Consider the following 144,179-nt stretch of genomic DNA (forward strand, 5'->3'; position numbering starts at 1 on the left):
TGGAGAACGTAGCCCTTCCTGACACAAATGAGTGGGAGTTTTATTTTTATTTATCTATTCATTTTCATTATTATTTTTAGTGTTTAGTAAATCACCAGCAGATTGGAGAGCTCACCAAGAGGTTCCAGAATGTTCTGCTTAAGCAACAGGGTATATAGACAAGATGTGATTTCTAAATTGAGATTCCTTGGCAGGTGCAATTGAGAGTTATATTAAATTTAGTAGGGAAAAAATAACCAAAAGGGGGTTCAGTTCAACTTCTACCTTTTACAAACATCTTTTATCATTCTTCCATCATTTGGATTCTCTCTGGGTGGAATCTCCTGCTTTTGGTGGCACGTATTCATTCTGCATGAAGAAGCTATCATCAGGGAATGGGGGACGTCCTCTCCTTATTAAAGTCCTGGGATCTAAAAAATTTCCACCGACAAATGGCTTGAGGTTTTTGTACTTATTGCAGAGAAGTGTTGATTGATTCTCATTGTATTTCTCAAATTTCTAAAATTGTGTTCCTCAAGGAAAAAGGGTGTGAGCTCTAGGGCTGGGGGTTTATTATATTTTAAGTAAGATATTTCTTTAGTATTTTTATCTTTAAAGGTCCCATAACATTGACATTCAGATCTATGTTTATTAAACATTTATCTACGTAAAATCAAAGATTTTTTCTGTAGCCAATCTTTGAGTAAAATTAATAATTATTCCTTACTTTAGGTAGAAATTAAATGTAGCCTGGTTCCTTTATTCCTCCTATTTTACTATTTCCTGGGTGATTAGAATCCTTACTTCTTTCCTTTCAGTCCATATTAAGCAAGGGGAGTATTGTTGCCTCTCTCCTTCAGTCCAATAAGCTCCACACTGTACTTGTTGGCTTAATATATGCCCCATGCCAGCCCTCGATAGAGGAGGGCTAACTTATGTGCATATATAACAGCTGTCTCTGGAAAATATGGAATTCTGCATTATATAATAATGCCCTCATGGTCCCCATTTATTTATTTTTTAGTACAACCTTCCTCCTCTTTGTCTTCCCCCATCCTCACAGCACACTTTGAGTCTAGCTTAAAGGCTGTCCATTTGCTACAAATCCTTTTCAACAACTTATCTTCTTTCCCATCTACTTCCTCTAGAAATACATTGTTCATTTCTTGAAGATATGTATAATTCCTTCAGGTATGATATTTCAATCACAGCAAATGTATCCCTAGGTGTTTCTGAGTGAAGTAACTATTAAAGCATATAAATAGAGCTAAGTATGTGCAATGGTCAATAGCAGTTAGATTATTTTTGTTACCAACAATACTGATAATTGGGGATTCCACAGATGGTGTTTCAATTCTCTTTTCCCTTTGTCAAGCACCCCACCATGGTTCTTCTTCAATCCCACCCCCCTTTTTTGGTGTCCACTGTTCTAGCTTCTGGAATCTCTTAGAAGCAGCAAAGATAATGCAAATAGAATATCTAATACATGCCCAAAGGACCATCTTTTCTTTTCTGCTGTTCTGTTCCTGTCCTTATCCCTCATTTTTTCCTATCTCTGGACTAGGCAAACCCTTTAATATTTTTTCCATGTTTTTTTAAAGTTTTTTGTTGTTGTTGTTGTTGTTTATTTATTTGAGAGAGAGAGCAAGAGAGCCAGCATGGGGGGGGAGGGGCAGAGGGAGAAGGAGAAGCAGGCTCTCCGCTGAGCAGGGAGTCCCCTGTGGGGCTCGATCCCAGGACCCTGGGATCATGACCTGAGCCAAAGGCAGACACTTAACTGGCTGAGCCACCCAGGTGCCCCTAATATTTTTCCATGTTAAAAACAATGGTACACATTAACATCTGTGAAATAGGTGTGCAGGAGAAAATTTAATTGGCACCATTCTGCTCTTGAAAACTAAGAACAGGGATGGGTTAAATCACTCTGGATGAAGAACCAGGATCTGAACTTATTGCCATTGATTCATAGCTATTCTTTCTCTCTTCCTTGCAATAGCACTTCAAAGTCCATCATAGCACAGATTTTCAGAAATAGAATACTTAAGTTAGAGCTGTGATCTGCTTTTAATAATTAGCTAATAATGAAATACTGACCATAAATTTACCTAATTACCCACCATATATGAAATCTTCACTATGCTTCTTGGATTTGAAGGGATGAATTAATTTAGATTTGAATCAAATCCATTTAGTTGGAATTATGTTCTAGTTGTAGATTGTCCTAAAGAAATACATACATAAGTAACTATATATCTTAGAATGCTAATTAAATCTTGTAACTTCCAGTTTAGAAGTTTCTAGTCTTAGATTTCATAGAATTTGGTTGAAGTTAATATAATTGTTGAGAGTTTCTGATTGTTTAAGTATAGTTTCCTTGCATTCATATACTCAACCAACACATACTGAAGGCCTAATATGTGTTAGATACTATTCTAGGTGCTGCAAGAATTACTTACTGAGTAAAAGTGTTTGCAATTTAGCAATTCAGCCATCATTGCAAAGTGGATCCAGAAGTGAAGGTAAAGTAAAGGTTAGCATGAAGACCTAGATACAGTATCGCTCTACTGCAAGTTACAGTAATTTCTTTCCATTGGTTGTTTTAAATGAAAAATGTTTGGGCTGCATGGAACATATTCTAATCCTTTCCATGTAGAGTAACTCAGGATCACAGAGTAAATTATTAGCAGCTAGGTCAAACAGAGATTGCTGAATGTTAGGCTTATATTTGTTCCCAAAGATTGTTAGGAATGATCCATGTATTTTAGCAAGGTCAAAGAAACCCCCTAGGCTTTGTGAAGTCATTAATGACTAAATCCTGCCTTGATAGAAGAAGACAACAAATTGCATGTTGATGTCAGGGTCCAAGCTTTCAGTTTGGTTAGTAGAATCATTGGTACTGATTAACCTGTAAAATATAATCAAATAGATAAATAAATAGTTTTTTATACAGAAAAGAAAGGAGGAGATGGCATTTTGGAGGATTGTTCCATCTAAGCTGAAGCTGAGGTCCTCATGTGGCTCTTAGGCTGCTCTTACCACTACTCAACAGACGTGTCATGAACATTGTAGACACCTAGAGCTGGATGGAACATTGGGGACCACAATTTAACCTTTTCATTTTACAATTGGGATACTAGACTAAATAAAGTGACTTGCCCAATGATGCACAAATAGCTGGAGGCAACACAAGGCATCTTGATTGATTCTGAATTCTGTTTTCCTACCTCCCTATCCCATGTTTTGACACAATTTGGTAGAATACCAGAACCTTGTTTCATAAGTGACAGTTTATTCTCCTTTTGAAAACAAACTCTGCCTGCCCTAGAAGATAATTCTGGGTCTATTTGTATCCACTTTTAGGTTTCTGGGATCTTTTCTTCCAGTATGCTAAGGCATAATTGTTTATTGTTTCAGAGAGTGACCAAATTTCAATAAAGCTTGATCTAGATAGACCTTGGGCTCATTCTTTTAAGTCCTAAGTAAGGTGACGATTGCGGTGGGGGATGAGAATTTTCTGTACCAGAAGAAGCTATTTTAAGAGAAGTTCTTACTCTGCTGCTATCAGTTGCTTTTCTTTGTAGATTTGACTCATTCTTCTAGATTTCTTAATTTTGAATGATATGAGGGATGTATGCATATATATCTGGAAAGTTAGGCAGATGTTTAAACAGACAAAGCATGAAAATTCTCTCTTGTTTACAAACCCCTCAAATAATCACACCTTAAAAAATAAACTATAGCTGGGTAATGGCCATGGCTTTCACTGTCTACAGAGGATGTTCATTAGGAATCTGGGGTGTGAGGTTGAGGCACCGTTGCCAGCAAGTACAGGACAGTTCGTGATCATTCAGAAGACTTCAAAAATTCATTCAAACGTTTATTCCAGGTAGACAGAAGGTCTTTGTGAAGCCCTCCCCCTTTTTTGAAGATTGATCGATTTATTTGAGAGAGAGGGTGCGTGAGCAGAGAGGGAATCCGCAAGCCTACTCTCCACTGAGCACAGAGCCTGACAGGGGCTCTACATAGGGCTTGAGGCAGGGCCTGATGCAGGCTCAATGAGGGCTCAGTCCCACGACCCTGACATCACGACCTGAGCTGAAATCCAGAGTCAGCCGCTTAACTCACTGAGCCATCCAGGTGCCCAGGACTTTGTGAAGCTCCTTCTATACCTGATGGGAGTTATGAATATGCCAACTGCTGGTATGCAGGGGAGGGCCACAATAGAATGTGGCATCCATACCCTCATTCAATTGCTTTCACGCCTTTCCTTTTCAGGCCCAAATGGGCCATGTCCTCATCATGGATAAGCCCATATGACACCCTCTCAGAAAAAAAAGCTGCATGCTTATTGGTCTACATGAGGTAACAAATCCCTGCTCCCATTCAGGGAAAAGAAGTTCAACCTAGTGGAATTGAAAAAGTTTTTGCACTACTTTTACATATTCACGGGCATGCTAAAATTTTATATAATTTTGTGTCACCACCAGGTATGTTGTATTATGTGAACTCACGCACTGACCATCCGTTTTCTTAACACTCTCTTGTACCTGTTGCACAGAAGTTTAACTCTTAACCTTTGACTGCCCCTTTGGTCTAACCCAGAGAGAAATTATCTACCCCCTTACTCACCCACCCCCCCTCCTTGGACATCTTGATTCTCAGCATGGGGAAGACCTCAGGGTCACTAGTGAACCGCTTAGAAAATCTTCTCTTTTCTTTATGTGTTGGGTGATTAAAAACAGAATTGCTCAGCGGAGCAGGAAGATTTCTGTGGTTCTACTATGACCACTGCCTTGTAGTTATATAGATTTCTAGCTTTACATACTTCATTGGATCCTTATAAAATGATGGATTAATGGAGACAGGTTTTACAATCATGTGTGTCAGGTGAGGGAATTGAGTCTCAAAAGATAAAGTGATACCAAAAGTCACTGAGTCAGTAGGGATGAAAACAAGACTGGGACACAGATCTAATTTTTGGTACAGAACGTTTTCCTAAGGCATCCTAGGTCTCCATATTTTCTTATCTGCATATTCAAAGTTTGTTACCGCATAAACAGCCACAGAATCCTGAGCCTACGACCCAAGTCAATGTATGATACATGCCACATGTGTGACTTTCTGCCAGTACAGCTGATAACGATTGCCATTGATTAGGTAAATGATTGAGTGAAGCCCAGGAAGTCTCTAAGCCATGTACGCATTTTCTGTTCGTGGCTTGAGACTGTGGAAGGAGGACAAGGGAAGGCAATGAACATTTACTGAATGTCTATTAGTTATAAATGCTGTACAGTGCTTTACTTGTGAGCACAGCAATCTTGTGAGGGAGTTAGGTATTTTCTGCATTTTCAGATTCAGAGATGTGAGGTTTTGAGAGTCAAGATCATGCAGCTAGAAAGTAGCACTTTCAGGTGAATGCATTATATCCTTGAATAAAATTCAATTTCTCAATCAAGGCAAATATATTTGTTCTCTCACTAAAAAGAACTGGATGTTCTACACTGTTGAAATTGAGGTAGTCAGTTAATGAAGCATGGTATGGCATGAAAGAGACAGATCAGGATTGGAATTTTAATCTATAAACTATATTATTATCATCATCATCAAACTTAATAAACTTCAATATTTCTGGTCTTCTTTATATCTTAGAAAAGAATACATTCCATTTTATTTAAACTGGCATTCTCTTGTAGTCATAAAATCTTTAACCATGTATTCATGTGGTGTCATACTCAGACATTTGCATATGTTAGTACCCAAGGGAGTCCTAGGAATTTCAAATTTAACATACAATAAAATTTAGACTGGGGACTATTTAATACTTATGCCTCCAGACATTCTCTGGAGAGTACCAAGTTGGAAACAAAAAAAGAAATAAAAACTTTCAAAGCTTCCAACACATCTAAGAAGTGAAATCCTGTTGACAAATACTCTGGCTGAATGCCATTAACTAAAACTTCTGCTAACAAATTTCATTGAAGTTTTATTGAAAAAAAAAAAAAAAGCAATTCCATTAAAATGACAACAATAACAACCGTCAATTCCAGGTTGATGGTAAGGACTATGCTTAGGAGAGATGGTTCTGATCATGTAAATTTTTTTTTTAATGAAAATGTGTCCATAATGAAATTTTCTCACATCCAGCCTCTTCTCTTGGCAGTGAAATATCTCCATGGATACACTCGTCAACTTAACAACTGGCAGAGTGTTTCTTTCATGCAAAGAGGTAACGTTTACTGATGAGATCTGGAAGGATCTACTAGATGAGTAGTTTGCCAGACAAGGTCTTAAGGGTAAAGGCTTTTCTGGATGTACTGGTGGAGTGTTATCACCAAATGTTGGTTCCCTCAGCCTCCAGTTAAAACATGTGAGTTTCTGGCTGCAGTGATTTAAAGGTGGGGATTGATTGAATACTTTTGTAACATTAATTTCTATTTGTTTGAAGAGCTGATAATTAATTTCCTGATTTTTTCTTCTCACGTAAGGCTGTGTGTGGGTGTGTGTGTGTTTGTGCATGTGTGTGTGTTTTAGTTTCTTCCTTTTTTAAATTTTTAAAATTAAAAAAAATTTTTTTTTTAAGATTTTATTTATTCATTTGAGACACAGAGATACAGAGAGAGAAAGAGAAAGCACGAGCAGGGAGAGAGACAGAGGGAGAGGGAGAGAGACAGAGGGAGAGGGAGAAGCAGGCTCCTCGCTGAGCCAGGAGCCCGATGTGGGGCTTGATCCCAGGACCCTGGGATCATGACCTGAGTTGAAGGCAGACGCTTAACCATCTGAGCCACCCAGGCGCCCCTAGTTTCTTCCTTTTTTTTAATGTTTCAAGTTTTTATTTACATTCTAGTCAGTTAACATATTGTGTAATATTGTGTTATTAGTTTCAGGAGTAGAATTTAGTGATTCATCACTTACATATAACAGCCGGTGCTCATCACAAGTGCCCTCCTTAATACCCATCACCCATTTAGCCCATCCACCTCCCCTCCAGTAACCCTCAGTTTGTTCTCTGTAGTTAAGAGTCTCTCTTATGGCTTGCCTCCCTCTCTCTCTGTTTTTTTTTTTTTTTTTCTTTCCCTTATGTTTAACTGTTTTATTTCTTAAATTCCACATATGAGTGAAATCATATGGTATTTGTCTTTCTCTTATTTTTTCTTATTTTTATTAGCATAATACACTGTAGCTCCATCCATGTCATTACAAATGACAAGGATTTCATTCTTTCTGATGGATCCGTTCATCAGTCAATGGACATTTGGGTTCTTTCCATGATTTGGCTATTGTTGATAATGCTGCATGCTGCTATAAATATCTGGGTTCATGTGCTCCTTTGAATCAGATTTTTGTATTCTTTTTTTTTAAAGATTTTATTTATTTATTTGACAGAGAGACAGCGAGAGAGGGAACACAAGCAGGGGAGTGGGAGAGGGAGAAGCAGGCTTCCTGTGGAGCAGGGACCCCGATGTGGGGCTGGATCCCAGGACCCTGGGATCATGACCCGAGCCAAAGGCAGACGCTTAACGACTGAGCCACCCAGGCGTCCCAAGTATTTTTGTATTCTTCAGGTAAATACCTAGTATACAATTGTTGGGTCATACGGTAGTTCTATTTTCAGTTTTTTGAGAAATCTCCATATTGTTTTCTAGAATGGCTGCAGCAGTTGGCATTTCCACCAACTGTGTAAGAGGGTTCCCCTTTCTCTGCCTCCTTGCCAACATCTGTTGTTTCTTGTGTTGTTAATTTTAGCCGTTCTGACAGGTGTGAGGTGTTATCAGATTGTGGTTTTGATTTTTATTTCCCTGATGATAAGTGATGTTGAGCATCTTTTCATGTGTCTATTGGCCATCTGTATGTCTTTTTTTCAATTAAAAATTTTATTTATTTATTTTTTATTATTATGTTTAGTTAGCTGACATATAATAAGTACATCATTAGTTTTTGATGTAGTGTTCAATGATTCATTAGTTGCTTTTAACACACAGTGCTCATCATAACACGTGCCCTCCTTAATACCCATCACCCAGTTGCCCCATTTTTTCATGTGTCTGTTATCCATTTGTATGTCTTCTTTGGAGAAGGAGCTGTTCGTGTCTTCTGCCCATTTCTTGACTGGATTATTTGTTTTTGGGGTGTTGAGTTTGATAAGTTCTTTATATATTTTGGATACTAACCCTTTATCATATATGTAATTTGCAAATATCTTCTCTCATTCCATAAGTTGCCTTTTAATTTTGTTGATTGTTTTCTTCACTGTGAAGAATATTTTTATTTTGATGAAGTCCCTATAGTTTAGTTTTGCTTTTATTTCCCTTGCCTTGGGAGACATATATAGAAAGAAGTTGGTATGGCCAATTTCGAAGAACTTACTGCTTGTGTTCTCCTCTAGGATTTTTATGGTTTCAGTCCGATACATTTAGGTATTTAATCCATTTTGCATTTATTTTTGTGTTTGGTTTAAGAAAGTGGTCCAGTTTCATTCTTTTGCATGTTACTGTCCAGTTTTCCTAGCACCATTTGTTAAAGAGATTATCTTTTCCCTATTGGATATTCTTTCCTGCTTTGTTGAAGATTGACTATATAGTGTGGGTTCATTTCTGGGTTTTCTGTTCTCTTCTGTTGGTTTGTGTGTCTATTTTTGTGGCAATACCATACTATTTGACTACTACAGCTTTGTAAGATAACTTGAAGTCTCAAATTGTGATGGCCCCAGCTTTGTTTTTCTTTTTCAAGTTTGTTTTGGCTATTCAGGGTCTTTCGTGATTCCATACAAGTTACAGGATTGCTTGTTCTCACTCTGAAAAATGCTGTTGGTATTTTGATAGGGATTGCATTAAATGTGCAGATTGCTTTGGGTAGTGTAGACATTTTAACAATATTTCTTCTTCCAATCCATGAGCATGGAATGTCTTTCCACTTCTTTGTGATAGACTCCAAACTTTAATGAGTGCTTCAAGTATCTTGAGAATTTTGGCAGTTACTTTGCTTTGAGATATTCCTATGTCAAGAGGACATAGTCATTTGTTTTTAAATGTTTGTAAACAAGTAAAATATAGGGCCTTAAATAGAAGTATGAAACATTCATTACATTCAGCCAGGCTCCAACATTTGCCATAAAATATTCTTGTCATTCCTATGTGATCTAACAACCAGTTGAGGCAAATTAAATGTGTTTCACGTAATCTATCAATCGCTGTTCTTTTTAGTTTCCTAAATGGAATCAGCAGCCTTGAGTACTAAAATTTCAGGGATGTCTTAGAAGGTAAGTTGTGGGATAATCTTTTATGTACAGTGTGTAGCTGTTTCCTCCCAACACTATTTTTTGACTGATCCACATTTGATATTTCAAACAGTTCTCAAAGTGCTTGAGCCTGTGAGAATGCATCATTATAAGGCCCCAGAAATTGAAAGTACAGCTTTAGGAATAAATCCTGGCTATAGCACAAAGGCTGAAGCATCTTCTGAGCAGGGTCAGTAGACCTAGGAAACCTGTGCCTGTGTGTATGTTGGGCTCAGGCATGAAGAGTTACACTCATAGTCTGCTTGTAGATCTAATAATTCATTTTGCAGGTGCCACGGGAAAGGCTTTCTTGAGATACATTACTGGTTGGGTGGATTTACTCACTTGGCATAGAGCCATCCCTATGAACTGCATGGCGGTGGAGCACTGGAAGTGTGTCTATTCAATATGTCTGTCATAAGACTTCACGGCTCTATGATATGTAATTGAATTTATTAATGGAAGAGAGTAAAACCTGGAAGGAGATTATACTTTTAAACGATAAAGACACTATCCATAGTTTTGTCACCAGAACTTTGAATCTTGCCCAGAATGTTCTGGAGCTGCGTTAACAGACCTCCCTATTGCCTCCAATTCTATCTCATCCCAACAGCTGTCATTTAATTAAAATGGGTCTCTAGAGCAGGACTTCTCAGACTTTAATATGCATAAAAATATGTAAACAAATGTCCTGGGGATCTTGATAAAATGTAGCTTCTGATTCAACAGGTCTAGGGTGGAGCCTGAAGTTTTATATTTTGAAAAAGCTCCTGGGTAATACAGATGCTGTTGGCCATGAACCACCATTTGAGTAGCATAGCTTCAGATTTGCTTTCAAGGAAATAAAATGAAATTAACATTTATGAGTTACAACTCAAGTAAAAACAACTCCAGGCAATTTACAGATATTGTTTCACCCAATTTTCTAAGGAATCCAAAAAATGCATATTATGTCCATTTTCAGATGAGAAAACTTAGAAGCTTGGATATTTTTATTTAGCCCAAATCAGCTAGTTAGTAATGGCAAAGTAAGATTGGATCCTGGTTTCTCTGACCCCAAAGGTTTTCATGCTTCAGCCTGACCATGCTGCCTCCCAGTGCTGATGTCCCTCAGAGTATGTTGACCTGCCAAGGCTTTTGTTGTCAAAGAGTATCCCAAAAGATGAGTAAACTAGCAGATTGAAACCCTTTCCACCCAAATACCAATAATACAATAACAAGGTGATTCTTTAAATAAAGTCATAAATACAGAGAAATAAGGAAAGCAGGAAACCTTGGGAATACAAGAAAGCAGACAGGCAACTGGTAACTGTACTAATAAACCAGAGAGAGGTGGGTCTAGGAGGCAGTGGGAAGAGCCAGAAGTCAGCTGATAGAATGGTCAGTGATTCTCAAGCCTCTGCCAGAAGGGTCATCTTGTGAGTTTACACCATTCATGAGAAGAATGAGTGCTAGAATTTTTAGAGTAGCTCAGGGCATAAGCAAGTAGGGAAGATGCTGGCTTTACATTTGGAGGACAGTAGTGAAGCTCTGATAGGGAATTGATGAAAGGGGCAAAGGAATTGAGGTAGAGCATCATCATTACCACCAAATACCTACTGTAAATGTTCTAAAAAAAAAAAATAGAGGCAAAGGAGAGCCTTTGCCTTCAAGAGGAATTAATGTAAGAAAATATCTGCTAGAACCAAATAATAATAGCTTTTGTTTCTATTTATAAGAAATCAGGAGAGGGGTCTTCTTGAAGAGATTGGACCATCTAACTGGACTGGGGAGAAACGCTGAACTTACATGAAGGAGAAAGAGCTAAATGAGTTCTCTTAGTAAAGGGGAACAGCTTTAGTAAAACTCTAGAGGCATAAATGCTTATGATAAAAAGAATGAGAGTCAGGAGTAAAAATTTAGACTGGGGTGGCAAAGTAACAGCAGCTAAGCAATCTGAATAGAAGCGAAATAACAGGTCAGTGAGCATAGCCAACAATGAGCTACTGGCAACTGACTCCAGGGAAAGGTAGCGTGAGTCATCCCTGGGTTTTGCTTGCTCCTGTAGATCTGCCAGAGTGCAGCTGACAAGTGCAGAGTAGGACCAACAGGTGAGTACCAGGGCAGCCAGAGAAGCAGGTGGGGGCTACCACTTATCAAAGAAACAAAGGTTTGGCATGAGAACCTCATTCCTTCTAATCTGGTGGATCTGGAGATCTGGAATCAGAGTATTAAATTCTTGACCTAGTATCTGTATTCATCTTGAGAACATATTTTGCTGCAAATCCCAGTGACAAAGTGCCTGTTCCTTAGTTCACTGGAGAACAAAGTGTGAGTTGCTGAATTGTGGGAAGCATTGGTCTCTATTCTTTTCGGAGGTTTGGTCAGGAAGATGCATGGACCCTGTGGCTGTAGGGTACTCAAATGGTTATTCCGTCTACAAGATGATAATTGTTCTAGTTGTTTCTGTTAATTTTAAGCCCCATAAAAAGAGTCATTAAAATTATGATTTCTTTTTAAATTTTCCTCAGTGTCTTTGCACTCTGTTCAGTATATACTAATTCTCGATACATATTTTCCCACTTATTTTTGAACTTTCCCAGAGACAACACCTTAACTTTTTTTTGGAGAGAATAAGATGCTTTATGTAACAACAAACAAGCAGAAACTACCCCAAAGTAGCACAGGTATGCAATGTAGAAAAAATATCTCAAATTTTGGATTTTGAAAGCACAAAGTAGCACAGGTATGCAATGTAGAAAAAAATATCTCAAATTTTAGATTTTGAAAGCACTCAAATTTTGGATTTTCTGTTTTCAGTTGTGGGACAGAGGAAGAGACAGGGTCCTAAAGTTACTGTGGTGTAGGTGTCAACAACCTTGGATGATCTTGGATAGTCATTACCTCTCTGGGTCTTGACATCCTGAAATATAAAAGGAAAGATTATACTAAGCCATCTCTCTGATCCCGTTAGCTCAAACCCTCTGTGATCCTGAAGATGTAATCTCTGTTTTATAGATCTGCATTTATGTCAAGGGAAATGTCATTGTAAGTTTTTCATCACCATAGCAAAACTGTTAAAGTAGTAGATTGAACAAATCATTTGTATATCACAATGCAACCGGTCATCCCTCATTTATACAAATCTTGTTGAAGAAATGACAGTCAAAAGCCTCTCCATTTTCAAGCATAAAAAAATCTGTCAAATTATATTCAACTGGTTAGCAGCCTGTGTTTGAGGTTTTAATAGAGTTATATTTCTTTTCTGTGTTCAGAGAAGGCTTTTCCAAATGAATATGAGATGGGGCACTTGATTTGGCTGTTCTTTCTAAACTGCGGACTAAATTTATTAATGTAGTTCATGACTTCTCCCCTTAATTTGTTTCATTAAACATGGTTTTTATTTTGTCAGAAGCCAATGTATATATTTTGTCATTATGGAAATGAATTTCAAGTAAGCACGAATGAGATAACAGATTTATCCCACATGAAACAAATCTGATATGTGAAAACCTGCATTAAAAAAAATTCAATGTAAAATTATTCACTTTGCCCAAATAATTACTTATAAATGTATTTATTCCTTAAGGATTGTATTAGAGAACACTTAACACAATATTTATTCATTCATTCAATTAAAACAAATTCAATTTATGTACAATTTTTAGAATTTCATTTCTTTAATTAGGTTAATTTGTGAAGCGTAAGCAATTTATGATTTTTTAAATGAAAGCACAAGTAGAATTTCTATTTGACAGTAGCAATTACATTAGACTTGGAGGTAATGCAAAATGAGAGGACAGATAAAACTAATAAAAAGAAAAGACTAAGAAACGTAGTATAAAACAAAAAAAAAAGAAAAAGAAAAGAAAAAAGAAAAAAAAGAACTAATGTTTCCACCTAAAACCTGAATAGAACAGATTAAGAAAGAAATATTGAACAGACTAAGAAGGATAAATACAAAATCAAAATAATGATCTGATATAAGAATTTAAGGATTAAAAAAGCAATCCCCCCACCATGCCTCTCTTTTCCCCATTTGCACTTACACTGTCTCTGTCATTATCTCACTGTCTCTATGGAGCTCACTAGGTTCATTTATGTTTTATTTCCCATAAGGGAGGCACTGAGATTTGGAAATTTAATTCTTTAAAGATTTTGCCATACTGGACATTCAAACAGGATTGTTCAGTTGATGATACTGAGTTTCTAGTATAACGACCTCTTTAATGGCCTACATTTCTGTGCAAATGAATGAAAAATGTACATTCTCTGTGTGAGGAGCCAGGAAGTCTCTGAAGATGTAAAAAAACAAACAAACAAAAAAAAACCCAAAACTGATATTTATTTGGAACCTACCATGAGCTTAACACTGTGTTAGTCAATCTGTGTGTGAGGCTGTTAATATTATCTGCATTTCACTGAATCAGAAATTAAGGTCTAAAGAGAACCTTTAGCAAGTACAGCAGCTGGGCTTCATCCCCCACTGTCAGATTTAATATATCATCTCCAGCTCTAGACTAATTCCCTAAAATATGGTCACAGTCTATAAATTGCTTATCAGCTGGTGGTTTTCTCAAGATAGTAGACAAAGGAATATAATACTATGGGGCATGGTCATTGGTATTTGGGAAGTATGAAATGTTGGTGGAGGAGGTCAGAGTAGGGAATGAGTATATTTATTTAATGAAGTAACAGGAAAATCTTTGTGTGAAAGACAGCATTTGAGATTGGTTCCTAAGAAATGAGAGAATTTTGACAGGTGGGGACGGGCGGGTGGGAACATTCCAGAAGAAAGCAAGAACTCAGGCAGAATCACCTATGCAAAAAGGACAGAGGTAATACTGGAAAAGGAAATCAGACAGTTTTATGGGGAACTTTAAGTAAAAAGCCAAGGAGTTTTTACATGTCAAGTGAGACTTCGAATGCAGAGCTCAATTAGGAGGCAATAATAATAGACAAAGTCCATGTGGGTCTTGTCAATCAACTGGACGGGGCAGTGTTAGAGAGGGTGAAGACCACAAGTCAGAGATTAGGACCTCAAAGCTTTTGCAGTTGTGATTATTACTATTATTATTACCAATAGGAAAAAGAAACCAGAACGAGTAAAAATCTTCCAATCTTCTTATATGAACCTATTTAAGTTGCTTTTCTTCTAGAACCCTGTTCTCCTTGATGATTATCCCAAGGAGAAGTTTAACAAACATAGCAACCACCAGCTCTCCATGCCATGTGTGGAGCACCAAATGGGGGTCAGTCCTTAGACTGGAAACCGGGGTTCCCAGGTCATGGCCACAGTGCTAGGGGAGATCGGATGCCAGCAGCATTATCCAATCTCCAAGCCAGTCAGGAGATCAATTTTTTCCTAAGAGGGCTACCTTCTTTTCATTGTGGCAATTTATGCATCTATTCAATTAGCCCAATGTTATTTTTTTCTTTTAATTTATGTGTATTTTTTTCAAACAAATACTAAGTTGTTTAGACTTAAATGCATATTAAGTCATTTGGACATAACTAATAAACAGAACTGTTAGGTAAATTTTTTTTTAATGTATAAATTGTTTATTTATTTATTTTTATTTTATCATGTTATGTTAGTCACCACACATTACATCATTAGTTTTTGATGTAGTGTTCCATGATTCATTGTTTGCGTATAACAGCCAGGGCTCCATTCAATACACACCCTCTCTAATACCCATCACCAGGCTAACCCATCATCCCACCCCCCCTTCCCTCTAGAACCCTCAGTTTGTTTCTCGGAGTCCATAGTCTCTCATGGTTCGTTTCCTGCTCTGATTGCCCCCCTTCATTTTTCCCTTCCTACTATCTTCTTTTTTATAACATATAATGTATTATTTGTTTCAGAGGTACAGGTCTGTGATTCAACAGCCTTACACAATTCACCATCACCCATCCCTCCCACCCCCCATGATTCCAGCAAATCTCAGTTTGTTTCCTGAGATTAAGAATTCCTCATATCAGTGAGATCATATGATACATGTCTTTCTCTGATTGACTTATTTCGCTCAGCATAACACCCTCCAGTTCCATCCACGTCATTGCAAATGGCAAGATTTCATTCCTTTTGATGGCCGCATAATATTCCATTATATATATACCACATCTTCTTTATCCATTCATCTGTCGATGGACATCTTGGCTCTTTCCATAGTTTGGCTATTGTGGACATTGCTGCTATAAACATTGGGGTGCATGTACCCCTTTGGATCCCTATATTTGTATCTTCGGGGTAAATACCCAGTAGTGCTATTGCTGGATCGTATAGTAGCTCTATTTTCAACTTTTTGAGGAACCTCCATACTGTTTTCCAGAGTGGCTACACCAGCTTGCATTCCCACCAACAGTGTAGGAGGGTTCCCTTTTCTCCGCATCCCTGCCAACATCTGTCATTTCCTGACTTGTTAATTTGAGCCATTCTGACTGGTGTGAGGTGGTATCTCATTGAGGTTTTGATTTGGATTTCCCTGATGCCTAGCGATGTTGAACACTTTTTCATGTGTTGGCCATTTGGATGTCTTCTTTGGAAAAATGTCTGTTCATGTCTTCTGCCCATTTCTTGATTGGATCATTTGTTCTTTGGGTGTTGAGTTTGATAAGTTCTTTATAGATTTTGGATACTAGCCCTTTATCTGATATGTCATTTGCAAATATCTTCTCCCATTCTTTTGGTTGTCTTTTGGTTTTGTTGACTGTTTCCTTTGCTGTGCAAAAGCTTTTTATCTTGATGAAGTTCCAGTAGTTCATTTTGCCCTTGCTTCCCTTGCCTTTGGTGATGTTTCTAGGAAGAAGTTGCTGCGGCTGAGGTTGAAGAGTTTGCTGCCTGTGTTCTCCTCTAAGATTTTGATGGATTCCTGTCTCACATTTAGGTCTTTCATCCATTTGAGTTTATTTTTATGTATGGTGTAAGGAAATGGTCCAATTTCATTCTTCTGCATGTGGCTGTCCAATTTTCCCAACACCATTTGTTGAAGAGACTGTCTTTTTTCCATTGGACATTCTTTTCTGCTTTGTCAAAGATTAGTTGACCATAGACTTGAGGGTCCATTTCTGGGCTCTCTATTCTGTTCCATTGATCTATGTGTCTGCTTTTGTGCCAGTACCACACTGTCTTGATGATGAAGAGCTTTGTAATAGAGCTTGAAGTCCGGAATTGTGATGCTGCCAGCTTTGCTTTTCTTTTTCAACATTCCTCTGGCTATTCAGGGTTTTTTCTGGTTCCATACAAATTTTAGGATTATTTCTTCCATTTCTTTGAAAAAAGTGGATGGTATTTTGATAGGGATTGCATTAAATGTGTAGATTGCTCTAGGTAGCATAGACATTTCACAATATTTGTTCTTCCAATCCATGAGCATGGAACATTTTTCCATTTCTTTGTGTCTTCCTCAGTTCCTTTCATGAGTATTCAACAATTTTCTGAGTTGCCTCTTTGGTTAGATTTATTCCTAGGTATCTTATGGTTTTGGGTGCAATTGTAAATGGGATCGACTCCTTAATTTCTCTTTTTTCTGTCTTGTTGTTGGTCTATAGGAATGCCACTGATTTCTGTGCATTGATTTTATATCCTGCCACTTTACTGAATTCCTGTACGAGTTCTAGCAGTTTTGGGGTGGAGTCCTTTGGGTTTTCCACATAAAGGATCATATCATCTGCAAAGAGTGAGAGTTTGACTTCTTTGCCAGTTTGGATGCCTTTTATTTCTTTTTGTTGTCTGATTGCTGTGGCTAGGACTTCTAGTACTATGTTGAATAGCAGTGGTGATAGTGGACATCCCTGCCGTGTTCCTGACCTTAGGGGGAAAGCTCTCAGCTTTTCCTCATTGAGAATGATATTCGCTGTGGGTTTTTCATAGATGGCTTTTATGATATTGAGGTATGTACCCTCTATCCCTATACTCTGAAGAACTTTGATCAAGAAAGGATGCTGTACTTTGTCAAACGCTTTTTCTGCATCTATTGAGAGGATCATATGGTTCTTGTTCTTTCTTTTATTAAAGTATTGTATCACATTGATTGATTTGTGGATGTTGAACCAACCTTGCAGCCCAGGGATAAATCCCACTTGGTCGTGGTGAATAATCCTTTTAATGTACTGTTGGATCCTATTGGCTAGTGTTTTGGTGAGAATTTTCACATCGATGTTCATCAGGGATATTGGTCTGTAATTTTCCTTTTTGATGGGGTCTTTGTCTGGTTTGGGGATCAAGGTGATGCTGGCCTCTTAAAACGAATTTGGAGGTTTTCGTTCCATTTCTATTTTTTGGAACAGTTTCAGAAGAAAAGGTATTAATTCTTCTTGAAATGTTTGGTAGAATTCCCCTGGGAAGCCATCTGGCCCTGGGCTCTTGTTTGTTGGGAGACGTTTGATTACTGCTTCAATTTCCTTAGTGGTTATAGGTCTGTTCGGGTTTTCTATTTCTTCCTGGTTCAGTTTTGGTAGTTGATACATCTCTAGGAATGCATCCATTTCTTCCAGATTATCTGATTTGCTGGCATATAGTTGTCCATAATATGTTCTCATAATTGTTGTATTTCTTTGGTGTTGGTTGTGATCTCTCCTCTTTCATTCATGATTTTATTTATTTGGGTCCTTTCTCTTTTCTTTTTGATAAGTCTGGCCAGGGGTTTATCAATCTTGTTAAATCTTTCAAAGAACCAGCTCCTAGTTTTGTTGATCTGTTCTACTGTTCTTTGGTTTCTATTTCATTGATTTCTGCTCTGATCTCTATTCTTTGTCTTCTCCTGTTGGGTTTAGGCTTTATTTGCTGTTCTCTCTCCAGCTCCTTTAGGTGTAGGGTTAGGTTGTGTATTTGAGACCTTTCTTGTTTCTTGAGAAAGGCTTGTATTGCTACATACTTTCTTCTTAGGACTGCCTTTGCTGCATCCCAAAGATTTTGAACAGTTGTGTTTTCATTTTCATTTGTTTCCATGAATTTTTTAAATTCTTCTTTAATTTCCTGGTTGACCCATTCATTCTTTAGTAGGATGCTCTTTAGCCTCCATGTATTTGAGTTCTTTCCAACTTTCCTCTTGTGATTGAGTTCTAGTTTCAAAGCATTGTGGTCTGAAAATATGCAGGGAATGATCCCAATCTTTTGGTACCGATTGAGACCTGATTTGTGACCTAGGATATGATCTATTCTGGAGAATGTTCCATGGGCACTAGAGAAGAATGTGTATTCTGATGCTTTGGGATGGAAAGTTCTGAATATTACTGTGAAGTCCATCTGGTCCAGTGTGTCATTTAAAGTCATTATTTCCTTGTTGATCTTTTGCTTAGATGATCTATCCATTTCAGTGAGGGCGGGTGTTAAAGTCCCCCACTATTATTGTATTGTCGTCGATGTGTTTCTTTGCTTTTGTTATTAATTGCCTTATATAATTGGCTTCTCCCATGTTTGGGACATAGATATTTACAATTGTTAGATCTTCTTGTTGGATAGACCCTTTAAGTAGGATATAGTGTCCTTCCTCATCTCTTATTATAGTCTTGTTTTAAAATCTAATTTGTCTGATATAAGGATTGCCACCCCAGCTTTCTTTTGGTGTCCATTAGCATGGTAAATGGTTTTCCACCCCTTCACTTTCAATCTGGGGGTGTCTTTGGGTCTAAAATGAGTCTCTTGCAGACACCATATCGATGGGTATTGTTTTTTAATCCAATCTGATAGACTGTGTCTTTTGATTGGGGCATTGAGCCCATTTACATTCAGGGTAACTATTGAAAGATAGGAATTTAGTGCCATTGTATTGCCTGTAAGGTGACTGTTACTGTATATTGTCTGTGTTCCTTTCTGGTCTAGGTTACTTTTAGGCTCTCTCTTTGCTTAGAGGACCCCTTTCAATATTTCTTGTAGGGCTGGTTTTGTGTTTGCAAATTACTTTAGTTTTTGTTTGTCCTGGAAGCTTTTTATCTCTCCTTCTATTTTCAATGACAGCCTAACTGGATATAGTATTCTTGGCTGCATATTTTTCTCATTTAGTGCTCTGAATATATCCTGCCAGTCCTTTCTGGCCTGCCAGGTCTCTGTGGATAGGTCTGCTGCCAATCTAATGTTTCTACCATTGTAGTTTACATATCTCTTCTCCCGAGCTGCTTTCAGGATTTTCTCTTTGTTTCTGAGACTTGTACGTTTTACTCTTAGATGTCGGGGTGTTGACCTATTTTTATTCATTTTGAAGGGGGTTCTCTGTGCCTCCTGGATTTTGATGCCTGTTTCCTTCCCCAAGTTAGGGAAGTTCTCTGCTATAATTTGCTCCAATATACCTTCTGCCCCTCTCTCTTTCTTCTTCTGGGATCCCAATTATTCTAATATTGTTTCATCTTATGGTATCACTTATCTTTCGAATTCTGCCCTCATTTTCCAGTAGTTGTTTATCTTTTTCTCAGCTTCTTTATTTTCCATCGTTTAATCTTCTATATTACTAGTTTTCTGTTCTGCCTCATTTATCCTAGCAGTTAGAGCCTCCATTTTTGATTGCGCCTCATTAATAGCCTTTTTGATTTCGACTTGGTTAGATTTTAGTTATTTTATTTCTCCATAAAGGGTTTCTGTAATATCGTCCATGCTTTTTTCAAGCCCAGCTAGTATCTTTTTAATCGTCATTCTGAATTCTAGTTCCAACATCTTACTAATGTCCATATTGACTACGTCCTTGGCAGTCGGTACTGCCTCTTGTTCTTTTTGTTGAGGTGATTTTTTTCATCTTGTCATTTTGTCCAGAGGAGAAAAGATGAATGAGAGAAGAAAATGCTAATGGGGTAACAATGACCCCAGAAAAATATACACTAAACAAATCAGAAGAGACCTGAAACTGAGGGAAAAGAACGGGAAAGAAAGAAAAAAGAAAAAAAAAAGAAAAAGAAAAAGTAAAAAAAAAAAAAAAAGAATATGATCAAATATGATCAGGCTGGTGAATAGATCAGTGCCACACACTAGATTTTGGGCGTATTTTGGTCTGTTAGAAGAAACTGACTCCCAAAATTTTAAAGTAAGAAAAGCTTATATATGTACAAAAATAAGGGTAAATACTATGAAGGGATGGAATATGACTGTAAAGATGAAAATTATAAAATATTTTATAAAAGGAATTGATAAGAAGTTGGTTGAAAAAAGAAAGAAAAGAAATTAAAAAAAGGAGAGAATGTGATCAGGCAGGAGACTAGAACAAAGCCATACACTAGAGATTTAGGGTATATATTGGCTGTTAGAATAAACTGTATCCCAAAATTTTAAAGAGAGAACAACTTATATATATACCAAAAATAAGGTTAACTACTATGAAGGGATAGAATATGACTCTAAAAATGAAAAATAAAAAAGATTTTTTAAAAAGGGATTGATAAGATGTTGGTTGAAAAAGGGGAAAAGAAATATTCAAAAAAGAGAAAATTAAAAAAATTAGCTTTGAAAGACTAAAGAATCACGTGGAAAAAAGCCATGAATTCTTTGTGCTGTATTCCCCTAGTGCTGGCGTTCTGCGGTTCTCATTGATCGGTAAACTTGGTCTTGGCTGGCGGTTCTTGCTGATCTTCTGGGGGAGGGGCCTGTTGCCGTGGTTCCCAAATGTCCTTGCTGGAGGTGGAATTGCTCCGCCCTTGCTGGGTCTGGGCTAAGTAATCTGCTTGGGTTTGCTCTCGGGAGCTTTTGTTTCCTGCAAGCTTTCCGTATAGCTTTGGAGGACGAGAGTGAAAATGGAGGCCTCCCAATCTCCACCCCAGAGGAGCTGAGAACTTGGGGCCCCACTCCTCAGTGAGCCCCCAGAGAAAAGCAGTCAATCACTCCCGTCTCCCCGGGTCTGCGGCCGCACTCTGTACTCACCTGGGCTGTGCCCAAGCATTTCTATCTCTGGCACATGACCCCGTGTGGAGTCTCCAAACCCAGTAGATCCCTGTGGGGGAGGAAGGGGAGTCTCCCCGGATCTGCCACTTGTTGGGTCCCTGCTGGAGGAGCAGTGGCCCAACTGTGCTGCGGATCACGGTTTATGGCAACCCGGAGCTGAGAGCCCACCTCTCACCTCCATCTTTGTAGCCGGCTTCCCCACACGGGTACCTGGGAGCTCTGCCACACTCAAGCACCCCTGGTCTTTCTGTGACCCCAAGGGTCCTGAGACCACACTGTCCCAGTGAGGATTCCACCCCCTGCTTAGCCACTGGAGCAACGTCCCTCAGTGGAGCAGATTTCTCAAAGATTTTTGTGCTCTGCGGCTCTATCACTTGCCAGAAGCGGCCGACGGAGGCCCCATCCCCTGCCATCTGTCTTCCCAAATACCGCCTCGGATTCACTGCTCCGCAAGTCCTACCTTCCAGAAAGTAGTCACTTTTCTGTTCAGGGTTGCTGCTATTCTTTTCTTCGATCTCCTGTTGAGTTCATAGGTGTTCAGAATGGTTTGATCCCTATCTAGCTGAATTCCTGGGACCAGACGAAATTTAGTTCTTCTACTCCTCCACCATCTTGCTCCTCCCCCAGGTAAATTATTTTTATTTTTAATTTTTTTTTTTGTCCTGTTGGGGGTGATGTGAGAAAAGTTACTGAGACATTAAGGGTGCTGTAAACTTATGTTTTGGAAAATATACATGTACAACTCCTCTATAGGACTGGGGAGTATATAAGTGCCATTAGATAGGATAAGATTTCTTTAATTCCCAGTCTCAAGAATCTTTTTCACCATCCCACACCAGCTACCCACTTCCACCATCATATTTAAAAAAAACCCCTTTTTTTCCTACCATCATATTTTAGATCTTGTCAGCAGGAATAACTATATCATTCCAGTTCCCTGTTTTCATCCATTCTTTGATCCCACTGGGACTTCTGTTACTCAGTATCTTTTACATTACTCTTTCCTATCCTCATGTACTCACTTTTCTGATCACCCTCATTAGAACACATGCTCCATTACCCTAAATAGTTCCTTAAATACACCCTCAACTTTTTCCCCTTCTCTCTTTTTGTCATACTTACTTGTTAATATCTCTACATTCTTTAAACCCAACTCTCCAGATACTTCACCTCTGCACCCAAGCATCAGAGTGTGGTTGGAGAAAAACACAATCATGCTACCTAGTCAATGTTGAATTCTCAAATACATCATCAGTGTCTCACGGTCAGCCTAGCAAATTCACCTTATTTTTTGAGATGACTCATTCACACTTCCTTGTCTTCCAAACTATAATACCCTTCCCCAATGCTTCATTGCTTACTCCCCTGAAAAAATAGAATTTATCAGAATAGACCTCTTTTTCATCCCCAGATCTCTTACTGTACCTGCATCCACTTCTTTCCTCTCTTTTTATTCTTGCTTCATGATTGAACTAGCCCCATTCTAAGCTGTAGTTTCTGTTGTTGTCTATTGGATATCAGTCCCTCTTGCTTCATGAAGGGCTTCTCTTTGCATCTTACTATTTTCTTTCTCTTGTAGATCTCTTCCATAAATATAAAATCATGCTATAAAGTCTTTCACCTTAAAATATAGGAAAGCACCCACCTTTGATCAAGCAATCATCCCATTTGTCTGCTCCCTTTTACAGCAAAATAAAAACTTGTCTCTACCCACTTACTGTCTCTTCCTCATCTGTCATTGTCTCTTTGATCCACTCCAGTTAGGCTTTTGTTTTCACCATTCTGCCAAAATAGCTCTTATAAAGGATATTTCCATTTTGCTAGGCTCAGTGGTCTTTTTTCAGTTTTTATATTATTGTATTTCTCAGTAGCATTTGGCATTGATGATCATTCCTTTTATAGAGAAACACCTTCTTACTGGCTTCTGGATTCCTACTCTCCTAGTTTTCCTCCTGTCTCTTTTATCATTGTCTGTTTTATCCATTTCCAATGAATCCCTGTATGTAGGGTTTTAATCACCTGTATACCCAGCACCTGTAACAGAATCTGGCACATGGTACTCTGGATCCCAGAATAGAGATAACAATTTCATATGGAAAATTTAGGGAAGACAATGAAAATGGTGCCTTTGAGCCAGACCTTAAATAATGGGTAGGATTTCATAAAATATTTTATTTTGAAGGTTGGGGGCTTTTAGTCAGAGAAAAAAGCATTAACAAAGATGCAAATTTAGAAATCATGAGACAAACTGGAAATAATGACATGGTCTCCAGTCACACTACAGCACGGACGCTAGGGTTTCAACAATGAATTTTGGGGTTGCACAAACACAGAGTTGATAACAGACATCTACACTAAATCCAGAGGAAGGTGTACATTCAGAGCTCAGCTATAGTTCCTGGCATTTGGGTGATATTAAAATACATAGATGGAGCTTTACTAGAATACAGTATATTGATTAAATACTGTTTTTTGCAGGCCATAATTGCAAAATGCAATTGTTTTTCCTGCCAATCATCAATTATTGACTTTTAGTTTAGAACCCACCCTTCTTGGCCTTGCTTTGTGATACTTGAGCTGAACTCTGTAAACATTCATCACCTGACATAGCTCTAGGCCCTGTCAGTAGAGGGCACTGGGGGGACATCTCTTCCAGTTTCTGTGCCTTGCCTTTTCTTCTGCTCCTAGGGAGTAGTGGCCAACCAGTGGCTTTCTGGGTAGTTTCTCCAGGATCCTAGTGGGTGGTTGGAGAGTGAATCTGCAGGCGTTCCAGTGGGCAGCTTCCTAGCAAGTCCTGTGGGTACCCCAGTGGTCGCCTTCCATGAAAATCTTGGCACCTCAGTGAGTGGTTTGTTTTTTGCTTGCCAGTGCCAGCCTGCAGGCACTCAACAAACCAGTCATCCAGTGGGCTACAGCCATACACTCCAAGGAAGTCTGAATCTCAGCCCTGGTAGAGCCCCCTTCTGAGTTGGTTCCTTCCTTGGGTACTGTTCTTCAGCCCTATTGGTAGTGGCTGCTCTCATGTGTACTTTTACTGTATTCTTTAGTGTTCTTTACCTTTTACTAGTGAAATGCTCATTCCCTAGTTAACAATTCCTGATATTAAAGTTTCCCTGATTAAATTACCATCTGGTTTCTGTATTGGATTGGATTATTACTAATAAGTTATTATTCCATGTATAATGGATATCACCCAAGATGTAGCAATGGTTAAATTCAGAGTGTACCTACTAAATGATCGTATATTTTCTTTTCCAACTACCAGTAATAGGTCATCAGTGGTAGACTGTACATCCAAACTTCGTCAAAGAACCCAATTTACCCAAGTATATACTTGAAATAAAGCAAAACACCATAAAATGTCTCCAGTCAAATGAATTTGAGAAGTGTATGAAAATGATGTTTTCTTTTCTTTGCAACAAATACTAATAAAACAAATAGTTGAATAAGAATAAAAGAGAATAAAATGAACTTGAGATTTAATTGTGATCTGTTGAAATTATATTTCCAAGGTAGATAAGTCATCAAATGGAAAAACCAAAACAAACAAATGAAGTATGTTTTGTCAAACCTCTGTTTGTAGTGGAGAGAAATAAAATACTGAGCCAGTGTTGGTTAGTTCTTGGGGGAAACTATTACTGCATTTTCTAGAGACATAAACCAGAGACATTCTGTGGTCTAGACTAGGGAGTAACAAATTATGGCTGCAGGTTGACCTCCTGCTTTTGTAAATAAAATTATATTGGAATACAGCTATGGCCATTTATTTACACATTGTCTATGGCTCTGCTTTTGCTCTGTAATGTGGAATAGAGTCGTTGTGACACCAACTGAATGGCCCCAGAAAGCCTGAAATATTTACTGTCTACTTAGGAAAGGTTCCTGACTTCATAAGACATAGGATCTCTGCCACTGGGGCTTGAAAGCAGCTAAACAAATGGATGTGGCTGTGTTCCAATAAAACTTTATTTATAAAAACAGGCTGTAGGTCAGATTTGGCCTATGGGCTTTAGTTTGATGACCCCTGCTCTAGAACATAGTAGGTATGTGATAAATATTATCTGAATAAATGAAGAAAAAAAGAATTTTAAAGAATTCTAAAACTGTCTGCACATTCTGTTCTCCTTCAGTATTTGTGGTGTCTAGATGATGCCCATGTGACAACTAAAGACTGGCTCTGATGGATGACTTAGGTAACCTCTGGAGGGTACCCACATTGTGACTATAAACCACTGTGCCCATGTGGAAAACATTGCAGTCCTGGGGCAAAAGATAAACTTCATGCTTGATAAAAAACAACTAAAAGGTAAGGTTTCTCTCTGGTGTGCTGCAGTCTTCAGTCTTCTTCTGTTTTTCTTTCCCACTGGCAGCTCAAAGCTGTCCTTAATCCATCATATGCCTCTTGAGTGTGTGCTCTAAGTTCACTGTCATGATGAAAGACTACTTCATGAATTTAGTGTAGGACCTCAGGATTGAGTCTGAGCTGTTTACATAGTTTCTGGGAAAATGACACCCAAATGTGGGGGAAACAATCCAAGAGGCATTTCAAGTATGAGTTTTAAAATAGAAATATTGACAATGGTACCTATTTTTTTTCCAAAGGTGTTTGTTAGTTCTACAAATACAGTTAGGCACATTTCACTAGCCCATTTGGGATTCCCTAATTTGTTGACACTGCCTCTCTTATGTCACTCAGATCTACCCTAGCACTTCTATCCTACTGCTACTCACATAATTCAGGCTCTCATACCTGTCCTCTGAATGGCTACCTCCAACACTTCATGTCTCTAATTTGTTTTACCTTTCCCAGACAGAATAATCTTCCTGAAACACAAATCTGATCATGTTGCTATTTCCCTCAGAAATTCCAGTTGATTTCCCTTTGCCTGGAGAATAAAGTCTAATCTTAGTCAGTTGACAGTCTCCAGTTCCATTTATCTCTACCACTCCTGCAGATACCCACCTACCTCCTTTCACGGAGGGTTGCCAGATAGAATACATGATACCCAGGTAATATGAATTTCAGATAAACAATGAGTCATTTATGGGATGACTATATCCCTAGTACTGCATGGAAAACATTTATACTATAAAAATGACTCATTGTTGGGTGCCTGGGTGGCTCAGTTGGTTAAGCGACTGCCTTCGGCTCAGCTCATGATCCTGGAGTCCCTGGATCGAGTCCCGCATCGGGCTCCCTGCTCGGCGGGGGGTCTGCTTCTCCCTCTGACCCTCCCCCTCTCATGTGCTCTCTCTCATTCTTGCTCTCTAATAAATAAATAAATCTTTAAAAAAAAAGATTTAAAAAAGAAATGACTCATTGTTTATCTGAAATTTAAATTTAACCGAGTATCCTGTATTTTTTATTTGCTAAATATGGCAACCCTACTTTTATGCCACTACATTTACCAGATTCAAATAATCTTTGTTCTCTATATGCTCCTCATGATTTTCAGCTTTTCTGTTTTTGCCAGAATTACCTTCTCAACACCGAGATACCATACATAAAAGTTTGAAGTATAGCATATAAATGTTCCCTCTCCTTAGCCAACATGATGTAGAAGAAAGGATGTAGATGAGATAGTCTGCTGTATACTTGGATTACCATTATAGCTCTTACTTGGCCATCTCTGTGATTTTTGGACAAACTGCTTAGCTTTTATAGACTTCAGTTCCTTATCTACACAATGAGAATAATAATACCAACTTCAAGTGATTATTTTAAGGTTAAGTATGAAGTTTTATAAAATCTTTGTAAAAACATGTAATTCATAGGGTTCAGTGAATGACAGTGCTTTATTAACTTTCTCTTTATATCAGTGCTTCTTAAGTTTGAGGAACCCCAAAGGCCCCAAGTATATCTGGATCCCAATGTAAGAAACATTTCATTAAAGAGTTCAAAGTAAAAGTGCTTACTTAAGGTGGTCTTTTTATACCTCATAAATAAGCACTCATCAGACTTAAGCAATGAAAGTCTGTGGCAAAACATGCTCTACTAGATCGTTATCTAGATAATCCAGAATAGGATTACATTTTTAGACTATCAACAAAATACAAAGGCAGGATTTTACAACTATCATGAAGAATTTTTATGGAGTCACTGGAACACCAAGAGAAGTGTTCTCATTAGAGAAATACTGCATTCTATCTTATTTATCTATATGCTTTACTCTCTACTAGACAGATTGTCTTTGGGCAGGGTAAATGTTTGAGTCTTTATTTCTTCTTCATGGAGCCTTCTGCAGAGCAGAAATGTGTATTTGTTAACTGAAGAGCTAACTGTGATTGAATAGATAAATATTAACTTCTCAAGTTCAGAATTACAGGCTTCAAATGATGGCTTTATGTGTATGTTTTGTCAATTTATCAGTTGTATCCAAGGCCCCTTCTTGATGTAAGTGTATCTTGATACAGCTGCACCCCCTCTGCCAGGTAGGGAATGGGTTACATAATTTGGGCTCTGGTTTATTGGATATCTGACCTGGCTGGCATATGCTGGGTCAGCCAGATTTTTTCTCATAGGATGTCAGGATTGTTGGCAGTTGCTGGTGGGTGTCTAAAGTTGAAGTTGCTGTCTGGCTTTCATGGGGCATCTTAATTCTGCTGGGAGAAGCAGAGAAAACTTCTCTGCAGAGGGTGATAGTAATGGGGCAGCCACTGAGTCAGGCCTTGGAGAAATTGCCAAGTAATCCTGTGACCTGCTTTTCCACTTCCTGATTTGGTCTGTTGTGGGAATGAAGTGGTCATAACTATGATTTTTGTTCAGGGAAGTTTAAGACTATTTTTTTTACCTGCAACCAAATCATCTGTAATTAAAGCACCTGGGTCAAAATGGGCATTTGAGTACACCTGCCAGGGTTGTTGCATGAAGTAGTGAGGATCACTTGTGGGCAGTGTGGATTTTATTTTATTTTATTTTACTTTACTTTTTAAAGCTTTTATTTATTTGAGAGAGATAGAGAGAGAGTACGCATGTGAGTGGTGGGAGGGGCAGTGTGAGAGGGAGAGGAAGAGAGGATCTGAAGCAGACTCTGCACTGAGTGCGGAGCCCACATGGGGCTTGATCCCACAACCCTGAGATCATGACCTGAGCCAAAACCAAGAGTTAGACGTTCAACCGACTGAGCCACCCAGGCACCCCTGGGCAGTGTGGATTTTAGAGTTGGCTGTGTACATACTGCTGTAACAAAGTAGAGGAAACTGAAGGAAAGAAGACGTAATCATAGACAGGTTAGAGAATGGATCACTGATTGGCTAAGTGGCCCCCCAAAACTTGGGAAGATTGTCTCCTGCAGTTTCTACTAAGTCCTAGTAGGTGATCTCTACTCTCCTTCATTTCCCGTGAAATTTTCAGAAAACATAATATTCACTAAACTTTGGATAGATCTGTCTTCTTATTATGAACGTGCAGGACAAATAAGTTGGATGGCACAATCGATACCTGGTGTGACTAAATGCAGCAGTGGGGTCCAGACTTGTATCTCAAATATGCTGGGTGATTGCTTCAGTTTTCATTTCACTGATAAAAATTTTCATCAAACAGGTATAATAGAAAGAACCTTGGACAAAGAATTGCAAGATATGGGATAACATCCAAGATCCCTTACCTCTTTGTTATGTCTTGGGTCATATTACTGATAGAGTAATTCTGGAAAATGTTAGAAGATTTTTACAAAGTTCAAATGTTATCGAGAGAATGAAAGCAGCTTATTAAGCCAGAAAGAGCTACAAAGGTTAAATGTGGTGTTTAGGTTTACAGTTTATATTTTGAACTTCTTTTGTTTCTTTCCCAGTGCCTAGCACAGCAACAGTAACATAGGAAATGCTCATAAATTTGTTGTTGAAGAAATGAACCTAGGCTTCAGGGTCACATATGTATTTTATACACATATAAATTAATTAATCTCAAAACGTTCATTGACACAGAGGATGCAAACTGTCCTTATCTGCAGTCGAACAAAGGACAGGAAGTAGCAACAGAATTGATTTAGTTTAGAGTCACAACTAAGCATTCAAGTGGTACCCAACAGTGAGAATAGTAGCAGGGGAAGTTGAGTATCTCTTCCTTCGAGAGTCTAAAGAGATTGGATTCTGTTCTCCTTGGAACAGTTTAAGTCTCATCTTGATGAACTTGAAGATCTCTCAGCATCTTTTCTATCCCTTTAATCTTAGGATTAAAATGAACCTGAAATCTTCTTTACTGCTGGGACAGCCTTTGATGTCTTCTGTATGGGCTGTACGATTCAGTAGGAAAAGTCCCACAAATGCACTGCAGCATTTATGTAGCTTGCCTGGTTGGTTTCTCCATTGGCTACTTGGAGCATATTGATTTCTGATGTATAATTCTAAAGGCCTAAAACAGTTGGTGGGCTTTTTTACCTCCAGTGAATCACCCTGAGGGCATATAGCATGTTCCTTTGGGTTTCTGATGTAAGTAATAAAGGGAGAGTGTGACTTAGTGCTCTTGAGACTAATTTCATGTCATTTGCTTTTATTTATGGAACAACATAAATGAATCACTACGTGTATTTCAGTAGTTTACATAATGTGTAAACATTATTTTCCAGTTTCTGACTGTGACAACTTTTAAAATGATGGCAGCATATAGACCAGAAGATGTAGCATCTGTATAAGTTCCTTTGTAGTTTTTCTGGACAGATGACCCTTGTTCTAAGAACTGCCTAGATTTTTTTTTAAACATTTTATTTATTTATTTGAGACAGAGAGAATGAGATACAGAGAGCATGAGAGGGAGGAGGGTCAGAGGGAGAAGCAGACTCCCTGCCGAGCAGGGAGCCCGATGCGGGACTCGATCCCGGGACTCTAGGATCATGACCTGAGCTGAAGGCAGTCGCTTAACCAACTGAGCCACCCAGGCGCCCAAGAACTGCCTAAATTTAGGTTGGGACAAGACAGACCCCTGTTCTAGGCCCTAAACTTTAGAGGTCGCTGTGTGTCAGACACACAGAATATATTTATTTAAAAACACATGATTATTTCTCTTGCTTGGGATTCAGGACTCAGCACTGGCACAGTGCAGTTTGGAACCATGAACATCCATTCTCATGGCTGAGTACCATTCAGGCCTTGGAGAAGTACTTCTCCACATCTTTCCCTATATTTTCAAAATAAAAGGTGGCCATATTCAAACACCATAAAAGTTTGTGAGTCATGATGCTGCCAATGTTATCACAGATGGACTGTGCTTTTGGAGATCAGATAGGACTTAAGTGGCAAAAGCACACAGAAAAAAGGAAAGGCAAATAATTTGGGTTCAGTCAGGAAAACAGAGCCACTTTAGGTAGTGTGGGGAAGAAAATGTCAATCAAAGGGATTAAAGTTTACATGATTGTGGAAAGAGTGGAGAGAGTGAGTCCTGGGAAGTCTACAGCTGGAAGGTCAGGGAAATAGTCACTAATGACCTCAGCCTGAAGCACTCAAGTGTGTGATTCTGAAAAGATTGCCAGGAAATTGCTGCAATATCAGTATCTTTCGGAAAGTTCCTACCAACTGTCAGACTATCACAAAAATGTGGGTGCATCTGGAATGCTTCGGAGGTCACTGAAAATCCCCCCACCCCCCCATCAATCTGGTTACCACGAACTCCCAACAATACCATGAATTGGGTTTCCAGGAACTCCCGGTAGATTCCAAGAATCTCTTCTTTAGTTTGCCTGCAAAATATCACAAGTTTCTCTCATTGGTAAGCTCTAACCCAAAGCCATACAAAGTAGGGGATCCTGAAAAATGTAGTCCCTGGCTACTCCTCTCCATTGTAAAGGACAGAAATAGAGGCGGTGCTGAGCTAACAAAAGACAACTCAACAAAATTCACCCCTTTATCAACTCAGCATCCATGTACGATACTTTTCCCCATATTTAATTTCTGAATAAAGACAAACATAATGACTTGTTTCTAACTAATCTGATGCAACGAACCTTGATTCAATTGCACACACATTCATTTTCCCAAAAGGGAAGGCACAAGGCTCATATGCCACTTTATCCGGTGCAGATATTCCATGACTTGAATATTGAAATATAGAGTCAACCCATATGAGCATATTTTATATTTCATAATGCAGGATGGAGAGGAAGATTAATTAATCAAATATATATTTATTAAAGAATAAAGAAAATATGGACAGTTACTATCCCTTTTTTCTACAACTTGTCATATGGCCATACTTGATATTGTAACTTCCCACTTCCACTGCCAATAGTCCCTTTGCCCTAAGCAAGTTTATCATCATTTTCTGCCTACTGGGGACTCAGTTAGTGTCTGTGTTGCTGATAGTTTGTTCCCTTAGTAGTGGATATAGCCACATCAGCCATGGTGAATGAAAATTCTTATTTTTGAGACCCTATATAATGTCCACAGCTCCAGCCACGGTGCTGGAACATTTTGTCCGTCTAATTGTTCAAGCCTCCTCTGCTGTGTTTGTCCTGCTATAGTTACATGAGACACAAATATCCCCTACTTTGTGCCCATTCTGAAAGATCCATCCACATACCTCTTCTCCTAAGCAGATTTTCAATTTTTGAATCTGGTTCTTTCAAATCCCTGACCACTCAGCTCAGTTGTTAGTGACTGTACACATAAAAGCATGGGTTTATATTTTTATATCCTAGGCAGTCTCATCTTTCAGGCAAACCAGATAACTGTTCAAATTCTGTCTGCAGGGAGGATATCTCTCAAACAACTCCCCTTCAAGGGCCACTGCTGTCATCCATTTTTGAGGGGTTTTAAGATTATCTTCTGGGACCATGTATGAACCGTGCCCAACTGGTTTTCCTTTCTCAGTGAACTGGTCATAGAGGAGTCTCCATGAGGTCATATCTGAGGTGAGGGAGAAGAGGCAATGAAAGAGAAGTAGGCACCATGAGAGCCTTGCTCTTGCAGCTTTTGTGTGCCTTCAGGACCTTCTGGAGCCCACTTTCTCATATACCACTTCCACTTGAAGATGGACTGCTGCCACCCTCATCAGTGTTTATGGCTTGGTAATTTAGAAGCACTCAGCATGTGATGAACAGTTCAGGTTGCATGGTAACTCTGTGGCTCATGTCAGTTATTCAGGGCCCAGTCTAAAGAAGCAGCTGTGTTTCAAAGGAAAATGGTTTTCTGTAGAAGAGGGCATGATTTCCTCTAGAATCTCAAGGGTCTGCATGATGATTCATCAGTAGGACTTTGCCAAAGACTCCATACACCATCCCTATGACAGATACCTCATGTACCACGGGAGCAGCTGTATCATAAGTGGCAGAGAGGATTGCACATAGTGTGGACCTGTGGCAGAGCCTGCTCTCTGGACTCCATTAAAAAGTAGAAATCTTACAAGTTAATTGGTAAATACGTCCAAGCAACCTTTATGCCCAAATCTGGCACATGTTACCTTCAAAACTCAAAGAGGACTAATAGGCATCATGTTTCTTTCTTAGTGGTAGTAGGTACCAAATGTACCAGCTTGTCCCTCACCTCAGAGCTGATATATTGACATGCACTGGAACTCTAGAAACCTTACTCGAGCTACAAAACCCTGAATTACTGAGGGGCTTATTTCTTATGCTTTGTCACACATCTAAGGTAGGGATTGGAAACATTTTTTCTGTGAAGGGCCAGATACTAAATATTTTAGGCTTAACACATCATATAACACTCTTTATCCCTACTACTACTGCTTCTCCTTCTCCTCCCCTTCCTTCTTCTTCCTCCTCTTTCTTTTCTTTTTCCTCTTCCTCCTCCTCCTTCATCATCTTCCTCTTCTTCCCCTTCTTCTTTTCCTCTCTCTTCCTCCTCTTCCTTCTCCTCCTTCTTCTTCATCATTTCCTCTTCTTCTTCCTCTTCCCCTTCCTCTTTTTCTCCTCTTCCTCCTCCTTCTTCTAACATTTCTTTAAAAATGTAAGCTATCATCCTTGGCTCATGCGCCATGCAAAAACAGGCTCCTGCTAGTTTTTTGATCTGTGCTTTAGGTAATATTTCTCAAACTACCTATTTTTTTTGGTTTTAAAATTTCCACTCCATTTCAGACCAGTACTTCTGTAAAATACAGCAAAAGTGAATAACTGAAAAAATAAAATTATGAACCATATAAAATACAAATTTAAATTTTTAAATATTAGATTCAATAAATTATGCTATCAAGTTGCTGTATAATTTCTAAATACTTAGTCTAAATTTCTGTACTTAACTAATCACATATTAGCAACAAACAGTATTTAAATCTTCATTGGTATGCAGACTACACTTTGAGTAATACTGATCTAGTGTATTTGTTCTTTCCTGCTCAACGGATTAGTCTGCATTCAATGTAGTGAACTGATGCCATGATCTGTGAAATGGCCAGATGATCAAGTTCCATACAGTCTAGATTAAAACTGTAGGCTGGAAAGTTAATGTATTCCTGAAAGAAGGAAGAAGAAATTTATTGCTACCCCTTCATTTGTTAAAGAAATAGAGACAAGAAAATTTACCAGATCAGTAGCTGCACATTAGGTATTAGGGGTTGTGCTGATTTGCTGAAACAGCAGCTGCTATTGGAGTCACCACTTGATTAATTTATGATAATCCACTATAATTCTCTAAATTTCATCTGGCTTCTGCATAGTCCAGATAGGTGTGTTGATTTGGTGTTTGACAGGAATAACCTTCCCATCATCTTTCAAGTCCTTGATGGTGGCATTAATCTTTGTAATTCTCCAGGAATGCAATATATTGTTTGCTTTTTTGTTTTACCATTCCATGTCATGGACTACCTGTGTCTTATTTTCCAGTGCCAGTGGGGTTTTTATAAGATAGTTATCTTACGTTTAGACTGAGACAGATCTCTGCTTATCTCTGGGAAGTCTGGAAGTCTGGTATTGACACTTAGGCAAGATAAGGATGGGGCTGGCTAGGTAATGGTGTGCCATTAAAAGTGCGAAATTCCCTTGGTGGAGGCCAGGGTCAAATTTTTAACATTTTTTAGGGATATGCGGGTTGGATGACTTATACCTGGTTTAACCAGTTACATAGCCTGGGTTTGGCTTCATGATAAATAGGGCATAGAAAACCTCTCTGGAAACTTGCTTGAGCTCTCCTGAACTAAGAATTCTCATACATATCCAGACTGTTATGGTGGCTCATAGTCCAGAAATGAGGTTCATCCTGGATGGTTGAGGAGCTGATCAGGAGGAGCTGATCCTGCAAGTCTCTTGACCCCGATTTTTCCTATGTTTGCTTCTTTTTCTTCTCTACCATATGCTTTGCCTTAAATATATTCTAAATGAGTGTACTCTTAAGAGTCCTTTCATTTCAACAAATAATACATTATATGTTAAAAAAAAAAGAAGCTAGCAGTAGGGGGAGAATGAAGGGGGGGACATCGGAGGGGGAGATGAACCATGAGAGACTATGGACTCCGAAAAACAAACTGAGGGTTCTAGAGGGGAGGGGGGTGGGAGGATGGGTTAGCCTGGTGATGGGTATTAGAGAGGGCACGTTCTGCATGTGATATATGCAAACAATGAATCGTGGAACACTACATCAAAAACTAATGATGTGATGTATGGTGATTAACATAATAATAATAAAAAAAATTTCTGGGGCACCTGGCTGGCTCAGATGGTTAAGCGTCTGCCTTTGGCTCAGGTCATGATCCCAGGGTCCTAGGATCTAGCCCCACATGGGGCTCCCTGTTTCTCCCTCTCCCTCAACTTCTCCGCCTGCTTGTGCTCTCTCTTTCTGTCAAATAAATAACTAAAATCTTTTTAAAAAATGAAATTTCAAAAAAAAAGAGTCCTTTAATTTCTCCAACCTTATGAAATCTTTGTAGCATCATTGCTCTTTCTCCATATAATCAGAGAACCAATTCAGATTCTTATTATTTTTTTAAATGAACATATAATGTATTATTTATTTCAGGGGTACAGGTCTGTGATTCATCAGTCTTAAACAATTCACAGCGCTCACCATGGTACCTACCCTCCCCAGTGTCCATCACCCAGCCACTCCATCCCTCCCACCCCCCTACACTTCAGCAGCCCTCAGTTTGTTTCCTGAGATTAAGAGTCTCTTATGGTTTGTCTCCCTCTCTGGTTTCGTCTTGTTTAATTTTTCCTTCCCTTCCCCTATGATCTTCTGGCTTGTTTCTCAAACTCCTCATATCAGTGAGATCATGTGATACTTGTTTTTCTCTGATTGACTTATTTCACTTAGCATAACACCCTCTAGTTCCATCCATGTCATTGCAAATGGCAAGATTTCATATTTTGATGGCTGCATAATATTCCTGTGTGTGTGTGTATACCATGTATTCTTTACCCATTCATCTGTTGATGGACATTTAGGCTTTTTCCATAGTTTGGCTATTGTGGACATTGCTGCTATAAACATTGGGGTGCATGTGCCCCTTCAGATCACTACATTTGTATCAGATTCTTATTCTTAAGATTCTTTTATCCTAGCACATTTTCCATTTTCCCATACCAACATTATTCCAATCTTGATTCAGTTAGGATGGGAATGAAGGAATTTAATGTAAGAGCTAGGGCTTCATAAATGTAGACAGACCTATGAGAATAAAAGCTGGGGAGGCTGCAGCCAGAAGGTCATAGTTATGTGGTGTTACTAAAAATTACTGCCATTTTCAGCATTTGTTGAGAAAATTCCCCCCCCCAGGGAAAAAAATAGCTTTTTATGTAATTTTGACTTAAAATGTTGATTACTAAGTCTTAAATATTCAGACAGGTGATATGGGTTTTCACTTACAGTCTTACCTAATTGTATTAACTCAATAGACCATCATCTAGTATCTTTATTGTAATATATTTGCATTTAATAAAATAGATTCTTGATAAAACTGGAGAAGATTTTAGAGTTTATTTAGCCCTATGATTAAAATAGGAATAAATAATATGTAATAATAATGGTTGTGTGTGGGTTTTTTGGGAGTGGGAGTTGAGCATTACTAAGACAAAGTTTGGGGTGATTTTCACTCCTTTCACTCTTACTATTCAATCAAAGATATTTTGCTTTTATCTTATATTTCTTGGTAAGATTCTGTTTTAAAATAGCTTTCTTAAGTTAAAAAAATGTTTAAAATCCACTGTCCTAACCCAAGTCCTTATATTATATTTGGGGAAATTGGGGTCTATAGATATACATGAGCTAGCTTAAGGCCACATAGCAAAATAGTGTCACACCTGGAAGTAAAACCCAGGTCCCTAGCCCCTGACTATGTTCTTTCTAGTCTTTTTATAAGCAGATGGTGGAGATCATTGGTCTCTTGAAGTTCTTTGCAGAGAAACAGAAAAGGCTGCAATGGCTTGGTTTACTTAAATTTCAATAAAATTTCATGTTGATCAAATAACCCAAATTATATTCTAGTATATATGAATAGAAGCTGATACCAGATACATACTATCTCCTTCTCTGTCCCTGTCTCTCTCCCTCACACATGCATACATAAACAAAAATAACTTGAAATTTAAAAGATTTTATTTTTTTCTGATGATTGCTTCCCTCAAGTTGGAAAAATCTATTTTAATGGCAGGGTACCTAAGTGTAACTGGAGAAATACCACTATTCATAGATGCAAATGCAGAATTTGAGAACCTGGTGCCATTTCCTGCTACCTTCCACCCATATTTTATAAGGCTCTGCTATAAAGAGTTGTAGTTAATGTTTTATATATTTAAAATTGACATGTGTTTTATACAATCAAAGAATAATTATTTTATTTCCTCTCAGAAATCTTCAAAAATGGAATTTTGACATCTGGTAAGAGATTTAAAATACATCCTAAAAATATCTTCAGAGCGTATCTCTGAGTTTGGCCTTCAGTTGAAAAGTGTAAAGATTCAGAGGACAGTATTCAAGTGACTGGAAAACTTATGTTTTTTTAAAATACCTGATCTAATATAAGTCTGATTTGTCTTTCTGATGAATCAGCACTTTCTACTAATCTAAAAAGAAGATTAATACATCATGAATAGTTCAAGTGTATGTTATGTGGTAGAGTGTCATAAACATTAATAGGAAGTTACTAGAAGGCATCAAGATAAAAATGAACCTTTAGGTAGGTTGCATCAGGATCTCTTAGAACAAATTGAACTTCAATCACTGTAAGGGTGATTTTTCTGGCTATTTTACTTAGAGTTAGAGTGTTACATGACAAGTCATCCCAAGAGAGAGATAACCTACCATGTGATTTGAGAATTTCAGTGTATCTCTCTCATTCTGCATCTACAATTTTTGAAATTTATCTATTAAATATTTTTCCTTTGAAATTAAATGAAACTTTAATATATGACAGAGCTGTTACTGAATGGTGATTTGACATCATGGGGTACGGTGATTGGGTAGTCAGCCAGGAAATACTGAAAAAACTATTCTGTGTGCCAGGCATGCAGATGTGACCCTAGGGGTGAAGATGTGAATGGGTATGATTTTAGAAAGCCTGGGGGCTTTCAGGATGAGGATGCAGGAGGGAATACTCATAAATATAGAGATGGCTGGGATTACCTGGACTAGGAGTTATTAACTGACCAGAATCAAGTAGGTGGTGAAGGAAGATTTCAAAGTGGCCAGCCATTAAGAAAGGAACTTTTCCAGGCAGAACAAAACAGTGCATTAAGAGACATTGTGAAAAGTAGTTCTTAGCAGAATCCTGAGAAGCCCTTATTTTTAAAAATTTGATATTTATTTATTTATTTATTTATTTATTTATTTTTATTGCCTTTTATTTCCTTATTTTCTTTTTTGTTTTTTATTGTTATGTTAATCACCATACATTACATCATTAGTTTTTGATGTAGTGTTCCATGATTCATTGTTTGTGCATAACACCCAGTGCTCCATGCAGAACGTGCCCTCTTTAATACCCATCACCAGGCTAACCCATTCTCCCACCCCCCTCCCCTCTAGAACCCTCAGTTTGTTTTTCAGAGTCCATTGTCTCTCATGGTTCGTCTCCGCCTCCGATTTCCCCCCCTTCATTCTTCCCCTCCTGCTATCTTCTTCTTTTTTTTTCCTTAACATATAATGTATTATTTGTTTCAGAGGTACAGATCTATGATTCAACAGTCTTGCACAATTCGCAGTGCTCACCATAGCGCATACCCTCCCCAATGTCTATCACCCAGCCATCCCATCCCTCCCACCCCAACCCCCACTCCAGCAACCCTCAGTTTGTTTCCTGAGATTAAGAATTCCTCATATCAGTGAGGTCATATGATACATGTCTTTCTCTGATTGACTTATTTCGCTCAGCATAACACCTTTCAGTTCCATCCACGTTGTTGCAAATGACAAGATCTCATTCCTCTTGATGGCTGCATAATATTCCGTGGTATATATATACCACATCTTCTTTATCCATTCATCTGTCGATGGACATCTTGGCTCTTTCCACAGGTTGGCTATTGTGGACATTGCTGCTATAAACATCGGGGTGCATGTACCCCTTCGGACCCCTACATTTGTATCTTTGGGGTAAATACCCAGTAGTGCAATTGCTGGGTTGTGTGGTAGCTCTATTTTCAACTTTTTGAGGAACCTCCATACTGTTTTCCAGAGTGGTTACACCAGCTTGCATTCCCACCAACAGTGTAGGAGGGTTCCCCTTTCTCCGCATCCCCGCCAACATCTGTCGTTTCCTGACTTGTTAATTTGAGCCTTTCTGACTGGTGTGAGGTGATATCTCACTGAGGTTTTGATTTGGATTTCCCTGATGCCGAGTGATGTTGAGCACTTTTTCATGTGTCTGTTGGCCATTTGGATGTCTTCTTTGGAAAAATGTCTGTTCATGTCTTCTACCCATTTCTTGATTGGATCATTTGTTCTTTGGGTGTTGAGTTTAAGAAGTTCTTTATAGATTTTGGATACTAGCCCTTTATCTGATATGTCATTTGCAAATATCTTCTCCCATTCTTTTGGTTGTCTTTTGGTTTTGTTGACTGTTTCTTTTGCTGTGCAAAAGCTTTTTATCTTGATGACGTCCCAATAGTTCATTTTTGCCCTTGCTTCCCTTGCCTTTGGCGATGTTTCCAGGAAGAAGTTGCTGCGGCTGAGGTTGAAGAGGTTGCTGTCCGACTCTTGTCTCACATTGAGGTCTTTCAACCATTTTGAGTCTATTTTTGTGTGTGATGTAGGAAAATGGTCCAGTTTCATTCTTCTGTATGTGGCTGTCCAATTTTCCCAACACCATTTGTTAAAGAGACTGTCTTTTTTCCATTGGACATTCTTTCCTGCTTTGTCGAAGATTGGTTGACCATATTTTTGAGTGTCCATTTTGTGGCTCTCTATTCTGTTCCATTGATCTATGTGTCTGTTTTTGTGCCAGTACCATACTGTCTTGATGATGACAGCTTTGTAATAGAGCTTGAAGTCCGGAATTGTGATGCCGCCAGCTTTGCTTTTTTTTTTCAACATTCCTCTGGCTATTTGAGACCTTTTCTGGTTCCATACAAGTTTTAGGATTATTTGTTCCATTTCTTTGAAAACAGTGGATGGTATTTTGATGGGGATAGCATTCAGTGTGTAGATTGCTCTAGGTAGCATTGACATCTTCACAATATTTGTTGTTCCAATCCATGAGCGTGGAACATTTTTCCATTTCTTTGTGTCTTCCTCAATTTCTTTCATGAGTATTTTATAGTTTTCTGAGTACAGATCCTTTGCCTCTTTAGTTAGATTTATTCCTAGGTATCTTACGGTTTTGGGTGCAATTGTAAATGGGATCGACTTCTTAATTTCTCTTTCTTCTGTCTTGTTGTTGGTGTATAGGAATGCCACTGATTTCTGTGCATTGATTTTATATTCTGCCACTTGACTGAATTCCTGTATGAGTTCTAGCAGTTTTGGGGTGGAGTTTTTTGGGTTTTCCACATAAAGGATCATATCATCTGCAAAGAGTGAGAGTTTGACTTCTTCTTTGCCAGTTTGGATGCCTTTTATCTCTTTTTGTTGTCTGATTGCGGTGGATAGGACTCCTAGTACTATGTTGAGTAGCAGTGGTGATAGTGGACATCCCTGCCATGTTCCTGACCTTAGGGGGAAAGCTCTCAGTTTTTCCCCATTGAGAATGATATTCGCTGTGGGTTTTTCATAGATGGCTTTTATGATATTGAGGTATGTACCCTCTATCCCTATACTCTGAAGAGTTTTGATCAAGAATGGATGCTGTACTTTATCAAATGCTTTTTCTGCATCTATTGAGAGGATCATATGGTTCGTGTTCTTTTATTAATGTATTGTATCACATTGATTGATTTGTGGATGTTGAACCAACCTTGCAGCCAGGGATAAATCCCACTTGGTTATGGTGAATAATCCTTTTAATGTACTGTTGGATCCTATTGGCTAGTATTTTGGTGAGAATTTTTGCATCTGTGTTCATCAGGGATATTGGTCTATAATTCTCCTTTTTGATGGGGTCTTTGTCTGGTTTGGGGATCAAGGTGATGCTGGCCTCATAAAACGAGTTTGGAAGTTTTCCTTCCATTTCTATTTTTTGGAACAGTTTCAGAAGAATAGGTATTAATTCTTCTTGAAATGTTTGGTAGAATTCCCCTGGGAAGCCATCTGGCCCTGGGCTTTTGTTTTTTGGGAGATTTTTGATGACTGCCTCAATTTCTTTAGTGGTTATAGGTCTGTTCAGGTTTTCTATTTCTTCCTGGTTCAGTTTTGGTAGTTGATACATCTCTAGGAATGCATCCATTTCTTCCAGATTATCTAATTTGCTGGCATAGAGTTGCTCATAATATGTTCTTATAATTATTTGTATTTCTTTGGTGTTGGTTGTGATCTCTCCTCTTTCATTCATGATTTTGTTGATTTGGGTCCTTTCTATTTTCTTTTTGTTAAATCTGGCCAGGGGTTTATCAATCTTGTTAATTCTTTCAAAGAACCAGCTCCTAGTTTCGTTGATCTGTTCTACTGTTCTTTTGGTTTCTATTTCATTGATTTCTGCTCTGATCTCTATTCTTTGTCTTCTCCTGTTGGGTTTAGGCTTTATTTGCTGTTCTCTCTCCAGCTCCTTTAGGTGTAGGGTTAGGTTGTGTATTTGAGACCTTTCTTGTTTCTTGAGAAAGGCTTGTTTTGCTATATACTTTCCTCTTAGGACTGCCTTTGCTGTATCCCAAAGATTTTGAACAGTTGTGTTTTCATTTTCATTTGTTTCCATGAATTTTTTAAATTCTTCTTTAATTTCCTGGTTGACCCATTCATTCTTTAGTAGGATGCTCTTTAGCCTCCATGTATTTGAGTTCTTTCCAACTTTCCTCTTGTGATTGAGTTCTAGTTTCAAAGCATTGTGGTCTGAAAATAGGCAGGGAATGATCCCAATCTTTTGGTACCGATTGAGACCTGATTTGTGACCTAGGATGTGATCTATTCTGGAGAATGTTCCATGGGCACTAGAGAAGAATGTGTATTCTGATGCTTTGGGATGGAAAGTTCTGAATATATCTGTGAAGTCCATTTGGTCCAGTGTGTATTTAAAGTCTATTTCCTTGTTGATCTTTTGCTTAGATGATCTATCCATTTCAGTGAGGGCGGGTGTTAAAGTTCCCCACTATTATTGTATTTTTGTCGATATGTTTCTTTGCGCTTGTTATTAATTGGCTTATATAATTGGCTTCTCCCATGTTTGGGACATAGATATTTACAATTGTTAGATCTTCTTGTTGGATAGACCCTTTAAGTAGGATATAGTGCCTTCCTCACCTCTTATTATAGTCTTGTTTTAAAATCTAATTTGTCTGTTATAAGGATTGCCACCCAACTTTCTTTTGGTGTCCATTAGTATGGTAAATGGTTTTCTACCCCTTCACTTTCAATCTGGGGGTGTCTTTGGGTCTAAAATGAGTCTCTTGCAGACAGCCTATCGGTGGGTCTTGTTTTTTAATTCAATCTGATAGCCTGTGTCTTTTTTGGGGCATTTAGCCCATTTACTTTCAGGGTAGCTATTGAAAGATATGAATTTAGTGCCATTGTATTGCCTGTAAGGTGACTGTTACTGTGTATTGTCTGTGTTCCTTTCTGGTCTATGTTGCTTTTAGGCTCTCACTTTGCTTAGAGGACCCCTTTCAATATTTCTTGTAGGGCTGGTTTCATGTTTGCAAATTCCTTTAGTTTTTGTTTGTCATGGAAGCTTTGTATCTCTCCTTCTATTTTCAGTGAAAGCCTAGTTGGATATAGTATTCTTGGCTGCATATTTTTCTCATTTAGTGCTCTGAACATATCCTGCCAGTCCTTTCTGGCCTGCCAGGTCTCTGTGGATAAGTCTGTTGCCAATCTAATGTTTCCACCATTGTAAGTTACATATCTCTTCTCCCGAGCTGCTTTCAGGATTTTCTCTTTGTCTCTGAGACTTGTAAGTTTTACTATTAGATGTCGGGGTGTTGACCTATTTTTATTGATTTTCAGGGGGGTTCTCTGTGCCTCCTGGATTTTGATGCCTGTTTCCTTCCTCAAATTAGGGAAGTTCTGTGCTATAATTTGCTCCAATATACCTTCCGCCCCTCTCCCTCTTTCTTCTTCTTCTGGGATCCCAATTATTCTAATGTTGTTTTGTCTTATGGTATTGCTTATCTCTCAAATTCTGCCCTCGTGATCCAGTAGTTGTTTATCTCTCTTTCTCTCAGCTTCTTTATTTTCCATCATTTGATCTTCTATATCACTAATTCTCTCTTCTGCCTCATTTATCCTAGCAGTTAGAGCCCCCATTTTTGATTGCACCTCATTTATAGCCTTTTTGATTTCGACTTGGTTAGATTTTCATTCTTTAATTTCTCTAGAAAGGGTTTCTCTAATAACTTCCATGCTTTTTTCAAGCCCAGCTAGTATCTTTAAAATCATCGTTCTGAACTCTAGTGCCGACATCATACTAATGCCCGTATTGAGTAGGTCCCTGGCAGTTGGTACTGCCTCTTGTTCTTTTTGTTGAGGTGATTTTTTTTGTCTTGTCATTTTGTCCAGAGGAGAATAGATGAATGAGAGAACAAAATGCTAACAGGGTAACAACGTCCCCAGAAAATATACTCTAAACAAATCAGAAAAAACCTGAAATCGGGGGAAAAGAAAGTGAAAGAAAGAAAAAAGAAAAAAAAAAGAAAAAGAAAAAGATAAAAACAAAGAAAAACAGAACAAAACAAAACAAAAAAAACCCAGAATATGATCAGATATGATCAGGCTGGTGCATAGATCAGTGCCACACACTAGATTTTGGGTGTATTTTGATCTGTTAGAAGAAAGTGCCTCCCAAAATTTTAAAGAAAGAAAAACTTATATATGTACCAAAATAAGGATTAATACGATGAAGGGATGGAATATGACTGTAAAGATGAAATTATAAAAGATATTATAAAAGGAATTGATAAGATAAGAAGTTGTTTGAAAAAAAGAAAGAAGAGGATTTAAAAAAAAAGAAAAAAAAGGGAGAGAATGTGATCAGGCAGGAGACTAGAACAAAGGCATACACTAGAGATTTAGGGTGTATTTTGATCTGTTAGAAGAAACTCTCAAAATTTTAAAGAGAGAACAACTTATATATATATGCCAAAAATAAGAGTAACTACTATGAAGGGATAGAATATTACTCTAAAAATGAAAAATAAAAATGTTTTTTAAAAATGGGATTGATAAGAAAATAAAAATGTTTTTTAAAAAAGGGATTGATAAGATGTTGTTTGAAAAAGGGAAAAAGAAAATTTCAAAAAAAAAGACAGTTAAAAAAAAATTAACTTTGAAGACTAAAGAATCATGGTAAAAAAGCCATGAATTCTATGTGCAGTATTCCCCTAGTGCTGGAGTTCTGCTGTTCTCGTTGATCGGTAAACTTGGTCTTGGCTGGTGTTCTTGCTGATCTTCTGGGGGAGGGGCCTGTTGCCGTGGTTCCCAAATGTCTTTGCCGGAGGCAGAATTGCCCCGCCCTTGCCCAGTCCGGGCTAGGTAATTTGCTCGGATTTGCTCTCGGGAGCTTTTGTTCCCTACAAGCTTTCCGCTCAGCTTTGGAGGACGAGAGTGAAAATGGCGGCCTCCGAATCTCTGCCCCAGAGGAGCCGAGAACTCAGGGCCCTCAGAGAAAAGCAGTCAATCACTCCTATCTCCCCGGTCTCCGGCCGCACTCTGCGCTCACCTGACCTGTGACCGAGCGTTTCTATCTCTGGTGCATGACCCCGTGTGTAGTCTCCAAACCCAGCAGATCCCTGTGGTGTGCTCCCGCGCAGCTCCTCCCCGGGGGAGGAGGTGGAGTCTCCCTGGATCTGCTGCTTGTTGGGTCCCTGCTGGAGGAGCAGTGGCCCAGCTGTGCCGCACATCACAGTTTATGGCAACCCCGAGCTGAGAGCCCGCTCCTCAGCTCCATCTCTGCAGCCAGCTTCTTCGCTCTGATACCTGGGAGTTCTGCCGCACTCAGGCACTCCCGGTCTTTCTGTGACCCTGAGGGTCCTGAGACCACACTGTCCCAGAGAGAGTTCCACCCCTGCCTGAGCAACGTCCCTCAGTGGAGCAGACTTACAAAAGTTCGATTTTTTTTTTTAAGGATTTTATTTATTTATTTGAGAGAGAGAGAATAAGAGACAGAGAGCTTGAGAGGGAGGAGGGTCAGAGGGAGAAGCAGACTCCCCGCTGAGCAGGGAGCCCGATGCAGGACTCAATCCCGGAACTCCAGGATCATGACCTGAGCTGAAGGCAGTTGCCTAACCAACTGAGCCACCTAGGTGCCCAAAAGTTCCAGTTTTGTGCTCTGTGATTCTATCACTTGCCAGAAGTGGCCGACAGAGGCCCCCTCCCCCACCGTCTGTCCTCCCGAATATCGCCTTGGATTCACTTTTCCGCACGTCCTACCTTCCAGAAAGTGGTCGCTTTTCTATTCAGAGAGTTGTTGCTATTCTTTTCTTCAATCTCCTGTTGAGTTCGTAGGTGTTCAGAATGGTTTGATCCCTATCCAGCTGAATTCCTGGGACCAGACGAAATCCAGGTCTCCTACTCCTCCGTCATCTTGCCTATTTAATTTTTTTATTATGTTATGTTAATCACCATACATTACATCATTAGTTTTTGATGTAGTGTTCCATGATTCATTTTTTATTTTTTTTTAAGATTTACTTATTTATTTTTTAGAGAGAGCTAGAGTGTATGAGCAGGGGGAGGAGCAGAGGGAAAGGGAGAGAGAATCTCAAGCGGACTCCTCACTGAGTGCAAAGTTTGACATGGGGTTTGACATGGGGCTCGATCTCATGACCTTGAGATCATGACCTGAGCTGAAATCAAGAATCAGGTGCTTACCTGACTGAGCCCCCCAGGTGCCCCCTGGGAAGCCTTTAATTCAGGGCTTGAGGGTAGTTAAATAGAACTTCTTGGACCTGTGTTGATATCAAAAGAATTTTCTTTTCTTTGGCACAAAGGGCACTGAGGAAACTAATTCTCATCTCAACATTGAAGGGAATTAAATGTGGAAAATGAGAATAAAGAGTAGTGCTAGATGTTGACATACTGGGAGGTGATGTGCAAAGAACCCTCAAGATTTGAATTAATTCCTTAGTACCAGAGAACATTTGTCCTAGAAAGTCAGTGTCTCTCACTTAATTGTTTGAAAATTCTCTACTGTGTAAGTAGATCACTATGCATAGCCTCACCATGGCTGTTTATATTCCTTTCCACTCTCATGTCTCCGTCCCTTCTCCAAATAGATTTTCATATAACTGGCTTCATTGTATATAAAGGGATCATAAAAAGTGAACTTCCTCATAGAGTTGCCAAATCAGGCAAGGAAAAATACAGGAATCTGGTTAAATTTGAAGTGCAGATAAACTGTCCTTTTTTTAAAGTATAGATATTTCCCAGGCAACATTAGGCAACATTAGGAAGATGTTACACTAAAAACGTCTGCATTATTTATCTGATATTTAAATTTAACTAAGTGTCCCATATTTTATGACAACTTCTTTCTCAACAATACTTTCTCCATATCTTCATCCATTAGCTATTTTTTTCTCATTTCTTGGAAGATGTTGTATCTTCTTTCTAGGCCTGGATCCATTCGTCTGTACTCTTGATTCCACTCACTTCTATTTTTTCTAGAAGCTTACTCTAACAGTATTTCTTCCATTTCCACTCTAATTTCTTTCTACTCTCGCCTCCTCCAGCCCTCTCCATTTGCTTCTTTCCCTCTATGAATAATATATCTCTATCCTAACAATTTTCTCTTAAGTGCTAAGCTGCTCAGAAGAATGATCCATACCTACTGCTATTCCTTCTTTGCAGTATCATGTTTGGTATTATAATTATGTATTAATGTGTCTGATTCTCTAAGTAGTAATAATACTGACTGTGGAGAAAAGGTTGTCTATGGAGGCCAGTGTATTATCTAGAAGTTTATTTCTTAAAATGGCAGTTTGAGGAGAGGCCAAATGACAGGCAAGGAAGAAGTAAAGTTGAGAAGCAAAAGCAAACACTGAAAGAAATAAAAACAAGTTTTAGTAAAAATTGTTACCATTTACTGAAATCTTCTTTGGCCCAGATACTCTTGAGTAATTTATATTTATAGCTCATTCAGTCCTCAAAACAATTTTATCTTGCTCAAGATCACCCAGAGACTAAGTGGCGGAGCAGGCAATCTAATGTAAGGATGTCAACTCTAAAGTCCATGGATGTAGCCGTGAGTAACCATCATGTAAGCAAATTAAACAAAATAAATGCCTACCCATTTGCTTATGCCAGTTTCAGTTAGTTCTTGAACTGTATGTTCTGTCATTAGTGTGATTACTGTTTGTTCTGGTTATTAATTGGGTGAAACATAAGTGCTTAATTTTTTTAATGACATGATTGCTTGATTGCTTAGGGGAAAGGCAGTTTGGATCAATGAAGACTAACATTTCCATATTACAGTAATTCCCTCTTGTCTGCGGTTTTGCTTTCCACAGTTTTAGTTACCCATGGTTAACTATGGCCAGGAAACTGATGTTCCTCCTTCCTGACACATTGTCAGAAGGTTAACAGTAGCCTAACACTGTCACAGTGCCTGTGTCATCCACCTCATTTCATATCATCACGTAGACATTTTGTCATCTCACATCATTGCAAGAAGAAGGGTGAGTAGAGTCCAGTAAGATATTCTGAGAGAGAGAGAGACCACATTCACATAATTTTTATTATAATATATTGTTACTATTGTTCTGTTTTATTATTAGTTATTGTTCTTAAACTCTTACTGTACCTCATTCATAAATTAACTTATCATGGTATGTAATTATAGGAAAAACAGTATATAGAGTTTGGTACTATTTGTGATTTTAGGCATCCACCAGGGGTTTTGAAATGTATCCCCCATGGATAAGAGGGAACTACTGCATTTATTTTCCAGATAACATTTTTAATTGCCTGACTAAAATAACAACTTGGTCTACGGCAAACATTTCTGAGTCTTCTTTAACTAACCAAGCTTCTGATATACCCAGCAATTTAACGTATCATATCTACATCTAAGAGTGTATTCAGACACAAAGTAATGGGAACATGTAACTGGAATATGTGGACCTGAGCATTCTTCTTGGTGGCTGGCCATTCAGTGGATATTCTATATTTTTAGTATTTTCCATCTTCAAATTTAGTTTAATTGATTTCATAGTCTCTTCCATCTCCAGTTCAAAAAATACTTATTAAACACTTATTATGTGCATAGCGTATTTGGATTTCTGTTGATGAAATAATAACAAAGCCCCTGGCTTTATGCAAGTAGTTGAGGAAATGAAACCCACATATATACACAGAATGACGAAAGCCAGTGTTGAGAGCCTGAACCAGGATGGCCCGAGTAAGGCTGGAAGGCAAGGGCCCCAGGTGGGACACATCATTAGAAATTGGGGACTAACTGAATATGGTTGTCAAGAGAGAGCTGTATTGTATTAACACATAAAAGACAATTTGAAAAGGATTAAAGAGTAGGCAAAGAATGAAACAACATCAGCAACATCAAGAAAAAAGTTTGGGTGAGCAATTATTGATTAAATTCAAACTTTTATTTCCTTCAGCGTTTTCAATTTTAAAGGCTCTTCTCAAAAATAAAATTTAAAATTGATTTTATCTTCTGTAATCCTCTTCCCTTTCCAGTTCTATCTTCTCCTGTTCTAATTCTTCCTAATCATTTTCACATCAGTCTGACTGTATAGGAGAAAAATGTTCAAAACTGACATAATGACTCTTGAGTTAGGAAGCAGATACTTATTGTATTTTAAAATACAATGAGGAATTGATATTTTGCCTTTATTTAAAACAAACTCATACACAATTTTTGGGAAAAAATAGAGGAGTTTTACTTATATGCAAGGGGCCAGGCTTTTAAAAGGAAGGGGCCCATGAAAAGAGACAATACATAATATTTAGAGCTCAGAATTCTTACATGGCAGTACCAATTCCAATTGTATAGTATTTTGTTCAGGTTTGACAGAAATCAATAGGCTTTGATAAACAAAAAATTAGAGATCTCCTTATTTTTAAGTGGTTTCAAAAGCTCTTTCCTTTCCATTTCAGCAAATACTAAATTACTAAATCCTAATTAGTAAATACTTGCTATGTGTGTAGCCTAATTGGGCCTATAGCGGATAAAATAATGGTAAATAATCTCAGCATTTTTGAGATTCCCCTTTCATCCAATTACAAAGGTATCTGTTCTTTCGGATATTTTTGTAATTCACAGCTGGTATTAGGAAGGTCCTTCTACTCGTGGCCCATCTTGGAAAACAGTGTCTTAATTGAGAAGTGCAAAGCTTTTCCAGGCAGGCTGAGGAAATATAGGTCAAAATTTAATTTTTGTTTTGTTTTTAAGTTCCTTCTTTTGGTCAGTCATTCCTCTGAGGTGCAGATCTGACTAAATAAGTTTGCTTTGTGATTTTCCCATTCAGTATTATTAATTTGATTTCATAATGGGTTTGAGGCATGTGATTTTCCCACTTGTAGCTCTAGTGCACAAGCATGGATATTGGACACATGCAAAACTTGCATTTAGCTTCGTTATTCTCTAACCGGCAAATCTTTCCACTCAGCATACTAACTTGTAAACCAAGGGTGGGAATCCTAGATGATACTTGGTTGTCCTCTGGTTATCTGATTAGTGATTTGTTCACCTTTGTAAGGACAGTGGTCAGACCAGCAGGGATGTTAGGATAACATTTCTCTCCATGTACATCATGGGGTCCTCCTTGAGAAACCATAAGTATTTCTAGCACTGTGCATTTTTTTTTAGTAGTAGTTTTATCGAGATATAGTTCATGCATCATGCAGTTTACCTATTTAAAGGGTACAACTCAATAATTTTTAGTGTATTCACCAAATTATTCAACTGTCACCACAGTCAATTTTAGAACACTTATCACCACAAAAAGACACTCTGTACCGCTTAGTCATCACCTCTTAAATCCTCCATCCACTTCAGTCTTAGGCAACAACTAATCTATTTTCTGTCTCAATAAATTTTCCTACTCTGGATATTTCACATAAATAGATTCCTATTATATGTAGTCTTTTATAATTGGCTTTTTTTTCACTTAGCGTATTTTTAAGATTCATCCATGTTGTAACATGTATTCTATTTCATTGCTTTTGTGGCCAAATTACATGCCATTGTATGGATATATCACATTTTATTTATCCATTCATCAGTTGATAGACATTTGCATTATTTTCGCCTTTTGGCTATTATGAATAATGCTACTATTCATTACAAGTTTTTGCATGGATGTATGTTTTCATTTGTCTTGAATATATACCTAGGAGTGGAAATTCTGGGTCAAATTGTACCTCTATGGTAGATACTGTAATGAATCTACTCTTATGAATCTTTTTAGTTAGCTTTTTAGTTAGCTTTCAGTGTGATACCTAATAAGTAGAGATTCATTGGGAAGAGACTTAATCTTATTTATATAGGGCCCAGTTCCTTGAAGTTTAACAGCAGTAAGAGTAATTAAAAATAGTAAAATCATACCTCAGAGCTATGTAAATATATGCTGATGTGTTTTCTTTCTTTCTTTTTTTTTTTTAAAGATTTTATTTATTTATTTGAGACAGAGCATGAGAGGGAGGAGGGTCAGAGGGAGAAGCAGACTCCCTGCCGAGCAGGGAGCCCGATGCGGGACTCGATCCCGGGACTCCAGGATCATGACCTGAGCCGAAGGCAGTCGCTTAACCAACTGAGCCACCCAGGCGCCCCTGATGTGTTTTCTAATAGGCCCAATCACTAGGATAAAAATCATGGAAAGCATCTATTGGACTTTCTTTTGGAAAGTGAGCTTATATTCATTATGCTGAGAATCTGTGATTATGCTAATAATAATCCTGATATTACCCTCTCCCAGCTCAGGAAAACAGGAGATATGTAAGAAAACAGCATATGTCAAAGAATTAATTTTTGGTTTCGTGCATATGATAGATTCTGGTTTTAGTGGGTATTAGGAAAGTTTGTGGAATGGGTTTATGGGTCTCTATTTGCATTTTTATTGTTTTTGTTTAGAATATGCAGTATATATCTATAGAACTGTTTGTTTACAGGCCAGAGGGAACTTGTCTGTCTGTGGGTTGTTAGGGGGAAGGGAATGTAAAGATACGGAAATTATAGCCTAGCTTTATAGTGCAATTATAGTCTAGCTTTATCTAATTCATTAGACTGTTTAAATTCTTTCTGAATTGAACTGAATTTTGCAATTCCATATGCAAAAAAAGTCTCTACCCAATTATTTAACCAGAGTAGAGTTGTGTAGAAGAAAAACACATTTTTTAGTTTTTCAATTAAGAGTCTAATGGAGATAGATAAGGGTTCAGAGAGAGAATCAGGCAAATTCAGAGGGGTGTTAGATATTACCAATTACAATTATGCTCTAATTTACTTTGGGGGACCAACTTAGGTAAAGTGGAGGGGGTTTATATGAAAAGAATGGAACTTGCACTCAGTAGAGGTGTCAAGGTTTACCTAAAATTTTATGCTAAGCTCATTTGGGGTGGCTAAAATAATCACTGAATAAAGCTATTTGTGAATGTGTACCCTGGAGGAACCTATCCTGGAGTCCCAAGTGGGACATGTGATTAGCCTTTTTAATCTTTTTTGAGCCATCATAGGGCTTTCTCTTTTCCAGTGCCCAAATTATTTCTGGTTTCTTTAGTACGTTTCTTGTTAAGTATTAAAATTTATAGAGCAAAAAGGACCCATTTTTGAAAAGATTATTTGTTGTTTTCAATGATATTCGCTCAGTTGTTGAATTTGTATTGCTGTGAGAGTTTTTCCTTTTCTTTTGCTCTTCTTCTTTAAGAGTCTTGGTAGTACTCAGCTATTAGTAGTAATTTTTCCAGATGAGCCACTTGCCAATCTCAAATCTCCCTATCATTTTATTATTTCTGTTTTTAATCTATATGTGTACCAGAATATTGTTAAAAGGTGTCAGCAAAATTTTTTTAAAGTACTTAGTTCATTCAAGAATCTTTTATCTATAGTTTTGGATACTTGTTCAGTTTTAATAAGGAAACATCCAGAATGGCCTACAATAATTTTCTCTAGAAGGTAACTATTTGTTATATCAAAGTCCTCTGGTGTAACGGTTCATTAGGTTTCTATCTACTTTCACTAGTCAGTTTTTTCTCCCTCTGATATGGTAACCAAGAATTGATTAAATTGAGGGAAATCTGGCAATCTAGGGTATAGAAATATAGCAATATTCTAAATTTCTTTGTATTTTTTTGCATGTCTTCTGTAAATTTGTGACATTATTTAACTATGTTGTGACGCTTAGCATGGGATTGAGGATGTGAGCAAGTTTTTACCACATATTGACGAAAAATCCTTTTTTTTTGCTAAGGGTGTGCTCAGCTACTAGAAAGGATATGGGATTTTGTGAGAGTGGAAGAGGAACAATGGGTTAAGTGTCCCTTGAAACCCCTATGGGTAAGGAAGCTATGAAATAATTTCAAGTCTTCTTCATAAGAGCCTTTATCTTCAATAAGTGTCAAAGGAAGGAGAAGGAATGCCTCTTTGGTTTTTTCCTACGTTTTCATTGCTCAATTGAACAAGGAATCTTGTAAAAAGAAAAGAAAATAGTTACATGAGACTCATTGATATAGAGAAGATTTGGTGTAGCAATCAAAGAAAGCAGGCCATTAGACATTTAAAATTTTGTCTCTTTTGAGTTCGCAGTCACTCCATAAGTGAAGGATTATGTTAAAGGCACAAATACTAGCTGTGGGTCACAGAAGATATGAACTGTCTTTAAAATAAAGAAAGGCCACTTAGCCAAATACAGACTTGTGATTATAATGAGAATATATTAAGGGATGAGGTTCAGGACACTCTACCCCAAAATACGGCACCTTGGCATATTGAATATTTTAAGATGGAAGAATTTGAGAAACAACATGTACAAGAAGGACTTTCTAGCCTTCCCTTGAAAGCAAGTCATAAAACCCTCATATGAGAGGTGCTTTTGTATACCTGGAAGAAAGGAGCAATCTTATCTCTGAGGATGAAGGGACATAGAGAGGAATCTGAATAAATGGGTCTTGCTAGTTTCTTCTACTTTACTATGATTAACTCATACCCCTTGTCTTATCATATCTTTCCATGACTTTCCACTCTTCATCAAACCTAACATCAGGACATTCAGGTTTAACTCTTTCTTCTGGTCTTTATTTCCTTATGAAGGTTCCTGGGTCACATGAAACTTACATTAAATAAATTGGTATGTTTTTCTCTTGTTAATCTCTCTTTTGTTATAGGTGTCCCAGCTGAGAACTTAAAAGGGTAGAAGAAGAAGATTTTGTCTTTCCCCTACATAAGTAAGTGGAGGTTTTAAGATGGGGGACCATCTTATAATTAATTACAAACACACAAAAAAAGATAGAGTCAACACAAGTTAATTTGGAGATTTCTTTCTTCAGCCAAAGCATAGTAGGATCAGTGGTATAACATAGAACATAGGACAACTTTCTCAAGCATATAGTTAAGACTGGAGCCTTTGTGACCTGGTTGTTAAGCCTGAGTTAGAAGTTTCCTGGATTCCCAGCATATAACCCAGACACATAACCAGAACAGAGATAGGTACCACCTCTCAGCACTTGCTTCCAGTGGAGAGGACCACATAGCCAAGAGGTAAAATAATCTGGAAAATCAGAAAGCCATGAGCCAGAAACAATCTAGTCACACACTCAAGGATGCCGAAGTTCTCTAGCAGTGAGGCAAGATTCACCCATGGAGGCATGGAGACTGGCTTATGCCTAAAGGATTGTTGTCACTTCTAGGATACAGGTTAGTCAGCTCCAGTGGGTTAGGTCTGAGGAGGACTTGTAGAAAACTGTTAAAAAAATTTTGGGATGGGGGAGAGGATTTTTATTTGTATGCAAGTGATCTAAACTTTAAAAAGGGTCCAATGACATAGAATAAACAGTATTCAGGGCTGACCTTCCTACCTAGGAGTCCTGATTCTGATTGAATAACTTGGATAGAAACCATGAGTTTGATAGAAACCATGAGTTCCTATCTTCAACATCAAATACCTTAATCTTCCTTGTTTTCTTGGGCAACAATGTTTTGGGGGAGATTTCTTTCTTCCATGGCTTCTGTTTATGGATTCCTTTGTAACTCATGGCTGGTATTCAGAAGTTTCTGCTATTCATGGCCTTTCTTGAAAAGTAAACCTTCTGTTATTTTAGAAATGTAAATCTTTTCCTGCCTGAGAAAAGCATTTGACTCAATTTGTGAAGTTTGCTAGACTGAGAGCAAATGTTTTTTTCCTTTTTCATTATTCCTTTTATATTTTTCCATTATTTCCCTTTCTTTGAGACTGAGAAGAAAAATGTAAAGTAGAACATATTTACATGAGTAACAATTTTGTCCTAAGTAAGATATTTTTATAAGGAGCCAGACCTGGAAAACGAAGAATTACAGATTAAATATTTGTTCCATGTCCCGTATTTGTAATGTATTAGAATGTGGAATTTAGAATAAACATTGGATTGGGATTGAGAATATCTAGGATCTGGTTTTACATCTTCATTTATGAGTTGTGTGAACTTTAACAAAACTCCTTGCTGAGTAACAGGTTGTTCATCTGTAAGCAGGATAACATACTGTTTTTTCCAACTCCAAATGATGGTTGTGGGATTCAAACACCTTGAAAACTAAATATAATAGATTGTGAATTATTATCATTCAATCAAAAATAAAAAAGGACAATGCCAAGATAGTGCATTTGTAGTGTTAATTAAAGTATATAGTGACACAGTTTGCAAAATAGAAAGACCCAAATAGTCAGTAAATATATGTACAGATACTCAATTTCATTAGTAATAAAAATGCAGGTGATCTGAAACAAATAATGCAATATATGTTAAGAAAAAAAAAAAAAGAAGAAGAAGGTAGCGGGAGGGGAAGAATGAAGTGGGGGAAATCGGAGGGGTAGACGAACCATGAGAGACGATGGACTCTGAAAAACGAACAGGGTTCTGGAGGGGAGGGGGGTGGGAGGATGGGTTAGCCTGGTGGTGGGTATTGAGGAGGGCACATTCTGCATGGAGCACTGGGTGTTATGCACAAACAATGAATCATGGAACACTTCATCTAAAACTAATGATGTAATGTATGGGGATTAACATAAGAATAAAAAAAATAAATTAAAAAAAATGCAGGTGAAATCAGTAGGAAGATAACTTTTGCCACAAAATTAGTAAATATTTTTAAAATTATTATTTCTAGGGTGTCAGGAAACCTCAGGCCCTCACACAATGCTGGTAGGAGTGCAAATTTATAAACATTTCTGAAGGGCAATTTGTAAAGTAATAAAACTCTTAAAAATGTGTGAACCCTTTGACAGAATAATTCAACTTCTGGGAATTTTTCCTATGAGGAAATCAGAAACAAGCAAGATGAATGTGTAAGTATATTAACTTTAATATTAGAAGTAATTGCAAAAGAATCAGAGACAATTTCTGTGGTCAATAATAAATTAAAACACATCATGTATTCAGTGGCTATGACCTACTCTTGTTCTTGTTGTAGTCATTGATAAGCTCCCTTGTCACCACCTCTCATTCCTTTTGGTCTTAGCTCCTGGCTCGCAATTATTCTCCTGAATATATTTCCTTTACATTTCTTTTTAACTCATTATCCATGTAGATGATCATTCCCACCCTGACTTCTCGATTCCTTGACTTCTCCCCTAGTGACCGTTCCTGTCACTGTAGTCCAGGAACACACTATCACAGTCAACTCTTACCAACAGTGGGTTTCAAATTAGAGTGCCTGTACTTTGGAACACAAAAGACTTTCCCAAGGAATTCTTGGGTAATTGAAGGACACCACTTTCCAAATCGCCAGCATTTGTGTAAGGCCCCTTCCCTGAAATAGGTTAGCTTGAGAATGAGCTTGTGGTGAGCATCATGTCAGTTATCCTTTTCTGTCTCCACTCCCACAATCACCCTTCTCCTGTTTTACCACCTGTGTTAATTTCTTATTGCTGTTGGAACAAATTGCCACAAATGTGGAGGATTATAGCACCAGGCATTTATCATCTTACAGTTCTGGAGGTCAGAGTTCTGAAAATGGGTCGTACGAGGCTAAAATGAAGGTGTTGAAGGAGCTGCATCCCTTGTGGAGGTGCTATGGAAGAAACTGTTTCCTTGCCTCTTTTCCTTGGCTCCTGGCACCTTCCTCCAGCTTGAGTACCAGCAGCATAACATCTTCCATTGCTTCCTTTGATCTGAAACTCTAACCTCCATCTTAAGAGGACACCTGTGATCACACTGATCCAACCAGATAATCCAGGATAATCTCCCTATCCAACATTCTTAATTTAATCCCACCTGCAGAGACTTTTCTGCCATCTCAAGTAACATTTTCAGTTTCCAGAGATTAGGACATGGACAGTTCAGAGGGTCATTATGTTGCCTATTAATCGTCCAACCAAGATCTTATTTTGATGCATTGCTCTTGGGTATATAAAACTTTCCAGAATGCCAAACTGAGTATTCTAAATATTAATGATTGACTCTGATGATCAGGTAACCACACTTTGGCTCTTTCCTACAAGTTCTCTGACTTCAAAAAAGGACTAAGAAATCATTTAAAGTAATTTCTTTTAAATTACAGATTTCTATGTGATTTCAGATATCTAATTCTGGAGGAGTTCAGATAATTGAGCCAAATTAATATGACCATCCTCCTTCTATTCCGTTGTACTTATTTATATAAATGAATTTTCTCAGTGCTTAAACTATAAAAAGACAAACAAATAAAAATGAAGGAATAGATTTGATGCTAAACTTTCTCCCATCCTAGTAATAAGCAATACTAGCCCATGGAAAAAATACTTAAAAAAAAAGGCCTTATCCATCTTATTAAGAAATTTTTTTAAATTAAATTTTGCATTTGCTGTTTAATCATAGTCAAAATTAGTGGCTTATTTATAATGTTCTGATCAATCGGCTACTACCAATAATTGCACAATAACTAAATCCAGAACAAATTTTAACAAACTTATAAAAATTAATTTAGATACATATTTTTGTTGCAGAAATATAAATGGGATAATAAATAAAAGACTTACAAACATAAAAACATGTATCTCTGAGATAAAATTCTGTGGGAGAAATGGAATGGAAATACAAATTCAAGATGAAAAAGAATGATGTAAAATATCTACCTGTTAAAGAGGAACTTATTTACATATTTTAAACATGAATGAAAGTACATATAAAATTGCTACAGTAAGAATACTTCATATATCACATTATTAAAGTGATATAAGTTTTTTTAATTTTAATATTTACAATAAGCTGAAAATTACATTCTTTGCATGTACTTGAACTTCCAAAGAAGAAACTTCATTACCACTATACTTTTTCTAAAACCTTGTAGAACTACTTTTATCTTTGAAGTTTATTCCCTCAAAGAGTTGGACTCCAACAGTATTTTCACAGCATCAGGTCCCAGAATCCATTGTTTGTACAACTCTTTCATTACCATTAGGCCTGTTTGTACTTTCCTTCCTTCCTTATATATTTCTTGTATATGCCCTCAGTATTTTACCCTATTCTTAATTCATCACACTTCTTGGAAAAGCTTCAACTTTGAGGCTATGGATAGAAATCATATTTCTAACCACACTGAGTCTGCATTTCCCAATTGAATATAGCTTAAAAAAAAAAAAAGAAAAAGAAAGCAAATACTGATAGGTCTCACTTTATATTCAATAGTTATGTTAAATGAATGTGGACTGAATATTTAACATAGAGGCAAAGGTAATCAGACTGGATTTTTAAAAAGTCAAGACTTAGTTACATGCTGTCTGCTGAGATAGCCACTTTCAATATAAAGACATAGATTATAAGAAAAACTGTAGAAAAAAAATTCCATACAAACACTAAGCATAATAAAGTTGGAGTGGCTGTATTATTATCAAAGAAGTATGAATAATTTTATCAAGAATAAATGGGGGTATTGTATAATAATGAAAATTCAATTAGTTAATAACACATATCAGCCAGATGTTTATGTCCTCAATAACTGAACATAAAAATTTATGAAGGAAAAACTGATAGAACTGAAAGGAGATTGCTGCTATAAACATCAGGGGTGCACATACCCTTTCAGATCCCTACATTTGTATCTTTGGGGTAAATACCCAGTAGTGCAATTGCTGGATTGTGTGGTAGCTCTATTTTCAACTTTTTGAAGAACCTCCATACTGTTTTCCAGAGTGGCTGCACCAGCTTGCATTCCCACCAACAGTGTAGGAGGGTTCCCCTTTCTCCGCATCCCCGCCAACATCTGTCGTTTCCTGACTTGTTAATTTGAGCCATTCTGACTGGTGTGAGGTGGTATCTCATTGAGGTTTTGATTTGGATTTCCCTGATGCCGAGTGATGTTGAGCACTTTTTCATTGTCTGTTGGCCATTTGGATGTCTTCTTTGGAAAAATGTCTGTTCATGTCTTCTACCCATTTCTTGACTGGGTCATTTGTTCTTTGGGTGTTGAGTTTAAGAAGTTCTTTATAGATTTTGGATACTAGCCCTTTATCTGATATGTCATTTGCAAATATCTTCTCCCATTCTTTTGGTTGTCTTTTGGTTTTGTTGACTGTTTCTTTTGCTGTGCAAAAGCTTTTTATCTTGATGAGGTCATGTTAAAAAAAAAAAAAAGAAGATAGCAGGAGGGGAAGAATGAAGGGGAGGAAATCGGAGGGGGAGATGAACCATGAGACATGATGGACTCTGAAAAACAAACTGAGGGTTCTAGAGGGAAGGGGGTTGGGAGGATGGGTTAGCCTGATGATTGGTATTAAAGAGGGCACGTTCTGCATGGAGCACTGGGTGTTATACGCAAATAATGAATCATGGAACACTACATCAAAAACTAATGATGTAATGTATGGTGATTAACATAACATAATAATAAAAAAGAACTGAAAGGAGAATCAGGCAATTTCAGAATTACAGTTAAGGATTTCAAAACTTTTTTCCCCCACTAATGAATATTGTAAGCAAACAGAAAATCAGTAAAGATATAACAGACTTGCACAACGCTACCAACTGACTTGGACTAATTGGCATTTATTAAAGACTCCACTCCAAAATACAGAATACTATTTTTTCTATTTTTTTAAAAAAATACATGGAATATTCATTAAGATAAACTATTTTTCTGGCCATAAAACAAGTCTCAATAAACTTCAAAGTAATAAAATAGCACAGAGCATATTCTATTGCCATAATAAAATTAAAATAAATACCATTAACAGAAGAATATCTGGAAAATACAGAAATATTTAAGAATTACACCGCACAGTGTTAAGTAACCAATGTGTAAAAAGAATTGAAATTGGAATCTTTGAAGTAACAACAAAGAAAACACAACATGTGAAAGTTTTTGGAATGTACTGAAATTAGTGCTTAGATGGAAATCTATAGTGTCAAATACTTATATTAAAAAAAATAAGAAGGGCCCAAATCAATTGTATAAGTTTCCAACATAAGTGGCTAGAAAAATGAAGAAAAATTTAGATTCAAAAGAAGTAAAAGAAAGGAAATAAGATAAGTATGAAAATCAATCAAAAGTGATGAGAGAAATCAGTGAAACCTATACCTGGTTTCTTGAAAATATCAATAAAATTGATAAACATCTAGATAGATTGAGCAAGAAAAAAAGAGAAGACATATAACATAATGTCAGGAATAAAAGACGTAGCTATAGAGTCTACACACATTAAAAGAATATTGAAGAATATTATTAAACATTTTATGCAGTATATTACAAAACTCAGATAAAAATAGGCAAATACTTTGAAAATAACAGGTTAACAAAATTGACTTGAGAATAAATTGAAGGACTTTGTATTTTAGAAAACACCAAATGGCTTCACAGGTAATTGGTATCAAACATTTAGGGCAGAAATTATATTCATTCTGTACAAATTCTTTCAGAAAATTAATGAGGAGAGCAAGCTTCCTAACTCATCTTATGAGACCAATATTTAATGCAAAACCAGAAGATATAAAGACATTCCAGAAAAAGAAAACTACATAGTCATATCCTTCATGGACATTAATGTAATAGTCCTTAATAAAATATTAACAATAAATCCAGCAATATGTAAAAAAAAGGATAATATACCATAACCAAGTAGGATTTATCCAAGGAATCCAAGATGGGAATATTCAAAAATCAATCAAGATTTCAGTCTCAGCCAAGAATGAAGTTGATTACAGTCTGTTTTTCCCACTGACAATTTAAAAGCTCTGGAGGGAACACACACACACACACACCCCTATATGAAGACTGAGGGTTAAACAGTTGCAGGTTGACTGGGAAGGGAGCAAAATTACCATTAAAGAAGTAGGGCTGGAGTGCATGATAGCGCAGGTGGCTAAACTCCAAGTGGTTTGTCTTTCCGACAATAAGGAAATACTATAAACAACTCTATGTCCATAAATTTGACAATTTAGATTAAAGGGTCAGCAAACTATGGTCTATGGCTCAATTCAGCCAGTCTGTTTTTGTAAATAAAGTTTTGTTGGAAAACAACCACATTAGTTGGTGTATTTATTGTCTGGCTGTTTTCACGTAGTTACATCAAAGTTGAGTAGTTGTGACAGTCTGTATGCCTGCAGGCTTAAAATACCTACTATGTGGCCCTTTGCAGGAAATGTTAGTTCACCTTTGACTTTTTTTCAGGTCAGCTTTCAGATAAAATGTTTTGGAGTCGTCCTTTACTCCTCTCTTTCTCATGCTCTGTATCCAATCTATTGGCAAGTGTATTGGCTCTACCTTCAAAATATATCGAGAGCCTGATTATTTCCCACTATCCCCATATCTATCCTCCTGGGAGAGGCCACCATTCACTCTCACCTGGATTATTGTTAGAGATTACGCCACGTTCTATGTTTGTTTGTACAAACAACTCTATTAAGTGTACAGAAGAAAAGATGATTTAAAATAGAAATCTGCTCATATTACTCTTCTGCTTAAAAGCTTTCTGTGTCTTCCTGTTTCGCTCAGAGTAAAAGCTAAAGTCCTTCCAAAGACCTGACACAGTCTGCCTACCTGCTTAGCATCTGTACCTCCAACATCTGACACCTTTCATTTCCCACTCCCACTCATTTCCTTATGCTCTCCCTGGCTCACTTCTCTTCAATGCCCTGTTGACCTCCCAGCAGTTCGTGAACGTGCTAGATACTCTCCTGCTCAGGTCTGCAGCAGTACTTCCCATTTCTGCCCAAATGTCCCATGATTAGTGATATCCTCCTTGAGTACCCTAAATAACATAGTGTCATTCCCCCAAATCCTGCTCTCTCCCTATCCTCCTGACTTTGGTATATATATATATATTTTAGTACTTTTCACCATCTGACAATAAATATTTGTTGATGGGTTTATGAAAATATACAAAATCTTAAGAAAAATATTTAATGTAGAAAAACTCAAGATACATCAATTAAAATGCATATTATAACACTATTCCCCTGTATATTCTCAATTTTATAAATAAATATTATGCATATATGTCTGCATGTACAGAAAAGGATTTATAGTATTCACCAAGATCTTGTTTCTGTGAGGAAGAATGTGAGTGGTTTTAATTTTCTTCAGTTCTCTACAGTTTATGTTTATTATATATATATATTTTTTTAAAGATTTTTTATTTATTTATTTGACAGAGAGAGACACAGCGAGAGAGGAAACACAAGCAGGGGGAGTGGGAGAGGGAGAAGCAGGCTTCCCGCTGAGCAGGAAGCCCTACGTGGGGCTCGATCCCAGGACCCTGAGACCATGACCTGAGCCGAAGGCAGACGCTTAACGACTGAGCCACCCAGGCGCCCCAGTTTGTTTATTATAAAGAGACAAAAAATATTACTACAATACAAATAAATTTCCCTGAAAAAGATGTGTAATTGACAGGAATCTTCATCTTAGTCCCTCTCTGATACATTTGTAACACAGGGACATTATAGTGCCAAGAGTTCAGGGACTTGAAATAGCAGGCATGTGTCCAGAGAAGCTATTCTAGAATATCTACTGCTGAACATGCATTTATTCCAAGGGGCTAGAATGCAGGCTGAGGTGTCATATTATGTGCTCTTGTCTCTTCTTAGCATATCACTAGATCTCTAATAATTCCAACTTCTTTAAAAGATGTAATTTTAATAATTTAAGACTTTTTAAATCTAGACTCCACATTAACTTGCTTTTGACAAGATTACATACTTATCCGTTTAAATAAATACGTAGTCTATTTGTATGTCTAAAGTTTGGATATATTATTCATGCCTCCAATCTGCCTTTTCCTGTTTTCACCAGGGCTAAAAAACAAACAAAAAACAACAACCAAAAAAACCCCAAAACAAAAAAACCCAAAAAACACAAAAACAAAAACCCAAACAAAAACAAAAGAAACAAATAAAAACCCCCTATGCCTTAACACCTGGTAAATTGTTTTCACTTCTGAATATATCTATGTAAAAAATTCACCAACCACAGTTAAATTAGGTGTTATTAGCTAATTATAATCTCAACTTTAGATTGACAGATACTATGAAAAAGTGGGATAATGTATCAACCCATGGATCAGAAACTTGTTTTATTTATTTATTTATTTATTATTTATTTATTTATTTATTTATTTATTTATGTCTTCTGAAAAATCAGTGAACACTGTATTTAGGAATGTTCAGAACTGGAACATTGTGTAAGTTCTGAATAGAGTGACAATTTTTTAAACCAAGCAAGTTTACTTCAAAGAAATATACCTTTGAGAAGAAATAAATGGATCAACATAATTCTAAACCTCCCTAAGCACTAAAATGTTCATTAGATTCACTATTCAGAGTTAGACTTGTTTCATTCCTAGCTGAGGTGGTTAGACTCCTCTCTCACTTGGTTCCATAAAATCTAGTATGAAAAGTACAAAACCCAATCGTGTTTGGATCAGTACAAATGGAGTCTACCTACTATAATATCAACCACAGCATTTGAAATGTCTCTTGTGTTCTAGGAAGTAGAATTTCCATAATTTTAGGGGAAGACTTTTTCTCATTCAAATTTTTCCAGACACATACTTTTCTTTGAAAGTTTACTGTCTGTTTCCTCCAACAAACTGATATCTGCTGTATAATCCTTATTTTGTAGCTTCATGGAATCTTACAAACATAACTCTTGTGGAGCTGTCTATAGTTCTGATAACTTTCCCACAAAACACCCATATCCTTTTGCCACAAGTCTCCCTTCCTCCATTGATTTTTGTGTCTGTGGTTGAGGGGAAGCTCTGAACTAAAAGTATAAAATTAGTCAATTGTTAGAAGTAATGAAAATAAATAGATTGGATTCCTGGTCCAATGTTGACTAGAAACCTAATGAAGCTTTCAAAAGCTTGCAGGAAATAAGGGATGAGTTCTTGGCCAACAGACCTTAGAAGAGAAAAGTGACTTCCATTGGCAGTTGGAGCAGATGGCATCTTAAGCATGACAGATTTCCCACCACTCCAAGTAGAATCAATATCCAGTAGCATGAAGTAAATTAGCTGGCAGTGAATAAGAAGTCTGCCTATTAGTCTGATTTAGGTTTAGGTCAATTTGCATAGTTTTGCCATGATACTTTGTTTTAGTTCATTACTTTTAACCAGATCCAATAGCAATCATCTCAAGGATTCTGTAATGACTAGCTCACTGAAATAAACTTGAAACTGGAAAGATTTAAAAAGAAAGAGCAAAAGATTTGAAGGGGCCAAACTATAAGTCCATACTGTCATTCTTCCCCTGTGGATATTCAGATAAGGCAATTTTACCAGCAGCCCTCTCCTGAGAAAAAGTTGTAAAGTAGCTGGAGGAGAATAGAGAAGTAAATGGAGAAGATACCAATATTTTTCATGAGTTTACTTTATGTGTGGTGTTTTCCAACTGGAGTTCTTTTAATTTTTATGACAGATCACATGAGTGGTTATGACAGTCTGACCTCAAATCGATGTTTGGCTGCATCCAAAAGCCATGACTTTTCAAACTTTCAGTTACATTATGTTGATGGTTGGTCTTCCATTAGCATTAAGCTCTTTTCTTCAACTCAGCATCCTTCTGAGTCCATTCTTCAATCCTTTTCTCCTCAGGAAACTCTTTATGTGCTTGGCCTAGGTTGTGCTGACTAAATATAAGGGCCAATTGCATTTTAATTAGGAAACGGTAACTTAATGCAAAGAAATAAATTCTGAGTGGTGAATTATTTTACATACTAATGCAGGAACTGACTGTTCACCAAGCATATACCATGTTTCAAATACACTGTGCTAGGTACTGGAGAAACAGTAGTGAGCAAAAAATGACATGGCTCTTGTTTTCATGGAGCACAGAACCTGATGGGAGAGACAGGAATTAATCAAACAATCACATAATTACATGTAAAAATCCAATTGTTAAGAGTGAGATGAAAAAAGAATTAAAGGATACCTATAATATGGAAGCCTGGTCACAGGTTGGGTTCATAGAGTATAAGACATCTATTAAAGAGTATTCTTGAGGGCAACACCTGTGGAAGAGAAGGGAAGAGAGCAGGATAGATCATTGGGAGGCGTTAGATAGTGATGTTGGGCTCATGGAAGGCTTCAGCTGACATACTGAGAACCCTGAAGCTAGGATGGCCCTTCAGAGTTGCCTAATGTTGGGATGAGGGGTCTTTATAGTTCATCACAGTCAGTCACTGGATTTGTGTTGCTTTGGAAAGGTGTTTTGAGGATGGAGTAGAATGTGTGAAAATGGATACAACTTTTTCCTTAAAATTTGGCTTGGATGGGAAAGAGGGGGATAGAGTGGTAACTTGGAAGAAACGAGGGCTGCAGTGAGCATTCTGTTTTCAGTAGAAGCAGCTCAGGCATGGTCCTGGTGAGAAGGAGAGGCTAGGGGGAGGGGTGCTTCTGGGGAGGAGGTTTTGCCAGAGGCACAGATGTCTCCTCATAAAAATAATCTATGTGTGAGCCCTGCCTCATTCCTTGATTTGGGTATAAATAAGTATGGTACACATAGACTTAACACTTTAAACTCTTTATGTAAAGATATTTTTCAAGATATTTGCTTGGAGGTGTACCTCAGCAAGTGGAATGATGAAGGTCAAACATAGAGGCCTGGGTCATATGTGGGCCATGAGATAAAGAGGGGAAGTGAGTTTGGCACAGCATATTGGGAACACTCATTTTAGGATCTACAATGGTTTCTCACAATAACACCAAAGGATGTGACTATTGATTGATTCAGAACTAGAATTTATGCCTTTGTTCTAAGTATTGGAAATTTATATGGTATAATTAGAACTAGGAGGTATGGCTGTTCCCAAGAAGAAAGGATTCAAGACATGGTAGCTATTGGTGATAGCAATAAGGAACTACATCAGATATGAAGTTCTGTGGTTTAGCTCATCAATTATCTGCTTATACCTGGAGTTGAAAAGTGGGAAAATATGAATTTTAAACTTTTTGTGACACCCATATTCTAAATATGTTGCTCTACCATTTCATTACAAGGAATTTTGCAATTCCCACTTTCAATCTGGGTGGTTAATTCTGTTGTCTTCACAAAAACACATTCATGGGGAAGACCTGTGATACACTTATTCATTCATTCAGCAAATGTCTTTTCAATATCTATTGTGGGATTGGCACTGTGCCAGTAGCAGAGTACAAAGTGGTAGGAAAAAAGGATTCAGAGCAGTCTTGCTCAGGAAAACAGACAATGAACATAAAAGTAATATCTAAATTGTTATAAATGCTTTAAAAAGGGAATGAGGAGCCATGGTAGAGAATCATAGAATGAGAGTGAGATGGTAGGTAAAGGAACCCACTTGAGACAGATCAGAAAGGATCTTTCCAAGGAGTCGACACTTTTGCTAAGACCTCAGGATAAGAGTGAGCAGCTAGAAGAAAGAAGAAAGAGCGTTCCAAGCAAAGGGAAGCAGCATGCTTGAAGATCCTAAGGCAGGACAGGGGTTAGTGGGTGCGAAGACCTGAAAGGTATCCAGGAAGACTGGGAAGGTTGCAGAGGAAAGGAATCATATCACTAGGATTCACTGCCACATGGAAAGAAGTGTGAATTTTATTTTCAGTGTAATGAGAAGTCATCAGAGAGTTTAAGAAGAGTCTCATGACCTGATCCACACTTTAAAATTATCTTCTGGCTGACTTTTGGGGAAGAATTTTGGTGAGGGAAAGAGTGGAAGCAGTAGTTTATATGAGAAATAATAACAATATAGTGGGAAGATAAATTCATGGACTAAGTTATATTTTTGAGAAAAATGATTAAAATATTAATGAATTGAGTCTGAGATGTTATGGAGAGAAATAAATCCTGAATGACTCTCAGATTTCTGGGTTGAGCATCTGGATCGACTCTGGTACCATTTACAGAGAAGAAAAAGACTCAGGAAAAAGAAATTGCAAGGGGGTGATGCTGCGGAGGATTTGGTTATGAGCGTGATATGTTCGAGATACCTACAGTTGAAGTGGCTATTTCGGGTAGGTAATGGGATATGTGTATGTTTAAAGATGAGAGCAATGATCTGTGTATGAGAAGTAAATTTTGGAGTTGGTGACACATAAATGATATATAGTCCTAGTAAAGGATGAAATCATTTAGGGAAGAAAATAATCAGGGAAAAGAAAAGCAAACCTTTTACAGAGACCTGAAGAGCTACAAAATTTAGATTGCAGGTGGATGATAGAATATCTTGGTGCCGAAGTCAGGATTCCCCTGGTATGATGACATAATCTCTGGTTACATTTTCACAATGACACTTGGGAATAAATAATAAGAACACTTCCCATTTATAAAGCAATTGCGATGGCAGCCACTCTTCCAAGGGTTCTGCCTACAGTCACACATATAATTGTCACAACAATCTTATGTGGCAGGCACTACTGTCATACCCCATTTTCTAGTTGAGGAACCCAAGGTCCATGACTCACTTGCCCAAGGTCACACATGCAGGCAAGATTCAAACTCAAGCAATTAGGTATAGAGCCCGTACAAAACTGTGATGCTATTTTGCCCCTTAAAATGCTCTTTGCAAGTAGTATAGTGTACTATACCTAAGTGGTAAAGGTTGTGGATTCAGGGTAAATCCAAGGGTGCTCATGATTTCCCCATAAGTCTATCTCGGCGCTTTTTGCGTTGAAGAATGAGATACGATTCACTGTATGAGGACAGAGAGTCAGAATGCACACGTCTGATCAGAGGGGGAGTCTCCCAGCAGTGTCTGTTCATCTGATAATGTTCCGACCAATACCCTGAATTCCAGTTCTAGTGATAGAGAGGGAGAGGCCAGCTTCTCCACGCTCGCGCTGAGACAGCAGGAGCGCAAGGCAGTGTAGCTGTGAGAACTGTGTGAGCAGTGTCATACGCAGGAGGGCATCTCTTCACTTCCACTGGGTCCCACCCTGTGGTTTCCCTGTCTGGAGGGCTCAGGCACAGAGACCCACGCAGAGAAGGAGGCTGGTAGCTTTCCAACGCTCTGTGAATTTAGTGCTAGCCGACCATGGAGACAGTCTCATTGGTGATGGCGGCACGTTTTGCAGCCTCTTCATGGGCTCTATGTCAGCTTTATATCATTCAGGGGGAAACTTCAGTGTGGATTTTCAGTTTGGCAGATGATGTGGGAAATGGAACAAGGTAGAGGGAGAGTAACCTAAACCATGTATGTCAGTGATTACTGACATATGTGACATACATGACATACATGACATACCCCCCCTGCGCCCCAATTCTAAGTTCACCCTTTTATACTCATCTTGTGGTGCTGGACAAAGACTCTGAAACCATGTCAGCTTCTGGCTGGCTCCATGTGAGGCTCTGCCAATAAGACACGCTATGGGGAGACTGCAGAGCTGATGGAGAAAGTAGACTTTCTCCTTTGCGCCTTCTTCCCGCAAACTCTCTGTCTGCTGGCTGTTCTGGGAGGTGCTGCCTCAGCCTCACCTTTCACCCTGGCAACAGCAGCACCTTCCTACAGCAGCAGCTAAATCCAGTTCAACATTCCCCAGCCTTTGAAGAATAGGCTTCTTTGCCCCACTGAGCCCTCTCCTTGGAGATCTGGGTCCCAGTTTCACGGGGCCTTCCTCCAAGCTCAGATACACCCAGCAGTTGTCAGGGCTTCTTCAGATGTCTGAAGTTCAGCTTCACAGGATTCCTTGTAAGTTTTAATGCTTCTAGTCTCTTCCTTTTGTTCCCTGGCCATTGGGATGAAAGCTGTCTCTTGCAGGTACTCCCCTATTATGTTATAGAAATCTCTTCTTGTCCTTTCAGTTACCTAGTTAATAGCTATTTATCCAGTTATTACATCTTTATATTGAATTCTCCCATTCTGATAATTCGCATGGTTTCTGTCTCTTGCCTGGACCCTGATGGATACATCATGTGTTTATAAACCCCTGCTCAGGGAAGATGTGGCCAGAAATGCCTATATATGGAATATCAGGAACACTGTTATTGTAACCCTAGATTTCACTTCGGGTTTGATATGTCCAGCATACCTGTATTGATTTGTGTCCCCACGGAATCAAGCTCCCTGTTCTAAGCAAACCCATTGGAGGAATTTTCTGCCTGAAAATAAGGACAATTAAACCCACTTAATAGAGGGGTTTAAGGTACACATGGGATTCTCTGTGTGCTGCTTTGTATTTCTTAGGTGACAGGTAAGATTTGCTTACAGAACAGTGGACTGAAAGCTAGGTGACCTCTGTTCTAGTATTGGTTCTTGCAGCTTGACTTGTGACTCCTAACAGGTTATATCATCATTTTAGATCCAATGTGAAAGGTTTGAGGAGAAAACTTTGATGGTCTCATATAGGTCTAACATTGTATGATTTCTTTCTCATTTCTTGCTGAAAATATTTAAGAAGCGTGTTTGAGGAGACAGTTGTTGATGAGACTATGAGTTTTCTATTGCTGTGTAACAAACCATGATAAAAGCAATACCCATATATGATTTCATAGTTTCTGTGGGTCAGGAGTCCAGGTATGGCTAGCTGTCTCCTCTGGTTAGGTCAGGGTCTCCCCAGGATGCCATCTAGGTGTCTCTTCTGACATTCAGGGTCCTCTTCCAAGCTCAGTGGTTGTGGCAGAGTTCAATTCCTTATAGTTCAATTCCTTTCTTGCCACCTGTCAGATGGGGGTCATTCTCAGCTCCTCGAGGTCACTCACCAATCCCTGCCACTTGGCGCTCTCCACAACATGGTAGTTCACTTCTCTAGGACCAGCAGGAGACTCTCTCTCACTTCCAATCTCATCCTATAGGGAGGATCCAGTCTGTTTTATGGGCTCACCTGGCTAGGTCAGCCCTACCCAGGATACTCTCTTTTTGATTAGCTCGTTGTCAACTTATTTAGGGCCTATATTACAACTGCAGAATCCCTTCACCTTTGTCATATAATGTAACCTAATCACAAGCATGAAATTGGCCCGATTCACAGACTCTCTCATATTCAAGGGGAGGAGAGTATGTAGGGTGTGAACAAGGGGTGAGAATCTTGGGCGCTACCTGAGAATTCTACCTGCCACAGAGACCAGTCACCTCCTGGTGTACTTGGGGTTATATGGGCATGGTTAATTTGAATGTTGCTCATTTGAATATGTAGATTGGAAGCCACTGCTATCCAAGTGACCTCCTTTTCACCTTCCCCCAAAGTAGACCACAGCTTCTCTGGAACTGATGTGCAAGACCACATACTGTGCAGTTGCTTTGGCAACCGACACATATTCTGTCCCATTTGAGCACTAGTTAAAATGGTTTCTGCAATGGCATTGCTAAGCAGGGTTGAAACTAAAATGTTGTAGCATATTAAAAGCCCAGATGTGGCAGAGGTTCAAAGCCAGTGATTACCTAAAGAGCCAGCACGAGCTTTTATGGTGTACGTAAGTTTACAACATAGACTCATTATAATTTGTTGTTCAAAGGGATGCATGCCTTCTATCACGGTTAGTGGTTTACTAGCCAGTATGCTGCATACTGCAAATAGTAAGTATGCAGATATTAGCAGATATTAGCAGATATTTGTTAAACAAAATCAAAGTTTCCTTTTCAGAATGGCTATTTATTATGTATCTGACCGGTGCATACAAAATTTGAATTTCCGTGACCCTGAGTTCCCCCAAACCTACTTTTAAATAGTCTATTAATAAGGTATAAAAACGTCAAATTCCTTTTTGTCCAACTAATTATATTTCTGAATACGTGACCCCTGCACCTTTAGAAAACATGCTCATTTGCCAAGGAGCAGGTACTATAATTATTCACTGGATTGTTCACAAGAATGAACAGCTTACTTTTAGTCATCCACATCCAAAAAAAGAAAAAGAAAAAGACGAAAATCACCCAGTGGCTGAGGGTATTTCATCCTTGTGGTGCAGATGAGTAATCCCACGCACAGAAAAGACACAGGAACAGCATTGTTATCATCTGAGGTAGCAAATACTTCCCACTGCTCTTGTCAGTTCAGTTCCCAGGACCCATATTTGCCACACCATGTTCCACAGAATATTAGTTCCTTTGGGTATTAGTAAGTGTTCCTGACAAAAAGGTTTCTACTGCCCAGAATGCTGGAAAATGTAGCACACTTTGTCTCCCCTCCAGAGTCATAGTTTCCATTAGCGGTTGAAAAACTCTAAGCAGTCTTGAAGACAGGGGTTTAACCCAGCAGTTCCCAAACTTATTTGACCACAGACACTAACTACCTTTTCCCCCTTTGTGACTCAGTAGATCCCCTAACAGTATCCCAAGAAAATAATCTTTCTGGAATGCCCTCTGTGGGATGCTATCTAGGTCAGAAAGATGTTTAATAACAAGAGTTACCTTCATTTCCTTGAGGCAATTCTTCTAATGGGGGTGGGTAAATTGGGGAATAAACATTGAGCTATTATGTGTAAGACACATCATTTTTTACCTTTAATTACCCTCTATGAGCCAGGTAATCTGACTTCTGTTTTACAGATGCAGATACTGGAGTTCAAACAAGTAGAATAATGTCCCCAGGCACCCAACCAACCTGTCAAACCCAAGGCCTAGGCTCTTTGTACTCTCCTGACAAACACAATTTTGTACCTTTTACTTGAAAAGTACAACTTTCAGGGCACCTGGGTGGCACAGTTGGTTAAATGTCTGACTCTTGATTTCGGCTCAGGTTGTGATCTCAGGGTGGTGAGATTGAGCCCCGTGTCAGGCTTTGTGCTCAGCATGGAGTCTGCTTAAGACTCTCTCTCCCTCTTCCTCTGTCCACCCCCCTCAAATAAATAAATAAATCTTAAAAAAAAAAAAAAAGGAAAGTACAACTTTCATGAAAGTGTTCTGGAGAGGTCATTGGAGGACAGTTAAGAGTCTATTCATGTTTCCAAGTAAAGCTTTGGATATCGTATGTTGGTCAAAGATGCATCAATATTTTTATGGGACACCGAAGCTGGGAATGAAGAGTGAGAGCTGAACCAGATGTTGGGCTCAAGTACCGTCAGCCTTCTGGGATGAGATGACCACCCTCAGTTCCTGAGAAGAAACTGGTCCCCGGTTTTGTCATTAGTTTGACCACATCACTTAGATTCTGGCTGAATAGGTGCCTTCTGGTGAAATTTTGATCAAAATTGTACCGCCTCAAATTTTCTCTTAAAAGAAAAAAGTACTCAACCAGCCTTTACCACACGCACCAGTGACAGTTGATAAAATCTTTTAAATATTTTATTTTCCTGAAATGTCCTCTAAGTAGAACAATTTACAGGAATATGTTTTTAAGGAAGAAAAGAAACCTTGTAGCTAGCTTACTGAGGGCTCCAGTGTATAATGGTATTCTGTGTTTTCAGGACTGTCTTCTCAGTGCTGTATTTTATTTTATTTTATTTTTTTTAAAGATTTTATTTATTTATTTGTGAGAGAGAGAATGAGAGAGAGCACATGAGAGGGGGGAGGGTCAGAGGGAGAAGCAGACTCCCCGCCGAGCAGGGAGCCCGATGCAGGACTCGATCCAGGGACTCCAGGGTCATGACCTGAGCCGAAGGCAGTCGTTTAACCGACTGAGCCACCCAGGTGCCCTCAGTGCTGTATTTTAAACCCTTTTTGGAAAAATTGCTCTTGTGCTATAACCTGCTCTGGTAATTTTGAATAATTGTGTTAACAAAAGGTGGTTTGTTGAGACTCAGGGTTTTTTTTCATTTCAGTTAGTAGAGAGAGCAATATTAATATGTCTTAAAATTGCACAATAAGAAAAACAGGGTGTGTTTATTTTTTCCATGAGTGTGATATATTGATCGTTCCACATCTTGAGTGTTGCTCAATTTCAACCATCATGCCAAGCATTTAATCAAGATGGACTTTAAAATAGCACTCTGTGGTATTAACCAAATGCACTTACAGTGGAATGTGATAAAGAGTACTTTAGCTGAGTTATTTGTAACCAAAAATTGTCAGATACAAGCTTGTTGCATTCTTGCTTCAGGCAAATGCCTCAGCCACCCTGTCACCAAATGACTTTGCACCTTAGCTCTGCACTAATCCGCCCTGCCCCAGTCAGCTCTGTAAACAGAAAACACCACATTCTGGTCCTTCTTCCTACCAAGCGGGAATGTATACTATTTTAGCATACTTATATTTGTGTATACACTGTAGTCATATACACAAAGGCTCTGCTAATTTCTACTAAGACTTGTGTTTGCTGAGATCAATCAGTTACCTAGGTGACAGGCTGTATGGTTTCCCCCATGTTATGAGGTCTGAGTATATCTGCGTGTGTGACTCAGTGAGGTGGTTCTCATTCATGGCTGCTCATTAAGGTTCCCCAGGAATCAAAAAACCAAACCTGGGTATTAACAGAACAATTAAATCAGAATGTGTGGAGGTGGGGTGAGGATCTAGTTATTTATTTATTTATTTATTTTTATTTTTTAAGATTTTATTTATTTATTTGACAGAGAGAGACAGCGAGAGAGGGAACACAAGCAGGGGGAGCGGGAGAGGGAGAAGCAGGCTTCCCGTCGAGCAGGGAGCCCGATGCGGGGCTCGATCCCAGGACCCTGGGATCATGACCTGAGCCGAAGGCAGACACTGAACGACTGAGCCACCCAGGCGCCCCTATTTACTATTTATTTTAAACTTTATTATGGAACATCTTTAACATATATAGAAGGTGGGAAAATAATATAATGAACCCACAGGACAATGTAGGTATCACCCAGCTTCTCCCAAATCATTGTTCAGCTTGCTCATCTCTACCCCAGTTATTCCCACTTTCACTGCCTCCTTCTCTTGGATTTTTTGGACATGAGTCCTAGATATCATATAATTTCATTTGTACATATATTTGTATGTATATATGTGTATGGCTAAAAGGAAACTCATTAAAAGAATCAACACCATCAGACCACTAAAAGCTTAATAACTTAATCCCCTTATATAATCAAATGTGCTGTCAGTGTTCACACATCCTCAGCTGTTTCCTATTTTTTATGGTTTGATGGCTCAAATCAGGATTCAAATAAGGAGAATTCATGAGATTTGTTAATGTGTCTCTTAACGTCTCTTTCAATCTGTAGATTATCTCCATCTCTTCTTCTTTCTTGCAATTCAAAAAAGAGACTGGGTCATTTCTGTGACATCATTAAGCATGTTCCCTTTATCTCCTATAAATTGGTAGTTAGAGCTATGAGCTTGATAGAATTTAGATGAGATCACTTTGGAAAGGCTATTTCATCAATGTTTTGGGCACATCCATCATTAGGCAAACAGCTTGTTTCTCTTTCTGTGATGTTAGCATCCTCTGATAGACTCATTTTTTGGTTAAGGTTTACAAAAGGGTGATCTTTGAGTTCAATGATTCTTTACTTACTAGCTGGAGTACTTTTATAATGAGCAGTTTTCCCCTAGCAACTCTTTGATTACCCTGAGAATAGTTTCTACAGCAAAGAAAAAAAAAAGTTTGATTCTTTTCCTTCAGTTATCAGATTTCAGATAATGAGGTGCTTCTCTAGTTCGGTCTAATGAAGTGTTTTTTTAAATGGTATTATTATGAAGGCATGAATTAAGAAATATTTGATGTATTTTAATATCTTAAAATTATTTTCCTTATTTATGCTTAAATTGCCTCCAAATGACCAGAGAAGCCTCTCAGTTTTGGATTCTGAGACCACCAGACATAGTTCTAGCAGCCTTTGATAGCATTCTCAATTTCTGGTATGAAAGCTCATCTTGAACATTCCTGAAAACAGCCATTTCTCTAAGGAGTCATAGTTTTTATGGAGAAATCTATTTAGAGATGCAAATCTGAATCCTAGGCATGCTCATTGTTACTGCATTGCTCATTTTCTAGGCCTTTCCAGTCGATAGAGCTGAAAAATATGTATATATTTTTAAATTCAGGAATGCAGTGTTTTTCTTTAATTTCTTCACTTTTACATTTGAATTTCCTTTCTTCCATGCCAAAATCTCAGTTCCTCATTAACATCAGAGCTCATTTAATATCTCATATGGCACATTGCATTTTCCAAATGCAAATGGCCACAAAAATATTTCCAATCCCACGTGTGTTTCCACTTCTCATCAAAAACAATCTATTTTCTTCCCATTGAAACTATACACTTCAGTGAACAGAATGAGCCAGAAACGACCCTGCATGACTTCTGGTGGGTAGGTCATAAAGGGTGATGCAGTTTCTGCTGGGCTTTCTCTCAGGATGCTCACCCTTGGAACCAGCCACTGTTGTAAGGAAGTCCAGGTTCCGGAGAGGGCTCACCTGTAGGTGGTCTGGCCAACAGCCTCAGGCGTGGTCTCAGCAGACAGTGTCAACCACTAGACCTGTCAGTGAGGGAGCCTTCAGATGGTTCCATTTCTCCACGTGACAAAGACTGGAGCAGAGAGAACTTATTTCCATCAAAAACTGCCCAAATACTCAATTTAGGAGCAAAATAAATGTCACTCTATTGGTATTAAATTACTCATGCCTTATTGCCTTCAAGTATGGCCCTTTTATTTTTTTAATAGTTTTACTGAAATAGAATTGACATATAAAAAACAATTTAAAGTGTACAATTCAGTAAGTTTTGACATACGCAACACTGTGACCAGCACAATCAAGAGAATAAACCTGTCAACCTAACACTTTCCTCCTGCTCCTTCGTGATCTGTGTGATCCCTACCTGCTGACCCTCCTGCCCCCAACCCCTCTCTGTCTCCAGGCAACCAGTGATTGGCTTCCTGCTATTGTACATTAGCAGGAATTTTCTAGAATATTATACTAATTGAGTCATACATTCTGTACCCCCCCCCCCTTTTGGCTTCTTTCCTTCAGTATTTTTATTTTAAGATTCCTCCATGTTGTAGTGTCTACCAGTAGTTCATTCCTTCTCATTTCTCTCTCTGGCTACTTTCTATTTGTTCCCGACTACCAGAAATCTTAAATTTACTACTAATTTCTTCCCTCTCTCTTCCCTCTCTTCCACTACCTATTTGAAATATTTTTTTACTCCTAGGTTGTACCAAAAGGCAATCAGTGATCTCACTCTCCTTTTCATATACGTCCCTGGTTTGGTCCCCCCCATTTTATTATAATCAGAGACTGTAACCATCACACATTATACTTTTTCCATTATGATCATCATCTTATCTTAGTTCTACAGATGAATATATAATATTTACCACCATATCTTAATCAGTGTTTCTCTAGTCATTTCGGTTATCTGAAGCTTTCTTTGGTAGAGAAAGAGTTGTTGTAGCTGTTTGCTTGTTTGTTTTGACAGGTTAGTAACAGTTGTGCCCTTTTTACTTGAAGTTACGTATGGCTGGATAATACAGCGTGGTTCACATTTTCTTTTCCATATGTATCCTACGTGTTGCTTCATTTTCTTCTGACATAAAGTCAAAATGTCTGATAATAACTTGTTTTTTTTTTTCCTTAACAAGTGACTTTGGGGAAGAGGGGAGGCATGCTTGCTACCTACAGACCTCTCTCTCTGTCTCTCATTTTTCCCCTGAAATCCAGTTCTTTTACTAGAATATATCATGGCTATGCTATCTCTTAAAAATATTTTAAATCTTTGTATTTTTTTATTTTAAAACTTTCCTCTTTTCCACTTTCTGTTTCTCTTAAGGCATTATCCATGGTGTTCATTTGCTTTTGAGTGATTTCAAGTTGAGTCTTCATTTCTAAAGTGGTTTTTTCGTCTATTGATGTTCTTTCCTGAGTTTTGTCCCCTATCCTTTCATAGAAGCTTCCTTTTTCCAATCACTTTATTTCTCTGTGTTTCTAATTCTGTTTTATGCTGTGTTTCGTAGCTTCTATCATTTTTTAAAAAGACTTGTTTATTTGAGAGAGAGAGATAGCAAGTGGGGGGAGGAGCAGAGGGGGAGAGAGAGAGAATCCCAAGCAGACTACTGGCTGAGCACGGAGCCTATGTGGGGCTTGATCCCCTGACCCTGAGATCAAGACCTGAGCCGAAATCAAGAGTTAGATGCTCAACTGACTGAGCCACCCAGGCGCCCCAGCTTCTATCATTTCTTATAATGAATATTTTCACTTTTCTTTTTTCTGAAATACCAGGATAGAGTTTTGTGAACATATATTTCTGAAGAGCCTTTATTATATTCTGCTAGATATATATTTTATAATAATGGAATGGAATTTAACCAAATGTCTTCTCTTTTGCTCACCTTAAAGAGAAGTAAGTTTCCCCATATTTTAGACAAGAAGGGTGATCCAGGATAGATTCAGGGCTTTAGAACTACCTTTTTTGTTATTTTCATGAAATGATTTTAGAAAAGTATAGTGGTCTCTGAAATTCGACTCCTCTGTACCCTTCACCGACTTTCATCTGGGTTTTCTTTCTCCTTTGGTCTGTCCTACCTGTGCTGCTCAATTGGTGTTTTCCTCAGGGTATGGCTTTGTCTTGCATGGGAGCTTCCCTTTCTTCATTTGGAAAATTCACAGGGCTCCTACTGCCCATGCCATATCTAGTTAAATGGTCCCCACCCCCCACAGTAATGTGCTGCCGGGAAAAGCTCTCTGAGTTTCTGCACCTGTTCCCACCCTGGCATCACACTTTTCAGTGAGTGTTTTTGCACTTGTGGGCTCTCTGGTTCTCAGAGCCATTAGAAGCTGCTTTGTCGTCTTGCTCTTCCTCAAGGCAGATGTGGATAACGTGTATGTATTTGCTGCTGCTGGTTTTCCCCATGTTCTTGCTCATATTTTTGGGTTCATGTATACCCCTAGTTTGGTTGTAGCTATGGGTGTTTAAATTTGTTCTCTCAGATTTGGGTAGAGGGGAAAGGATTCTGGGATGATTAAAAATCAAGTATTCCCCTTCCATGGTCCCCAAATCCTTGATACTTTTTTTTTTTGGCAAGTCTCCCTGGTGATTATACAGAGCAGCCCAGGTTGAGAAGTCAGAAGCTTGGAATCCTTACTCTATCTTCATCACTTTTGGGCAATGTCACTCTTTAAGGTCACTTAAATTATTTGAACTTCAATTTTCTTATCAATAAAATGATCACAGTAGTACTTGTACTACCTTCCTCAGGGAGTTGATATATTATATAAGATTCATATATATGAAAATTCTTTGAAAATGTGAAATTTGATACAATCTGTATCCCACTATTTTATTCTTTTTTTTTTTAAATTTATTTATTTTAGAGAGAGAGAATGTGCTCATGCATGCAAGCAGGGGGAGGGGCAGAGGGAGAGGGAGACAAGCAGATTCCTTGCAGACTCCCTGCTTAGTGGGTAGCCCGAAGAGGGGCTCCATCCCAGAACCCTGAGATCATGACCTGAACTGAAATCAAGATTCTGCCACTTAACCGACTAAGCCACCCAGGCACCCCTTCTAGTATTTTATTCTTTTTTTTTTAAAGATTTTATTTATTTATTTGAGAGATAGTGAGAGAGAGAAAATGAGCAGGAGGGTGGGGCAGAGGTAGAGGGAGAAACAGACTTCCCACTGAGCAGGGAGCCAACACAGGGCTTGATCCCAGGACCCGGAGATCATGACCTGAGCTAAAGGCAGATGCTTCACCGACTGAGCCACCCAGGTGTCCCCCCTGTGTTTTATTCTTAAATGAAAACATATCACCCAGTAACCATGCCTCTGATCCACATACAGCATGCTGTAAAGACATTGCAGAGGTGAGGACAGTACTTATATTTCCTGCTAAGGAAATCTAAGCTCTTGCATTATTTTGAGACACTGTTCCATCTTGGTTTAGAATGGTGGTTCTGAGGGTCTGCCCTGTCTTTGGGAGCTGGGAGAGAGAGCTGGAGGTCAAGTTTGCTGAGTTCAGATTTAATCAGCACTACTTTTCTCTACTTCTGTTTTATATTTGTTCTCCTACATATTATTGTGTATGTATAAGAGTTCCTCAACAACAGTGATATACTGGTTTAGAAATGTCCTGGATTTGGCGATCCCTAATTTAGGGACACAATAGGAAGCAAAAATTTATTTCCCCATCAGTTGTTTGGAGCTCTGTGCCTTTTCTGTTGAACACAATACATGCTAGCTCATCTCTAAGCTACCCTTCAAAATACACTGAACCCACCATGGACCCACACTGTGTGCATGGAATACTAACCTGAGCATATTATGTTGTCTGCCCTGGTGCTAGAGCAAGCAGGGAAATTTTTTGTCTTACCAGTTCTGGGTACTTTGATAATTCTAGGCAAATTTTGGAAAAAGTTAAGTTTTAATTTTCCATCAGTCTTTCTGCCTGCCACTCCATTGCCCTCATGCCCCTCCCCTTGTGGTCTCCAGTGACTTCAGGCTAAGCCTTTGTACCATTTCAGCTGAGGGGCAGGACAAACGTTTGGTCCTCTAAAGTGACTCAGTGACCTCCCTTGGCCACAAACTGTAGTCTCCTTTCCACAAAGCTGCTGATCTTTGCCAGCCATTAGAAGATTAATGTAATTAAACCAATTCACACTAGGGAATGACTGATGACCCATAACCATTCTATGGCTATCAATATTTTTAAAGGAGGATGCTTGAACCGCTAATTGGGGAATTTTAAACACTGTTGCTAAAAAATGGGGATGGGGCAAAGCAAAACATCAGGCCATATCAGGGAAGTATTTTGCACAGACAAGGTAAGAAGGGAGTCCCTGGGGACACCTGGGTGACTCAGTAATTTGAGCGTCTGCCTTCGGCTCGGGTCATGATCCCAGGGTCCTGGGATCAAGTCCCGCATCAGGCTCCTTGCTCAGCAGGGAGCCTGCTTCTCCCTCTGCCTGCCACCCCCCCTGCTTGTGCCCTCTCTCCGCCCCTCCAACAAACAAATAAATAAAATCTTAAAAAAAAAGAAGTGGGTCCCTGGGTTAAGACCACTGCAAAGTATGTCAGTGGTGTTCCTTGAATTTTCAGAAAGTGCCACTAGGTGGCAGGTGCCCCTGGAACAGAGTCACTCAGTGGCCTTTACTAGGGTAAAGCCATTATACATCTTCTTGCTTTTTTTCATGTTGCATTTCACAGATTTTTTCAAAGCATTAAATTTCATAATGTCTTCTCAAATAGTAGAGCAGTTCCCTTGTAAATATAGGTTATTTTATAAGTCAGGTGTTTTAGATTGGGAGTTGCCTCTAGGCATTCTTGGACTCCCCAGCAGGTCTGTAGCAGAGACTGCCAACATCCATCCTGTCCTTCCTCCCTCACTAACAGAACTCAGATATGTTGGGATTGGCAGTGTGTCTCACTAGAAGCGTACATTTCCCATCATCCCTGTTAATAGATTGCAGGCATATGTCTAATACCTGGCCGCCAAGATGTAAGTGAAAGTGTTGCATGAATTTTCCAGACATACCCTTTAAAAGAGAGGAATGCCTCTCTTCTACCTACTGGCTGGACCTGGGAGCTGATCACTGGAGATATGGGAATCACCCAGATGAGGCAGAAAGATAAGCGCCAGGGTCCTTGCTGGCAGTGCGAAGCCACATTCCCGACTCTGCTCTGCCCATAAGTGGACAACTTTTACTTGAGAGAGAAATAAACTTCTGTCTTGTTTAATCTTCTCTTTTCCGAGTCTCCATTACTTACAGCCAAGCCTCTTATTGTTACAAGCTCCTAAGTCACAATTTAATTATAGCCAGAGGACTGTCCCCATGTCATTTATAGTTAAACGAAATGATTTAAATTCTGTTTTAAAATGTATAAAAATTTCTGCTTAAGAATATTTATTCTACCAAGAAATTAACTTTTAAAAGTCTCCACACCTTAGAAATTCTTCCTAGTTCATCTCTAAATTATAGCAGGAACTCCCTGAGAGGTGCCTAATGCAATGCTTCTCAATCTTCAGTGTGGGTATGAATCATCTGAGAATCTTGATAAAGTGTAGATTCTGACTCAGAAGGTCTGGGGTGGAGCCTGACGGTCTACATTTTTAACAAACTCCAAGTGATGCTGATGCTACTAATCAGCACTTTCTTTATTTTTTTTAAAGAGATTTTTATTTATTTAGTTGCCAGAGAGAGAGAGAGAGCACAAGGAGGGTTAGTGGCAGGCAGAGGGAGAAGAGGCTCCCTGCTGAGCAAGGAGCCCGATGCGGGACTCGATCCCAGGACCCTGAGATCATGACCTGAGCCCAAGGCAGCCATTTAATTGAACCACCCAGGCTTCCCATAATCAGCACTTTAGATCATCACTGTCAAATCACCTAGTGTGTCTTTATATGTGCAGCTTCATGGCTTCCTCCCCCCCTTTCTCTGCCCACTTTCTCCTCTTCAGAGTTTCTGGAGGTGGGGATCAGAAAGCTGTTCATCATAAGGAATGTTTTCTGTATAATTTTTTTTTCTTTTTATCCTTTCCTTGAAGAAATATCCTTTCTAAAAATCTTTGATTTTAAAGATAGATTTTGATCATGAGTTCCCTTTGATTTAATCGAGCTCTTCCTTATATATAATACATTCTCATTCTGTTTTCACCTTTTCTTTCTCATCATTATTTTATTGATTGGGTCTTCTTAAATTGTTTTCCCACTAGTTTCTTCCCTCTACTTGTTTGGAAGTATATGCTCCATATCATTCTTTAAGTGATTACCCTTGCTGTTTTAGCATGCATATGTTTTAAATTAATTAATTAGTTTTTAAAAAGATTTTATTTATTTATTTTTGAGAAAGAGAGCATACACAAGCAGGTGGAGGGGCAGAGGGAGAAACAGACTCCCTGCTGAGCATGGAGACCAACACAGGGCTCAATCCCAGGACCCTGAGATCATGACCTGAGCCAAAATCAAGAGTAGGATGCTTAACTGACTAAGTCACTCAGGTGCCCCTGTGCATATTTATAAAAGTCTAAAGTTAAGCAATATTTTTACTTTCTTCCAGAATAATATAAGGATCTTAGAATTTTTTAAACCATGGTATTCATCTTTACTACTTATATGGAGTTGTTGTTCAGTGTTTTATTTTCCCCGATTATTGTTTCCCATGGATATTTATTGTTACTATTGTTGAGGTTGAATCAATGGCCACTGATTTAGTCAATGATACCTCCATAGTAACCCAAAAGGATGGGGTTTGAATAGCTTCTGGGTTGATAAACACGTGTTGGTAATGAGGGTCACATACCCAGACAGAGCATGGAAGCTCCACACACCTTTCCCCATACCTTGCCCTATGAATCTCTTCCATCTGGATGTTCCTGAGTTGCATCCTTTTATAATAAACCAGCAACCTAGCAAGTAAATTATTTTCCTGAGTTCTGTGAGCCATCTTAGCAAATGATCAAATCCAGGATAGCCTGATAGGAATCCTCAATTTATAGCCTGTCAGCCAGAAGCACAGGTGATAGTCTGGAGTTGTGATTGGTGTCTGGAGTTGTGGGAGTAGTCTTGTGGGATTGAGCCCTTAACCTGTTGGATCTGACACTATCTTTAGGTAGATGGTGTCAGAGTTGAGTTAAATTGTGAGACCCTCAGCTGGTGTCTGGAGAATCAGAGGATTGCTTGGTGTGGGAAAACTCCACATACATTTGATGACCAGAAGTGAAGTGTGTGTGTTTTGAATTAGGAAGAAACCCAGGAGTAGTTTTCCCTTTACAATCTTTCATTTAAATCTCAATCAGGATTGCTATTATAAAGGATGGGATTATTTATAGTCAGATAACTATGTGTTAAAGTTATTCCTTGTTTAGAATGTGAACATAAGTATATTTTAGATTTTGAAGCTCAGAAGTCTGTGGGAAAATGGGAGGTTTATATGCATATGATCAATAATAGTCATTATTATGTGTGAGTCAATAGATATTTAACTACTGTGCCCAGGTGAATCTCAGCTTTTTGGAGCATGAGATATTGGAGTTGCATATGTACCATCTCCTTGACAGTTAGTAGATGGTCAGTAAATTTTGGTTGAGTGGATGAATGAATTGACAATGTTAATAAGTCAAAGAAAGGAATATATGTTGGCATCTTTGTGTATGTATATGTGTGTATGTACTCATATGTAATAAGTGGGGTTAGGAGAATCATTGCCTTTCTTCTGGATTTAAGGAACCGATAGCCAAATAGGGACTGATATATTTTATTGATCACCTATGTACTTAGTTGGTCAAAACTTCCACTGTCTAGGCTATCAGACAAAGCAAACTTGATATTAGGTCACCTCCCTGGACTCTGACTTGCCTTGCACTATCCAAATCACTGACAGAAACTAGAGTGAGAGTCTCGCATTATTCATTTTCTTCATGGATTTGGAGTGTGGTGAGAGGCAACAGCAACACTAGAAGCTAACATTCGTTAAGCACTGACTATATGATAGGTATTCTTTAAGGGCTTTACTGGTATTAGCTCATCCCACAGTAACTTTCAAGATATGTGTACTTACTCACTTGATTTCACAACTGGCACAGAGATATCAAGCAGCTTGCCTCAGGTCACACAACTAATGCATTGTAGAACATAGATTTCAGATCTGGGCAGCACTCTTACTTCCTACCAGATGCTTACTGCTGGCATCTTAACTCACAAGAATCAAGACTGAAGAATTTGAACTGCATTGAGCAACAGCCATCTTCACTCAAGGGTAGTGGTTCTCAACTGGAGGAAATTTTGCCCCCCCCCCCAGGGGACATTTGGCAATATCTGGAGATATTTTTGATGGTCAAAGCTTGGAGTACAGTGATGCTACTGACATCTGTTTTGAGTGGAGGGAAGGGATGCTGCTAAACATCCTAAAATGCATAAAATAAGCCTTCACAACAAATTACTATCCAATCCAAATAGTCATATGTAAAGGTTAGTAGCTCTCAGCCTTGGCTGAAGATTAGAATGGTTTGGGAAGCAACCTGACCAATTATATCAGGACTTTGGAGAGTAGGATATTGTTTTAAGCTCCCTAAGTGATTCCAATATACAGCCAAGGTTGAGATCTGCTGCTCCAGGGAATTTGTGCCCTCACAAATTCCAATCTGTCTCCATTGATATAAGTGGTTAGAGAGAGAGAGAGAGAGGAGTTTTATTACAGCATTTCATATTTTTGGGAACTTTTATACCTTCTCTAAGGAAACATGAGGAAAGGGAAGATGGACCCTGAAGAACAAAATTGAATATATGCTCATTCTCTATAGAGTCTGCTCTAAACTCTTATCATTTATTTTGTATTGAAATCTTGATTATCCTTTCCTAGCCAAGCCTCTCCAAGACTAAGCCCTAGATCTTGATGTCAGTTTCTAAGACTAACACATTGATGGAGGTGAGAGGCTCATGTATGAGTGTGTACATGGTATTGATGGAGGAGCCATGGTGCTAGAGGGTAGGAAAGCTGAGAATAATAGTTCCAGGTGTCTGTCTTTTGTGAAGGCATAGCTTTAAGTAGGGAACTTGAAAGAGGATATTTTATAGGGAGTTTGGCAACAGTGACTCATTGGCTGGGGTCTATACTTTGAGAAAAGTCATTGTCCAGATGTGAACCCTTGAGTGATGGCCGCCATGATGATTCTGCCTACTGCATATTCACCAGGATCTAGGAGGGAGAAAAAAAATCAAACCTCTGATTAGATTATCTAAACCAGATTGTACAGACATTTAGATGTTCTTTATTTTAAAAAATTTTCAAACCCTTAAACATTTAGTAAAATCAACTTTAATGTTCTAAGTTTAACCCATCTGTGCTAAGGGATGTTAAGAGGGAAGATTTCTGTGCTTGAGTCAAAATATTAGAGGATGAGCAGCACTGTCTAAGAATTGTATTGTGTTGGTATCAATCCCTCATAAAATATTTCCCAATGAAATCATGAATGCTTGAGTTGGGACTACATCTTCCAAACCTTCCTTTGCATCTAGAGGCTTCCTGTTTAAGATAGTGAAAGTGTGTTTTATTTATTTACTTTTTAATTTAGTTTAATTTATTCTAGAAGAAACACAGCTTTGCCAACTCTTTGATTTTAGTTTGTAAGACCCATCTTGGACTCCTCACCCCAAGAAATATAAGATAATAAATATGTTGTTTTAAGCTACCAAGGTAATTGTAATTTGTTATAGCAGTCTTGGGAAACTTAAGTAGTGATCATGCCACTCTTTCTGGTAGAGTGGGTCCATTCCTTTCTGACCCTTGCTCATTTGTCATAGCAATCTCTGCTGTTATTGTCAACAAAAGATATAAACACAGGAAGTGAAAAGGAAGTAAGAACAAATAAGCATGGTATAGTCCCATCAGTTTCCAAATTAAATTGTGAGAAATGATCTGCTGGGAGCTATTTGTCAAATCTGGAATAGTTAGTTACGTGAAAAGTACTCTAAAGATGTACAGAACATTTTGCATAATGTATTATATGCAATTATATATTTAATTTAATACATTTAAAAGAATGAAATTTCATGTAAATTTGAAACTAAAAATTCCAACTTCTCTATGGGGGAATAAAATATTTTAACGCCTGAATATCCAATTAAATATGTAATTTCCATGTCCCCACTCTGTAATGCCTGGGTACAGCTTTATTTTTATTTGAATATAGTTGACACACAATGTTACATTAGTTTCAGGTGTACAACAGAGTGATTCAACAAGCTTATACATTATGCTATGTTCACTATGAGTGTAGCTTCCATGTACACCCTAAATTTAAAATTCTGTATCTACTCAACTTCTTATAGATGTAGATTTTTTTTTTCTGTTTTCTCATATGCAGGAAAATGGCATTTACTTCTGATCAGTACTTTGGAGAAGAAAAGCATTTTGGTTGTTCCATTTTGTGAATTCATATTCCACTGTCAGATATGACATTCAGGGATTTGGAGTTCAGAGTATCAGCCACAGAGCAATATTTGCTGGGTAAAATTAAAAGTGATTTTTCTCTGGCAGAGATAGAGAATGCATGGAGTAGGCAGGTGAGAGAAAGAAGGTGAGTGTGAGCAGCTGATGGTAAAGGAAAAGCAGTTTGGGAAAATAGACTAGGGTTGCTGATAAGTGACCCCAAAGTATAACAGCTCTGGGGATAGTCTCATGGCTGAGATAATAGTCAATGTAGAAATAAGCAATCTTAATGATTTTATCATTAAATATTTTAGGTTTTGTTTGTTCTTTGTATATATATTTTAAAGTTAAGTATCAAGGTGGCTGTATTGATTTTGATCTCACAGGTGTAACTAGAAAGTTGAAAAGGCTGAAATGTGTTAAATTAATAATGAGTTTAAATATATATTTCATCATTGAATGATTCTAGGACTCATAATTCTTTTAATTATCCATTACTGATAATTCTCTGACTTTTAGTGGTTCTTAAATTTTAGTGTGTACAAAAGCATTACTCAGGAAGTTTGTTTAACTGGCTTTGACTGGGGATCTTGGGGTGAGGCCCTGGAATTCTAATTTAATAAGTACCTCAGGTGATTTTGTGGTGGCTGATCCACAGACCACTTACGAATCAGCACCAGGATCCTAACCTCCACCCTATGCCCATTTACCTGAAGGCAGCCTTCTGAAGGAAGCTGATGTATAAAGCTCACTGACTTGCCACGTAGAGTGGGATCTCCATACCAGCAGCATGGACATGACCAAGAAGCTTGTGAGAAATGTAGACACTCAGTCCCATCATAGACCCACTGAGTCAGAATCTGCATTTTAATGTGGTCTTGGGGCTGGGGGGTGGTAATGGGATGATTCGCAAGCACATTAAAGTTTGAGAAGCACTATCTTCCTGGAAATTGATTAGTCTCCATAACGATCGTTCTTAATCAGTGGAGTGCCTCCAGATCTTCTAAGGAGCTCTGAAAAATTACCTGGTTTCACTTTAGACCCACTGACCTTTCAGCAATACAAGAGCAGAAAATAGCTTAAAAAAAAAAAAAAAAGATCTGGGGCGCCTGGGTGGCTCAGTCGTTAAGCGTCTGCCTTCGGCTCTGGTCCTGATCCCAGGGTCCTGGGATCGAGCCCTGCATCGGGCTCCCTGCTCGGCGGGAAGCCTGCTTCTCCCTCTCCCACTCCCCTGCTTGTGTTCCTGCTCTCACTAACTCTCTCTCTTTGTCAAGTAAATAAATAAAATCTTTAAAAAAAAAAAAAGATCTAAAGGTGACTCTGCTTCACACCACTGGTTAAAAACAATTGCTCTGTAGGGCTTGCCTAGCAATTTAGAACCTTTGGGTTAACAAAAATCAAACCAGATTACTCTCAAATCTCAGATTTGCTTTGTGGGGTAACAGCCTAAAATTCAGAGCAGATGTTTTTATTACCTCGTACAGTCTTTGTTCTTTTTAGCTTCCTTGTCCTAGTTGTCACTCTGGGAGAACTCAAAGAAGTCAGCGAGTTTTCATCTCTGTCTTGTGTCCTCGGGACACCTGATTTATTCCCGAGTTCTCCTGCCTTTTTAATTTTTTTTTTTTTTTGGTTGAAGGCTCTACTAACATAGGTCAGCTGATTCATAATTCACTCTGAGACTGGAGAAAGGACTATGAGGTCCTCATTTTCCTCAGGAATTGAGCAGTAGTTTGTTAAAACTCCAGAGCTGTCAGCCCTCTCTGTAACCATGGTCCCCATAAATATGAAGAAATAATGAAACTTTATTAAAGGACAATCCAGGGGTGAATCTTTATTCCATTTAATGGGTCTTGTATTAAAGTAACTTTCAAGGCATTCTGATGTAATTTTTAACTCAGGTATCTGTGAGGTAGACAGTTTACTGAAGGAATTTTAGTTTATAACTGAAAAAGGCCAAAAATTTTGGCTCTAGTTCTGATTGTCCTTAATAGGACAATAGATCCTTTGTAGGTGGGATCTGAATCAACTGAGAATAATCAAACTTTTGCTTGGTGGTCTGTGACTAGATTGTCACATAGTACTTTTCCTGAGTCCAGGAAGAGATAAAGGAAGCTGGGCTGATTGCTTGAAGTTCTTTTGGTGGCGGAGTTCTTTAAGAATTTCTCCAGCTTGCTTTGTGTTCAGTCCAGACACAAATCCAGAAGCAGAAAACCTTCCTTCTGGCATGTTAGTCAACATATAAGAATACAGTATCCCAGGGAAAGAGCTCTGGGGCAAGGTTTTTCTTCCGTTGCTTGAATTCAGCACCTTGGAGAAGGCCCACCTCCTTTCTGTGAGCACAATGCTGTCCCAAATTCCTTGTTGCCCAAGCCTTTTACCTGGTATGCATTTTAAAATGGGACCATGCTTAAGTGAAATTGCTGCTTTCCATGATAGAGCATTTTTGGGCTGAGGAAACTATTCCTATACTACCCTGTTCTGCGCTATCACTTTTTCTCTCCAAAGCTCACAGTTGAGAGGACATTTACTTAAGCTGAGCAATGTTAGAGTATAATACTCTTGGTATTCGGTCCTCACCAAAGGAGAAGGCCTAATCTTATAAGTGATAGAATAATTCCTGCTGTGCCGTCTTGCCACTGAGGGAATACATATCTTCGAAATAAGAATTATCTCTGTCAGCAGGCAGGGCTTTACTTGAAGGACTTATAGTGATGATTAGAATTGTGGTTGGCAAATTGGTAAACATTTAGCACACTTTTCATGTTATGTAATAAATGAAAGAACATGGAAGTAATGAAGGAGCAGGTTCTCATCTGCTACATTAAGTCAAATGTGTTAGTATTTAGTACAAAAAGGAATTCTCACACAGGCCTAGTTATGAGGCTGAAATGAGTTGAAGGAAGAAAGAGCCATCAGGATAAGGATCCTGACTTACAACCAAGGCTAGGGGTGGAGGCTCATCCTCTGTGGAGTTTCACAATGCTTCACTGGGGTAAGCCTCATATACTTTTCAGTCAAATTGAAAGATCACTAGTGATTTGTTCTCTAAAAGAAGCACCTTGATTTTTCTGAAGCAGTGATTCAGCAAATTATGTTTGGCAATCTTCTGGTTTCAGTCACTTGGACTATGAACGTGTCATATTATAGTAATTTTGATCAAGGGGTGAAGTGATCTGGCACAACACTTTGTGGCAACTCCTTACATGGCTACTCTGTGAACAAAAGAGAAACAGAGGAATGGAAGGAGAATTTTGTCATTTTCTGAGTTAACATTAGATACTCTTTTGGGCTTATGAATGTGCAGCAGACTTAGAGAAATAAGTCATGGATCTCTCTTCATGGTTGGGCAGTGCCAGGCCCACTACTGGGCTTAGAAGAGGCGTGCCTTTTGTTTTAACTCACAGTTTCTCTGCAGCTATCTTGGAAAACTCCTTACCCATTCATTGCTCTTTGTACCATGGCAACCAACAAAAGGCCCATTTTAATTATTCTACTTTCTCACAACAAGATCCTTAAAGCATAAACAAGAACTATGCTGGGCACCTGGGTGGCTCAGTTGGTTGAGCGACTGCCTTCGGCTCAGGTCATGATCCTGGAGTCCCAGGATCGAGTCCCGCATCGGGCTCCCTGCTCGGCGGGGAGCCTGCTTCTCCCTCTGACCCTCCCCCCTCTCATGTGCTCTCTGTCTCTAATAAATAAATAAAATCTTTAAAAAAAAAAAAGAACTATGCTATTATTATTATTTCTGTCTTTGATTCTTAACCCCTATTTAGAGACAGATATTTTGTGACTGTGTAATCCAGAATGAGTAGAAATGCCCAGGAGGAAAGATGGTTGGTTCTACTTGAAGGTGAGAGGTTTAAGAGTCAAACATTTGACTCATTCTCAACCCCAAACTTAAGAGCTGGGAAAAAGATTAAGATCATTATCAAAAGGGGCGTGTTTTCCTATTCACCCCAGCATCCCTAGTGTAGAGCGAGTCTCTGACATATGACCCTCTGTAAAGATGTGTCGATTAATGGACTAATTGGAAGATCACCTGAGATACTGTAAGTGAAAGGATACAGAGGACAAACCCAGTGAATGCTATTTGCCTTCCCCTGCTCTGCTGATGTGTGGGCGGTAGAAACCATCACCTTCTATAGACATGTGTCAGACATGGAGTGCCTGTGTTAAAAAATGTCAGGGATCAATTCATTTGGTAGCTGAGGCCCCAAGGAGACAAAGTGCAGCAGGAGTTGTGGAAGAGATAGCAAATCCAGGTTTTCTTTCCTTTTATGTTCTCTTCATATAAAATCTTTTCGATTCCTTATCTAACCTTGGTTTACAACGACATTTTCTGTGTGTTTGTGTGGAGGTGGGGAGAGAACTCTAGTCAACTTCACAGGTACAAAAAAATATGAAAAAGGAAGGCAGATATATGCTGATTAGTTTGACTCTTTTTGCTTACTACCTTTTTATCATTTTTGTGCTGACAGTGTTCCAAATCTTTGCAAATTGAGACTGTAAAGTGCTTAGCATTCTGACTGGCTAAATCCACAGGAGCAGTTACTAGCTGTTCTTCTGCTGTAACTAAGCAATTATGGAAAACTTATTCAGTGCACAGGATGGTGCTAATTAGTATATAGAATACACAAATAAAAATGGTCATTATGGAAGTAATAAGTAATATTAAGTAAAGGGTGCAGCTAATTTGTATTTCTCTACTCTGGGGATAAGAATCTTGTCTGCTATGGTCTCCCTATCAAAATACCAGAATTTCTTTAATTAGAACTTTAGGGAGGTAGGAAAACAATTAGTTGGGAGTGACCAAATGCATTAGTTGTAAGTAAATAAAAATAGTACATAATGAGCTTAAGCTATCATTTGTGTGCAGTACTGCTGATGTATTGGGACTTGATATAAACTTGCAATTTCTCCTATTAGCTTGGTGATGACTTTTAGTCCTCTATGTCCTCTCCAATTATTGCATAGAGGATTGACATTAGATCTGATTCCATGGACATATAGGCATACTGCTCCAGGTCTTATGCCCAAGCCATTCTGGGTTGAACTCTTAATTCACAGTCCTTGCTTTTATTTTCTGCTTATGCATGGGCTCAAGGTTTATTTGCTTAATGTTGTTACTATATTAACCTCTACAAAATACTTACTGTTAACTTTTTATTTAACTAAAATGGGCTATTCTTGGTTCTTTTTCCTGGTACTGTATTGTCCATTACCATGGTTTTAATTACTTCCAAATCTTGCAAATCTCCCTCCAGAGCTTCAAACTAACACATTCACATGCCTTCTGGGATGTCCCATAAATCGCTCAAACTCAGCATGACTAATACTGATTATTTTCTACTTTTCTACTCCCTCACTCCCAAATTGTTCAAATTCAGACTTGGCTACTTACTGGTATGGGGCTTGGGCAGGTCACTAAGTTTTCTCACCTATAAAAGGGTATAAAAATAGCAACTATTTCATAGAGTTGATGAGGATGAGTGAGTTAATATGTGTGACTTTACATAGTAAACTAATTTACATAGTAAACTAATATACTAGTTTACATAGTAAACTAATATAAATAGTAGTTATTATTATTTTTTAAAAGTTTATTCACTGCTACTCTCTACACTAAATACAGAACTATATTTAAAAAATGTAAATCAAATCTTCCCTGCTTAAAACATTTCCAGTCTCACCAACACGTCTTCAGTATCTCTAACAAGGTATACAGAGGTCTGAATAGTCTGGCCTCTGCTTTCTTCTGTAACCTCATCACCTACCACATGCTTCCTCTTCTCTCACTTCTGGGTCTTTGCTGAAGCTATTTCTCATGCCTGGTCTGGGGGCTCTTCTCCTTGCCCAACTGCTCCTTCCTCAGCCCTACTTTGGCTACCTCCTTCTCATATTTTAGGTTTCAGTTTAGATATCACTTCTTCAGACAGGTTTTCTTTATTAGCTGCCTATGGATTATATATTGCTTTGGCTGTTTAGCATCCTTATTCCCTCAGAGGACAGTCAACTCCAGTGGCCTAAATCGATCCATTCCCACAGTGAGGATGGCTTTGTGACACTTAAATATCTAGGACCATAGATCTTGGTTCTTCTGGGGCAGACATTGTTCTCTGTGTCAGAGACCAGAATGGCACCAAGATCAACATTCTATATTGAAATTTAGGTTTTCCCAAGTAAGTACAAAATATAGGGAAAATGGCCTAGTCCATGTAGCAGTCTAACTTCAGATTGTCAGTAGCATGTGCAATCCTAACCCAAATGAATTACCAAGTATCAATTGTTACTATGTCTCTTTCATTAGACTTTGCTCTATTTGAATGTAAGAATTTTGTCTGTCTTACTTATCATTATGTCTTATGTGCCTTAGCATGAAACAATCATTCAAAACATATCTGTTAAATGGAATCATATATCTTAGCATGTTAAGAAACACAAAGAAATGATTTTGTCCAGCATCCTGATAAAGGTATGATACTATCCTTATGTTTGATAAATGGGTCACCTGAGGTCCAGAAATTCAGAGACTCACTCTAAGTTACGTAGAATAAACTAGAAACAAAGTCTTCTGTTATTTTCTTTCTACTATTTCTTGTTATCACCGAGTTGCATTTGGACGTTTCTGATATGCTAATTTGCCTGCTGAGAGAATGAAAAACCTTGCTGTCATATCCTAATTGCGGAGCACTCTGGGTTTATTAAATCTCAGGGTTGAAGATAAGGGTTGAAGTTAGATTAGACTGGAACAAAAATGCCAGTTTAGAGAGTTTGGGTTTTAACCTCCAGGGTGATTTTCAAACTGTACTCAGTGGAACCCATGTCAGGGACCCCAATTGGTAAGGACTTTGTCTGGACTTCCCACTCATATTTCAGAGAAGCTCCTTGTTCATTCATGTTCCTTGGCTTTATGGAAAGCCTCCTTTTAAAGAAAGAAATGTATGAATAAAATTCATTTGAAAGCTATTGCTCCAGGGAATAGGGCAACAATTTCATTTACTACTTAAACTTATATTTTGTTAAGCTTTTAAGGTAAAATTTGCTGCATCTTTTTTGTCTCTGACCAGCTTTTCTTTTTTTTTGGATTTCATTTATTTATTTTTATTATGTTATGTTAATGACCATACATTACAATTACATCATTAGTTTTTGATGTAGTGTTCCATGATTCATTGTTTGTGCATAACACCCAGTGCTCCATGGAGAACGTGCCCTCTTTAATACCCATCACCAGGCTAACCCATCTCCCCACCACCCTCCCCTCTAGAACCCTCAGTTTGTTTTTCAGAGTCCATCGTCTCTCATGGTTCATGCCCCCTCTGATTTCCCCCCCTTCATTCTTCCCCTCTTGCTACCTTCTTCTTCTTTCTTTTTTTTTTTTTTTAACATATAATGTATTATTTGTTTCAGAGGTACAGGTCTGTGATTCAACAGTCTTACACAATTCACAGCACTCACAATAGCACATACCCTCCCCAATGTCTATCACCCAGCCACCCCATCCCTCCTACCCTCCACCACTCCAGCAACCCTCAGTTTGTTTCCTGAGATTAAGAATTCCTCATATTAGTGAGGTCATATGATACATGTCTTTCTCTGATTGACTTATTTCACTCAGCATAATACCCTCCAGTTCCATCCACGTCATTGCAAATGGCAAGCTTTCATTCTTTTTGATGGCTGCATAATATTCCATTGTATATGTATGTGTGTGTGCGTGTGTGTGTGTGTGTGTGTGTGTATATATACACACATCTTCTTTATCCATTCATCTGTCGATGGACATCTTGGCTCTTTCCATAGTTTGGCTATTGTGGACATTGCTGCTATAAACATTAGGGTGCATATGACCCTTCTTTTCACTACATTTGTATCTTTGGGGCAAATACCCAGTAGTGCAATGGCTGGCTCATATGGTAGCTCTATTTTCAACTTTTTGAGGAATCTCCATACTGTTTTCCAGAGTGGCTGCACCAGCTTGCGTTCCCACCAACAGTGTAGGAGGGTTCCCCTTTCTCCGCATCCCTGCCAACATCTGTCTGACCAGCTTTTCTTAATAGCTTGCAGGGTGAGAGGTTAATGTTGGATCTATATGTTTAAATAGCTAAATGCTATCAGTTACAAAAGAAAATAATATATTAGGACTTAAGAGAATTGGTGAGTCCGATTAAGAAAAATAGAGTATGCTGTAAGTATTGTCTTTCATTTCCTTTTTGAGAAAATATGCATTTGTGGGGAATTTGGAAAATGCCTATTACATGCACATTCTTAGGTTCTTTGGGTTAGTTTAGTGATATATGCAGCTGTTGAGTTAAAAGAGAATGGCTAGAAAAACTGCTGATGCTTGATCAGTAATTGTGGATTAAAGTTAATGGGAATTTGCCTGGGGGTGGTGTTGATAGTCCTAATGATTTTTGAAAAGCATTGCAAAGGCTTTTGAAGAATCTTTTAAATCTCTCAATCTCTCTATTCTGTTACTTGTAAAATGAGGGGCTTTACATAGATGAGGACAATACACATTTTATAGATTTGCATGGTACTTTACAGTTTACTAAGTGCTTTTACAAAAATGTAAGGTTCATTGTAGCTCCAAAATTCTACTACTTTGTGTTTTTATTAATTCTTTTGAATATTCTTTGAGATTTTTTAAAAAATTTTATTTATTTGTCAGAGAGAGAGAGAGAGTGAGAGAGCACAGCAGGGGGAAGCAGCAGAGGGAGAGGGAGAAGCAGGCTCCCTGCTGAGCAGGGAGCCCGATGCGGGACTTGATCCTAGGACTCCAGGATCATGACCTGAGCCGAAGGCAGTCGCTTAACCAACTGAGCCACCCAGGTGCAGTTCTTTGAGATTTTTTAATATGAAACTGATATATTGAACAGTTTTAGTTTCGCAGTGATATGACCTTCCAACTCCTTGCTTTTCTGGAGGTTATTTGGGTTATGACCATGGACTCTGTTAAGGAATAACCTACTGATGAGTAAATAGTGTAAAAAGATGCATTTAAAAAAAATTTTCTATTTCTGATACTTTGTGAACAGCCGAAGTCCTAAATAACTGAATATATAATTGTAGCACAAAGTTCCATGTACCTTTTTTATTTTCTTTAAAGAATTCCATAAGACTGGGAAAGTAATGTAGTACATGTGGGAATTGGTTTTCAGATTGTCATTATCATGGACAATCCAATGATGGTTGAATTATTAAGTCTCAATTATTAAAACAAAGAACAAAATCATGTCAATTGTTAGAAGGCACTCTAACTGCTTCTACTAACGAACATTTTCTCATTTCTCTAACATTAGTTTGAGATTATTACCACTTAAGATGAGCCCCCAAAGTAGTGGAAACAGTTTAATGTAGGTTATTTTTAAATTAAAGAGAATAACTTTGGGGAAATTTTGTTGCTTTGTGTGTGTGTGTGTGTGTGTGTGTGTGTGTGTGTTTGGGTGTAGGGTGGGGCAAGAGGATGTTTAGGAGTGATTCTAATCATTTCTTGCACAGATTTGTATTAGGAAAGGAAGCTGTCAAAGAAGAAATAATGGAGATTAATGCTAATACAATTCCCTCTTCTAGACATCAGATATGCTCCTGTTCAGATTGTCACACCTTTTCATGACAGCACCTTGAGTAAGAAAATGAATGGAATGATATTTATATGTAGCAGGTGCTCTTTTTTTTTTTTTAAGATTTATTTATTTATTTGAGAGAGCGAGAATGAGAGAGAGTACATGAGAGGGGAGAGGGTCAGAGGGAGAAGCAGGCTCCTCGCTGAGCAGGGAGCCCAATGCGGGACTCGATCCCGGGACTCCAGGATCATGACCTGAGCCGAAGGCAGTTGCTTAACCAGCTGAGCCACCCAGGCGCCCGCAGGTGCTCTTTATACATAGAGTAGGATGACCCAAATGAAGACTCCATATCTAGGTAGAGTCATATTCTTCTTTATGTGGAGCTTAGATGATCCTATATGGTTTTAAGTATAGGAATTGTACCACTTCTATTTCTACGCACAAATTTAAATGAAGAAAGGGTCTGGGACTTATTTGAAATTCAAATTTGTTAAAACTAGTCTTGTGGACTAGAGTGGCTTTTACCAGTCCATCTTGAAGAGAAATGCTCCTGAGAATGATCTATCATGAGAGGAGTGGGATTCTCAGTCAGGGTTGAATCTTGCATGGAGGACTAGAGGCTGAAGACACCATATGGCTCATAATCTGTGAAACAGCAAACATTAGACCCCAGTCCAGCCTTGCAAACCTGGCAGCTAAATTGTGACCCAGAGATGTGTCTGCATGAGGACAAGGGACTTGCTTAATATAGAAATTTAACTCTAAAATTCAAGTACATATACATGGCAGAAACTAGAAAGTCAAAATTACAATTTAATTTTTATGGACCTTTCTGGATTCACTATCACTAAATTTCAAAGAGCCTGTACCCCAGTGTGAGATGGAAGACTTTATCGTTTGTTTTCCCTTTTGGATTTGGCTCACATATGCCTCCCATAGTGTAAGCACCTCTCCATATGGATGATACAAGATTTTCAGTTTGTACTCTGATCTTAAATTCTCAATCCCATATATTATGGAATTGTGTTATAATAATTGGAGTCCACACTAAGTTTGAAGTAGACACCCCCTCACTAAGGAGAACACTGACAAGATGTGCCATCTCTGCCAACTTGAGGATCTACTTTGGCCTGGGAAAATTGGGAGGGACCTTGTAATGGAAGCCAGGCCACCAAGAAGTATAACAGAAGATACTTGGATCAGTTGAGTTGGTTACTCTGTTAAATGTGGAATACTCTGATTTCAGCAAGAAGTGTTACTGAGGCTTTGGTCTCAGAAATAACATGGATATATACTAGGGGCTGTGTTTCCACTTCATCTCTACAGGAGTTGGTCATGTTTGCCCCAGTGAACTCTATTGGTGAAATCAAGCACTCTTACCACTCTAGGATGGTGCTGCTTTGAGAATCCAAGGGTTATTACTTTGTGATCCTCTTTCCAGCATACATTACTTTTATTCTCTCTTTCAATTAGTATCCAAGGAGCTGTCTCTATTTTGGTAACTGTAGGGTGCTAGTAAATATATATATATATTTATTTATATTATATATATATTTACATATACATATATAATCATTTATATTTATAAAAGAATGCTCTGAAGACAGTAATTAAATATGAGGCCAAAAGGTAAAGCTTGTTTGCTATTTCTGAGTTCTGGTGAAAGAAACACAGAATACTAAGTTAAGATAAATATTTTAGATATTTATAGAATCTATTATAAAATAATAGAATTAGATAAAACTAATTCTATTAATTAGTTTTTCCTCTACGATGAAAAAAGCTCATAGATGAAATATAGTGTCATATCAGTGATTATTTATAAAGTTTCTACTCAGCCACATTGGACAAAAGATTCCAAATATTCTTTGTCCTATAATTCTTAAATCTTGTACACTTTTTTTAAAAAAGATTTTATTTATTTTTTTGACAGAAAGCGAGAGAGCACAAGCAAGGGGGGGTGGTGCAGAGGGAGATGGAGAAGCAGGCTTCCCGCTGAGCAGGGAGCCTGATGCGGGACTCCATCCTAGGACCCTGGGATTATGACCGGAGCTGAAGGCAGATGCTTAACTGCCTGAGCCACCCAGGTGCCCCAAATCTTGTACACTTTTACTCAATGAGAAAAATGGCTCATTTTGATCATTTCCTTTTCTTTAACTTCTAGAAATGACCATTTTGCTGGAATGTGTTCTTAGAAATCAATAATGCTGTGGAACATACTTTCTCATAAACAGTGTTAGAGTTCAAAATCATATTTTTATCTATGTTTTAGTAACATATAAACCTATAAATCATATCCAAAATATATCATAAAAGCAGGGATAACTAGCCATCACTATACATATTTAATAATTGACTTTTATTCTCAGAAAAAGAAATAGATTATTATATTACATACAAGAGCCAGTAATATATTTTCATTTCATAGGTCTATAATTATCAAATAATGGCAATTTCCTATGGTTTAACCTATTATATGTAATATACATGAAGTCATAAAGGTAGAATTTTAGTAGGTTATAGATTTGGCCACAACCAATATATTAGCTCAAACAGGTTTTTTGAAATTTATTTGTTAATAATATTGCCTGCCTGATTTGGGAAGGCTCTTTTTAGGACAATTTGGATGGTATTCCTCAGAAGTTTGCAATAATTTCTTTTTTTGCCCTTAAAATTTTCCTGTAGTAAGTAGAGCATCCAAAATCATCCTGTTTTGTGCCCAAAATACCAGGGAAACAACTGATATTGTTGTGGTTGAAGTTTTGATGATTCTTTTACTGACAATAATACATTTGAAAGCAAGGGTTAGTAAAAATAAGAATTAAAAAAATACATAAAGCTATGACAATGTAAATATATAATGAAGCATTATTTATTATAGTGAAAAAGTAGAAAAAATAAAATGCCTCAAAGAAAGGATTAGTTAAATGCATTAAAGTAAAAGGGAAAAGTTTATAGACATTAAAAATGATGTTGTAGAGGAGTATTTATTAACATCAGAAAAATTATCATCATGTATTGTTAAATGAAACATGTAGGTTGCAAAATGATACAGTATAAAAATACATATTGATATACATATGGGTATAATAGAAAGGCTATTCAACAATGGGATTGTTAGTAGTGTTCTTTTTCTGGTTGTGTTGTTTCAGTTTTATTCTTTTGCCAATCTAAATTTTAAAGTTAAAAAACTTGTGAAAGAATATATTTATCATTGTAATAAGAAAAAAAAACAAAAACAAGAAAATTTAGGACTTCCTCCCCTACTCCTCCCCAAAGACTTTTTTTTGAATTATTTTAAATTATACTATTGTGAACAACTTGTGCATATACCTTTACATTCTTGAGAATATATTTTTTAATGGGATAAATTGAACAACAGTTGAGTTGTTGTAGTAAAGAGGACTTAAAATTTAATTTTAGATTTTATTTATTTATTCTAGAGAGAGAGAGACAGAGAGCACGAGTGATGGAGAGAGGGAGAAGCAGACTCCCTGCTAAGCAGGGAGCCTGATGCGGGGCTCAATCCCAGGACCCTGAGATCATGACCTGAGCCTGAGGTAGATGCCTAACTGACTGAGCCACCCAGGCACCCCTAAAATTTAATTCTAAAATATAATGTAGACCTAAACAAAAAGGTTGCATCCAATAAAATGTAGGGGAAATGATACGAAAAATGTATTTATGGAAGCATAAATACAAACGTTCAATATGTATATGAAAATCAAAGCAAGTTAAAGTAACATGATTTTCTCCTTACCAGATTTGTTAAAATTAATGAATGTGGTAAGTCAAGGTTTGGTAAGGGCACGGAGAAAAAAGTAATCTCACGTACAGGTGGAGGGAGTGTTAAGTGGTACAGTGTGTTATTTCCAAAGCAGAAAACATGGCCAAGCCCAAATTCATTGGTTTGGGAAGTATAGTCTTCCTAATCTAGTTGGAGGTACTACAAAGTCACACAGCAAGGGCTTGGCCTGTGTACTTCTATTCCACACATATCCATTTTAATAGCTTGGGTAGTAGGAAGGCATTTGTGATGTTGTAAAAAAAATGATTTGCTTTAAGAAATCTCTAATAGTAGGGTCCTAAAATGTGTATTTACTTTTTAGGACTATACTATTTACATTACTAAGGTGGATAAAATGGTTCTTCCTGTGAAATGTTTATTGTTAATGGTCAGTATGAGGATCATACCAAACCATGTATGCTCCTGTATATTTTACCAGTCATCTCCTCATCTAATCTTCCCTGTTTAATGCTAACAATGACTCTGAACATTATTATTTAGGGTATACTTAATAGTTACATAACTTGGGTACATTCAGTAGTTGGGATCTTTAGCAATGCATAGAATACCACGAATTAACTCCAGCATGTGACTTTTTAAATTGTCTTTCCCAAGGTCACAGACTTGGTATGTGGCAAAACCAGTCTTGGAACACCCGTGTGTTGCCTCTTTCTAACTCTGCCAATGCACGTCTTCTGTACTCAGTGGCCAACAAATGGCCTCATTTTTCCAAAAGCCTGTTCTATAACCGCATTAAAAAGAAATTAGCCTAAAGGTGTAATCAGGTTAAGTACTGACCTTATGACTGAAGAGGCTTGTTCACATGGCCAGACCCACATGGCTCAGGGAGTTTAGGCACCAGGCACATTTTCTGTGAGAGTAGCGATGAATAAATGTTTACCCCAAATTTGGCCCAGACCGTTACCTGACTGCTTCATTGCCTTTGTTATTATCTTGCAGTGTTTTCATCTTTACTTTTTTAATTTAAGAGAAATAAAAATTCAGAAGCCTCAATTTTTATCTCACACAGGGCCAAAAATGGCTGTGTTGTCTAGATTTGTTAATTACCTTTGGCTGATTCTAGCCGTGACTATAGATCAGGCAAAGTTCATTCATCCATCGGTGGAGCAGGTGACTGGATTTGTGCAGGGATACAGATCATAAAAGATCAGTGAGGTGGCTGCTTCTTTTTAAATTACCTTAGAAGAGCATTAATTTAGATAAGCTTAACTCAAGTCTTACAGCTGGAAAGGAAGTTTCCATTTGCTAATCATTTTGGGATTTCATTTTTAAGAATCAAATTTTGACTGAGATATAAAGAAAAGAAAAATCATCTTTTCTATATCATCTTTCACAAACTGTGTGTAAGCAGGCATTGTTGTTTCAACTCTCCTTCCCAGGAAAAGCTTAACCTTTCCATCCTCCTTTAACAAAGAACATTACAATATAAATTATAAACTATAATGGCAGGGGCACTTCTAGTAACTACTACACCTTTGTGTATAAAAGTATAAAAGCTGTTCTTTCCATAAATACAGAGAACAAACTGATGGTTGCCAGAGGAATGGGGGTGGGGGGATGGGCAAAATGGGTGAAGGGGGAGGGGGAAGTTCAAGCTTTCAGTTATGGAATAAGTCACAGAGATAAAAGGCACAGCATAGAGAATATAGTCAATGGTATTGTAGCTACCCTTGCGGTAAGCATAACATAACTTATAGAGTTAGTTACTATGTTGTATACCTGAGACTAATGTAACATGTATATCAATTATACTTCAAAAAAAAAAAGAGCTATTCTTAATTCTTTTATTGTTGAACAAAAGTAGGGGTAAAAAGTATTCTGATGTTATTAATGAAAGAAAATTGTTAGGGAAAAGAGACTTTAAAAGTGAAGCTGAAGGAGCTTTTCTGATTCCCTAGAACTCTTCCAAAGTAAAAGAAAAAATAAGGTTTTCATTAGGGTAGGGAGATGACATTCTTCACATATAATTTCGAGTTTTTATGAACTGAAAAAGTAAAAAGTAAATTCATTGTCACACCAATGTCCTCATGTTGCTCAAAAAATGTCCCAAATGACCATGACTCAAGATGTGCCTAGCTCTAAATAATCTCCTATTTAAGCAGGGGTAACTTGAATCTTCAGGAAATCACTGACTTCTATCTTTGATCTTCAACAGCAACAATGAGAAAAGACAGGCTTAAAAAAATCTTATCCCTAATAGCAAAGGAAATGTCTAATTAAGAGATCATTCCCATTATCTGAGACCCTCAGAAATGCATTTTACTGTTAAATACTCACTTTTCCTTCACAAATGGTTTTAAAAGCCCTATATAAGATGTATGAAGTCATCTTTAGAAATGACTGTATGCTCAGGAAAATTAGAAGCATGCAGCAGTCATCATAGATCAGGGAAGCTTCATGAAAAGAACAAAAGCAGCTCAGCAGGAAGTAGACACTTGAAAACAGCAATTTAGAGTTTACAGGCATAGGTTGAAGCTTTTAAAAGGTACTTCCACGGTAGGTGTGCTGTTAATCCTTTATTAGGCCATGGAAATGCATTGCACTGAAGAAGCAATTTCCTCAGTTAAGCAAACATAATTTTTTTCTCCCCAAGTCAGTTAAATACACCGTTTTACACATGTAAATATTTGGGCATGACTAACTTGGCCTTTTTTTTTTTTTTTAGATTTTATTTATTCATTTGAGACAGAGAGATAGAGATAGAGAGAGAGAGAGCATGAGCAGGGGAAGAGGCAGAAGCAGGCTCCCTGCTGAGCCAGGAGCCCGATGCGGGGCTCGATGCGGGGCTCCATCTCAGGACGCTAGGATCATGACCTGAGCCAAAGGCAGACGCTTAACCATCTGAGCCACCCAGGCACCCCTTTAAGGAGTTTTAATAGCACTGTCTTCCTACCTCTAGGACAGACTGCAGATAAATCAGCTCAGAACAAGAGTGTCAAGGAAAATAAAGAAGAAAGGTGTTGAGCAATAGCATGAAGAAGAACAAGAAATGAGAAAGAAAGAAAAAGTGGTGGGGTGGGGGCATTGCTGGATCTGGAGAATGGCTTGGAAGAGCATCTTTCAAGAGACTAGACAGCCATGAGAATAGAGAGAAAAGGCTAGGTGATGTTCTAAACTGTCTGGACGAGGAGAAGCCACTCAGTAGAGAGTGCACCTGCCAGGCCCTATACCCTGGGTAGCTTCTAAGATCAATTTAGAAATCTAGGAACCAATCGAAATGAGTTCAGAGGAGTCCCTTCCCAGCCACAATATTCACCTTTGACTTGATCTTCCCAAAACACTCTCTTCCAAACATTCTATCTCTGACTATCCCTCAAGGACCTCCACCCCCAAATCCAGCATCACTATGCTCATTTGACCCTCTGGAATTTCTCTGAAGTTATAGGCAATGCTGAAAGCATGGTAAATACTTGAGAGAGGGTGCCTAGGAAACTGTGGGCACTGTCCTTCTTGCCCCTCTCCTCTGTTCAATTTCTCCCTTTCCCCTTTTTTTTCTCAGCAATTGCAACATTCTCTTCTTCCTACTTTTCTCAGCCTCTTAATGGCCTTTCTTCCATTTTTCCTTGTCAATACCCAACCCATTTTTTGAAATCCAGTTCAAATTCTACCTCTTTCTTGTTTTTTTTTTTCCAGTCAGAATTAATAGCTTCCTACCCTGTGTTCCTATAGCAATTGATATTTTAGTTGAGATTGTAATGCTTTATGCCTTGAATTAGAATTAGGTGTACAGATCTTGTCTCTTCCACTGGACCACAGACTTCCAGAGTACAAGTCGATGTCCTGTTATCACCATAGACTTCACAATTTCTGGCACAATGCTACACATAGTATGTGTTCATATATTTGTATACCCTAATAAACAACTTAAAATACTCCCAAGGAGTATTTGCACTTTAATGGAGGATTTTTAAAAGATGCAATGTCTTCTTAATCTAAAGGACTAAATTCCAATGAAACTTCTGGAAGGCAGAAGATACATTTTGGTAGGATGCTCTCCAAATCCTACCACATAGTCTCCTCTTTGCAATAATCCTGCATCTAATGGCTCATGACATATTTTGAACACCAACACTATTTTGCAAGAATTCTTTTGCTTTATTCATTTAATCGAAACCATAGGCTTTGTTAGTGATCAGGCTCCCTGAATCATTGATCAGCCACATACTAGTTCTAAGTAAAACCATAGAATGAATTCCTCTGGCTATTTTCTTACAGTGCTAATGTGTGGTGAGACTTATGTATTGATTTCTTTTCATTTATTTATGTATTTAATTAATATTTATTGAACTCCCACAAACTGCCAGGCATTGGGTTGGTGCTTTGAAATGTAATGGTAAATAGGAGGGCATGGCTCCTCTCTAGTACTATTCTGGAGAATAGTGAGCTGGATGGGTGGATGTAAGAAAATTTGACAAATTATATAAATATTTTAATCTTAGAAAAATGGTGATCTTCATCACATGAAGACTAATTTTAATACCAGTGTCCTGTTCATCCCTCCCTTTCTTGCTTAAGCATTCTGTAAGTCTATGCATTATATATATATATTAGGAAAAAATCAGACATTTATGGAGCATTTTTATGTTTTAGGTCTCATAGTAGGTTAAAGGGTGGCCCACCGAAATATATGGCCATGTTCCAGAACTTGTGAATGAGACCTTATTTTGAAATAAGGCCATTGTAGATGTAATCAAGATGAGATCATCCTGGGTTATTCAGGTGGGCCCTAAATCCAGTCACAAATGTCCTCAGAAAAGACAAGAAAAGAAGATACAGAGTAGAAGGCCATGTTTTCAAGGAGGCAGAAATTGGAGTGATGCAGACACAAGCCAAGGAACACCTAAAGCCACCAGAAAGCAGCTGGAAGGCCAAGAGCCTCTGATGGGGATAGGGATGACAGGTGCAGCCCTGCCAATACCTTAATTTTGGACTTTGGGCCTCCAGAACTGTGAGACAATAGATTTCTATTCTAGTTGATTTCTATGCAGTTGTGGCTGCCCTAGCATTTAATACTGGCCCCTTCGTAGATATATTATCATATACTATCATACTTAATCTTGCCTTGACACTTTCTGGATGAGATTACGTCTAAAACTGAGAAGACAAAAGCTCAAAGAAGCTAAGAGATTGCCCATGTTCTCATGCGTAGTAAATGCTGGAGACTTGACTTAAACTCATTTCTACCTTGCTCCAAAGCCTATGCCCTTTCTGCTTTACTAGATACATTCATATTAGGGCAACAGAAATGGATAATAAACTCAAAATAACTACCTTGTTCATAATGCAAAGCATTCTTCATCACTCCCAATTATGGAGCCTATTAGAATATGCTGGATACCAAACATTCAGGTAAAGGCAGGGCTTAGAGTTCATACTTTGAGCTATGTTTCTCTATTTTACATATTTATTTCATCTTGAAGTTTCTTTTTTTTAAATACGAATTATATTTTCTTCATTGATTTTTTAAAATTTTTTTAAAGATTTTTATTTATTTATTGAGAGAGAAAGAGAATGATAGAGAGCATTAGAGGGAGGAGGGCCAGAGGGAGAAGCAGACCCCCTGCTGAACAGCGAGCCCGATGTGGGACTCGATCCTGGGACTCCAGTATCATGACCTGAGCCGAAGGCAGTCACTTAACCAACTGAGCCACCCAGGCGCCCCTTTCTTCACTGATTTTTAATATTTTTCAGACAAAATTCCCATTCCTCCTTCCCCTTCCCATCAAGCTTACATTAATACAAATGTCTTACCATATGCAGATAACTATAATATATAATTCAGTCCTGATGCTAATGTGTGATAATTATATATTTTTCTTGAATGTTAAAATGGAATTTTTTTCTTGATGACTGTATACTAATATATAATCTTGTTTCAAAAAATTTTGGTTTTTTTTTTCCCCCAATTAAGCTGGTTACTTCTGAGCATAGTAGATTAGGTAATATTTCCTCTCAGGTTTTAAAAATTATAAATAAAAGGAATTATGCTTTAAATAAACACTTACATGTGGAATTAGTGTTTCCTAGAAACTAATTTGTTTCATTGCTGAGAAGGCATTTATAGGAACAGTTAATGAGAAAGGAATACAATTGTATTTAAAGTAGCTGGTTGTCATTGATCTCTGATCTTGTCTACAAAAAATTTCATTCCAGTAGGGAGTCATTTGTAGTATCTGAAATTATGTGGTTTTACCTTATTTTATCCAAGATTTAAAGCAACTCTATTAGCCTGACACTTATTGACAATGCCCCTTGCTGATTGTATCCAAGAAGTGCTTGGATTCTTCTCAACTCTTCTCTGATTCATAAAGCTGCTTACCATAGCACTGGGGATCTTTATTGAAGAAGTAACTTTTGGTTAAATTAAATGGAGGGAAAGGGAATTTCTAATCTGCTTATATTGCTTACAGAAGCATAATTAAGTTGCGGGATAAGAGATTTCAGTGACTTCTTAAAAAAAATCAATGATTAGGAAGAGTGAGCTTAGAGAAGACACAGTTACAATGCAAAAGGCATTTTAAAGATAGAAAGAAAAACAATGACCAAACTATGGCATGGTTTCTGATTTGTTTTCCTAAGAATAGGGATGAATTTACTAGAGAGTTCTTTTTTTTTCAAGGTTCTATTTATGGCCAACAATTCAAATGAGTTAAAATGCCATAGACTTTGAGAGACTGGGAGGGATCCTGAGATCTTTTAGACCAAACCCCACTGAATTTCACAGATATCACCCTGGAGTTAAAGATAGTGGAAAGTGGGATCCATACCTCGCTGGCACAGTGGTCGAACTGACTGGGTAAACATAAAGAGGTTTTGTTTTAAATTGTAAGCATCTATGTTTTTCCTTCCACTTTAGAGAGTTTTTGAGTGCACCCCATTTCTCTAATATATATGTTGTTTTGATTTTCCTGTTATGTTTACATTAGAATTGAAGGGAATTCATGGATTAGGCATTTAATGGCAGGCAGATAATATTCAGGTCTCAAAGTTCTCAGAACTTTACCTTTGTACCTTGGCTATCCATGGATACCTAAAGTGAATTTTGGATTACTTAGCATTTGTACAATTTTCTTGTAATTTTTTTAAATTAAATGTCCAGTATAGGCCAACATATATTGAAGACTCAGAGTAGTTTATATCCTTTTTTCCTAAACTGTGCCATGGACACCTGCCCAAGCCACACTGGCTGGTCTCTTCTCTGGCTCACTTCATCTATAAAGTACTGGTGTTGGTAGTGATGGTGATGGGGCTAGTCACTAAACTTTGATATTTGTTTTAGACTCCTTGGAAACTGCTTCATGCAAAGGGATGAAAGGAGAAAAGGGTACAATTATAAGAGGGAAATCACTCTCCTAGTGATTATCCTTTCGGTTGCTAATCACTTGGCAATTCATAAGGGCCTTGGATTCTGACTCCCATTAGATTTACATACATTCCCTTGAAAGTTGAATGCCACTTTCATGGCATGTACCAAAGGTATTGAAGTGGGAGCAATTTGTGTCTGTGGGCAATATTTTATCATTGAAATTGTTTAGGTTTCTGGACACGTGGTGATCATAAAAAGCAAACCGACTGATTTTATTATTGTATTTTAATTCTCTAAAGACGATGTACTCAGTATTGGTATGCTACTGGTGACAGGTTATATAAATATATGTAAGAAAAGAGATATATTAGATCTTTTAAAATGGCATATTTATTTAAAGTTGGATGCCTGAGCACATTATGTCTATGACATATTTCATTGTGCAGTGACTATATACTTGCATATATGTGTTTTAAGTATTGCTCAAATAAACATTCAGACTCATAGGACCACCCCATAGACCATATTTGGCACCAACCTAGTAAAAATAGTATAGGAAAAGAATTACATCTTGCTAACAGAGCAGAGTTAGACATTTCTTTTCTAAAGGAAGTATTCATGGAGCCAGCCAGGAGTTATTTTCTCCCAGGTGATAGCTCACATGCAAGGAGATGAGATTCACATTGGCTAAGTTCCAGAGCCTTCCTTGCTTAGAGGTTTCATTTTCCACAAGAGCCAAAATATCTTGTATTATCTCCATAGGCATTGCTTCTGGTGGCAGTTAGAGAGCCATGTACGGACATGAGAGCTAGTATACTCAGGCAGTCCAAATCATGTGTCTTCATGGGTTGTCCTCATCATCAGGGATGACAATTTCTTTGTAGTTCCTCCCAATCCAGATGAAGTCTACCAATCAGGGATCATTTCTTCTGTAATCAATATTGGCTGGTAACAGAGGTGATACATATTGGGTCCCTAGGGAAACAAAACTAGAGAGCTAACCAAAGGTCAGATTCTTATGAAGCAGGGGAAGGGGTTGTGTTAAATGATTGTCTACACTGGGTCATGGAGGGTCAAATTTAACCACTCAAAAGTCAATGACCATGACTTATTAAAACGATTATTTATTTTCTCAAATGGATCATTACCTTTTTGTTAGACCCAGCTTAGAGATACTAGGCAAAAAGATAGATTTTATTTATTCATGTCTTATCTTTATATTCTTATCCTCCAACCTTATTTTTTGGCTAAGACACGACTGGTTTTACTCTCAGTGCTTCCCACAAGTATTTTATATATACCAAAATAATATTTTTATTTTAGTGAATAAAGCATATGCTTCTCAGAATGTATCAGAATGATTCATTGGGGGTTGTTTTCTTCCTCTCCTGTAGCCATCATAAGGATTGAGCCATGAAGATAAAAATATAAGATTAGTCCTTAATACAGTACCCTAAAATGAATGTGCAAATGTCCAAAGCTGTAGGCATATGGGCTTGGCCTAGGAGTCCTTATGTTTGCACAGGATTTTCTAAAATGACAGTGCTTCTTATGAATATTGTTGAGGCAAACACTTTATTTCAGTCTGTTAGGGAAGCAAAGAGATTGTGAAATATTTTCATTGATTTTCCTTCCTACTAGAAGAAGCAGAAATTCTTGTATTACTTTCATTTAAGAGTGAGTATAAACTTGGGATTCGTGGACTTGAGAACAGCATGTAAGCACAGTATGATGATCCTCTCAGGAAAGCCAGTACTTAGCAAACACCTGTTACTGAAGCTCTGTGCCCAGTTTGACACCATAATTCTAAAGATTTAAGAAATTTAGACATGAGGCATACTAAGAAGATTAAAATACTATGGTAGTAAAAGACATAAGAATAGAGATTATTTAGTCTGACAGAGAAAGGGTAAAAAGGTAACCAATCTAACATGTGTAAATCCAAACATTTTTTACTTTATTTATTTATTTATTTATTTATTTATATTTTTTTAAAGATTTTATTTATTTATTTGAGAGAGAGAATGAGATAGAGAGAGCATGAGAGTGGGGAGGGTCAGAGGGAGAAGCAGACCCCTCGCCAAGCAGGGAGCCCGATGCGGGACTTGATCCTGGGACTCCAGGATCATGACCTGAGCTGAAGGCAGTCGCCCAACCAACTGAGCCACCCAGGCGCCCCATTTTTACTTTTATAATTCACTAAAGTTTATAATGAAGTGTGCCATGTTCTTTCTCTAGGGAATCGTTGTCTTACATGCTACTTATTGTATCAAAACCAGACCTATGGTGCATTTCTTGGAAATGAGCTAAGTAGTTGTAAAATTTGTTCATTATGCTTACTGAACTTGTCCCCTTTTAGGGTGAACTGTGTGCATGTTACACTTGTATTGGCAAATGACATTTAATGGAAAGAGATGAATTCAAATCAGAATGGAAATGTTTTCTTTCTCAACTTGTGTATCTCTACAACCAATGATTAGAGGATGATGTAAGATAGTGATTATTTATTGTGAAGACGTGATAAAATTGGTTTGAAATGTATGACATCAAGAAGCATCTTAGGAAGGTCTGTTCTTTAAATTGACCTCTTCCATCTCTGGGAATGAGTGAATAAAGGTTTGATGAGGGGATCTTTCTCGTCTATACAGAATGATTTTCTTTCCCATAGGTAACATTTAATAGGCCAGTAAAGATATATACTTATTAGATACTATTCAAAGAAGTATGATACACATCATGAAATAAATTGTATCATTGAGAACTGTAATGGATGTCTCCCCACCAAGAATTTGATGTTACACATTCTCTTTGTAAGGAATGATAATCTTGTGTCCATTATTCATGTAGAAAATACTCCAACTGTATAGGATGTAATAGTTTGCTAAAATCCTTTCATTTACCTGATTTTTAAAAATTAATTCCTTCTTCTCTGGCCATTTGATTTTGGCACATTTTTTTGATACTTAATAATTTTATTTAATAATTCAACTAACATTTATTGCCTACCTATTATGTGTGAGATGTTTTTAGCACTTGGTAGCTTGGAGGATGAGAAGAGGATGAATACTTGCCATGTCCCCACTCCTAGGAATTTTTTATCTACTTTTACTTGTATGCATGTGTGTGTGTGTGTTTTGTCACTTGGGTTAAGAGGAGACAGGAAAAATAAATGAGGTAAGTTAAATGAGATAAAACTCAAACCAGTGGAAATTTCTTCGGTTAAAAAATGGAGAAAATATTCCAACAAGTGGACAATATTATTGAGTAAATTCTCTGATGTTGTAATTCTGGCCAGATGAGGAAACATGGTCCATTATACAAAAATTAAATGGGTTGATTACTTCATGATTTAAAATACCCAAAGAGTAGGGGTTCATAGGGCGTTCTGGCAGAGGGAAGGAATTTACTAAATTGACATATGGCTTTTTTATATCTTTGAACTTTTTCAACATTTCTAAGAAGTAATTAGAAAAAGATTGAGACTTATTTGCAGATGGCTCAGTGACAGAAAAAAAATGATGATAAACACAACACTTAGATTTCAATTGGTTTTAATGGGATCCTTGTCAATAGAATACAAATACAAATGACACATTCTTAATCACTCTGTATTATCTTGCCATATAATTGTTTATTTTTTAAAATTAAAATTAAAATTTAATTTTTTAAATTTAATTTTAACTAAGTTATTTATTTTTTTAGGTGTACAACGTAATAATTATAGCAAAATTATTACCACAATAAGTTTAATTAACATCTATCACCTTACATAGTTATAATGTTTTTTTTTTTTGTTTTGAAGTTTTTATTTAAATTCCACTTAGTTAACATACAATGTAATATTAGTTTCAGGTGTGCAATATCGTGATTCAGCACTTCTGCTCATCACAACAAAGTGTACTTCTTAATCCCCATCACCTAATTTAACCTATCCCCCTACCCACCTCTCTCTCGTAACCATAAGTTTGTTCTCTATAGTTAAGAGTCTGTTCCTTGGTTTGCCTCTCTTTTTTTCCCTTTGTTCATATCTTTTGTTTCTTAAATTCCATGTACGAGTGAAATCATATGGTATTTGTCTTTCTCTGACTGATTTATTTCACTTAGCATTTATACTCTCTACTCCATCCATGTTGTTGCAAATGGCAAGATCTCATTCTTTTTTATTGCTGAGTAATATTCCAGTATATATGTGTGTGTGTGTGTATACATACATATATGTTTATGTGTCTATGTATGTACACACACCACATCTTCTTGATCCATTCTTCAGTCAATGGACACTTGAGCTGTTTCCATAATTTGTCTATTGTAGATAATGCTACACATCTGGGTGCATGTATCCCTTTGAATTGCTATTTTTTGTAGATGCATTATCTCATATTATCACTTGTTTACCTATGTATAATTTAGCCCCCCACATTAGGATATAACTTCCATAAGAAGAATAATTTTGTCAGTGATATTCACCACTGTGTTCTCAAGTGTCTGAGAAGATTTCAATATATATTTGCTGAAAGAATAAATGTAAATGAATAAATAAATCTATAACAAAAACATTGAAGTTCATGTGAAGATTGTTCTAGGTCCTAAGTAAATTGTATATATACAAAGTAGAGGAAACTTATGTTGATGTTCTTCTAACTGACAAGTCTTAATTTAGGAACTGCTTTATGAAGAACAAAAACCAAAGAAAAATATTATGATTTTAATTGATCTGAAGCTTAAAAGGAACCAATAGGTACTTAAGTGTGAATACAATCTTGAGTAGCATGAATTAAAATAGTCTTGTGGATAAGGGAGGTAATAGCCCCATTATGTTTTATATTAATCAGAAATGTTCTTAAGAATGGTGTTTAAATTAGGTCATTTTTACTAACCTGTCTTCAGAATATCAGTATAAAAGTGAGGAGGAATCTAGAAATCATCTAATTTTGGAGATGTTTGAGGGGATTGAACTGAAGAATTAGAAGACAGAATTTAAGGCAGTCACTGCTGCTGAAAAATGACAAAGGAATCTCAGAGAGTGGAGAATCAGAGAGGAGGAGCTTCATGTTCTATGTGTGAATTTGTCCATATCTCTGGATGACACCTGAAATATTCATGCAATGGGCATATTCCAAAAAGGTTAGCTAAGGACAAAAGATTTGAACTAAGATTGGAGATGCTAACCAAGAGACAGAGTTTGCAGTTTGAGTTTAGCCAAGTAAACTACCTACAAAAGCAAAAAGCAAACCAAAAAGCAATACTCTCCAGGGGAATATAACAGAATCTGGAGTTTCCTGAAAACCTAAAATCAACAGACCAACTCTGAAATGACCCAGATATTTTTTGTGGCACATTAGTGTTCTGGATCTCCTTCTTCCTTGTATGTTGTTTTGATAAATTCCTTAGTAGTCTTGTCTTCCTTGCTTCCAAATGTAGGTGGTAGCCATAAACTGGCATTTAACTTTCTGTATTTCTGACTCTAGTTATTACCTAGGGAGGCTAATATATTGCTTTTTTTCATGCTATTTGAGGGTTCCAACTGAACTTGCTAAATGGATGGTTCTAAAAATAGTAATCTCTGGGGCGCCTGGGTGGCTCAGTCGGTTAAGCGTCTGCCTTCGGCTCAGGTCATGATCCCAGGGTCCTGGGATGGAGCCCCGCATTGGGCTCCCTGCTCGGTGGGAAACCTGCTTCTCCCTCTCCCACTCCCCCTCCTTGTGTTCCCTCTCTCACTGTGTCTCTCTCTGTCAAATAAATAAATAAATAAATAAATAAATAAATAAATAAATAAAATCTTAAAAAAAAAATAGAAACCTCCAAGCTTATTTTCTTTCTTGAGCCTCAGTTTTGAATATGTAAATATTTCTTTGATATCTCCATTTGATTTATTCATTTTAAATAAAAGGAGTTTCTGGTCTAGTTAAATGGAGTCCTATCATAAATTCTATAGCCATCTTTGCTCTATACCTTTTAAAATTTTTTCTGAATTATCTATCATCAACTCCTTGGACATATCCCATTATTGAGTCTGTTGTGCTTTTGTTTCCTTCTGGTTTAACTGCCACAACCACAACTTTGAACTTCATAAATTTATAGATGAATTACTCTAGTGGATCATACTCAGACTTTTGGCATTCTACATATTGTTGCTAGGTTATGAATACAATGTCCTCCTATTTTCCTCTGCCCAAATTCTCACCCTTCTTATTACTCCTTCATAATCAGAGGGACCTTTTATTTTTTTTATTTTTTAAGATTACTTATTTATTTATTTGTCGGAGAGAGAGGAAGAGAGAGAGCAGGAGCAGGGGGAGCTGCAGGCAGAGGGTGAAGCAGGCTCTCTGCTGAACAAGGAGCCCGATGCAGGACTCAATCCCAGAACCCTGGGATCATGACCTGAGCTGAAGGTAGACACTTAACAGACTGAGCCATCCAGGCATCCCCAGAGTGACCTTTTAAAAGTACAAATCTGCTTATATATTTTTCCATGTAAAATGAAATTACTTGATTGTCTACCAAATAAAGTTCAAATTCCTCTCCGTGGCATTCAAGCCTTCTGATTCATTGTTGTTATTTCAGATACTGCCTCTCTTCGCTACAGAACTTACGCCTCAGCTCTATGGAAAGACCTTTCATTACCTAAATGTGTCATGCTCAATTCATACTTCCATGCTTTTATGTATCTTCTCTTTGCAGCTTGGCAGACTCCTACATGCATTAAGTTTCCACTCAGAAATAACCTCCTCTGAGAAGTCCTCTTTGACACTCCCCAACCTCCAGTCCAGAGAGACAGGTGAAAAAAGCACCCCTTAGTTATGTAAAATACTGTTTGCCAGAATTGACTTCTCTTCATTGAAAGTCCCTCTTCCCTTGGCTCTCCTGATTTTCTTTTGATTTTTTTCTGTCCCTTCTTGACCTATTTTGATGTCCATCTCTGAGTGAGTCTTTCACTATATTGTCTTTAGAGCATCTTATTTACTTTCAGAAAACTTTATGCAATTTTAATTACACATTATTTCTACATATTTGTTGTCTATCAATCCCCCACTCTGGATTATAAGTACTATGGTGTTTCCCCATGGTGTTTTTACCCCATCTCTAGCACAATGAGAGATGTTTAAAACATTCATTCATTAGTTGTTGAGAAAATAAATAAGTGCATGCACAAAACGTTTTAACTTAAATATCTCTTTTACTAGATTATGAATTTCTTAAGGAATATATAGTGTTTTATTTTTCTTTATATACCTAGTTTTTATTATCATGCTGATACCTAGCATGTACTAAACGTATTGCTAAATAAAATTAAAATTATGAGATAAGAGTATGTGTGTGAAAAGGGAAGGAGAGAGTAATCTGATTGGAAAGTGGTGGAGGAGGAGATTAGGCAAAGAATCCACAGCTACTTAAAAGCAGTTTTATATTATCCTTATTTCTAAGATGAGAGAGAGGAATAGGGATTCAGGTATACTGATTAACATAAATTAACATTTTACTCATCCGAAGTATGGCAAATTTCTGTTATAACATAAAATGTTTTACATATTTCACTCATAAAAAGATAGAATTAATTATACTCAAAATTACATGACCATGTGTACCTCATACCTACTATTAACAAATATAGATAGAAATGTAACTTGTGAGTTGGGGAAAGCTGGGGATGGTGGGATGGTGGTAGTATACTTAAATTCTATTTGGTAAGACTGTTTCATTCCTGGGTATGTGACCAAATGAGTTTTGTAATTTTTCTCTTGTAGATTAGCTTTTAAAAAATTACTGAAATATATTAAAGCTATCACACAATTCAATAAAATTTACTTATAAAATAGCAAATTTAAAATCAGAAACCAGGTTATCAGTGAAAAGAGGAGTATAAAAGTAGAACTGAATTATTCAAAAGCAGAGGATTCTTTTTTCCATTGCCTTAAACAGTGTTTTGGGTCTCCATACCATGGATGAATTGAAAGCAATCAAAATATCACTTTTTTTTTCTATTCACTATGAATTGTAAAAGTTTTATAGGAAGCCAGATAGAAATGTTTAGCCTTGTGGCTCAGAAGAACATGCTGTCCCTGAAGCCTGACTTGGCATCACCTTAGGTATTACCTGCTCTGATTCCTCAGTGCTTAGGCCCTGTCCTGGGACAACAATGTCTCTATTCTGGGTCAGCTGGAGATAATGATCTCATTTACTGTAGCCCTCTGTCCTTAATGTCTGTCTGTGATCAGGGCATTTGTCATTACCAGATACAATGATCAGCTCCATCACCCATTGTTATGGACTGAATATTTGTGTCTCCTTTCCCCCCACCCCGCCCCAGTCATATGTTGAAATCCTAACCTCTGATGTGATGATATTAAGTAGTGAGGCCTTTGGGAGGTATTTAGGTCATGATGGTAGAGCCCTCATGAATGAGATTAGTGCCCTTATAAGAGAGCTTTTTAGCTCTCTTACTGCCCTCTGCCATGTGAAAATAGAACCAGGAGACGGCTATCTACAAATCAAGAAACAGGCTCTCACCAGGCACTAGATCTGCTGCATCTTGTTCTTGGTCTTCCCACTCTACAGAACTGTGAGAAATAAATGTTTAAGCCGCTCAGTCAATACTAATTTGTTATTATAGCAGTCCAAACTGATGACTAAGACACACAGTTCTCCATCATTGTCTCTTCTATTCTGAATTTTACACTGAATTCTCTCTATATCTTTTTCCATGTTGTTAGTCTTAAGGGGTTTGAGTTTTCTCTCTTCCTCACAGTTCAAATTTGATAAGCTCCTAATACTTCACACCTTTGACTTAAGGGCACTGGGGCACCAGGGCATCTTGGTTTGTCTTCTTGTGGTGCAAGTTGAGATCATCCCAAGCATGAGGACAAGCCTGACACAGTTGCCTTATCTATGGGGTTAGCTATGAGCTTCACATTAAAGGTCATAAATAGGCAGGCAGGTAGGAAGAGCTCCTGTAAAGAGCATGCCTACCTTGAGAGTCAACAAGAAACTTTGAAGACTGAAGCTTTGTTTCTTGGGAGTTCAGAACTTCCCAGTATATTCCAGTCTGAAAGAGTCAGAATTGGCAAAAGTAGATCTGTTTCTCCTAATGGGGAAGGGACACTCTTAAATCAGTGACCTACCTTTATACCAGGGAAAAGTGACATGTTCTAAGCCCAATTTCACTCTTTTGCTAGGGTTTATATTCTCTTTGGTTGAGTCCTATAGGTAAAATGCTTTCTGAAGGCAGGCAAGCAATATAGTGAGGCAGAAAGGTCCAGGGTGGACATCCACAAATATGATAGGACATATGCCACTGAAATGGATGCCCACTGCTTAGGCACTGCCATTTTTTGGTATGTTTTGTTATTGCTTTTTTTCCTTGCTATTTAGGCTTATGTTTCAAGAAAAACTATGCATCTGAACTTTTATGAGAAATTCTCCAATTATTAAATATTCTGAATTACATCATGTTAAAAAAATTGTGGTGTCAGGGATCAATCCAACAAGAGGATATAATAATTATAAATATCTATGCACCCAACATTGGAGCACCTAAATACATAAGGCAAATATTAATGGGCATAAAGGGAGAAATTGGTGGTGATACAATAATAATAGGGAACTTTAACAATGGGTAGATCACTCAGGCAGAATATCAATAAGGAAACAGTCTAATGACACATTACACCAAATGGACATTACAGATATATACAGAACATCAAAACCACAAAATACACATTCTTTTCAAGTGCACATGGAACAATCTCCTGAATTGATCACGTTAGGCCATAAAACAAGTCTCAATAAGTTTAAGGAGATTGAAAGCATATTATGCATTTTTTCCTGACCACAGTGGTATGAAACAAGATTTGATCACAAGAGAAAAGCTGGAAAAATGGAGGCTAAACAACATGCTGCTAAACAACCAATGGGTCAATGAAGAAATTAGAGAAGAAATAAAAAAACACATGGAGACAAATGAAAATGAAAACACAATGGTCCAAAAGCTTTGAGACACAGTGAAAACAGTTCCAAGAGGGAAATATATGGTGGTACAAGCCTACCTCAAGAAACAGGACAAAGCTCAAATAAAAAATCTAACTTTATGCTTAAAGGACCTAGAAAAATAACAGAGACAAAGTGAGTAGAAGGAAGGAAATATTAAAGATCCGAGCAGAAATAATGACAAAGAGACTAAAAAACAATAGAAAAGATCAATGAAACCAAGAGCTGGTTCTTTGGAAAGATAAACAAAATTGATAGACCCTTAGCCAGACTATCAAGAAAAAAGACAAAGGACTGAAATAAATAAAATCTGAAATGAAAGAGCAGAAGTAAAAACTGACACTAGGATTATACAAGAATACTATGAAAAATTGTATGCCAACAAATTGGACAACTTAGAAGAAATGGATAAATTCCTAGAAATGTACAATCTTCTAAAAGTGAATTAAGAAGATACAGAAAAACTGGGCGCCTGGGTGGCTCAGTTGGTTAAGCAACTGCCTTCAGCTCAGGTCATGATCCTGGAGTCCCTGGATCGAGTCCCGCATCGGGCTCCCTGCTCGGCAGGGAGTCTGCTTCTCCCTCTGACCCTCCCCCCTCTCATGTGCTCTCTCTCATTCTCTCTCTCTCAAATAAATAAATCTTTAAAAAAAAAAGAAGATACAGAAAATCTATACAGACCAATTACTAGTAACAAAATTGAATTGCTGATCAAAAAACTAACGCTCCCCCCAAAAAAGTCCAAGACCAGATGCCTTCACAGGTAAATTCTACTAAACATTTAAAGAACAGCTAATGCCTATTCTCCTCAGACAATTCCAAATGCAGAAGAGGAAGGAAAGCTTCCTAAAACATTCTGTGAGGACAGCATTACTATCATACCAAAACCAGAAAAAGATACCATACACACACACAAAGCCTACAGACCAAAATTCCCAATGAATACAGATGCAAAAATCCTCAACAAAATATTAGCAGACCACATTCAACAGTATATTAAAAGGATCATTCACCACAATCAAGTGAGATTTTTTCTGGGGATGCAATGGTTCAATATTCACAAATCAATCTACATGATACACCAAATCAACAGAACAAAGGATAAAAATCATATGATCATCTCAATAGATGCAGAAAGAGCATTTGACAAAATTCAACATCCATTCATGATAAAAACACTCAACAAAGTGGGCTTAGAGGGAGCATACCACAATATAATAAAGGACATATATGACCCTGTTAACATCATACTCAATGGTGAAAAAGCTTTTCCCCTAAGATCAGGAATGAGACAAGGATATCTATTCTTACCACTTTTATTCAATGTAAGACTGGAAGTCTTAACTGCAGCAGTCAGACAAAAAATAAAATAAAATAAAATAAAAGTCGTCCATATTGGTAAAGAAGAAATTTAACTGTCACTGTTTGCAAATGACAGAATACTGTACATAGAAAACCCTAAAGTTTGGCAAGGATGTGGAAAAAAAAAGGAACCCTTTTTGCAATAGATGTGCACTATTGGTGGGGATGTAAATAAGTGCAGTTATTGAGGAAACAGTCCTCAAAAAGTTAAAAATAGAACTACCCTATGATCCAGTAATTGCACCTCTGGGTATTTACCCAAAGAATATGAAAACACTGGGGGTCCTGGGTGGCTCAGTTGGTTAAGCGTCTGACTCTTGATTTAGGCTCAGGTCGTGATCTTGGGGTCATGAGATCCTGCCTGGAGCCTGCTTAAGATTCTCTATCTCCTCCTGCTGCTTCCCTCCCACAATCTCTCTCTCTCTAAAAAAGAAAAAAAGGAATATGAAAACTCTAATTCAAAGGTATATATACACCCCTATGTTTATTGCAACATTATTTACAATAGCCAAGTAATGGAAGCAACTTAAGAGTTCATCAATAGATGAATGGATAAGGAAGATATGGTATAAACACACACACACACACACACACACAGAGAATATTATGCAGTCATAAAAAAGGATGAAATCTTGCCATTTGCAACAACATGGATGGACCTAGAGGATATTATACTAAATGAAATAAGTCAGACTGAGAAAGACAAGAACCATGTGACTTCACTTGTATGTGGAATCTAAAAAACAAAGCAAAGGAATAAACAAACAAAAAAAGAATCAATCTGATAAATACAGAGAACAAACTGATGGTTGTGAAGGAAGGAGAGTGAGAGATGGGCAAAATGAGTGAAGGGGAGTGGGAGATATAGGCTTTCAGTTATGGAATGAATAAGTCATAGAAATAAAGGTACAGCATAGGGAATATAGTCCATGATGTTGTAATAGTGTTGTATAGTGACAGAAGGTAGCTAAACTTGTGATAATCGTATCATAATGTATAGAGATGTGAATTACTATGTTATATACTTGAAACTAATGTAACATTGCATGTCAACTATACTCAAAAAATTTCCAAAAATTTTAAACAATTTTTTTTTTGTGAGGTCAAATAAAGCTTGCAAGAAGGACAAATCTGCTTACCATGTTACCATGTATGCTCCAGGGGGAACAGGGATGATGTGGAGTTGAGTGATCTTCAGGTTTGAGGATAATACTGCTTTTCATCCATTGGACATCTCAGTTTTGGTCCCATGCACACCAAAACTAGGATGCTATTTTAGCCTCAAGAACTTGATGTACCCTTTGCAAGGATCATTATCCTTAGAACCTGGTATCTTAATGACAAGACCACTGCAGTAAAAGGAATGGTAGATTCCTTTCATAGTACATAAGTCATTGCTTTGATCTTAAGGGAATTATTTGTGAATCATGTTGGGACCTTAGTAGTGTGGTCTAGCAGGGAGGCTGTGGATGTTAGGAAATTGAAAGTTTTATTGTCTAGCTCTTTATAGAAAAAGTTTGCCAGCATCTTGTCAGGTCAATCAACCTGAGAAAACTTGGATGGAATGGTGGCTGACTTGGTGGCTACTGACTGGCTTAGCAGCAAGTGGGTGGCTTGGTTACTGGTGGATGTGACCTGGTGACTGGTGACTATGAATCGATGACAGGTGACTGATCTGGTAACTGGTGACTGTGCTTGGTGATTGGTGACTATAGATTAGCTGTAGGGGACTGAGACTTGGTGACTGGTGATCATGATATAATCACTGACGATTGTTGCTTGGTTATAAGTGACATAGTTTGGTGATTGGTGACTGTGAACTGGTGACTCTGGCATAGTGACTGGTGATTGTGACACAGTTACTGGTGACCATGGCTTGGATACTCAAAGGCTTACCTCAGAAACATTAGGAATACTGGGCTTTGGGCAGCAAGATTAATTTCTCAGCTATCACTACTATTAAGATTGTGCCTTAGTTGTTGAGGTTTTGGGTAAAAACCGTAAAGGGCTCAGCAAGGTCTGCTTTTAGTTGTACAGTTATGGGAAATGCAGGGATTGGTTTTTAGTCACTTACATAGAGAAGTATTTTTTAAAGGAAATGAAATTTAATGTTTTATAAAAATGGTTTGTGTGTGGAAAAAATAGTTCTCTATTTTTTTTCCTTCCCTTGCTAAATTGTAGTTAATGCACCACTTCATACCCATTGAGATTTTGACTCAATCTCTTATTTTCTTTGAATTTTGTAATTCCTTTTTATGAACCTTTTCAAGGACAGGCATACCCTTACCTCAGGATTGTGTTTCATAAAACATTAACCTTCTATAAAGGCTTATTAAAAGTTTTAAAATTGGGTTTCTAATGACATTAATCAAGTAGACTACAACAAGAAACATGTGAATTCTCCTTAGATTTAGTAAATTTTCATTTCGTCAATCATAAACATATGTTCTCTTCCGTACATGGGCAGAATGAGGGAGTGAAACAGAATGTAGAAATGAGAGAAAGTGCAGCTCTGTGGCAATAATGGTGTTACAGATGCCAAATTTACATGTGAAGGTCAGAGAAGTTATTTTTTACAAGGACTTTGGGTATAATGCCTAAAGAATTTGGAAGGGTCAATCATTGTTTTGAACATATGTCATGGTCCTTGGAAGACAGTTCTTCTGGTCTTTGAATCCCCTTACCTATCAATATCAAACCACGTTTTCAATTTAAGAAAGGGTTGCTGACAGGAGGTATTTGCAACCATAAGAAATTAAGTCCCTGTAATACTGAATCTGTACTTTTTCTGGGGTACATATTTCTATTCAGATGGAGTGAAACTTAACTATTGTAGTATGAATTTATATTTGAGATCTTCTGTTTGTATCTAACTCATCAGATCCACTTGTACCCCATTTTTAAATCTTTTTGATTTTTGTTTTACACACAACTTCCATATATATATGCTTTCTGAGCTGGATAAACCACATCACCTCTCTGGGCCTTAAGTGCTCATCTAATGAAGGAATGAGCTCTACAGTGCTTTCTGATTTGTTAGTTTCTGACAGAAAGACTCTCAGACTGTGTCTATGACAAAATCATTACTAGAGAAATGGAATTGTCTTCCTAAAAATAGCTTTGGGCTGCATGCAGTCATGCACCATCCATACCCCCTCTTCTATACAACCCAGGACTGATTGCATTAATGGGATAGCTAATTGACAACTGAGCTAACATACTTACATGAGCTGTACCATCTTGGTCTTATGTGTTCCCTTATCAAGTTGACTAAGCTAATTAGACCCGTTGAACACTAAGTAATACCCATTGAAGTTCTAACACTTCTCCCCAAGTACTAACATCCTCCAGTAAATGGAGTAATTTAGTACCTGGGAAGAAGGGCGGTCTGCGACAGTGGTTTCATCTACAGATCTAGTTCAACTGACAGAAGAGGGGAGACTGAGAATCCCTTTATACATGCTGTGCCTCTGTCCAGTTTCAGTGAGTGGGGTCCAGCCATTGTTCCATAAGAATTTAAAAAAAAAAAAGTTAAAATTCCTGTTTAAAAATTGGCCACAGAGAAATGAGAAGCATTTAGACAAACTATTGGTGTATATACTGACCTCTAACAATTGAGGATTCTTCCTTTTAAGTTGTCTGTTCCTAGAAAATGCAAAGCAAACTAGTAATGTGCAAGTCAAAGGCAATGTGATACTCTCCCAACTCCTCCATTAAAATATGAAAATTAAGCATTAAAAGGTTAACTTTTAATTAAGAGAATGTTAAGTTGATTTGAAGTAATAAGAGCAATAATTAATATTTAATTATATAACTGAATAAAACAGTCTATATATTCTTGTAGGTGTAGCCACTTTTATCTGGGGTAACAGAAAGAAGCCATTATTTCAAGGCAGTGTGTGGGTTTTCAAGATGAACCCCTGAAGTTCTAGTGCCGCTCATGGGAACATCTTAAAGAACAATATGGAAAAGGAATGATCAAGCTTTGTTGCCATAGATTTCTCCAAAGTCTGAACTCATCTATTAGTTATTATAGATGTGAAGTAGTTGCGTGCTGTGTTTTTCCTAACTCTCTCTTATTCATGAGTTCTGAAATTTGCAATGTGACTCACAAGTAACTCTTGGTTCCATCTTTATAGTATTCCAGCTTGGAAAGAACTGACACATTACCACCAATACTGAAGCTAGATAATGGCCAACAGTAGTTGGTCTTGAAAGCACTGAGGAGAAATTTACTGTTACCTCCTCAGCTGTTTTCTGAGAACTGCTAGTATAGTTAATGAAAGGCTATGTATTTGCCTAAAATATATTAAAGGCTGTAGCATGTTTATATCTTGTGTAATGTCAAATGATGATCATCTTGGTAGTCTATACTTTTAAAAATTTTCCTATTTTTGACTTCCTGACTTTTCAAACAGTAGTGATCTAATATGAATGATCTAGTATGAATCTAATATGAAACAGCTATAGTGTGTGTTTCTGTGTGAATGAGTAGAGTGTGGCTTGAGGTAGATGCTGGTCAGTATTTGAGAACCAACTATATCAGAACTATCTCTATGTCATTCTTTGCAGTAACCCTCTGGATAGGTTTTATAGTCCCAAATTTATAGATAAGCCACTAGGTCCATATGTGGTAAATCCTGAATTGGAATCTGGTTTTGTGTTGTTTGGCTCCAAAACTCTGCTTCTTAAGGTTTTTGCTCACTGTTCTGTCTGTGCAAGTTTTTTCTCAAACAGAAGTATGACTTTCATGTATTATATTTAGCTAAGCTAAAACTGCCAAGCTTACATAAAGACTGTGTCTGATCTCATCTTAACATTTTCCTTGTTTGTATAAAAATATGTTGTTTTCTCTATTGCCTTCTGTTTTCTTTGTATCTACCTACTTAGAGTAAAAATAAATAATATTTTGAATGATCAGTCCCTTTACATGAGTTGCTCCAGAAACATAATGCTATATTACCTGTTCTTAAGATTCATTAAATCCAGTTATTTGGTAAAAGTTATGGATGTGTGTATGTGTGTGTTTACAGTTTTCAGATCAAAGAGTAGCAACCATGCAGTTTTCAGAATATATTTTATTATATTAACAAAGAAAAAGAACTGAAGTAATATTTCAAAAGCTGAGTTGTTAAAATGTGTATCACAATATACTAGAATATAATCAAAACTCGGCTTAAAGTGATAATGCAGCATTCTTACACAATGAAGCAATTTATGGAAACTTAAGCATAGAATCAGGGCATATAAAGAAAAGCCCTAATATAAAAGAACCAAAAAAAGAAGCTATCCAAGATTTCAACATATGAAGATTGCTACAATAATGAAACTATACAATTAGCAGAATTTGCAACAGTATTAAACTCTAATATTAGCCTAATGATGTCAGAGTCCATGGAGAGTCCAACCAGAAGCTGGAGTCTTGCATGTCGCACAGCACACGGGCTAGCATGGGCCCCTGGAATTATATGTGTGAATAGTTTCAGATTTTTAAATTTCTCCCAAGAGAGTTAGAACATTGGCATTTGAATACAATACTTATTGTGTGTGTGTTTATGCCATGCTCAGAGCCATAAATGGAGGCTCCAGAAGTTTCCCTAAGCCTTTGCTTCCTCTGTCTGCTTTGTATATGCCACTTCTCCTAGATCTGCAGATGAATTATTTGAACCCCTGTCAGTCACATCATAGCCAGCCTTGAGTGCTGTATTAAGATTCCAAGTGAAATTCTTTTACAGATGTGAAATCTTCAGTCTTCCAAGCTGTGCTTCTGTTCTGAGCTGGATTATACTACGTGTGACTTAGTGGCCGTCGCCCCTGCTCTTCCTCCACTCTCTGGGGTCTCTCCCATCCTTTCCTGCATGTGAAAGGGGCTTCTCTTTCAGATCCCCAAAGATTCTGGCCCCGGCCATCAGACACTTCTGTACTGACAAGGCAGAAGTTTTCTAGACTTCTTCAGAGGTTTCAGTATTTTTCCTTAACTCCTTTTGTGACTTGCATTTAATAAATTTCATGTAAGCTCTCAACGTAAGAAGTATTTATATTCATGTTTTCTCCTCGCTTTTCCACTTCTTTAAAATAATTATTTGAGCAGGTGTCATATTTCATACTCTAAAGGCTATGAATTTTAGGTTATTTCATCTTTGCCCTCTGTACTCCCAGGACTTACTTCTAGATTTATCACTAGGGGCCACCAAATAATTGAGTAGCACATCTCACTTATGCTCAAATAGGCAAAACATTGGAATCCACCATAAAAAATGTAGAATAAGAAGGCATATCATCTTAGTCTAATGCAATAAAGTATGTCAGTAAATTTGGAGAAATCAAAGTATAATATCTTTAATGGTTTTTGGAGGAATTCATCAAGGATAGGAAAACCTAGACTTCAGGATTTCTACATTATCTGTTTTCTTGCTCTATATTTCTTGATACATTGATTTTTGTGGTTTAAAATGCTATAATTATTCATCATCCAGGCCTTTCCCACCCTTCAAGACTATATGTTTGACTAGCATTTTCCAGTAATGGGAAAAATATGATTCGGTTAAGAGATTATCAGATTCATTTTTAAAATTCAAGTTTCTAATGTAGAAAGCATGGACTTATATTCATTTGATTCAGTCATTTTAATCAATGTGTATTGACATTTTGTCATATTTTTGATCTACCTTACACAGACACAGCTACTCAGTTTTAGCATCCCATGTGGTATATTTGGGCTTCTAACCTAGGGATATCAGTGGTGTTCTCTCTTCTGAGATCAGAGATTAGAGCCTTGGAATCAGGAAAGTGCAAAAGAAAGACACTGACGTTAAAGGAGTTGTGAGATAGACACCATCTGTCTTTGTGAACTCAATTTCTATTTCAGGATTCCTTAATTCCTTTGCACTACAGCTCTGAGGTCATTTCCCTTCTTTCACACCTGCCTGAGATCAGCACCACAGGCATGTGGGACTATCTGGGGTAGATGCTTGGGTTCTGATCTATCTAGAAAAATTAACCCACTCTTATTATTTCCTGTCCTTTGTTAGTCTAACTATGTGTTTGTTAGTTTAATGAACTAAGAAAACTAGAGTCTCTAAAAGTGATTCCAAAGTGTGTTCCTTGGGATGCTATTAAATATTATGTGGTAATTTGGGCCCATAACCAAACACTTTGGCAACTGTTTGGTTAAACAAAGTTTCCTTAGTGAAGCACTCCTCAGAGACTTTAGTAAGCAATGAATCCCCCAAGCAATGCATCAAATGTTCAGTATTCCTCAAACTTATTACACTGTGGAAACTTATTTTATGGAATTACCTTTAAGAATCATTGTACCTGAAAATAAATCTGGGGAGGTGATAAAACAAGTTATAAAACATTAATAATGGTTAAATATATTATAAATATCCAAGACCAGTTTTATTTATTTTCATCTCAAGGTATATGGACACGCCTTTTCTCTTTACCAATTACTGCAAACAAAATTTTAGTCATTTTTCCCCCCAAAGTTTTAACATCTCTGCGAACTGACACAGATGTAGGAATGGCATTTTCATGGATAAAGAGTTTGTCTTGGAGTCAGAAGTTCAAGTTTCTAATCCCAGGTCAGATCCTTACTAGCTTGTGACCTTAGGTAAGATATTTTGCCTTACTGGGCCTTACTGGGCCCTACTAAATGAAGAGTCTGTACCCGATGGGCTTTACAGTTCTAGTATTGACATGCTGTGGTGTTATTAGTGTTAGATATATTTTTTTAATTTATTAATTTGCAAGAGAGAGAATGAGAGAGAGCATGAGAGGGAGGAGGGTCAGAGGGAGAAGCAGACTCCCTGCCGAGCAGGGAGCCTGATACGGGACTCGATCCCGGGACTCCAGGATCATGACCTGAGCCGAAGGCAGTCGCTTAACCAACTGAGCCACCCAGGTGCCCAGTGTTAGATATTTTTAAGGAGCTTGAATTGTTTTCTTTTTTATAAGTTAGGAAATAAAGGAATACAAAAGAATATATAATTAGGATTTAAAATCTCTACAAGATAATAGAATACAAATATGTACATTTACAAGTGTGTCTATGCACAAACACACATACAAATAAAGTATAAAAAATGATAAAATAAACACTGTATTGCTTGCTATCCAGCTGAAAAGTAGAAATTACAAATATCTTTGAAGCTCCTGCCGTCCCTTCTCATGTTCTTTCATTCTCCCACTGGAACATTGTGTTGAATTTTGTGTTTATCATTCTCTTGATTTTTGTTGTAGTTTTACTATATCTTATGTATTTCTCGGAGATATATTTTTTAGTTTTGTACATTTTTGACCTTTATAGAAATGGTATCAAAGTACAGGTATTTTTTGGTGTTCTTTCTTTCACAATGAAAATGGTTTCTAAGTCTCATACATATTGATGAGGGTACCTGTAGTTTATTTATTTTGCTATAAAATACATAGTATTCCAGGGTATGAGTATGTCACAGTTAGGTTGTCATTTTGTGTATTTTTGGGTCAGACATCTAGCTACTTAATTTTTAGTCTTTCTTATTTTCTAATGTAAGAAGTAAAACTTTATCAGTGTTCCTTAAAATATTCTTTAGGACCATCTAATAATTTATGAATGAGGTATTTTCATCATTTTTCATTTCTGAGAGTATTAAAATATCTAATACTACTTCTTTGAACCATGAGGTTTTTATAAATATAACTTATATTTTGAAGTATATGAAGTCCCTGACAGTTACTCGCAAAAGAATGAAACTGGACCACTTTCTTACATCATATACAAAAATAAACTCAAAATGAATTAAAGACTTAAATATGAGACGTAAAGCCATAAAACTCCTAGAAGAAAAGAGAGGCAGTAATTTCTTTGACATTGGCCTTAGCAACATTTTTCTAGATATGCCTCCTGAGGCAATGAAAACAAAAGCAAAAATAAACTCTGGTTTATTCTGGTCACTTTCTTGTCTGATCTCTGACAACATGTAATATTATAGAAATTATTACTTTATTGCATAACTCTTGATATTCTATTTGGTTTGTCTTAGCTTTTAATCCCCATAAAGACAAAAAAACCCGTATTTTAAATAGTTTATGTGCACTTTAGTTTTTGTAAGGTGCTGGGCCAACATGAAAGCTCAATAATTAATTGATTAGTTTTATCATTGATTGAAGCACTGTTTATGCAACACAAAGTAATAGGCTGGGACAATTTAGTAGTACTTGAACTATTAAATTTGGTTATTTGGCTTAATAATTTTTTTTCAGGGGCCAACTTTCCTCATTAGTTATTTGAAAAAAAAGTAACATGATTCCTAGGGCCTATATAGATATAACCTGAAAGATTTCATCACACTTTGAAATCATCACACTAAAGCTGTTTTCATTGATCATTGCCCCCTTTTTTTGGACTGCCCAGGAGCATTTGACGAGGTCTGTGTTCCCTTTTATAAAACTGGCAGAGTAAAAGCCTGGGGGAGAAAGACACCTTTTGCAAACTTCTGCCAGACAAACTTGGAGTTTCTGAAATACAGAAATACACTAACTGCAGTGACTGATCTTTTTTTTCTACATCAGCGGCATACAAGGTGATACAATATTGGGCAAGGACATAAACCATATTCAGGAAGCCAGTACATCCTCTGGAAGTCTGTCAATCAAAGATACATCAAAACTAGACTGAGATGAAAGTCTATCATGCAGGAGTACTGTCCAATTTTCTTTATGGATGTGAAACTGGATCTGTTACTGGTGCTTAACTTCCAGCAACACCACTGTCCTGCCATGTTTCACCTAAGATGCAAGACTATTTTCAAGTGCAAGGATTTAGAAAGCAGTTGATTATCAGGTGTTGATGGTAGGATCATTAAAAATCAGTTCTACCAGGCTGGGCGTCTGTAGGTAGTGAATAACAAAATATCTCAGTTCCTGGGCAGTCACTGTAGTGACTGATAGTAGTATTACTTGTATGCAAAGACATCCCAGGTTGTTAAGTTTGTGTAATAATTCTCCAGAGGGCATTTTTCATCACTTAATGCACACCCACAATATATCAGGAATGTTGACATGTACTAGGGATACCAAGATGAGTAAGAGCGTTTAGTTGAATAAGTATTTGTTACTGAATTAAAATACTTGAAACAAAGAATGCTAAAATAGTATGTACAATATGCCAGGGGATAGCAAAGAAGAACCTATTAAATTAGCCAATGTAGTCATTCAACTCTGGAACTCTATGCATGTGAATTTGGTCACTAGAAGGATCCTAATATCTGACCCAACTGAAGTCTCCTGCTACCTGTACATTTTAATATTTTTCTTATCTAATTCTTTATTACTTTTTGTTGTAATTATTTAATGGCCTGTCTTCCTAGAGATTTTAGAGAGGAACTATCCAATAGAAATCCAGTGCAAAACACAAATGCAAGCCACTTACGTAATTTTAAATTTTCGAATAGCCATGTTAACAAAAGCAAAAAGAAATAGGTAAAATTAATTTTAATACTATATTTATTTAACCAAATATATTTAAAATATTATAATTTTAATATGTAATATAATTTTTTAAAATGAGATATTTTATATTTATATTTTGGGCAAGTCTTTGCAATGCAGTGTGTATTTTCACTTATAGTATATCTCCATTTGGACAAGTTACATTTTGTACCCAGCAGTCACATGTGGCTAGTGGCTACCATGTTGGACAGCATAGCTTTGGAAAAACTCCATGTAGACAGAAAAAGATTGTATGTGTCTTGTTTACTTCTTTGTCTTAATTGGTTACCACAGTGTTTGAGGTTCAGTAAATACTTGATGAGTAAACTAATTTTTTTTTAAAGGCTCTTGACAAACAAGAGAGTTGGGTGTCCAAGAATGATTGCTCTAAGGAATGGATTTGAGCCTATCTTCCTTAAGGTGAAACAGCACTCTTCATTAGGAGCACAACTAAGTTTTGAAAGTATTTTAGAAAAATGCAACAACCACTGAATCTCATTAGTGAATAGATTTAAAAGGGAAGCCTTGGGTATGAAGTACTAAAGCGTGTCTCTACAAAGGACTGGCATGTACTAATGAGAAGGAAATGGTGGTCTGTGGTAGTGTTGTAATTGCATTTAAAGCGTGTCCCTCATGATCGAATTACAACTATTCTTTAGATATTCTGTGACTGATGATCCTGTGTGTGATTTATTTGAGCCCTTTGATTTTTCTACTTTCTTCTTTTGCTATTTTATCATTAATCTGTATAATTACTTATTATGAACCTAGGAGATGAAATGGATTACAGACCAGGGAAGTGAAAACTAGGTCAGTAGAATTTAATTACTGAGAAACCTTTATTGAAAAGTATTTAATACAAACAAACTAATGTATAATAATTACTAAGCACCATTGGAAGACACAATTCAGAAGAGAATCCTTTTTGAAAACAAAAAAAAAAAATAGCAATTATAGTCCACATAACTTTAGGAAAAGGAAAATAGTGCAAATAAAACCACCCACATTATCTATATTGTCATCATAACACATCTGTATTATAACTGAACAAGCCAGTTTACTTTAATTTATGGAACTAATCTGATAATACTTTTAAAGTTTGTCTAACAATATGTAATTTTAAAGAATTGAATTCATTTATGAAAGCAAATACTAAGAAATGTCGTAGGTCACTAATCATCTGCTAAGAATGTGAGGTTTTGAAAGAATACCATTGAAGGTCCAATTCCTTTTTTCATGAACAGGTCACTGGTTTCTAAGTCAGCTTCCTAGGTGGAATCTCTAGAGTCTGAGATACTGTGATGAAAAGGAAGGATGTGTGTTGCAAATTACCACGTTTCTCTGGCAGAAACTGATTGTCAGATGAATGTCTACTGATGAGTTTAAGCAGGTAGGAAAATACTTAGTACTTATTTTGTGTTTTTGTAGTGTTTAAATATTGTCACAGATTCAGAAGCAGCAAAAAGCATGGCCACAACCTTTTAAAAGCTAGTAGTAATAACTAAAGAAGTATTAGACACTAAGCTATAAGGTACTGTTTCTTCATGGAAAGAGTTCTGAGTAAGGGGATACTGGTGAGGTTGGAAAAATGAGGAGAGGCTTCATGAGAGGAATGGAGTTTGGATTTCAGTTTGAAAGCTGGGGAGGTAAGAAGACAGAACAAAGGCACAGAGGCATTAACTGGAGTGGTGTGTAGGAGGAAACTGGGCAAAGATAAGCATGAGTGCTGGGAAGTACTGTGGGGTCTTAGTGACAGATAAAGTTGAAGGTCTTGAAAGTCAGGCAAGGAGATTCTTGTAGTGGTCAAAAATGAGCTGCCAAGTAACAAATCTTAGGGATTTAAGGTTCCTAATTTTTTGAGTTGATTTAAGTGTCTCTTATCTAGGGGCAGAAGATATGAATCAGGTTTTTTTTTTTTTTTTTTCCCAGACCTAGGGGTTTATGATAACTGAGAAATATTTCTAAGATACAAATGATGGGATACAGCAAAACATGGAGGGCACGGGGCTAAAAGAGAAGAAAGAATAAAAAGTGACTAAAAATACACCTTTTAGTATGATTGAAAGAAAATATGATGTTGGAAAAGGTCATGTGTTTAAGGTTGAAAAGATACATTTATTTTGAGACACTGTATTTATTGAGATAGGTTAAGCTTATACTACATAATAAATGACCCCCAGATCTCAGCATTTTTGTGCAACAAAAAATGTTTCTGGCAGAAATTGTTCAGTTCTGTTCTCAGTGCCTCTCCACAGCAGCTGCCCTCCATGTGGTGACTCAGTGATCTAGGCTGCTTTGATCTGGTGGCTCTGTGTTTGCAAGACAAGGTTCCTTCCAGATCACAGCAGCAGACAGAGAAATTGGAAAATGGTATAGGGTTTTTTTCCACCAACTCAGTACAGAATTCACATGTGTCATTTTTGCTCACGTATCCATTAGACAGAACTATCATATTTCCCCAGTAACTACAAGGGGTTTGACAAGTGGAGACTCTGATAGATCCAGAAAATGAAAAAACAACCAGATAATGGTGCATAATCAACCAAAAGGTCAACAACAGAATATTGAGAGTGAAAATATTCACAGTATAGTTAGTGGTATATGATCGAGGTTCACTGTAGGGCTGAGAATAAGCACCTTAGTGTCATTGTTATGGATGTTAGTGTTGCTGTCTTAGAGAAGTTAGCATTTAGGAACAGCGGCATTGGAAGTACTGAAATGGCTGACTCTGCACAGCTGTAGCGATGATTTTTTGGATTTGAACTCAGGCCTAGTCTGAAACCAAAGCTCTGCTCTTAATCATTGTATTACATTCTTTTCTTTACTTGTATCACAAGTGAGTTAGCAATTTGGACTGAACAGTCCAGTTATAAAATGGTTATCAACCAATTATTTAACTGAATAGGAGAATAAGTTTAAATATAAATTTATCTAGTTTGTGGAGCCTTGTAGATCAAACAAACCATATCTTGATTACATAAGGTATGGCACTTTTTGTTACCTGTATCCTAGGTTTTAAGGTAAATGGTCCCATCCTCAAAACTCCTTTCCTGGTGGCCTTTGTGAAGTGTCATGGTAGAATATTGTACACATAGAGAGGAGACCAAAGATTGTTAACAGGCAGGTTTCAGATGGAATTCCTGGTCCTGGCACATACCATCTAGGATCACTGTTTCCTATCAGCTAGTATAAGAAGAATTATCACTGAACTTCAGGGGGAATTCTGTGTTTGGACCAATGCTTTGGCAAGATGCCAGCAGATGTTCTTTTAGTTATCTTCTCCAATATTTTTGTTCAGGGGTGTGTGGGTATATGAGGCTCTATTATTGATATTAAGATCATTATATTGTTGTTCATCGAAAGCCTATCACTATTTTATCATTCAAGTCCTTCAACTTATTAACAGACTCAGACTATCTCAGAAACAACAACCTTATCAGATTTATCTTTGTCAATTGCAACACATGTAAAAAATGGCCCTATTGGTTGAATCTACTTAATCTATACTAATGATAAAGAAGGTCTCATGTGTGAAAAATAGTAGTGACCAGGGACAAGAAATACACTGAAAAGGTTGGGGGAGAATCTGTAGAAACAATTCCTCTTGGGGTGGGGTCCAAGAATTTTCATTTCTGATAAGTTCCTGATAATTCCAGTGCTCTTGGTTTGGGAACTACAGTTTGAGAATCACTGTTGTTCTGAGACCAATTGAATGAGAAACTCTGGGGGTAGCACCCAGTAACCTGTGTTTTGTTAAACCATTCAGGTAACCAATACATATAAAGTTTGAGAATCACTGATTTAGTAACACTGAACAAACTGTGCATCTGGACTAATTTACCTTTACTCAGCTAATGGTCAAAATTTAAAAGAAGAGGTTCCAATTTTATTGGTCTACCATTTAATAAGGATCTAAAATGTGAGCGAGGGTTTATAGGAGCCAAGGATACGAAGTTTGTTTTGTTTTTTAAAGATTTATTTATTTATTTGAGAGAGAGAGAGCAGGGGTGGGGCAGAGGGAGGGGGAGAGAGAGAATCCTCAAGCAGACTCCCCACTGAGAAAGGAGCCTGACACAGGGCTCAATCCCAGGACCCTGAGATCATGACCTGAGCTGAAATCAGGAGTTAAATGCTTAACCGACTGAACCACCCAGGTGCCCCAAGGATACAAAGTTTAATAGGACACCATGCTTTACTCCAGGAGCTAACAGTCCATTAGTGGAGAAAGACATGTAAGCAAATAAATGCCAAGATGCCATTATATAATCTAGGGTTGAAGTACAGAGGATATCTTTAATGTCGTGGTTTGAGGGAGGGGAGGGGAGGGGAAAGAGAAAGGTTCAGAAAGGAGCCTACAGGCACAGTGTTTAAGTGTTACCTCCTCTGAAGCCTGAGCGGGGTCTGGAAACTTATTTATACAGGTGGTGAAGGGTGAGAATGAAGGACATTTCATACATTGCAGTGAAACATCTCTGGAATGTAAACTATTAGTATGAAACATTTAAGGAATGTTAACTACTTGGGTATGAAACATTTAGAGGATCTTAGCTAGTTAGCTATGAAACATTTTTGGAATACTAACTAGTTTGGTTGACAAGAGTAAAGGGTACTCATTGAGGAAAACCTGGAGCAGAGCTAATAGGCTCTTGGCACGTTTTACTGTTGGCTAAGATGTTGAATACTTCCATCTGACTAGTAAATCACCACTGCTCTAAATCCCATCTGTGATCCTTTGGCTGACAAACTGGCTGCCCTACCTCTTTCTCCTAAAACTTCCCTAAATCTAACAATGCACAGGGTAATTGCTCAACACTGTAGGAGGCCTCCAAGTCCCCGCTCCAAGCTCCAAGGCTACTGTTGTGTGTTTCTCGTTGGTTGGTGCCTAGGCCTTGCTGGTTTTTAAAATCACCATTGCATTGAAGTAACTGGAGTCAAAATGCAGGGAAGTCCAGATCATGAAGGCCTTGTATGCCATAGTAAGACATCTGAACTTTATACTGTAGATATTTGCAGATGGGATAAAAGAGCCTACAGTGTTTTCAGATAATTACCTGTCATGACAGAGGGCAAAATATATTCAGGAAGAATCCAGAATGTTCTAATTTTGTATTTCCCATGGGAACCTTATCTTTGCCAGCAGGATAAACATCCAGCCATCTGTTATTCAGTCAATTGGAAATCTCTAAAACCATGAAATTCCTCATATCTACATGTAGTTAAAACTAACATTTAAAACAAATAAGAGGTTCTTAAGGGCAACAACTTACTCACTTTTGTAGGCTTTCTAGCATCCATTCCTGAGCCTTCTGTGTAGTTAAGGTTCAATACCTACTTGTTGAATCCTGTTGATACATAAGAAGGATATAAGGAATTCTGCATCATCAAAGAACAAATTATAGTGATAGTATTTTAATGTCAAATACTTATTGTGGGGAAGGAATTTGATTTTTTGAAAAATAGAAATCCTTGCAAATGATACATTTAATAATATTCTAAACATTAATATTAGATATTTTGGATTGCAGAAATTCTGATTCTACCAGATTTTATTATAATTTTCAAGAGAGAGAGAACATAGATATTAAGCATCTTTAGAGTGGTGATCACATCTCATTAGTTGTGTTCACCTCATCCCCGTTATGTAAGGTAAGGAACATACATTACTAACAGATGGGCTATATTAACAGGTGGGCTGATAAAATAAGGAAGTAGTATAAGCAGTGGGCATAGGAGTCAGTGATAGTCTCTTTTCAAATATACATGGATATTTTATTTAAGGCTGACTTAAGGAAGAAGAGGTTTGAGTCCACAATTTAAAGAAATATGCTTGTTTGACAATCGGGAAAGATACAGACAAACGAAAAGGAATTTTTCTATTTCCTGTCCAGTAATTATTTCTTTGATTGTCAGAGAACTAGATTTATCATGTAATTTCGATTATTTCTGCCTGAGGATAATCTCTAGGTAATCTGTCCTAATGGAATTTTGTTTTGAAATGCAGCAGTATTTTATGAATTTCTTTGTGCCTGCTTGCCACTTTTCTCTGATTATTATCTTCAGTTATTTTTTAAAAGAGTTGGCCCCCTAGAGTCCAAGTTACAGCAAATTTGGCCACATGAATGACCTGGAGAGTAGTAATTCATACAATTACTCCATTCCCCAGGGTTAGGTGAGTTAGGGCAATGTGTGCTCAAATATTTTATCAGAGGCCAAAGTGATAAAGTCAGTTTGTGAAGAGAGTTACATGACTATTTCCTCAAGAGGACCATGAAGAGTTCTAGAAGGCTTGTGGAGACTACTGCCAAAATCAAAACAAAGAAGTGAACTTTCCCTTCCAAATAAACCAAAGGATAAGGCTAGAAAGAAATAGTTTAAGGACCAATAAAAACCTACTTTTCAATAGGCAGTTAACTCTGAGGTTTGAGGGGAAAGTTCTTGAATGATAGAATGAATCAAGAAAGCAGTTAGGAGAGACATTGAGACCTTAGGGAACATCCTGTTACCCAGCATATTCTTAACCTCCCTCCCTGAGTGGAATATAATTGTGCATCTAATTCAGCATTCCCCTGGAAAAGCAATAGTTGGTGGATTGATGCTGGCTATGGCTTGCAGATGGTGTTTTCTTCACGTATGGTCTGGTCCTCAGCTTTGCAGCTTTAGGAATACATTTTACCTATTCCTTGGGGTTACAATTTGTGGGGACACAAAGCCAAATGTAGAAGACTAATTTTTCAACAAGAAGGTCAATTGTTTATGCCCAGAAATAGAATTCTGTCTAGAGTGCCTTTCATAAAGTACCCACTCAAACAGATCAGAAGACCCAATCCCTATTAAGCAGACCAAGATATCTCATTCAACTGACTAGCATGCTCTCTTCCAATAGGAGAATCCAGCTGCCAATAAATTAAGACTAGGGAGAAAAGCAATGAGAAGCAAACAGATTTTAAGGGATAGTATGATCAATTATGATAGCACAATGTATTCTTCCTTTTTTAGGTCTATAACCTGGTAAACCAACCAGAAAATAGACATTAATCAAGTATCCTTTACCCTGGTTAGTGCTGGAGTAACAGAGGCAACATTTTTTTACTGCTCAGATTGTTTTTCAATGATCCAAGTCTTTTTTCATTACATGATGTCACATTACAGTTTCCAAAATGGTGTACTTTCATTCAATCTCTGTATTTTAGACTTTTATATTGGTGTTTTCTGACCTCTACTTCAGGTTTCTGTTACATGGCATTTTGATGTACAGATATATTTGATGATCCACTGATATTTTTTATTTTTATTTATTTATTTATTTTAAAGATTTTATTTATTTATTTGACAGAGAGAAACAGCGAGAGAGGGAACACAAGCAGAGGAAGTGGGAGAGGGAGAAGCAGGCTTCCCACGGAGCAGGGAGCCTGATGCAGGGCTCGATCTGTGACCCTGGGATTGTGACCTGAGCCGAAGGCAGACGCTTAACTGACTGAGCCACCCAGGCGCCCTGATCCACTGATATTTTTAATGAGTATATGAAATGCCACCATGACTGTGGATCAAAATATGTAACAATGAGGAAAGTTACAAGAGAGCATTTTGAAAGTTCATATAGCAAGATATTTTATAAATAGCAGAAAATATAGATGTTTGGGGCAAACAGATCTCAAGTTGAATTCCACTTCTGGCACCAACTAGTCATGTGACCCTGGGCAAATTACTCAACTACTATAAGCTTTTGTATACTCATCTTTAATGTGTGAATATTGCAAATTATTTTAGGGCTTTATGAGGATAGAAAATAATATTATGTGCCCAGAACATGCCTGATACATAGTAAAAATTTAATAAAAGATAGCTCTAATATTAATATTATGATGACAATTATGATGGTGATTTCACTGTGGCTTCCTGGGTTGATGACATCATGACTTAGTGTACAGGGAGGTGGGCAAAAGTTTAACCTGAGCCAGCATACCTAGATTTGTCACTAACATGGGAAATCAAAGATATAGTCAAGTTCAGCTAAAAAAAACCCTTGAAAGCAGAAGGGTAAGATTCAGGGAAACCACATATTTATTTATTTATTTATTTATTTATTTATTTATTTATTTATTTATTTATTTACTTTTTTCAAGTCAAACTCTTTTTTTTTATTCTTATGTTAATCCCCATACATTACATCATTAGTTTTAGATGAAGTGTTCCATGATTCATTGTTTGTGCATAACACCCAGTGCTCCATGCAGAATGTGCCCTCCTCAATACCCATCACCAGGCTAACCCATCCTCCCACCCCCCTCCCCTCTAGAACCCTGTTTATTTTTCAGAGTCCATCATCTCTCATGGTTCGTCTACCCCTCCGATCTCCCCCGCTTCATTCTTCCCCTCCCACTACCTTCTTCTTTTTTTTTTTTCTTAACATATATTGCATTATTTGTTTCAGAGGTACAGATCTGAGATTCAACAGTCTTGCACAATTCACAGCGCTTCAGAGCACATACCCTCCCCAGTGTCTATCACCCAGTCACCCCATCCCTCCCACCCCACCCCCCACTCCAACAACACTCAGTTTGTTTCCTGCGATTAAGAATTCCTCATATCAGTGAGATCATATGATACATGTCTTTCTCTGGGAAACCACATATTTAATACTCAAAGATTTATTTTTCTTTAAGTATATGACAAAAGATCAACATAAACTCCCAAAGTAGATAAGGAATAAAATACATATGTTTGGTAGCTAGATTAAATCATCACAGTGAAGAAATCTGGCCTGAAGATGTAAAATTACAGTTTATTTTTTGCATAGTATGGGTCAGGTGCTCTGCTAGGTACTTCCTCATATATTTACATCTTTAACTTGTGGAATAGGTATTTCTATCCCCATTTTACAGATGGGAAAACTGAAGGTGGTTTGAACCAAGGAAAACAATAGAAGGTAGGGACAAAATGGCTTGTTGTCAGGTTGCAGGGAGAATCCCACACAGGGTGGAAGATTGATCTGTAAGAACCTGAATTCAGGGAAACAACCCATGAAGAAGTATTAAGGGATCAGTGCTGACATATTCTCTGAGACGCCTTTCTTCCTTCCTAGACCAGATTGTCTTCTGCTGTTTGCTGCCACAACACTCCAAGTCCTCTGCTTTTATGTTCACCACCCTTTACTAAAAATATTTGAAGTGATAAAATTATTCTCGGTGTATAATTTTTTCCTGCATTAGATTCGACCTTCTGCACCTAATATATGGGATTTTGTACATAGATATTAACAGATGGATAGATAGTGACAAAACTGTGGCAGGTTGTTCTTTTCTCCTTCTCCTCTCTCCCTCCCTTTGATGGAGAAAAATGAATTATTCCATTAACACAGTGAAGATAAATTTCATCCTGTAAGAGGCAGCTAATATTAGCAAGAGAATGGCTAGTTTGTCTTGTAGATGTTTCACTCTAAGGGAACTCAGGGACTTAATCCTCCTGTAGTCCCCACACCAGATCTGAGAGTAAGTAAATGCACTGGTTTGGGTAATAGAAGTGGTTGCTATGGCAGGGGAAGAAAAATCTCAGGGGCTTAAAAACTAGAAACTTATTTTTTCTCATTTAAAGATGCAGTAGTGATGGGTGGAGAGGACTCTGCTCCATGTGGTCATTGAGGAATCCAGGCTGGCAAATGCTCTGGGAAATGAAGTCTGCCCGTGAGCCCAGGAGGAAAGGGAAAAGGGATCCTGAACAGCAAACTAGCTTCACCACATTTACCTAAATAGAAAGGCACTCAAGTCTCTAATGCAATTTTTTTTGTGGTTCTCTGAAGACTTTACTCCACAATTTGGCTTTTATTTTTTTTTAAATAACTTTGTCCTAGTGGATTGTGTTTTGTATTCATACAGCTGCAAATGCAGGAACTCAATTTTCCAATGCATATATTGATGCTAGTGGTTAATTTGTTAGCTAGTCAATGAAAGCATGCGTATTGTTTATATTGTATATAAACGCTAGAGGGTATAAGATAAGGATGTGTGCTGCAGACAACAAATTCTGTAGAAGGGCAGAAAAAGAATTTCTGGATGACTCATAACTGCATTTTATTGTGAGTTCATCTGCCTGATCCCTGCAGAGGACAGAGGGAAGGGGCAGGATGGAGTGAGTTTGCACATCTTCAATGTCCCTCATAAAACGTTTATTTTTTTTTTTAAGTTTTTATTTATCTGTTTGAGAGAGAGAGAGAGAGAGAGAGAGAGAGAGAGAACAATGCGGGGAGGGGCAGAGGGAGAAGCAGGCTTCCAGCTGAGCAGGAGCCTGATAGGGAGGCTCAATCCCAGGACCCTGAGATCATGACCTGAGCTGAAGGCAGATGCTTAACCAAATGAGCCACCCAGGTGCCCCCCTCATAAAACTTTTAAAGGAAGTTGCATTGCTTTTCTAAAAATATATATTTTTTATTTTGAAACAATCACAAATTTACAGAAAAGATTTGCATACAGTATAAGTATCTTTTTTTTTCTGAACCAATCAAGAGTGAGCTGATGACTGTTTCCCCAATCACTTCTGAGTTTTTTAGTGTGCTTTTAGTGTATGATGCGTTTAGTGGATGATTTGTTATATAGCCATTATGACTGCAACATCATCTAAACCTTAGACCTCATTCAAATTTCAACAGTTGTTCCCATAATGTCCTTTAGATCAGAATCATTTACATGTGATTGCCATGTCTTTTTATTCTCCTGACGTCTAAAACAGGCTTTCTTTGACTTTAAAGATCTTGATACTTTTGAAGATAAGCAGTGTTTTAGTAGAATGCTTTCTAGTTTAGGTTTTTCATTAGGACTAGATTCAGGTTATACATCTTTGGCAAGAATACCGTGGAAACTTACCTGTTTTTCTTATAACATCCTATTAAATGGTACACAATTTGATTTGCTCAAAATTAGTAATGTTAACTTTTAAACTTTATTTATTTATTTATTTATTTATTATTTTTATTGAGGTATAGTTGACACACAGTGTTATATTGGTTTCAGGAGTACAACATACTGATTCAACAAATCCATGCATTATGCTATGCACACCACAAGTGTAACTACCATCTGTCACCATACAATGCTATTACAATACTACTTACTATATTTCCTATGCTGTACATTTTATTCCTGTGACTTTTTCATTCTGTAACTTGAAGCCTATACCTCCCATTCCCCTTCATCCATTTTGCCCTTCCCTGAACCCCCTCCCTCTGACAACTGTCACTTTGTTCTCTATATTTATGGATCTGTGTGTTTTTTGTTTGTTTTGTTTTTTAGATTCCATATATAAGTGAAATCATAGGGTATTTTTTTTTCTCTGCCTGACTTAGCATAATACCCTCTAGGTCAATCCATGTTGTTGCAAATGGCAAGATCTCATTTTTTTTTAAGATTTTATTTATTTATTTGAGAGAGAGAATGAGATAGAGAGAGCATGAGAGGGGGGAGGGTCAGAGGGAGAAGCAGACTCCCTGCTGAGCAGGGAGCCTGATGCGGGACTCGATCCCGGGACTCCAGGATCATGACCTGAGCCGAAGGCAGTCGCTTAACCGACTGAGCCACCCAGGCGCCCTGAAATCAGCTATTTCTTAAAGAAGGCTTAGTTCCTTTTGGTGGACAGTTGTATTTAGAAGCCACAGTTTGGGTGCTAGATGTGCTCAGTTTTATTGGGGAGGTAATGCTCCCAGGCCCTTGTGGTGGACATGACTGAGAAATATGTAACACACATCAATACTTCTCTTTCTGTCTATATTAAAAATCATGAGTCTATACAGATACTTCTAATTCCAACTCAACAACACATGGTTTATTTTATTTTCCCCTTTCCACATTTGTAACTTCCTTTTCTGACAGTGAGAAACCTGGATCCATTACGTTTAATATATTTACTTATTTTATTTATTTACCTGCATGCTAACCCATCTATCTCTGCTGACTCTTTCCTAATGCATTTTCCTCCATACCCACCTTGGGCACACCCCACACCCCCAGGTTACATTACTCCTCACTACAGACATCCTCCTCATCCCTCTTGGGCTTTGATTTTCCATGCCAAGATGCACCCTAACATGGATTACTCCTGACCCTCCTTGTTCCCTAATACCTTGTACCAGGCCACCCTCCAGGCATGGATTCCTTTTTTACCAGGGGTTCTGATTCCTCTACCATGCTGCTCCTCTTTCTGCTTGGGTTCTGACAGCCTGAACCAGACTGGCTCCCCACCCCTCACAAATACTCAGCTCACCTCCTCTGAATCTGACTCCCCATACTGGGCTTCCCTTACCTCTGGAGATTGCCTTTCTCATTCTGCTTGAGCTCTGATACTGGATGGTGGGTCACCTCTCTTCTGGAATGTTACTTTTACTTCTCTGGGGTATCTCTATCTGTTGCTACTCTCCTCACTTTGTGGGCTCACCCCCTGCATGAGTTCTGACACTTTATATCTAACAACAATCCACTACCTGGGTATAGCCACCTTCCTCTCTGCTCAGGATTTCTGACGTCTTCTTTTGTACCACCACAACTTCCCCAGCCCAGCCCCTACCGATGTGGACAGCTACTTTGCCCTGCCCCATCCAAAGGCGTTAGGAGTTAATTTTTTAAGAAGAGACGAAGAACATGAATAATCATACTGCTTCTTTGAATGAAAAATCTTGGGGGATGTTGAGTCGTTTCATGTATTTATTTAGTTATTAACTTATTCATCAAATATATATAAGCATCTATTCCTTTTCAGGCATTAGTCTAAGTGCCGGAGTTATAGTAGTATACAAAATAGGCAATGTCTCTGATCCCATAGGTTTATATTCTCATGGAGTTGGAAAGATACTCCATACCCAAGATACTAATTTGATATTGGCCTCTTGTATTAGGACACTGGGATATTAGTCTGCCACATAAAACACCAGTGCATCATGGGCTGGATGCCATGAAGGAAATTAAGCTGGGAATTTTTGTGTAGTGATTTAAAGTAGGCTCAAAGAGAAAGATAAGCTATAAGAGAAAAGCCCAAAAGACAAAAGTTGTAAGAATAAAATATCCTAGAGAGTTAGAAGGTCAAATACATTTTAGAGAGCTCAGAGGGACTCAACTTCTAGAATTTGGAGAAATACTGTATTTGGATTAATCCTTGAGGTAAACCTGGGCATTAGAGTAGTGGACATTGTTGTCGTGCAAGATCTAGACCTCATTGGTCTTACATAAGAAGATGCCCTAATTGGGACTAAAATCTATTTTTTCTGGTAGAGTAATTAGGCAGTATCCAACCTTGTTCCCCATTCTTGCAATGATTCATATAGTTATATAGATGTATTTGTCACCCAGAAGATGTATAGTTTGTAGTGGTGCTTTTTGCTAAGGAAACTGTAAATTTATTTTTATGAAATAATTTATGAAGAATGATTTTGGGGAAACACTTGATTCTCTTTCTCCTTCAAGTTTGTCAGAAAACTGGCAAATTTAATTAAACAAATGCTTTCAGGACAAGTCAGCAGATACTAATATTGATTCCTCTAGATACTTAAAAATTTTGTTTTTTGTCTCCAAAATGTGGTTATGTAAAAAGAATAAGCCAACTACAAAATATAAGTACAATTACCAAAGGCATGCTTGAATTCACAGTTGGACCCACTACACAACAAATAGATATATTTTCCTTTTTCAAGAATTTTGTATTTTTCAAATTTATTATTTTACATTGAAACTCATTTTAACCACACGGGTTATGATAAACAGTAGTTAGAATAAAATAGTCACAATTTAAATGCTTACATTTGCTTTTACCAGTAACTAAAAACTTTAAAATTATATTGGGGACTTTTACTTCTTGTATGACTGCCAAATCGCCTACTAGAATGACCTTCCCATAGATATCAACTATCTTGCCTTTTTCTTTTTTTATTCTTTTTCCTTTGTTCTTTTGGGTGCTCAGCATTTTCTCTTCATAGTGTGAAATTCACTGTTTTTTATGAAGCTCTCCCTGACCATCTGTTTTTCAGTATGGAGAGGTGGAATTGAAAGATTGGCCATCATTAATTTTTCTCCTTCAACCTCCCTAGAGTAAAACAAAAGTATTAAATTGTAAGACAGTTCTTTATTGATGATGGCTAGTCATCCTACCTGTGGAAGATGCATGGTCGACCTTCTAAATTTCTACTTTTTTTTTTTCCACCAGGCCATGATAATAGTTCCCTTCAATAGAGATATACATGTAGATGTTTTATGTCAGACAAATAGATTTCATAGAGTAAATGTATGTAGATTTAGGCATCAGAAAATGATTCAACAGTATTACCTTGTTAATAATTATTAAAATACAACTTTTTATTTCAAGTGAGAGAAACCCAATTCAAACCAGTTCAAGCATAAAAAGGGAATTTATTAACAATGTTCTAAAAACTCCAATTTAGTGGTCAAACCAGGTGATAGAGTGGTTCAGATAATGTCACCATACACAACCTTGCATTCATCATCTCTTTATTTTGATTCTCTCTCAACTTACTCTATTGCAGACAGGTGTTCTCTTTATGGAAAGATGACTGCCAGAAGCTCCAGACTTACATTTAACCTCTCTGTATTCTTTAGGTGCTTCTCAGTGGTCTGATTAGACAGCCTTTGGCCACATTCTATTATAAAAGAATTCATTATGTCCAGGGGCAAGGAATATGCTATTGGCCAGACTTACTTCATATGTCCTCCTATAGTGGAGACTTCTATTGCCCTAAAAAGATCCCTTCAGGTTTACTTTATAGGTCCTTTGAGCTCATCCTTCATCTCTGTGTTTTTGCTGCTTTGCCTTGGAGCTGCAATATTCGGAGGATTTCCCTGGGCTACCGTGGCCATGGAGAGAGACACATCATGGGGAAGCCAGATGTGGGGGAGTCTCTATCAGTCCCAAAGTAGTCCATAGCCATTGATTAGATTGATATGGTATATAAAAGCTCAGCTCCTTTGCCAAGAGGCAATACAAACTGTAATTTACAGTTTATGCTCCAGATCTCTCTTTGGCATCGGATTGATGCTGGAAACTCTACCTGAAAACATACACTGTCTATTACTCCCCTTTCCTATTGCTTCACTCACTTTCTTCCTGATTTATCTGAGAGGCACTTCCATAATGAATCATTTGCATTCAAATCTGAGTTTCAGGACGGGCTTCTGAAAGAACCTGACCTAAGAAAATGTCCTTGAATGCAGGAGTCCAAACAATTATGGGATCAGGGTTGGAAAAGAAGAGTACCTGAGGAAAATGAACATGCTATTGCCAGATGGGAGATTGACCCTGGTAGATTAAAACAATAGGAATCTAGGAAGGGTAACTTCAAAATTAATGCAAGTTTACTTCTTTTTTTTTTTTTAAGATTTTATTTATTTATTTGAGAGAGAAAGAAAGAGCATGAGCAGTGGGGAGGGGCAGAGGAAGAAGCAGACTCCCCTCTGAGCAGGGAGCCCAACTCAGGGCTGATACTAGGATCCTGAGATCTTGACCTGAGCCAAAGGCAGACGCTTAACTCACTGAGCCACCCAGGTATCCCACAAGTTTACTTTTATTACTTCTTTTAATTCTTTTTTTCAGGAGCAACTATTTCCTCTATAAAGTGTATAGTAACAATTCTCACTGGTTCGCCTTCTATCTTAATATTGTAAATAAAATTCTGTCCTTCCTGCCATTTTGATGTTTTGACTGTGGTTGGTTGGCTCAGATTTCAGCTTATTTGAAGATACTCTTGAGGTATTTAGGGTCTCTTCTGTCGAGATCTGTGGATAGATTCTGTAAACTATGTCTGAGCTTGGCTTGCCCATTCCTAATCTTTTTCCATTTTAACCTGAGGCAGCTCCTACATTTATGTGTTTTCTGTGGATTATGTGCCTTAGGGGGATACATGAACAATTTTAATTTATTCCCTTTGTCAACTTAATTTCACTCCCAACCTCATTATTGGCATGATGGGATCTTACATTTCTCATGTTTAAATAATGTTTGTCTTTCTTTTAGTGTCTACCGATTTTAAAGAAAAATATCATGGTTTGCTTTATAAAAATGTGCTTTAAGAATAATATATACCTGCTTTCCCTCAGTCAATATATGGTTTCTCTTAAGTTCATTAAGCGGTCAACTGTATGACCAGCCATTCTGTATATGCATATGTTCTGTGTAATTCTGAATAGGCTTTGGGGCATCATTAAAACAAACAAGCAAAACTAATTCATGTTTAGAAATGTCAATGGTTTAAACTCCATATCTAAATTTAAAAATATTATTATTCACACTTAACAATTTTTACCACCGTCAGCACTTCTCTACTTCTACCTGAGCTATTTTCAAAATAGCTTTTTACAAACTTCATTGATAACAGTAGTCAAAATCCATTTAGAAGGGCTTCAATGACCTAGTTTAAACTGCCACTTTTCCACTAAAACTAGCCTACTCGCACTTTGTGCTTCTTTGTTCTTTTCTCAGAATTTTTATTTATTATAATGTATAGCTACATTTGGCTCATCTTCATACATCCAGCACTTAGCACATTCACGAATATATAGTATGTGCTTAATTAATGTTGGCTGAACCATGCTTCGTGAATTAGACTTCATGAACAATATGCTAACTTTTGGTACTGCAAGTTCTGATTTTATTTTATTTTGCAAGTTCTGATTTTAAAATAATTGTTTTTATGAGTTGTGGATCTGCATATTGGGAAGGTCTTTAAAGTTTACAAAGCAGTTTATTGTATTTCCCTTATTTAATCCTCACTACACACCATAGGCAGGTATACTTTCCATTGTACAAATGCAGAAGATGAGATTTTTAATTTAGGAAAGGTTAAACAACTGGTCCAAGGCCATATAGCTAAGTGGTGAAGTTTGGATCAAACCCAGGCCTTCTGACTCCATACCA

This window comes from Mirounga angustirostris, unplaced genomic scaffold, assembly GCF_029215605.1.
Source record: "Mirounga angustirostris isolate CCGP_5_RB_7025 unplaced genomic scaffold, mMirAng1.0.hap1 SCAF_10, whole genome shotgun sequence".
In the NCBI taxonomy this organism is placed as follows: domain Eukaryota; kingdom Metazoa; phylum Chordata; class Mammalia; order Carnivora; family Phocidae; genus Mirounga; species Mirounga angustirostris.